The sequence below is a fragment of the Rissa tridactyla genome, chromosome 2 (assembly GCF_028500815.1).
Source record: "Rissa tridactyla isolate bRisTri1 chromosome 2, bRisTri1.patW.cur.20221130, whole genome shotgun sequence".
Lineage (NCBI taxonomy): Eukaryota > Metazoa > Chordata > Aves > Charadriiformes > Laridae > Rissa > Rissa tridactyla.
The window spans coordinates 95,340,716-95,484,020 of NC_071467.1; the positions used below are offsets into that span (position 1 = coordinate 95,340,716).

Here is a 143,305-nt window from a genome sequence, read left to right on the forward strand (position 1 = left end):
TTTGAGACTGAGGCATGCGAAGATGGAGCAGGCAGCCTGGAAGTGGGGTTCAACAGGGGAAAAACTGGATTAGGAGCAGAACAGCTATGGGTGCGGGGCTCCTGGGCAGGGGGGAGGTGTCACCGGTGTAGCAATACTCTGAAGAGCGCTGGCAGTAGATGCGGGGGGGACGTTTCTGAAACGTAGCCCAGATGTACGTGTTGGAGAGCCCCAAAAGCTCCAGGGGGTAGAAGTTACGGGGGATGTGGAGATGTTGGGGTGCAATCTAGCATTGGGTGACGGCGTGGGAACTTGGTTTCCTTTGCCCGTGTTGCCCTTGCTGGGAGGGCAGGCGGTGGGTTTGCCGAGGTTGCAGCGATGCACAGCTAATGGAAACGTAGAAGGTGCGCAGCTCTGGCTTGCAAGAGGCAGCAGCAGGGGCTTGTGCAGCGTGGGGTGCAATGAAGCGTGTCCTGTGTCATATACAAGTATGAACTGAGAATTCCTCTAAAACCTCTTAAAAAATTAAATGAATAAAAAACTTCAAGGCTGCCTTTTGTCTCTCCTCTCTCTCCCTTGCTCATTGTCCTGGAAGAGAAAGGAAGCATTTTTCAAATTAATACGAATTAGTACTTAATTAATGCCTGGAGTAAGGAGCCAAGTGTGTTCCACATTTGCCACTAGTGTGAAGCAGACTTCCCCCCCCCCCCCCCCCCCCCCCCCACTGGCCATCAGACAGTCATTTCACACTGGCTACCAACTTGGTTGCCAAACAGCAGCAGTTTCTTGGCAGCTGGGTGGGGACGTTGTGGCTCAGGGAGGAGAGCAAGGATTCTGGTTTCTGTTCTGAACCATTTTGTTTGTCCAGTTCCTCCTTTGTTGTTAGTTGACCTTTTTAAATTTAGCAGAGGGGCAAAACGGAGGGCTCTCGGGAGGCAACCCTGCATCCCTGGCTGTCCCCTTGCCGAGGATGCACCGAGCCAGACCAGGCACTTTGCTCTCAAGGCTTTCTCTGCACTTACGCTCCCCAGCAGGAACGTCTTTCTTTAAAAGCCGAGAACTGGGTGTAAGCACAGAGCCAGTCCCAGGCTGCTTCTCTCCTCCCTGCACACCCAGAGTGTTTGACAGGACGTAGGGCAATGCCTCGGCAACAGTGAAATGGGAAAGTAACTTTTGCGAAAGTAATTTATGGGAAAGTAACTTATGGGAAAGACTCCGCAATCCTTAAAGCCACATGGTTGTTTCAGATGGAACCCGCACCCAGATAACGCTCGACTTGGCATGTAGTAGAATAGGGGTGCTCTGACCGCTGGGCTGGGAAGGATGGCTACGCTGAGCAAAGCTGCTCTTCCAGTTCCTGTGAGGATTGTGGCCTCACCAGGAAGTGCTGGAGCAGGCCAGAATGGGTGGACAGTCACGTCTGTGTCCTGCCACCCCGCCTCCTCGTGGGATTGTGTTGAGAGGAGCTGCCCCGTTCACCCCAGGGACCAGCGCCTGGGCTGTGCCGAGGTGGTTCGGGATGCAGCTCACGCAGGAGGAATGGACACCAGGAATGGGGCGGGAGCGTGTCCCGGTGAACTACAGACCCTGCTGGCTGTCTTTTGGACTCGATGCCTTGTGTAGCTGAGTTGGATAATTGCTTCACCTGCTTCTTCTGGACAGGCAGAGAAGCTGTCTGCCCCTTCCTCTCACACCCCCAAGTTCTCACTTCACTTCAGTGAAAAGATGGGAAGTGAACTTCTCGTTTTAGAACGGCTTTGATAGTATTAGCGAGCAGCAATACTTCCTTTTAATATGCTTAGAGGACTCTGAAAACAAGAAAAAATAAGACCAAGCGCTGCTTTTTCTTATATAAAAAAGCTAGTAATTTAATAACTTTAAAATGACTCTCTACAAGACAACAAACTGTAATACAGGCTTGCAGTAAAGGTTCTGCTTTGGAAAGCACAAACTATCGACATATAAACCACTAAGCTTCAAAACACTTCTTCACTTTCTAAGAATATACAGTGAAAAAAAAAATAAAAATTGGACAGGGAACTCCAAAAGGATCCCAAACAACACTAGTACAAAACAGGTTCACATGGATTGCTTTTTGGCAACTGGCTATCGGTTACACCAGCGTTAACTGCCCTTTCTGGACGTTACGCCGGAGCCAAGCCCTGGAGCCGATCCTGCGCCAGCTGAGGTTGTGCTGGCTCCGGCTGCCCTTCCAGGAATGCTCTGCAGACTCTGGAAGTGACATTACGGTAGCTAAGAGCAGTCTCCACTCCGAGACAATACATTAAGGCTGCGAGGTATCATACACTGCTGAAGCGGTTTTGTTATCCGAGACAACAAAGCCCATTTCAAAAAGGCACATGTTCGGATACAACCTGGGAAAGCGGAAAGTTAGGCAGAAGTGCCCGTCTTCTGGGCGCTACTGATCTGAGCGTGTATTTACCAGCGATCTGCTTCCTGATGCAAACACTCGGAATGCATCAATGTGGGACTACCTTGAATTATGCAAGGACAGTAGTGCTTCTGCTTTAAAAATGCCAGAATCACCTGGAATTCACCTGAACTATTGCTCACACTGAAGCATGGCTTTTAGTTTGAGGACCGCAGGCAAATGGCGTTCTGTGACTTATTTTTAGGGGGTTCACAAAAAGGCAACGAACACAAATAAGTTGATATGTGTTTTGGAGCAGCCAGCGTACATGAAATTTCTAAAGGAGTCTACTCCTTTGCTAACAATTTTTTAGGGTGTGAATTGAAAATTACTGGGTGGGATCGTGTGTACTTACTGATGGAACGGCCCCGTTAAAACAGGAGGTCATTTTTGGCAACGCTGTAGTGCAGAAGGACCAGCCCCTATGCAACAGAATTTGCAAAAAAAAAAGCCCAATAGTTGAATGGAAGTCAGAATTGCAATAGATGCAATTAATTGACAAGAATATGTCCTAGAAAAATAAGTGCTATTTCTTTATGAAATTGTGTATATACTACAGAGATGTTTAAATAACTGTTATTCCAAATTAAGCTGTTTTCTTTCCATACAAATTACAATTTATATGTTAATCCCTCTGGAGGGGACTGTTATTTTGAGACGCTGCTCATCTGCAGCCTCAAAGACGAGCCCAACGGATCCTGGGATGCTCTCAGGATAACTCTGAGTCCTTGAACAATAGGCTTTCGAGGCGGACTGTTAAATTTAATTGCCAATGCACAGACATAGAAGGTAAACATGTAGGAATTTACATGGCTGGGAATCCATCCGTGTTTTGAAATCCCATGTTGCACAGTTATTAGAAATAGTGATTTGAATGCCACCAGATATTAAATATATTCAATTCTGCTTTCCTCCTTAGAAGGTTCTGTTTCTCGTACGGCCTAAAAATGCATTTCTCCCAAATGCTGTACGCCTTGCTTGTTGCAGTTGTGCACGTATGCTAGTTGAATGCTGTACATAACAAAGTAACATCCAGACGAGACTTAAATTTCACGGAATTAACCAATAGAAAGTAATTTCTAAGAAGGGAATGGAGTTCTATGAGAACCATTACACTTGCTTCATGGATTGCTACAAGTAGGTTTCACAACCATGTCCATGTGCCAAAATCAAGATGGAATGAAACAAGAAGAGTGCAGCATCCAGTTAACAAATATACTGAGGAAACAGGCAGTATATACAAAAGATACGCACTGCTTACCCGATGCATAATTTTTAAGGTGCTTACTTGATGTTTTAGGGAATGTAGCAACATATACATATATGCAGTGTATACAAATCTAAATGTGTATTAGAAACATAATACAGACCAGATATATTCCCAAATCCCTGATTTCATTAGATTCTCTAACGCATAAGAATGTATTTAAAAATATTTCAAAAAAAATATCTAAAAAAAAAAAAAAAGATAACATTTACATAAAAATAGCTCCAGTTTGTTTGCTTTTCTGTTTTGCTGCTCACGCGTGGGATTCCGATGGGTTTCATAAGGACGCCATTTGGACCAGCGAGCGTTTGAACAACTGCGCGTGATGAGACAGCTCCGTTACTCGGTCCACCATCTTCTGCAGGGCTGCTGTGTTGGGGTACTGCATGGCAGCCGTCTTGGTTGCCAGAACAACGCTCTTCAGCAGTTCGCACAACTGGTTGCTGGAGTTCATCACTTTGTTGCGTATGTCCTGAGTCATCACTTGCCTTGTGAGCATGTCCCCAATGAATACAAGTTTGTGAGCGCTCAAAATGACAAATTTGCTGTGAGCCACGAAGATGCGGGGGGGCTGAGAAGCGTTGACGCAACTGAAAAAGGCATCGATGGCATTTAGGAGGAAGTTGAAATGAGTCTCGCACTGGTCAGAATAGAATAAAAGCAGCTGGCTGTCATGGGAGGCGGCGGTGCTGTTTGCAGCCTGGAGAGCTTGAAGAGGCTTCCATTTTGAGATGTCATTCTCTACTGGCTTTGTAATCTCTTGCTCCAGACGTTGAAACTGATTGATCTGAAAGGCAAATTAAAAAGCTCTCTTCAAAGAATATTCTCGTAAGACTTTGTTAGGTATTACAATTTCACTTTATGCCTCAGGACACCCTTGGGTATCCTAGATTGAATTTATGCTAAATAAAAAGCTGTATAAATGTTTTCTAAGATCTTTCATTTGGAGAGTGAGGGGTAATCAAATGCTTTGTTTATGATAAATCCAAATGCACAGAGTTCAAAAGAGAAAAATATCTAAAATACTTTATTTGCATTAAACAAAACAAAACCAAAACCTCTCCTGGATTTGCAGGCTGTTGCTCATTTGGAATATTCTGAAATCACAAGTGAGAGAGATGGATCCAAGTGGCAACAACTCCTACACAATCTTTAAAAAGCTGTCATCTCTGTGGGATTTCGAGATGAGAAACCTTTACCTCTCATCTCCACGTTGCTTGTACAATTTTCTGCAACAACATATTGAAGAATTAATATGAGGGCAAAGTGAGAGCCCTCAATCTTATATGACTACTTTTTTTAGCGTTTAAAAGTGATGTTAAGCACAGTATTTAGGTTAATACATTAAGTTACGTATTGATGTTCACTTAACAGATGTGCAGGCAGCATGCGTATTCGGTGTGGTCCGGTGATGAAGGCACTGGATTACGGCTCAGGAAAGCCAAGTTCTCAAGCTGGCTTTGTGACTGACCCACTGTGAGACAATGCAGAAGTCTGTTTCTCCTCTGTGGTACATTTTTGGAGACAGAGACTGCTTTTTATCATATGTATGCACTGGGCACACTGCAATGGTGCATTCTATAAAAAAAATTATTAGTCTCTTAAATTGATATGGTTGGAAATTGTTTCCCAGGGAAAGGCTTATTCCTGCCACATGAGAATGTCGTTCTGAACGCTATGAGCTGTGGCTATGCTTCCACTCAATTACAAAGTGGCAACAAGGAAATGAACAGGGCAGAGATGCTGATCTTAGAATAGCTACTCTGCAGTAAATACTTAAGTTTCCTTTCCATAAGCAATCACTCACACAGATACGCAGGGCCAAGAAGGTGCTAAAATCCTGATGCTCACCATTTCCCAGTTGGAGCATGACAGTGCATGTCCTCGTTCTTTACGTTGATAAATCCATTAATGGTAGAGCCTGACTGGCTCAAATTCCACTTGGAGAGAAACTAGCCTGGAGCTGCTGATTAGCCAAGACCTAAAACCTGCTGCCTTCACCATCTAGCACCTGGGACTTTCCAACTGTGTGTGCTGGTACTCATGCACACCTCGCAGCCATGGTGCTAGCAGCTGCACACTGCTAAGGGAAGGGCCCCTCCTGCATTATTTGAGTAGTAGTCTTTACGTGCAGGGAACACTGCATTTCAGTATGACTGTTGCACCTGAGTGAACATACCTGATGGTGCTCTAGCTCCGTTTTGCTCTGCTTGATGATATTTTCTTTTTCCAGCAGCTCTTTCTGTTGCCTTTCAAACTCTTCTTTCCCCTGTTTTGCGTAACACAAGACACTGGGTTAAATCAAAACCACTCCTGAGCTAAATGACAACTCATAGGTCAAATAACAGGTTGCTCTGTATTGGCTTTTTCACTGGTAGCGCAGCACTAGGAGTACAGAAAAGCAAAGGATAGTGTGGCAGAACAAAAGGCTGTCGCTATTATGCATGCAACAGTCCTATTTGAGAGGAAGTAATCACCCTGATGAAATTACTCTTTAATATATATTAGTGTGACAATCTGATTGCTACTTTCCTGCAAACAGCTTCTGCAAAAACCTCAGACAACTCTGACTTGGCCTTCTGCAGAAAAAGTGTTGGGTTTACCTACCTGCAGGTGAACATAATCGTAGTCATCCATCCAGCTCTTTTCTGAGCTCTCAGTGGTGGTATTGTGAGGGTGCTGACCTTTACTTAGGAGTGGAGGAAGGGAACTGCAGTGGTTTTGTGCTTTTTCTCCATGACGCTGCATATGAGGATTGTCATATACATAGTCAGGAGCGTTCATGATATTCTCTGGTATGTTTTTGAAACGTGAGCTGCTCAACGCTTGTTTGAAGAGCACCTCTGCGTTGACGCTGATGGTAGTTGTCAGTTGTTTGGCATCGTCTGGGACTGTCCTTGCCACCATCACAAACCGATCCAGGTCATCACACTTGTTCTGCAGCCTGTTGACAGCTAGAACATTCAAAGACCAGTTGTAGCTGCTCAAGTCGTGACTGGTTTGGGTAAGGATCTGGTGAGAGTCCTCCAGCCTTTGCACCTCCCTCTTCATTTTGTTAAGGAGGCTGAACTCGGATAGGCAGGAAGCATTGGCTGCTGATCCTTTTGCAAACTGGAGGTACTCCAACAGCGACTGCTCTACCTTATCCACAGCAGTGTGAATTTCATTGATGTGTTTCTCCATATATCCATAAGACCGCCAGTCTGCTGTAATGAAGACCATGAGGTTATTGACAGCTGTCTCCACCATCTGCTGGAGGCGATAAAGCCTCTCTATAGCAGTGTCTGGATCGAGGATTAGTCTTTTGTCCTGTGCAGTTGATGCTGAGAAAGAAGAGTCTTTTGATGTTGTTGAAGATGTGGACATGTTACTCCTTGTGCTTCCTGTGCTGGAGAAAGACAACCTGTTTATCCCATCAGTCACATCCTGTAAGCCTTTAGTGTCTTGGAGGACTGGTGGTGGCACATCATATACACCTTCTTTTCCTTCTGGGATGAGATTTTCGCTGAGTCCTGTCTGTTGTCCTGGGAATGCAAGTCCCCTTGGGGTATCATAAACATCTTTTTGAGGTGCAATTTGCTGTCCAAGAAAATGGGTTTGATGATTCATAGGGATGTCATAAACATTCTGTTTCTGTGGCACTCCATCCGGTAATAAAAGGCTCTCAGGAGAAAATTTATTAAGTTCTTTCACAGTTGCTTTGGTGATGGGAGGAGGAATATCATATACTCCTTCTGGTCTTACACTATGGCCCACTGGAAATGAAAAATCCTGCAAATTTTCCCTCAGGCCTGTATCATCTCGGCATGCAGATGGAGGTGTAGCATAGACCTGAATCACAGAAAGCAAACCATGAAACCTTTGGCTAGAATAGCAAAATATTTTACATCTTCTATATGGCCTATAAAATCCTGGGATGGAAGATCTGCCGTTGACTTTCATGGAGTCAGATACTTATCCTGAGTTTGACTGAGCATCAGTTTTAATATCTCACTTGTTAACATTCATCTTGATGCAAATTCTCATAAGCAGCGAAATCCAAACAGGCAGCATGCTGCCACAAAGATAATGTAGGTCTAATTATCAATTCACACTCCGTAACATTAGTAATTTTGATGCAGTGCATCACTGCACCAGTTTTAACAGTTTAAAAACCTAAGGAAATCTTTAAAGTATTGAATCTCCTTTTCCTCAGTATGATATAGGAACTCTCGTTTAAACATGTCTTTGGTCAGATGTGAAAATACAGGATCTTGTGGAAACAGCGTAATACCTACCCCTTTGGCAGGTGGTATGTCATAGACTCCTAAAGCTTTTGCATCTCCCATGGGAACTGGAAGCGCAGGCCCCTTAACCGATGTGGGGGGAATGTCATATATCTAAAGAAAGAATAAATTGGTTACAGAAACAAGTCACCTCAGGAAAGCTTTGATCTCACATGAGTTTTCTTAGTTTTCATGTTTCCTCTCAAACAGCCTGAAGATGATGGGAACTCTTCAACTCTGTTTCATATGGGAGAGCTGCTTGGATTTGCCTGGTATTTTTGACAGTTACAAGGAAATGCACTTTGCTAGGTCCCCTCTGGGCAACTGTGTGGACAGCAGGCTAGAGAGATGAAGTCATGGCTGACTCCCATCCCAAGAGGTAAATCAAGGCCAGCCTATTACAGATACCTGTTGAGGTGAACAGGGGAGAAGTATATTCATGTGACCAGAACTGATAACAACTTTACTGATAGAGATTAGAGGGGCTGAGGAATAAGCTTGTACTTCTACATGCTAAACTCTCTGAAACTAAGGCCGCCCCTGTCAGCATCACCTGTCTGCTTTATCAGGTGCAGCGTGAGTCGTCTTACTAGCAGAGAAACATCTGCCAGATGTTTCAAGTGTCCCAGTTGGTGGCATGCCCTGCATTACAGTGGGTTCTGCGTGTGGTCTAGGGCCACTGTCTGAATGTCTCTTAACCCAGACTTTCCAACAGTTCCAGCCATTTGGTGTCAGTCTGTGTTATGTACTATTGGGCTTCAGTGTTGTTCCCTAGAGGAGCTGCTCTGTCAAAAAGCCATGGAGAGATGCAGGGTTGTTGAATTACAAGGTCCTGCAAGCATCCACTCTAGATGTCTGTGGTCTTGCGGACTGAATGCTAAGGGTGTTCCCCAGAACAAAGATATATTTCAAGTTCCGTGACATGGTGCAGTAGATATGTGGTGAAAACAACTCCCTGCGTAGTAGCTGTTCATCTAAGCAATAATTTTACTGAGTGAATTACCATCAACTATGCAACAACAAAGTAAGGGAAAAAAATTGTTCCCAGGCAGCTATTTTATTCCGTTTAGATATACTCTTTGATCAAAACACAGAAAACAAATGTGACTTTTGTGTTTGGTGTGCTGCCAAATCTTAGTCAACATCAAATACTTTGAAATACTTCTGCACTCTGTGAATAAGCCACAGCATCTAATTAAAACGTATTTTCTCTCTGAAATGAGAGAACTCGCTTTGCTCATAAACTTCTGGTAGGAATTCACCACCTTTTGTGCCCTGTCAGTGCTGTTGGCAGTTTTATTGGTACCTACCCCTTGGAGAGGGCGAACAGGGGGGATATCGTAGGTATCCTTTTGGTATTTGGGAGGGAATTCATAAACATAACCTTGTCCTGACCTGACTGGAGTTATTACCTGTGGGATAAAAGAAAAAGAGGAAACGTAAGTCTCTGAGGATCTTGGCATGTTCTCTCTGTAACTGCACAGGGTATAAACAATCCAGTACCATTAACTTTCACACTTTATGTGGCAATGTTAGTAACACAAGTCTACATATAATTCTGACAGTTTAACACAGCAAAATTACTTTAGTAGCTACAAATGCACCGTTTCCTTCCAGACCAGTTCTGACATGGCTGCTTGCTAGCTAGCGCTACAGTATGTTCTCTTTGTCAAGCACAGATTCTCCAGCATGTCTAAGAAATCTTGGTCCCTTCTTCCCATTGACCACCCATTAGCGCGGACCACACGAGGTGATGATTACACCATCCACTCACTGAGATCAGGGCTACATACACGCTGATCCTACCGAGGTGTTGAGTGTCCCCACTTACTGACAGAGGCTTAAAATACTACATTCAGGCTCTGTGAGTCCACCCCTTTGCTTGTGAAGGTATTTCCCACCTGCTCTGGCAGGACGCCTTGTGTTCCACACTGTGCTCCATAGCACAACATCCTGGATAACTGAGTGTGAGCTGTGGCTCTGGAAACTCTTTACATAGAAAGGCTATGCTTAAACCTTCCAAAGGGGGATGCTCAATTTTGCTGTCTCCATTTGGTTTGTCTATCTTAGCGGCTAAGAGATAGGAAATGTTAAGCCATTCTTGAAGTATATAATGCAATAACAGCCTCTGAAAAAATATAAATATCTTAGAATTTACATTTTTTGACATTTTCTAAACCATTAACTACCATAATGACTTCAAATAAAATTTGGTGAAAAATAAATGCCTTATGTCTTGGACAGCATCTACACGGCAAAATTTCAGTATAGTGTGGTATAAAAGAAATGTTACCTAACCCCAAGAAAGAGCTGGGTTTATAGTGGAAATGCTGACATCTTAACCTCTGCTGGTGCTATTTAGCTCTAACAAAAAAATATAAATACTGTAACCCAAAGGCATAACATGGCAAATTACATAGCCCTGTACAAGATGTGGCTTTGTACTCAGCTAGGGAGAATTCTGTACCAGAGTTACCTAACTGTCTTTAGAAATGTATGCAAGATGTACAACAGAGTTTCTGCCCAAATGTTCAGTAAAGATCCTGTAACAGTTTTTGCTGTAAGGAATCGCAACATCCTGGCCAGATTTCACAGTGAGTTTTGTTTGACTGAGATCTGCAGGGAAAGTCCCTGATGCTAACCTGCCACCTCCTTCCTGCTATGTTAACAACACAGGCTTTTCTTCTTTTTACTTGCTGCCCAAATATTGCTGTGTAATCTCTGGCCCTGTACCATGAAACGATCACTGGATTTTCCCCTGGGGGTGACTGCCATACCAGTATACAGTACAGGTCTGATTCAATGTGAGTAACCCAAGGCAATGCGCCTGCTAGCGCCAGCCACTGCACTGACTACACATGGCTTAAGTGAGGGAGGGATATCCACATCTGGGGGAAGACAGCACTTTTTGCAGCTGCTTTTCCTTGAATTCGCATCAGACACAGGAACTGGAAGCCACACGGTCTCCAGAGCGCTGTGTCAGTTCGCTGCCCGTGAGAGAACTCCTGCTGAATTGGGTGTGGGGTTAACAGGGCTTACAGACATGAAAGCTTTTAAAAAAGAATCTAAAAAATGTATGGAATTTATGACAGATCATTCCTGTCCCAGAGTCAACTACTGCATTATAAAAGGTATTTACAAACAAAACCTTTAAGAAAGTTCTCCCTTAAGCTTCCCATAATGGATCACTCCAGACATTCCCCCCTCCCAGGCCACTCACATGTAATACTGGGATTATTTTGTTTGCCTGAGAAACTTCTAACTTGTATCAACATCTCTTCCTCGTGTTTTTTCTGCCAATTGAGGGCTAGTGAGCAGACTAGCATAGTTTGCCATATTTTTTGCATCCTTTTTTTTTTTTTTTTTTGCAGTTGGGTGCTGCCAGTCAAATGCTTTCCACCCAAGTCAGGAACAGAAGGATTTGGTTTTAAGCAATAGTTACTCAGAGGTTCCTTCCAGGGGCTCCAAAATTACAACCATGGCACTGCTTCAACAATGAGTCACTGGGTGTTTAAAAATGATCCTCTGGGAGAACAGACAATGCACAGTAAAAACAAAGGGCTGTTTCCTGGGTAGACCATCTCCATGAGCCCTTCTGCTGCTGGAACACTGTGGCGTTAGGCTGCTTTCTAATATGCTGGGAAACTGCTTGACCATGCAAAGAAAAAATCCAAGACTCTTCACAGCTGTCAGCTGGAGGTCCCAAACCAGCCCTGGACGTGGGGAGGACCCGTGCACCGCTGCAGTTTGGCTCTGCTTTACCTGCTGATTGTTGCCTATCTGGACAAGGCAGGAGTCAGGCTGCGTCAGGCTCCAAAAAGATAGGTATTGGTCCCTCAGCCTGAAATTTTTACAACCCTTGCTCAGTTGTGGTCTACTCCAGAAGCTGAACTCTATCCTAGATCCAGAGCAGGAGTAAAATTTGACCATATCTCCTCCAGGCATCACAGGTACGATGTTTCTTACAGTCCTGTCTGTGGAGGAAATGTAGAAGCTTTTTGACACCTCAGTTGTCCAAGGTTTGCACTGCACGTTAGAGAAGTGCCTTTACACAGGCTCAGCACTAACTGTCCTACCCATCTCATGCCTAAACTCATTCAGGATACAAGACACCACCGCTCTCTCCTTGCTCAGAGAATTAATTTCCATGAGCAAACTCAAAGAAAAGTCACAGGCCTCTAATACAAAAAAGGGAGCTGAATCGAGCAGTACAGGTAATAAGGCATAGGATCACAGACGGCTGGAAAAAACTTTAAGATCAAGTCCAGCTGTACAGCTAACACTGCCAACTCCACCATGAAACTACATCCCTAAGCAGGCACAAGTAAAACCACTTCCTCTTGTTGTTATAGGTAAACTTGATATTTTGCTTTTGTAAAAAGAAGCCCTGGTGGCAAAGCAGATGATGTCCTTACACTGTGGGGCCTGGAACACACGTGGAAGAGAAGCTGTGCTCACGCCCAGTATTTAGAGAGAGGTCCTTCCTCACTCTGCATACAGGAGTATCATGCAGCTGCGGTTATTCTTCTAGCTCATCCTTGGAGACGTTTCCCATTTTTCAGAAAAGGCTGACGTACTAGATGCTATATGAAGGTTTAAAGTACTACAAGGCTGCTATTTTTAACTGTGCTGTGATACCATCCTAAATAACTACACTAAAGCTAGACTGGCCAGATGAAGGAAGCCAGTTTGATCCAGCACTGCAGGACTTTTTTTACCATGTATCTTGACACATTCACTTTTTTGCAGAGTCAACCAAGCTGATGCAGTGATCAAGCAGGGTCACTCTGGGTGCTTCCCGCTGTTGTCAAAGGAAGTGAGATGTTAAAACGTGCAGTGCCTGATTCTGGTTATTCATGAATACAGCCTGCCTACATGGATGCTTGCGGACAGAAGACCTGAGCTGTCTGCAGGGCTGCGCTTAGCAGTGCACTCTACTTAAGATGGCATTTATTTTCCAAATAAAAATGCATCAGAGGCTTTTATGTCTGGTCCTTTTTAGGCTTCTGAAAAAGCTATACGAAAGACAGAAAATAAGACTTTAAGAAACCCAGCAACAACCAAGGTTTGTTGATAACATGAAAGACAACTTTTTTCTGCCAGTGACTCAGGTATATTTTCCTGTGTGGAGCATTACTATCCTGTAACAACATGTTCTGAGTGATTTCATCATAAAATCCTCTACAAATGCTGATCTGGTCTGCACTGAGTACAAGAACATTTCCTGTTGTACCTACACTCCTCTTCCCTTCCAACACTTTTCATTAGGTTAAATGTGCCTCTGGACTGCTCATTCCTAGTCAATTCAGAGCAGAAGCAGCTCATCACCAAAACACATCTTGAGTGAACGTTTTGTAACAACAATTAAAAGAATACCCACGCTACTTGACAAACTGAAAATGTGGAGCATTTGTTCTGACCCTTATGGCCCCAAGACAGGACCTCACACAGTAAGTCAGGACACGTGGTCACACTGCTGCTTCTGCATGAGGAAGAGGGAGGTAGCTGGGTAGGTGAAGTAAGAAAGGTACCAAACACAGTATTTTCAGAAGTCACTTTTGATTTTGGATATTCACCCATAAATATATTAAATGAAACTGCTGCTTCTGAACAGGATGCTCAGCCCTTTCAACGCATTGTTGAACCATTTTTTATGGTTTTGAATGTTTGACGGCAATTTAGTTTTGAAGACGGACCTCAGAAGGAAGGAGGTGGCTATAAAAGAAAAATTCCCCTTCTCCCACTTCTGGAAGAGGGATAGCAGCCCCATCTGGTACTTAGGAATTTATTTCCTAACAAATGTCACTGAACTTCAGACCTCATAAGGATTCTTTTTTCTTTTACCTCTTCTCATTTAAGAATGCCTGTGGTCACCCAAGTTTAAATAATCCTGCATTTCAAACCAGCAATTTTCCTTGTTTACGCGTTAAAGGAAATAGATGGTGCTCCCACAAGCTATCTAGCCCAACATTCTCAAAACATTGTTAACCACTTAATCCACGCAGAGCAACTAACGGGGACCAGGTTTGGCTCTGGTGAAACATGTAACCTACTTCAAACTTTCAGTACTGCAAAACAAAGACAATTGAGCAGAAAGTTTGTTCTGTTCTTGCTGAAGACTGTTCTCTTCCAAAAGCAATTACTTGGGTCTTTTCCATGCCAATGGCATGCTCCTAACCAAGCAAAAGAGCTGAATATGCATGTACTTTGCAAAATATCCAGTCCTGCGGTTCGTTAAATCCCTCTTCCTTAAATACAAGGAAGAAAACACCATTCTATTTCTTCTAGGATTAAAATGGATGTTAGGCCGCAGTAGAGAACATTCCTGACTAAGGCAGCAACAAGACAGTTGTCATGCTTATGGCAGATGCACAACATTGTAGTTTACATTGTTTAACAAGGACAAAGAGTGAATAAACCTACTAAAGCCAACAGAATTACTCTGAATTTATAGCAGCACTGTGGAGGGCAGAATTCAGCCTGTTCCCATGAACAGAAATTCCTGATATGCAGAATGATGGCAAACAAGCTTCACTGAGTTTTACAGGTGAGAGAACTGAAGCACAGGTACGCTGCACCTCTGCAACACCTTGCCCCAAACCACAGGCAGACAGGGCAGCTGAAAAGGGCTGCTTGCTATTTCCCAGTATGGCCTCTTAACCCCAAGAACCTACTGACGCCTGCTGACTGCTTTTAAAATAGATCAGTGCTTTTTGGAGGTGGAAAAGAGGAGGCACGTGCGGTAAATTTTATATATTTATTTTAAATCTGGATGAAGAATTGTATTAAAATATATTACTCTCTTCACCCCATGGGTAACTCTCAGCAGCTGATGAGCTAATCTCAGCAGCCCGTCCAGTATCTATTAAAATCAGCTGTAGCTTACCCTGGTAAGAGTCCTGCCCTGGAGGAGGTTGGTGGTGCAGCGTAAAATGGGTCTGTTATAAAGCTTGGACATGGGAAAAAATGAATCAAAATGTAAGTAAAGGAAAAAAAGCATGTTTGTTTTTTGTTGTAAAATATTTCTGTAAATTTAATACAAAACTCTAGTTGTTGAAATTCTGTTCCTGTGGATATATAACACCTACCTGGGCTCTCTAAGGCTTGTAAGGAGAATTAAATAGCCAAAGAGAATATGAGGAAATTATAAAAGAGACAGGGGGGAAAAAAAAAAAACAACTTAATCCCTGTTCTCTTGGACTCCTAGTCCTTTGGAAGGCAGTGTCAGGAGCCACAGTGTCAGGATCCAGAATGATGCTGGATCAGGCAGTGAGCCACCTCTTGGCTCTTGGCCCTCCTTTCTATTTTGCTGCATGTACTTAGGAAGCTAGGTGTGCCTCCTTAAATGTTTTTTTCCTGGGAAAGGTCCTGTGGCTAAGCGGAACTGCAAGAAGGTTGTGTTGAAGAAAAGAGTCTCTAAGGTAATCTGGGTATTTGAAAGAAGCTAGCTAGCTGGCTAAAACTGTCCTTTTTATAGAAAGTATATAGGGTTTCCTCTCCTGTCTTTTGCAAGCTGCATCAAGATTTCCAGTGACTGATAATGAATTTCCTGACAATAACAACTATTGTATCACTCAGTATTGTCTGCTGTAAAAAAAGAGCAAAAATGTTTTTATGAAGCAGTAGCCTTGACTTAGTTATTTGCTACATACTATGACATACAATGTGTTTCCCAGCTGTCAGCGAGTAAAGGTCTGGGGTTTCATTCTCACTTGTGCTAAGGATACTTGCTCTTATAAACATTTGTCTTTCAAAGTTCCTATAGGTCTAGGGATTATCAAATCAAAACACTTTATTTTAAGCTAAGTAATGTATGAACATTGGGCCACTATAAAATGCTGTAGTAGAGTATTTTCTGCGAAGACTGAACTGCTGGAGAGCTTTTGATCAAGGCTCACAAGCTGAAAGAGAGGGGTGGAAGCCTATAGAAGTATTCCTTCTAATGCACCAGGCTTGTACCTGCAACCATGAGTTGTTTCTAGTGCTATGAACCCAAACGTTTCTGCAAGGCAAGAAGAAATCAGCAGAAACGACTGTATTTTCTCTCTGGGGCCAAGTGAGTTATCAGCTCTGCTGTGCAGCGGAAAGAAATGTGGTATCGACACATATAGTGACATTGCAACTTGTCTTTGATTGGGTGCTCCCCAGTGAATTTTCTGAGAAGTAAGATTCAAGATGTGTGAAGATAAGGACGCATGATAAATACAACCCTGATACGGAACCGACTTATAGTTGTTGATGTTGTTTCCACCTTCAAAATACCTGCTTATTTTCTCCTATGCTTTATATTCATTTGTTGTCCAGGACCTATACCTATGAAGATCTGATTTTTTTTCTGCTCTAACTGTATATGCTCTCAGGGCTAAAGCATGTCCAGATGTCAGTGATTCATAGTGTGTTAAATTAAAAATGTGTAACTTTGCAGGCTCAGGGATTTAAACAGAAACTTTTAAATGTGGCTATGAAGTGCCTCACCAGTAGATGCCCAGTCTTAAAAAGTGATCCCATGGTATTATAATGCAAATAACAACAAGTAATGAAAATGGGTTTTATACTTTCCTCCTTTTAAGGTCATACTATTTCAACCAGATTTATGGAAGTTATAGCTAACTGCTTTGCAAGTAGCCTAATCCCGACTTTTCAATTTCTGGTGTGACCCTTTCCATTAACCAACACACAAAAGCAGGTTCATTACAATGTTCTTCAGCTTTGTATTTTTCCTGTATCTAAAGTGCAGGTTTATTGTCTTTCCCAACAACTTTTTTTTTTTTAAATCTATGAAGTTACATAAATGACCTCAGCTCCAATTAGCATAAAATGACAGGGCTGTATTGAGTGTAGTGGAAAGGTGCTGACTTGCATCAGCTGTAGCTTTGGATTACGGGGTTGAATTTTTGCTTGCTGCTGGTGTTCGTGATCACGAGCTAAACGCAGATACAAAGGCCTATCCTCTACAGATCTTACTGAATGAGCAGTACAAAGCACAAAGAAAAAGCTCAACAACTTTGTCACTGACAAGATTTTACTGCTTTTCTTTTTTTCTTTCTTTCTTTTAATGATGCTTTCGTGACCTGATCCTACTCTCACTCACATCAGCTCTAGGACTTTCTGCCAGTTGTGTTGTGAGCAACATTTCTGCTTGGTGCTGGCTGGCCTTGAATTGCAAGGCTGACTGGGAAGGGGTAATTCCTAGCTTCTGGTGGAGTCATTCTTGCTTACAAAATGTGATTAAATAAAAAAGCCAGACCCACGCTTCTGAGGATGTCCCGTTTTTTGAGAGGAAGAGAACAAAAGACATGACCAAAACATAGCTGTTATTATCATCAGCATTTTTAAGAGAGGTGCGAAAGAGGATACTTGTCCAATACTCTTGCTAAGAGTTTTACCAGTACCATCCCCTGACAATTATTCATTTTTAGACAGACAGTGACATCACCATTTCTGCATTTGTTGGACAACAGGGCTAATGAGCTGACGTGTTAACAGTACTGGGGATAGAACAGGCATGCACTCTGAAATAAATGTCTGTGGATGGATCTTACGGAGAAACAAAATTCCCACATTACTGTGTGATAAGTTCTTCTAGTGGAGAAATAAGTTTATCTGATAAAGCATTCTCTGGAAACTTGTGATTAAATTTGAGCTGGAGTTTTGATTAATGAGAAGTGTGTGACAAAACTCAGCACCTCAGCATTTTGGTATCTTGCCCACGATAAATACTTAAAGCAGCGTCTTGCTTTGGCCATCCCAGTCTGTCTAGTCTTCCCATTTTAAAATGGTTGTCACATGAAGAATCATTTGGCAAACATGCACTTATTTTCTATGCTGGTAATACTATTACTGTCTCTCCTCAAAGATAGAAGCCTAAATTTAGGGAAGGTTTGGAGGAGGAGAGGAAATGAAGAAAAGGGATGAGAAGATGAGGTGCTGGGACAGGTAGGGCAGAGAGTGGTCTTACCGTTACAAATGACGTGAATTCTTAAAAGCTCACAAACAATAAACCAGTTTGGTTCAGTCCAAACAACTCCTTTTAATTCTTTTGAGGAGCTTCATCTTATTTCTGTTATTTCTTCCCTCCTATATTGAATTTCTAGATGGAAAGTTGCGGGGAAGGGGGTGAAGCAGCTTAATTTGGGCATTGTTGAATAAGGGTATTTCCATGACTTCTTGTTTCCTTTCAAGTATTTTCTTTCTTCCTTTAAGACATTTCTCAGAACAGATCCCTCCCTGTGACCAGTTTCGGTTTTAGTGAATCGGCGTTTCCCAGTGGCCAAAAAAATGGCTGAGATGAAGCATTGCCCAAGGGTTTCAATTCCTCTAGAGTGCTCTCAGAGGTACACTTGGGCAGAAACAATGGAAGCGTCCCTAAATCATTTAGGTTGTGAACTATGTTGCTCTGAGATAAGTCAGCAAAGAAAATCATCCATCAGGAAGAAGCTCAATTTAATTTGATTTGTAGAGGTCCTCCGGCTCAAGCTATATTGTGGTTCCATTTCTGTATGGGTTTCTCAAGGCAGCTGTACAGAGAAGTGCTCCTATTAACTGGTGTTTCAATTAGCATACCTTGCTTTGGGAAGTTTATGGAAGGTGTAGACACCTTTTAAACATATAAACTCCATCCTTAATTGTCTGCTGCATCTACATGACAATTATACCAGACCTCAGTCAGGACTGATTGTGCATATATCGAAGTTGTGACGGTAAGGCCCAATGGGAATATGTTAGTGTCTTTTAAGGATTAGGAATGGACTGTTTTATGGAAGGTTTCTGTTTCCTAAGAACTTAACTACATTAATTTCACTTTGATTCCATTCTATAAATCTTTTTTGGGAGAAAGCTTAATTTAATTATTTTTTTGTAAAAAAAAAAAAAAAAAAAAAAAAAAAAAAAACTGATGCAATATTACCACTGCTATTTAAAAAAGAAAAACGGAAATGTTCCATGCCAGACACATGGAATGATGATATTCTGGTGCTAATTAGTCTTCCTCTAAAAGAAAACATTGACAAAAATCACTGAATGCCTGCAAAGCCTTTAGATTTCAATAGAACTATGTTTTCTGACTGTCAGCAACCTGTTTTCATCTATCCTATCTCCAGAAACCACACTTCCTCCTTATGCTGATATTCACTTTTTGAATAATCAGTTTTCCACTCACGTTTTTGTAAAATGCTCCACTGCTGTGCTTGGATTTTAGTACTTACAGGGAAATCTAGATTAGTGAAACTTAGCGTTTGGTTAGTGTGTTATCAGATGTAACCAAAGGTCCAGCTAGAGTTTTTACCCATCAAGAAAGAGCCCATAAGCTTGCATTTTTCACTTTATTATTCTATTTTTAGCTGAAGTCTGATCCTGCACTTGTGCCTGTGCCAGGCAGATTTGTGTCCCTGGGAATCTCGTTGTTGTATGAGACTGCAGGACTGGCCTTTTTTCTGATACTACAGGGAAAAAAATGCATGCTTCTGGTCTGCAAATAGAACTGATTAAAAAGAGCGCTGTGCTTAGGGAGAAACAGGGAATAATGTTGAGCTCATATATTTGCTCAGCCTAATAAAATGCAGGCTTTTTCTTAAAATGCTTCTCTTCAAATCGCACCAGTGACCAACTACTGCTTACTCTGACTTGTGGATGAGGGTTTCTTCACTCAGTGGTTTTCATGGAGACCACTGAGGATAGATTAAGTGCACAGGCTTTTGATCAGTAAAATGGCTTTTCTCCTTTTAATGTCACATGGAAAGCGACAAGTGAAACTCCTGAGTCTAAGGAAAAGGATGTGTGCTGTTTTTACCATTGAGCTTGCATTTAATTGAAGAGAACTTCATCCTTTAGAGCGCACTTTGTGAAACAGAGCTCTGAGTGTTGAGGTATGTGTTACCATTCCTGCTGCACTCAGCAAATTTGCTGTGTGTTCAGCAATTTTAACACTAAAGCAATATTTTGTTACAGGGGATACAAATCCCCAAAGCAGAATTTGTTATGTGAAAGCAGAAGAAAAGAGGGACTAAAAGATGATTGTTTGGGCAATTTAAGTAAACCATATCACAGGAAGCCATCGTATTTCAGACTTGAGGGTAAATGGGGACATTATTCTCTCTCAGAATGTAAATACATTTTGCCATCAAACTACGAAATACTAGATATGCTCCCACTCTTTTTGATGACAAAATATATCTGCCACACAACTCTTCACTATGCTTAATGCTTATGTCTCTTTTTACTTCATAAATGTGAAAATAGGCAAGAAAAAAGATAATAATGTAAAGGCAGGCTTATTTCTGGAACAAGCGTTACATGCAGCCATTTGTTTCCTCCCAGCTAAGACAGTACTTGTTTAATTGGAAGGAAAAGCGTCATAGCATGGCTAACTGGCTTCTGCTGCTGAAGTCTGTGCCAGAACCGTCAGGGTGGTGCTTCTTGTGGGGTGGTGTTTCCACTTTCTCATGGATTCAACCAACAGGACTCTGACATAAATAAAGATGAGGGAACAAGCTCCGTTCCCTTAGCTGTGGTCTACCTAAACCTCCTGCTGAAGGCAGTGAACTCTGAAAAAGGCGGAGGTCACAGGATGGCATGGTGTAAAACCCTTCATCTGTCAAGGGCATGTTTATACTTGGAAATAGGCCAGGGATGTTCGCGTGTGAATATGAGTTCCTTCCCTGTTCTGCTTTATCCACTTCTAAAAGGTAGATAAATCTGAGTGTTTCCTGAACTGTAAAGTTCTAGTTCAAACAGACCAGCAAACAAAAAAGCTGATGTGTTCCAAATTGGCATTAATCTCTATTTGTCTGAGTTAGTCCATGCCTTGTGGGAGCTGTAGTTCAGGGCTGGTAATCCCTGCAGTGCAGCCTCTTCTCTGGTCAAACAGCTGTGCTGCATCAGCCTCATACTCTGCTTTGTGCTGATTTCCCTTGATCAAAAGTTCTCCTGAAAGCTACTAGTTTCTACAGAAAGCTTTCAAAATTTGTCAGAACTGTTTTCCAACAAGGAAATGTTTCCCCTAAATTTTCTGGCAAATGTTATTTTCTGGATAGAAGGGACAGCACAACAGACCAGTTATGGGAAACACTGAACCAGAAAGAGTGTTTAAGTGATGATGGTGATTCTTTTTTCACATGTAGCTTTCCCTAGTTTGAAGCTCGTGTGTGAACGAATGATTCATCACAGATGCAAAGGAGACTTTGTGCTTTCACAGCACCTTTCCCAAAGGATGTTCTCAAAGCAGTCTGTACAGAATGAGTTCCCTCATAATTACTATGCATATTTTGCAGATGAGCTTGCTGAGGTGCAAAAACACCACTCAAGACTATGCAGAACTCTGGCAAGGATAAAACCCAGGTTTCCTGAATGTCAGATTTGTCTGAAGGTTCCTTCTCTTTGCTGGTTGCAGCAAACGAGAGTAAATTTGAACGCAGAGCACAGAAAGAAGGAATAAATTCTAAGATGCAGCTTTTGTATCTTTATGCTCCTTGGACATTCTTCACACTTAGGGGTGTAACCGTTTTGTGACTAAACTTGTAGCACAGCTATAAAAGCTTGGGGCTAACCAAAGCTAATCTTAAACCATCCCTCATTATCTCTGTCATTTGTAGGGTGAGTTTTAGAAGGCGGTATTTTTATTTGATAGAAGGAGACGATACACCTCTGTTGTCAACAACAGGCTTAGCCAGAATCAATTCATCATTATAATTACCTGCCTCAGGACTCCTTTTTGACTTGCTTTGCCTTTCTGGCTAATGAGATGCCTTACCTCAGCACAGCTTTATAACATGCCCGCTGTTGATTTACTGTTGCTTGAGGCTATACAATTCCTGCCTGACAGCAGTTCCTAAGCTTTGCCTGTAAAACTTGTATGGCAGCCAAACCACACATTTGCAGAAAGACAATAGGCAAACGTGCACAGAAATGGATGGGATGGATAGAAATTGCTGCCAGTCCTGCTTAGAAAGATGTCTATAAGACATGGTCTTCTCTTGCTACTGCTATGGGAAGGGAGAAGGCTTATGTACAGGACAACTGCATTGCAAAACCCTTCAACATTCTTAAAACTGCCAAAACACACAGCTTGCTAACCAGCCATTTCAGTTGATGGAAGAAGGCAGAGTGGCTCATTTAAGCCATTGGGACAGGTGTCACTGTCTGAGAAAAGAGATTCATAGTTTTGGATGTCAAAACAAATATTCCCAAAATCAAATTTTCAAGACTTCCAACTTTCCTTAATACTAAGGATTGATTTTACTGATCCCTAGAGGAAGAAAATTTGGAGGACACTTTCCTCAGACAAAGGAGACCACTGCCAAAGTATTTCCCCTTAATTAGGCTTTTATTACACAAAGGCATTAGCAGGTAGTTGTAGCTGTAGCAGTAGAAATCGTTTTTTGCAAGGTTAGGATGATAAAGAATGGAGTATGTTTTACCTCAGACTGTTCTGTTAATAATAACCCTACAGTACTCTCTTTTCTATTACCGTTTCAATCCCATGGTCTCTTTTTAGTGTAAAACTGAGCAATTCCAAGGGATTAGAGACGTGCCTGCCTCTGATGGAAGCAGTACGCTGCCATGAGGTTTGCCATCCAGCAGGCCTGCCACCAATACACAGCGAATACTGAGTCTCAGGGCTCTTAGGCAAAATAAAGTCAGGATTAAAGCAATCCTGTCCTGAGTAACAAGAATTGGTTAGTGCTAAGCAGGTTGGTAGCTACTTTGCTGAGGGTAAAATGCTTTATAAATGTGCATGTTTAGTTTATTCTACAGTTGGCAGCGTAGCTATTTGTTCTTATGCAGCATAGCTGACCTTTCATAGGTTGCAAGGAATTAAATAAAACAAGTTATAAGTCAACCAAATAGATGGTCTAAATTTTCTAAAGAAGGTGACTTGAATTCAGAAAAATGCATATTCAAACTTGCTGAAAAATTTCTAGGTAGAAACTTAGAGAAAACAGGTGCTTTAGTGCCTCTGATTTTTGCATCTCATCAAGAAGTTTGCATTTAACTGAAATCTTTATTTTTTTCAGTGTAACTAGGGTTTTAATACAGGCCCTGTAGCAACCAGGTTTATGCAGAATGTCCTACTACTTTCAGTGGAGCTGTGGAAGGTGGGGGGAGGGAGAAGAGACTTCGCCATGCAGCGGGAGGAATTTTTCTCCTTTCGGGCTTACACTGTGCAGAGCACACACATGCACATTATGCTAAGGAAACTAGGCTAATGGTCATTTAGGCGGGTAAGATCCTACAATTAAAGTACATAGCACTTATTCCAAGCTATTATCTTGGGCTTTCCAACAGACTTCAGCGCAGCTCTGCAGTATGGTGCATCTCCTGTGGCCCAAGCTGGCTAGCTGAGGCATCTCTACATAGTGCTGTAGTGCTGTACTGCTTCATGCAAGCATACACTAAAATGTGATGTCTTCTGTGCTGTCACATAAATAAGCTATTTGCCATGTGTTCACTAACTACCTTGGAAGCTATTTAAATGCTACTGTGGATAGGTAAACTGTACTGCCCCAGAAAAGTTCACTATACATAGTGTATAGGGGAAGAAGAAAAGAGAGAAAAGACATAAGATTTCTCAAGAAAACTCAGATAATTGCTCCAACAAAGATCCTATCTCTACCTGTGCAGCAAGTGCAATTTTCTCATTTTATCATCCCGCACAACCTACAAAGCATAATTGTGGAAAAGCTGAGCAAACCAACCTCTTTATAACTTGACTTGGAATGATTTCACAGATCTTTTTCTCTTGCTCAGAAAGAAAAAAAAAAAAATCCATTTATTCTTATCAAGGAAAATTAACTTATAACAAGGAAATCAAAGCATTAGAAGATGCCTTCCAAAGGTCTGATATGGAAAAAGGCCAAGTTGAGGGTGAGGCAGGGGAAAAGCCTGAAACAGACCGTCTTGCCAATCTAAATTAAGAGATGAAAGTTTAAACCAGTCAGGAACTTCCGGACAAGAGACATCATCTGCTCACATAACTTGGATATAAATGCCATGCTTTAAGCTCTAAAGGTAAGGCAAATGCTAATAGCTGGAGCTGTTGAGCCGGGAATGGGGGGCCTGTAGGAACTTCTTTTTGGCCTGGCAACAAGGGGTCTGGAAGGCCAGGAGAATCTCCTTCCTACCTCAGGTACCTTTCCTAACTATTTTCAGCCATCAAGGCACTGTGTGCCATCAGGCTACCTGGCAGGTATCCTGTGAAAGTAAAATGAGGGAGTAACAGGAGATGGGGAAAGCCTGAGAGGGACAGCAGGAATAAGGGGGACCCACATAATGCAATGCCTCTCACTGGAGCTTTGGGAGCTCTCGGCTGCTGCAAAAACGGCTGCACCATAGAGCCGTTGCAGCTCTTACTTTCAATCAAGAAATTTTGCTGTAGATGAACATCAAGTGCACTCTTAAAAACTTTAGGTTTGGTACCAAAACATCCCTCATTATCATCATCATCTTGTTCCCTCACTCTTCCAAGTATGGCCCTTGTCTCATCAATCATTGCTTTCCCTTTGTAGTTCAGATCCACTGGGACTTCTGCCGCAAGGCAGTACATCATTTTTAATTAAACAAAAATTACTTGGGCAGATGATGTAACTGTTCATTAATTTGTGGGAGAGTTAATCTTACCACAGCAGCTCTCTTGAGTATATAATGCAAGACTGCCATAGGCCAGATATGCTTCAGCCTCCCTGGGGAGCCTGTGAGGACACAAGATCACATACTTCCCCACACCTTTAGCAGCTGCGGTAGCACAGATCCAAAATGCTCTACTGTGTCTATCAATCGAAAATTAAGCAAGCTCTTGCGAACCAGACATTTCTTTTCCTCCTCCAGCAGTAAAGTTACTGCTGTAACTTTATATAGTTAAGATCCAGGAAGTATAAAAATATATATATATATATATCCCACAGGCTACCACTAGACATTAACCACTTAATTGGTAGTCAATGCAAAGTGTCCTACTTTGGAGCTATGACATGAAAGCAAATGCACACACCTTGTTAGTCAAAGCTGGACCATCAATAGATCTCTGCATGGAGGGTGGCACCTGGTAAATATCTTGTCCCACTAGTCCATGACCAGTGGGTATTTGGTAAATTCCCTGATTCAGATGGGAAGGTGGCACTTGGTAGACAGGGTCCCGTGCTGAAGCATGTGAACTTGGCACTTGGTAGATCTTTTGCTGGTTGAAGGACTGATGCATCAATCCTGAATTGGACATATCTTGGCCAGGAGGACTGTCCTGTACCACTGGACCTATGAGGAGTTTCACACGGTTGCCTGGAACGATGCCTTGCCGGCCATGTAAGGAGCAGAGCCACCATCCTTCAAGACCTTCAGTGTTCTGTTCTATCACTGTCAAAATGTCTCCTTTGCGGAAGGCCAACTCTTCTGCGCATTCAGGGACATTATCGTACAGGGCTCTTGCCATAAGATTCTGTGGAGAAAGAAGGGCAAGAAAAACAAATGAACAAACAAACTAGAATTTTCTAAAACTTCAAGCACATTCTAGGTGGAGAGAAGTAAGAACTGAATTTGAAAAAGAAGCGTGCAGAAAATCAAAATAACACAGAAAATAATGTAGCACAGGATTCCTCTGTCACAGTTTGGAGAAATGAGAGGCTTATGTGTTAGCAGCACTGCTAGTGAGAACTTTTCTGGTAACACTAGGTCAGATAGAAGCTCTTTATATGGTCTGTTCACCTGGACGGGAGTCAGGAGAGTTCTGCTCTTGGCACTAAGATGCTGTTCCTGTGACTGGGGGCTTGTACCTTGATCTATTGACATTATAATAGGGAAATCAATGTGCTCTGTGTACTCCTGCAGCTAGCTAGCTGATATTTAAAGTAAAACTTGAAACAGACTCTCAGGGACGTGTTCCAGAGCAATTGTTTCCAAACACTTTTACATTTGCTGTGTCCCAAAAGACTTTCCAGTAGAGGTGCAGATCCCTTTAGTGTAAAGACAGTGGGCTGGCTTTTCTTAGTTGCCACCTGCAGGCTCCTTAAAGGCAGGGATTTGTAGACCACCTGGTTAGAAAAACCAGTCTAAAACACAAATTGACAAAATGTCACAGTTTTTGAACTATGATCCTCATGTTGGTATGTAGCTCTGTGCCTTCTCATTCTATCTGTAAACTTCCTTGGTGACACAGTGCAACACAGCACTAGCTTAATAGGTAAAAAGCTTCCTCCCCCATTGCCTCAAAACCACCACCACCAACAACAAACCAACCACAAAGGACAAGGTTCCTCAGCGTCCCACTCTCCGTGTAAAGATCTTGAAGAGAACATTATTTAAAAAATAAGGTGCTCAGTGACCCCAGATGGTGTCATGCCTCTGCCTTTGGGAAAGCTGTGCCAATCTATGTGGGCCTGTCCTTATGTCAAAAAGCGTAAGACTTTAGGTACCAAACATTACCATAGAATGTGTCTATGTGTAACCTGGGAGGAGCCTAAGGGCAGCGAAGAAGTGTCTTTGACCTGTATCAACATAGCTTAAGCATTTGTACATGTGTTTTGCTTGATCATGTCAAGCGGAGCAGTAAAACTAACACAGGGAACTTCATACAGGTCTACTCCCAAGGATTTGCCTAGTGTTTCAGGCATTCTTTGCAGCTTGCCGTGACCTCCATTTGTTGTGGCTATGCTACCAGCAGTACCTCTGCTAAGAAGTTTTAGGCCAACTTTGAGCCAATGTAAGATTGTGGTCTGTGAGGTACAGATGTGTTACTAACAAGTGCCGCCATCTCTCACAGACCGAACCAGCTCCCTTTCCTCTTTCTTTGCAGGCCTGCATGGCACATCCAGTTCTGAATAATCAGCCGAGCTTAGGTATTCGATGGAAAATAGGCAGGCTGTCTGTACTGACATTCTTGGACCCCACACAAAGGCTGTGAATGCTTAATTTCTTGGCTCTGGTGATGTTTCCAAATGTGTTGGCAACAACTGTTCCATGCCTGCCTGCTTTTTGGTGAAGGCAGTCAGCAGAGATGGCTATAAAGTAATTATAAACACTTGAAAAAAATATAGGGAGCCCTGGATCTGAAGCGACCCAGCTAAAGTATTTGGATGCAGCACACAAACTGAAATGTTGCTAATCCACCATAAGATAGGATATGCAGCTGCCTTGAAGATTTATCTTCCCTCTGTTAAAGGGACAATGTCGAGTACAGTTTAGTGGTTTTATCTGCCGTATTTATCCTCCTTCTCAACATATCAATCTTTTTTTTATCCCCCACTTATTATATCTTTTCCCATTGACACACACTGACGTTTTTCCATCATCTCCGTGTTTCATCAAGACAGCAGACTTCCATTTGAACTTGCTCAGTTCAACTTTTCTTAAGTTTAGAATTTGGACAGGAGGTTGTATGAAGGGCTGACTGGTGGATGGAGAAAGGGGAAGCTCAGATGTCACATAAAAGGTAGATGAATATTCTTTTCTCAAGATGTGGTGGTGAAACAGGGTGTATGAGATCAGTTTTCTCTTCTCTGAATAGGGGATCAGCTTTCAAATGTATGAGAAACACTGGCTTTGACTTTCATCAGCATCATTAGTGAGGTCAGTATAAATTAAGTTTTGGCTTGGAAAAGTAGGACTGCGATTTTGAACTCCCATGTAAACAGCAGCACAAGGGCCCACGATTGTCTCTGATGTATGTCTACTCAGCTCATCAGTCAACAACACTAAGAAATGCGAATAGAGATAAAGCAGAGAGCAATTTTGTCAATGCCATGGCAGAACTGTAAAATTATTCTTTAGCATGGTCAAAGCCAGTGGTCTCTTCTTGTACGCTACATCTGTGCTCTTGCTACGTTGACCTGGCTGCTCAGCTGAGCCCAAGGAGCTCCGAAAAGAAAAGCTCCTGTCTAGTCAATATAAAAGTTCAAGTTAATCTCCTATCTATCTACATTCTTTGTAATGTGTCTTTCACAGGCAAAATCTATGAACATAAGTAGCTCAGCCTGTGCAACTGACTATTTAAAGGAGACATTTACAGAGAATGTTGTTTAAAGAAGGGGGAAGATGGCGGGGAGGCATCACAAAACAAGCAGGTTAAATCAATGATAAATGCTTATTCTTCTATACTGGGTGATTAAAGGTATTTGAAAAGCCTGATCGGCTTCTACAGCAAAGCGATTCTCACAACAAAGCTGGAATGGTGGTAGAATTAGAGCAGATAAAAGTTCCCATGTGAATTTTTTTTTTTCCAGTTGCTCATTATCTCTGTCCCAGTGACCTTCTCACCACCTGGCGTGCAGCATGTTAATACTTTCTGGATATGCTTCAAGAACTTCTTTGCTGCAAATAGCTTCAGATTCTCATTGTCAGTGTTAACTCAGGCACCAGCATGTGAATTACACTAATTGGTTGCTGCTTGTTTCACAGCAATTTCCCCCAAGGCCTTTTAAATAGCCCACAGCCATGCCACCAGCATCAGTCACTGATGACACAGTGAAGCAGGCAAAATATTCCTCCAAATAAGCACTGGGACCAGAAACACTAAGCCTGTTGCTTGTTGCCAGCAACACCAGCACTGTTCTTGCTAAGCAAGCCTTCTGTGTCTTGAGTATTTCCCTGACTTCAGTCTTCCTTCACAGGATTTCTTACTATGAGTTTCAGGAACAGTGTCACATTGCTTTCATTAGCCAGCTGAGTCAGTCTTGAGAAAAATGAAACCGTCACTGCAGACTGTCATCAGGAAAACTTTTTGAAAGCCACAGAGGTACCTCTAACCTGCTGTGATGATCAAAATGGTAGTCTCTACTTTTCCACACATAGAAAGAATTCCTGATCAAAGACCAACACTTGTGGGATTTATCTGGATTGATTTGTCAAATTCTAATAGCTTTTGAATACTGTGGGCATCATAGCTTGCATCTTGCAACACTCCCTCTCATTGGTCTCATCAGCTGGGGAGGGTTATCTGTAATTAATTGGACTTGCTCTTGGAGGCATGGCTCTGTCACCCATCTGTCTGTGAAACAGGCACAAAAGCAACACTAACATTACATATGAGAAGGCAGACACACATCAATGACCTTTTTGTATGACTGAGTGATAAAAACCCCTTGTCTACTTCCTAAACAAACTGGCAACAGAGAAAGGGCTAATGTGAAACTTGTCTTGGATCTTGTTTTGGCAACTGTCAAGTTGCACAGAAGTCCCTTTATATTTCTAATACAAAGAGGAAAAAAAGGAGGACAACAGATTCAGAACTACAAATTCAAGTTCTGTAATGGCAGGGGAGAAATCATCTGATCCTAGACGGGGAAAAAAATTTCGTTTGCCATAGAAATCAGCTGTGCTTCATAAAATGAATTTACTGGCAGCTTCAGTAAGATTAAGGATGGGAGTCTGTTGCTCTCCTTTGGTCCAATTAAATTAGCTGCATGACAGGTGCAGTGGTGCTCTCCTCAAAATCTGAAAGTATGCGTGATCTATATACAGCTCCATTCTCCTGAGCCCTGTGTTACAGCAGCCATATTTCAATTAATGAGTGCTTCTCTATAACTTGTTGACTGGAAAGATTCAGTTCAGCTTTTGTATCCTCAAGCCTTGCTAGTAACACTGGTATGTTTGGAAGTTGAAGCCAGGGTCAGGTCCCCACGGTGTTAACACTCTGTACAGGCAAAACAAAAAAACCCATTTGTTCTCAAGAAGCTTAAATTCCTCTTAACCTTGGACTCTTGAGTGCAGTAGAAAGCATCTTCTGTAAAATCACCTTTTAAAAAAGGAAGTTTTTCAGTCTTCTGTTAAATAAAGTGCTACCCCAGTCATTGGCAGGTTAAAGAGAAAGGGAGCCAGACCTTAATGACTGCTGCCTGGGGATTTCAGCTGGAATGTGCTGCAGGAAAGGGCTCAGCAGACTTCACTGATGCCTTGTGTCAGAAACTCTGTCTAAAAGAACTAAAATTGAAATGGATACTCTCTCGATTGAATGCAGATTACAGTGCCCATGGTCCAAACTTTCCACATTGGTTGAGACAAAAGTAAAACTTTCAAGCTCTCTCTAGGTAAAGTGAACCTGGGATTTAAAAATTCTCCCTGAATTTTCCTTTAATGCCAGCTGCAAGTCCATTAGATAAACCCTGGAAAGGCGTAATTCATATTCTCTGCACACCTTAGATTTTTCTCTCTTTTGTGTCCAGGATGCATGTCCTAGTAAATCCTGACTAAGAGCAAAAGAAGCTGCCCTGAAAGCTGTCAGCTGTTCCACTTGGAGAACCTGAAGCAAAAAAATAAGACTCTGTAAACTATTTGTCTTCTCAGATGCTGAAGGGATTACAGGCTATAAATGTGGTCTACTGCAGAACAGGCAAAAGTGTCTCCTCTCTCCTTAACCGACTGCAAATGACAGTTAACATGCCTGCAGCTGAATAAAGATGCATGAAAGTACTTTGAAAAATATGATCTGTTTTGGTTGACCTTCCCTGCAGCTGTTGAGAGGTATTAGTTGTTCAGCTTAAATAAGTAATTTTTAATTAGAATACATTACTTAGGGTTATAATATGGTGTGATTTATGCTGTTTGCTTAGCTTTACTTAGCATGAGTAGCTAGATTTGCTGAAGCCTTTAGGCTGCAATAGACCTAATTTTCTTAGTGCTTTCCTTAGCAGCTGGTACAGTGCTGTGATTAGTCTTTTAGTATAAGAAAAATGTTAATAATACACTAATGTTTTGGTAGTGTTTTCCCTAAGTCTGGGACTTTTCAGTTCCCCATGTTCTGCTAGTAAGTGCAGGTGCATGAGAAGCATAAACCAGAAGATAAGGAGGCCACGTCCATCAGCAGAGACTGCAAATCAACAAGATAAGAGCAGTCAATGGCCTGCCTGCACACAGAAAAAAGAATCCAACAAGGTGTTAGAAGACCCCAAACCAAAAATTGCCACTGGATTAAAAGACGCATGAGGGGCGGCTGTATAGATTACAAGGGTACAGTTATCCAGGGATTTCTTTGTTCGAGGTCTCTCCCTTTGCGGAGGCACCCAGCCCAGGCTGACCTTGCTGCCGTACCTTTCAATTAAATTACTTATTCTTATAAAATCTGATGCCTGAGACTCTGCTGTAGGAAACCTAGGGTCAGGTCTGAAGAAGGAGGGAACACACCTGAGAATAAGCATGTGTGTGAGGATTCGAAAGGGGCACCCGTCAGCCCACTGGGGTCGCCTACTGCGAAGGGGCCCTGGCCCGAGCAGTTAAAGACTCAGGTGGTGTGCGTGTGTGCGAATCTTTGAATGGTGTGTGAATGCTTGGGCAGCAGCTTCTCCCTTAACACAGCTAAGGGAACTGATTTCTGTAATTTGAAACTTGAATTCTGTAATTTGTGGCTTGGAGGAGATGAAAAGGCTGTTTGTTGATGAGGCTGAATGGCAGAAGAGGGAAGAGGCAAGAGTTAAAGAGAGCGGTGGAAACATCTACTCCTTCTGTTAGAGTAAACACATCCAGTGACGTGGGTAACAAGAGCGTGTGAGGTGCCCACAGCCATGGAAGCAAACACAGGAATAATAAATGACACGCTATGAGATTAAATACAATGGACTCTTTAAGGGCTGAGCGTCGTGGTGCCAAGCTCCTGGGGCAGTGCTGCCGACTGGACTCCTCAGCCAGCTCTGCAATGAATGAACACTCGAGGAAAAGGTCCAACCAACCCTAAGCTTGAAGAATTTCAGTCGCTTCCCTCAGAGGTGCAATATGAGGATGTTCCAGAGCATGCAGGCTTGTGGATACTGATCCTTGCTCTGTGCTTGGCTGGTGGGGCATGTCGTTTTGTTCTGTGTTGCCTTGTTTTTAAATATCGCTTCCTATGCATAAAGTTTATGTGAAAATAGAACCAGGGAAACCGCCTCTGCCCTTAAACTGAAAAAGGGTGGGATCCCTTCTTTCTATTACTGGACAAAGGGTTTCTTAAAATGCAAAATGGCTTCTCTTCTATCTTTAGCTAGCTTAGGAGAAGGAAGGAAGAGAGGAACAAAGAAAGGAAAGGTGGGGAGAGTCACCCCAAACGAGCGTCTATGCACAAACCAGTAGCTTCACTTTGGATTTCTTTTAATTATCCATCACACAATATTTTTAATAAAGATTCCCCTCTCTCCTTTTCATTTTCACTACGCTTTTTTCTGCTTTAGATTTCTTTAAAATGAATTGCTGCTGTTCCAAAGTAAGCTTAAGCATTTATGTACCCTTGTGGTTGTAACAGGCCTAATAGTAATGATTTGCCTATGAGACTGAAGAACCGACCTGAAAATCCAGTAAAGATTTGAGTTTTATTTTGAGAGAAATAGTTTGACTACAAGCAGTACTGGTAGAAGAGAGAGAAATTCGGGCTCTGTTGTGCTTTCTGACAGAAGGGCTTTGGTGCAAGAGTCATTGGACAGTTTAACATTGGTGCTTTTTAGCTCCCATCTCTTTTTCTGTTTCTCACTGTTGCTGCCCCTTAAATAAAGAATTTATTGTGCTGTCTTGGCAAGGAAAGAAACTATTGAGGCACAGCAGGTAACAGGTCTATTTATAATAAGCAACTTTTCATTAAGGCTACTTAATACAAGTTGACAGAGGTTACTGTGTAAGACATTCAGCCTTGAAAAAATGTCTGTTGCTGGTCTCTTCAAACCTGGAAGAAGACAGGGCAAACAGCAAAGCTAGTATTTAGTACACATGAAGCTGCACTGGCATGTTCTTAGACATATCCCTGGGGGCACTGCCATGGGGAATGGACTGCAAAATGGCACCTTGCTGCTTGGCTGTAACGCCCCCCCCCACGTGTGCAGACCTGTAACAGCTAACCACCAGCAACAAGCTGTGTGCAGGTACTTTTTATCTTAAGTCGGTAACTACATAGAGGAGGCAGGAAGTGCCACCACAATATATATGAAAGTGCTTGCTGCACTACCAGGGTGTTGCAGTTACTACAACTTCAGCAAGAGGACCCTGAAAGGCTGTCAGCATCTAGGTCAGAGTGTGGGTCTGCCTGCTGGCCCTGGGGACTGTAAGCTTCCTTGGCTCACAGCTAATGGTAAAAGAGGGAGCCTGGTGGCAAAAGCTCAGCATAGTAATGTTTCAGTTGACTATTACAGGCAAAGTCCACAATTCCACTTTTTAAGTACTCTCTTGCTTTCTTCCTTCTTGGGAAGGAATCCAAATGCATGAACCCAAAAGAATTAGGAGGGTAGAAAAGGTGGTGGGGAAGTAAAAAAAGGGAGAAGTGCAAAAGCGAAGGTTAGAGCAAGAGATCCTAACTGAAGCTTTGGCCTGTGTGAATGAAACGCTTCACTGCTCTGCAATGAGTGCACCGGCTTGTTACTGTGCCTGACACTTCAAACTGGACAAGCGAGTTGAAAAGAAAGTCTTCTGTCTCTCGATCTATCTCTAAGAGCAACAAAATGGTAACTCTACATTGGCTAGAATGACAATAATCTAGGCTTCGATTTGTTCGTTTGGATGATATTCTTTTGTCTCTTGAGTTTTTGTGTTTGGCTTGGCTTGTTTTATTTTATTTTAGTTAGAGGGAATGTGAGGTATGGAGGTGCTGCTCTGATTTCCTGGACATTACAAAGGTAATTATAGAAATGTAATTTGAGGTCAGATGTTAAATAAGGAGTTTTTTTACCCCTTTTTACCCCTTCTGTTTCTGATGCAGTGAAGGATGGATGTATTGTATCACAAACACTATTTACATCACACAAAACCTCTGAGGTGCTCAGTGAACTTGTAGGGGGAGTTTAACGGAAGTGGCAGCTCCCTTTTACTACATAGCAACCTTCTGTTTGGAGCCTGCGCAGTGAGACACAACAGGTCATAGCTATGCTAGAAAAGGGCATATCTGAGGTAATGCTCTTTCGCTCAGCCCTGGGGAACACCCCTGAGAATAATGCACACTGCTTCTGTCTTGTGAGACCACCCACCCTGTTTTGGAGCTATCACAGAAGGCAGATGCGGTTAGCGACAGTAATAGTTACAGTGAAGCAGAGCAGGGATTCACTGATGACATATCCTGATCTTATTCTCCTGCCCTCTGAGTTTCTGGGGTTTTACAGGAGTGCCAAAATACCATTTTCTTTGGTCTTTCTGGGAATACAAACCACATCCCCTGACTTACCTTCAAGACCTATTAATATTTTGGGAAATTCCACCACACCTAACTCGCAAAGCTTTCTGTGTATGTTTTACCCTCGTAACCAGTTTCCTTTCCCCCCACCCAAGGAAGGGTGTGATCTAGTTCCATGACTTTAAAAGGCCTTTTCAAATCTGAGGGCTGTGTGCCTTCTGTGACATCAACAGGGGGGGAAAAATAAAGCATGCAAACAATAGCCTTAGAGTAAATATGATCTCACTGTGATTAAACTGCAGTACATCAAAATCAAAAAGCAGATGGAAAACCTAACCTCTCTCCCTCAGGCAAGCAATTAAAAACTTAATGAAAGGAGATCGGATGTTGAATGCTTAAGAATTGAAGGAGCAGAGCAGGAGGGGAAGGAAAAAAAAAAAAAGGATGGAAGGAAAGAATCCTGAAACGTGTGTTTTGAGTTCTCAGTTTTCCATTTTCTGGCATTTGCGAGCAGACTTCTCCCAGACAAAGTTTCCTTAAAAAAAAAAAAAAGCCACCCCTCCTCCCAAATTTAACCCTTCTCTGTGCAGCTCTGGGGAAACAATCACAACTCAATTGTCAAGAAACCATAGCTGTGTAGACATAGGACCTCAGTATTGTCACCAATTTATTTCTGTCTGGTATCTTAAGCTTTGGAAACTATGGGGGTTTTATTTTTTTTTTTTTTAAATCTAGAACTTAGCTAAACTGGGGCATGGTCTTCTTCCCCTAAGTCTCTCCAAAAATTCTCCATAGAAGAGAAAGTCACCCTTTTCTGTCAGTTTAGTGTTACTTTCTGGGATACCACACAGGAGCCACAACTTGGGATGCTCTGAGAGTCCAGCTTACTGATGAAAAACAAGCTTGGGAATGAATGTTTCCAGGCTCCTACCAGTCCTCAGCAGGCTGGGGGGCAGGGGATTGCAGCAAGCTGCCTGTGAATCAGACATGCTTCCAGGGGAGCGGGGCCTGGCTGGCAGATGAGACTTGCCACGTTCGGTCAGGGTCTTCTCCATACCACAGGGCACTGGCCAAAAGTCAACAAGCCTCCCAGAAGAGCTCAATTTTGCCAAGCTGACATTTTCTAGGGAAGCATAGCCCTGGAGAAGAGAGAGGGAGAGTGTGGGGGCACGTTTTAACCGTTTATAGTTACTGTGCTTAGTCTCAGATTGAAATACAACTTTAACTGTATTCTTGATCGCGTGAGAGATTGGTTTGTGCAGCTTCTGGGCTGCAAACAAGATAAAGCAATATAAGCAGGCAGAGAGAGAAAAAAAGAGAGGACATCTGCTTGTAAACTACGCCCTTCTGTAACACTAAAAATTGGTTTATTATCCTAAGCATTTTAACTGGATGTAAAGTCCATAGGACAAGGGTGTTCATGACCCTACCTACTGCAGGCTGTACGTTAAACAGAGTGCACGCTTCCAGTTGTTTTGTACTTAACCCTTTGGATCAAAAAATTCCTTTGAAAGAGAATCGTTGAAGGAATTGAGATCTAATCCAAGGATCCTTCAGCATTTTCTAAGATTTGTTGCCACCAAATGATTCACAGTATTGCTCCTGCTAAAATTTTCAACTTTGCTGTGACTGAGGCCTGCTTAAAAAAGGGCTTCTGATGTGCTGACTGCATTGCTGTAGAGTAAATCCATTCTTATTACGCTTTTCCAAGTGGGCTAATCCACTCTGACTGTGAATGAAGTGTTTTTAAAACAAACACCAAAACAGAAAGGCGAGAACAGGCCTCATCCCTATAGAGAAAAAAAATACACATTTTTTGTCATGCTATGCACTTGTGTTTCTAGGACTGCAAACGATAGCTTTAGCAGTCCTGTTTCTTGTCAAATGCAAGCTACGTGCAAATCTGCTGTGGAAAAATGAACTCCTTAAAATTAAGACAGTTTCCACTACTGTAATGTCTAGACCAACAGGCAAAAGAAAAAGGTCACTTGCCAAGAGCAGCCTGTGATAGACAGGCAGCAATATTCAAGGGCTGTACTCTTAGCTGCTAAGTGACCCAGTTTCACCGATACTGAGAGCTGCAGCCATTTCCAGGCAGCAAGGAGTACCTCTAAATGCCACTTTACTCAATGGTAACCTGAGTTAACAAATACTGCCAAATGCATGCCATAAATATTCTTTGGTGGTACAGTCCCAGAGGACTGTCTGATCAACCCTACTGAAGACTTAGCATAAAGCATCTTTCATGTGTCAGAGTACTGTTGTAACAGGTCCATTGCTTTCATGGATGCTCAGAGAGCACTTATTACATAAAGAAGCATCTTCAGAAGTGACCGGCATATTTACAATTCCAAGTGTCACTGAATGTGGGCTCCTACAGAGGTGTGCAGACTTTAGTGTCTCAAGAAGTCCAGCTACTTGCCTCCATCAAGGGCAGCTAGAAATGGGAACAGTAGAAGATAAGGGTTCTCAACAATCACTGCTGCTCAGGCAGACACCTGTGCATGCTCCTCTTAAGTGCTCATGTCGCTTTGAAAATGAAATTAAACTCGATCTTGGAGACAGGCAGGTTCCTAACTCCTGTTGGTACGAATAGGATTTAAGTACTTAAATGTCTGTGATAAGCTGGTCCAAAGAAAATAAGCAAAACAAAAGTGACTTTAGCTAGGCCTTTAAGTGACCTAGGCCCATCTACTGAATGCAGATGTCATTCCCATGCCCTCAACACCTTTGATAACAGCAATGTGACAAGGAGGAAGCCCTAAGCTCCGGTCATGCTTTTGTACTTTTTGTATGCACAGAGACACAAGACTGTTTGCTATTTGCAGATACTGAGGGTACATCCTCTTTTCCCACACTGCTGTGCAAGAGCAGGGCCTCATGCTTGCCTGAGGACTAATATGAGTGCGGGCTCTTTGCAAGAAGACAAATAGGTTTCTTGTCTCCTACCATTTCTAAGCTGGCCAAAGCAGCAATTAGGTGCACCCATTCCAGTAGTGGTGCGTGGAGGTGTGTGTGACTCAAGAGAATTGCCTCATTCAAAGTTTTACTCAGGTCACTAGATGCACCTGGCCTTGTTGCAATGACTGGTATTTGTAAGGGAATACAAGCAGTTCAGTAATAAAAACTTCTCCCGTGCCACCACACGCAGGAGTTCAATGTTCAGTGATAAGATATCAGTGCAAGCATAATCTTTTCTAACCCTGCTTATTGCTCTGCTTGAGATTGTAAGATTCCAAAGGTGAGTTTGTGCGTGGTCTCACTAACTGTAGACTAACACTTAATGAGTTTACAATAACGCTTCATGAGACTTCTCTAAAGTCTAGCCTGCATTCTGCAAAATGGTTAGCGGCTTAGAAGGGGGTACCAAACTCTCCTGTAATGTCCTTTGATTTTTCTTTGCAGAAGATGTTTCCATGAAGTCTTACTATCCGGCAGTTCTGCTCTCTGATCTGGTAGGACCCAAAGACTAATTGGGTCTTTTGATAGTATGGCACTGTTTGGAACAACTAATGCTGGGTCAAGATACCTTAAGGCAAAGTTATAGTTTAATGTGACTGCAACCTCTAGTAGGATCTTAAAAGCACAAGCAAAAGCCGCAGATTAGTATTCAATGCCCCTTGTACTATCTAGGGTCAAATTGAATTGGAACTATCAAAAATATAAAGAAGAGTGTTCATGTGGCAGTTCTGCTTCCCCATCATATACTAGGAATTACTTGACAGAGACAGATTACGCTACCAGTTTCTTGATGAAATAGACTTACATCTACATTACTCATGAGCAGCTGTTAGAATAAAACCACAAAGTTTTAGAAATCATGCAAATTACCTACATGCTGTTAGCTGTAACAGCCAGGAGCCAGTCCTACTGCTACATCTCACTAGTGCTGCTGCTGATTTAGGCCTGACCCTGATAGACTTCTGCCACCTCCCTCCATACACACACAGAGAAGATAAAAATCACAGAACTTCCACTGCAAATTCACAGTAATAGAGACACCACAAACTTGGACAGTTTTTCCCTTTGTTGGTTTGCTCCTCTAGTATTACCTTTGACAAGGTTTTACAGTTCCTATGTACTTCTAAGTTTGACTGTCACCCTGTGATTGCTGAGATACCAGAAAAAAAAAAAAAGGAAAACAAAGAGGAGTGTGAGAAACAAATGAAACAGAGAGGATCTGGTTAGTACAGGCAGTTCTTTTCCCTTGACATGGCCCGACACTTAAAAGTCTTTCATTGCCAGGGTTACAAGCAGCTTTTCACAAGCATTTCTGGTTGGGAATATAGTATTTCTTCCTAGTGACACTATTTTGTTTATCTTGGCGTGCAGGCATTGTAATCAAGTCTATATATTATAGGACTGTGCCTTAGCACAAATGGCAGGCATTTCAAACTCTTATTTACTTAGGTTTCTTCCTTGCCCAACAAATTGTCTAAAAATAGATAATCAAGACCTCATACTTTACATCTACGTCATTCCTTTCAGCTTAAATGAGGTAAGGAATGTAGTTTTCTTTTCCTCTCCTCTTTCACTAACAGTTTGGATCTTTTCGTAAAAAGATAAGTCCCCCTTTCTCCTTTCCCCCTTCTTTATTGTCTTGCTTGTGAACAGCCAACAAGCTACAAAAGCCTTGTTATGATAATGTGATCTCCCTTTTGCTTCTGTCACACTTCTATGGCCTGAGATAAGGGTGTTGGAATTGCTGGCCAGATACATCCTCTCCCATCCATGTTCTTCTCTGATCATGATAACCCACTGGTATTTCTGTTCCTACATACTACATTTTAGCTGTAACTGCTTCATCCTTGGAATCACAGTCTGGGTTTGCTTTCAGAGAGGGTTGATCCTACCTTCAGGATTACAGAATACTGAAATGGCATCCTGTGAGAACTTGATGGGACGCAGTTTTGCAGTATATGGAGATTTAGTGCAAAAGGATGCTGCTGTTGTCATCACATGAAGAACTGGGGTATTGCCATAATACAACTGCACCCTACAGGAATTAGTTTCTGAAAGTAGCTTTTTAGACAAGTAGGAGTAAGAAATGCTCACAACCAACATACAAGTATTTGTTATGCTTAACAACTACCATGGCTCAGAGTAACTTTTGTATTCTCCAATATTTAACTAGTACATGAACAGTAGAACAGGACCTAACCTGGGATCAAGTTTGTCTTTGCTTTAAACAGTCACACCTTCACTGAATCATATACAGTGCACAAAAGATATGCAGAAATGTAGAGACATATATAAGGTAAAATTCTGAACTTGCTGAAATGCAGACTGATTTTCCCAATGGCTTTCAGAGGACTCAGACTTGAGTATTATGTTGGAAGAATGTTTAAAGAGTGGGATAGACAATAAAAGAAATCTAGGTGAAAGAAGAGAGGGAACAAGTTTTCAAAACCTTTATAAGCCCCAAAAAAGGGGCAGACCAAGTACCAGAAAGGATTTCTAGATCAGAAATGACCTTGGGATTAGTCACACTGAAAGTGAAGCCAGGAGTGACAGAGACACATACTCCAGGTCTCACACATGAGTCAGTTCCTGTTCTGTCCAACTGTTAATACTCCAATTAAACCATAACAGGCATCTCAATAATTTCATTAAATGAGGTGTTATCTTATGGACTATCACAATGAAAGTAAAAATGGCAGGCCCCAACATAACACCTGGAGCAGGTGTCTCCATTTAAAGACCCAACTCTGCACCTGGAAGTTAAGCCACCTCTGAATGTGGTGTCATTGGTGTGTCATTCATATGTCCCCATGTAGGCCATGAACATGCTCTGTTCCTTTATTTTGTGTATACAATAAAAACTACAGGAATTTTGTTTTTCTATACCAAAATAAAAGAAAGAAAGAAAATACAAAAAAACCCAAATAAAACAGACTGAATGAGCCGGTATTTTCTTTATATGTTACTCCACCTATAAGAAATAAATCTAAGGATGTTTGTCCTAGTTAAACAGTGTAACTAACTACTTCACATTTCCCAGGGAAAGTAAACACCCTAGTCTGACAAGAAAGTTTTTGAGGCCAAAACCCTCAGTCTTTTTTTTTTTTTTTAAACATCTTGTTCTTTCTTTGTCTAGAATTATGTAATCACAAACCAAAATGCTCATTCCAACCAGACAGGGCAAAAGAAACATTACAGAGAAGGAAAGAATTCCCCCTTTTGAGCCACCTTATCAGTCCCTGTTCTTGCAGTGCCACTGGGCTACACATGAAGCATGGTCTCCTTGCAGCAGAGTACGGATGGATGGTGACAACAGAAGTCAGGAAGCTGTATAACTACGCAGGACCGTTATTTTCCCACTGGGATACAAGTGTCGCTTAGCCATGCGCAGTTGGAAAGCAGTTCATGAGATGTCGACTAACAGTGACACTGCTCTTCTACCCCCAAGTATCTGACATTTTATGCTAAGAGTCACAGCTTTTCTAAGCAGGCATAAAGCATGAAGCAGAGTAGGAAGCGACAGGAGATGAATTTAATCTCAGGCTTCAAATCAGTCAGTTGCCTGAGACAGAATTAAAAAAACCAACCAAACAATCAAACACTCAAAAAAAGTCCTATCATATCCAGATCAAAATTTTCAAAGGCATGGAATATCTTTGTCCATCTATATTTATATCATTTCTTTTTCCTTGCTATTATTAACTACCATGAGATGGAGAAATCAGCAGCAGCTTTGAAAGCTTAACTCTGACGTTTCCCAAAGTTTGGGTATGGGAGATCCTGAAAGCTTGGGCTGAGCTCAGAGATATATGGAAAAGCATCAAAATCTGTGTATATTTACCTAGGTATGACTCGCATATCCCATTCTGACCAGGTTTATAAGCCTTATACAATGTTACAGCATCAGGGCTCTTTTACATTATGCTGCCTAAATTCAGTAAGAAGATGGACTTCACTTCCAAAGCAAGTTAGTCTCCAAGTAAGTATATAACGTGTGATATTTCCAAGTCACCCTTTTATTGAAGTTATTTTTGGCAGAGGAAGGGAAGTTTTTTCCTTCCCTCCCCCCTTTTTTCCAATCACATAAGATTACGGTATGTCTGTACAGTAATCTAATGCCTCGTGGGCAATTCAGTACCTTGCCCAGACGTTTTTTAAGTAGAGTAGTATTACAATGAAAGTCTCCACATTTGTGTCTTCTGAAAAAAACCCTCTGCTAAAAGGTTAAGCTAACTTACTTATTTTATTTAGCATGGGAAAGGGGGGGATAGGCTATCTATTTTTTTTTTTAAATATACAGTTGTATTATTTTTTTTTTCTTTGCTTGTCACCTACCAAACAAACCGCCCTGAAAAACGGCACTGCGAGACCGAGACATTCCCAAAGGGCTGGAAAACCGGGTGAATTACAATTACCTGGCGGGGAGAAGCGCCGATAGATACCTGTCCCAAACCGATGCCGGGCATCGCGTACGAACCCGCCTTTCCCGAGATACCGTTAACCGGAGAGGAGCCGAGACACCGGCCGGGGACCCCCAGCGCTCGTCGTGTGTGGGGGGAAGCCCCTTTCCCCCGCCACCAGAGCACCCGGGGCGGGGGGTCTCCTCCGGCTTGCCGCCGCTCTCATTTCCCCCCCGACACCTCCCTGGGGCCCAGCGGGCGAGGGGAGGCTTGGCCGTTCCCCCGGGCCAACGGTTGTAGCCCCTTGCCCTGAGGCGGGGGGTGCCCAGGGGACTCCCGAGCCGGCCACCACCCCCCGCTTCTGTCAGCGAGGGTCGCCCCGGGGGGAGCCGCTGACAAGCCCGTGAGACTCTAAGCGCCCGCCCATACCCCAGCCCCAAGAGACGGTGCCTGCCCCGGCGGCTCACCTTGTACTTCATGGCTGCGGAGCGCTGATGAGGGAACGCGCGGGGCACTTACACCGCCGCTACGCGCCGCATCGCCGCCGCCTCTCCCCGCTCGGCCGCCCGTCCCGCCGCCAGGCTACCCCGCTCATTTGCATAGCGCCCTCCCCATTGGCCACGCTCGGGGAGAGAGAAGGTGGAGCCTCGGCGGCCCACCCCCCCCCCCCCTTCTGCCGCGCGCGAGCGGCCGTTAGCGCCGCGCGCGGGGGCGGTTATCGCGGCGGCGCTGAGGGGCTGGGGAGAGGGGAGGGCTGGGCACGGCTGAGGTGAGGGCTCTTCGGGGGGATCTGTTTCCCCCCTCCCTCCTCGTCCATCGCGGAAGAGGGAAGGTAAGCCCCACACACATAGAGCGAGGAGCTGATGGCCCTGCTTCCTTGTGAGCCGGCGACTCCGCCCGTACCTTTTCAAAGGCGCTCACCTCGAATTCTCCCCGCGTGAAACGGGACCCCCGGAACAAAAGGCCTTGTGTGCGCCCCCGCCCCGGCTTGCTGCCTCCTCCTCTGGGCTTGTCGACGTTCAAAGCGCCCTGGCTATCGGTGGAGGCAGCCCTAGGAAGAGTGGCTCTGAAGTGACAAAAGTGGAGAAGCACCAAAAACGCCCCTCGGAGCCTAGCCTGGTCTGGCGCCGGCAGGGCCAGAGCCTGCCCTGCCAGCCGGGCTGCACAGAGGTTCCTGCGTGCTGCCAAACAGCCTGCTGCTGCTAAAATCATAGAATCATGGAATTGTAGAATTGTCTTTCTTGGAAGGGACCTGTCAGATCATCTAGTCCAACCATCAACCTAACTCTTGACAAAAACCATCACTAAAACATCTCTCCAAGCACTATGTCTACCCGTCTTTTAAATACCTTCAGGGGTGGTGCCTCAATCACTTCCCTGGGCAGTCTGTTCCAATGCTTAATAACCCTTTCAGTATAAAAATTTTTCCTATTATCCAGTCTAAACCTCCCCTGGTGCAACCTGAGGCCGTTTCCTCTTGTCCCATGGCCTGTTACTTGGGAGAAGAGACTGACCCCCACCTCTCTATGACCTCCTTTCAGGTAGCTGTAGAGAGCGGTAAGGTCTCCCCTCATCCTCCTTTTCTCTAGGCTAAACAATCTCAGCTCCCTCAAACGCTTCTCATAACACTTATTCTTGAGACCCCTCACCAGCTTTGTTGCCCTTCTCTGGACCTGCTTCAGCACCTCAATGTCTTTTTTGTGGTGAGGGACCCAAAACTGGAAACAGTACTCGAGGTAGGTCCTCACCAGTGCCAAGTACAGGGGGATGATCACTTCCCTAGTCCTACTCACCACACTGTTCCTGATACAGGCTGGGATGCTGTTGGCCCTCTTGGCCACCTGGGCACACTGCTGGCTAAACCTCTTCTATCCAGCCCTTCCATAATTGCCTTTTTCTTGTGCAGCTTTTGGAGGGGTTAAATGCTTTATGCTGCTCCATTCCATCTTTCCTATCAATTTTTGTTCTCATTTTTCCCCAAAAGATGGTCTTTTAGTTGCTACCAAGTATTCACTTTGACTGGGAAAGCCTGCTATTTAAACATTGATTAGAGACCAGAGGCCAAGATGGCTTTAATGATGTAGCGATGTCCATTATAAAGAGTGACCATGGCAAATAAGGATTATTTAGAAGAGAGTAATAATTAACTCTGGTATCTTAGGGGCTGGAAAGAGCAGGGAAAAGAAATGTGTGGTGATCCTCCATGCTTTTTAAGTCAGACCCCTTAATCAGGCATGATTAATATCATGCACATAATAGGCATCTGTGTGTATGGGACATACTCCAGCTTGTTTAGATGAACAGGAAATAAACCCTGTCCTTTTTGCCCCAGTTGGATCTTACCCAACATTTCTAGGTCACAGATGGACTCAAGACTATTTCTAGTGCCCTAAGGAAAACCAGCAAAGAATAAGCTTGTCCTACCAGATTACAAGCATAACTTCATTCTGTAGTACAGCAATATCCTTAAATTGTCATGTGACTAATCCTCTAGAGAGGGATCCTATTGCTAAAATGGCTTTGTGGCTTCTAAAGAATGTCATACTTTTATCTGTAATCTCCTTCGTTCTCTAGTTCCAGCATAAAATATGTGGTTGTACTGTACAGATTTACTAAATGCATGCAAAAATATTTTTTTTCTATACTGTATTCTTGACTGTACATGCCCTAATAGTTCATTGGTATGAGTGCCTGTCAGTACAAAAGTTATGAGTGAAAAAAGTGATCTTCTGCTTTCTGAAGTGCAGAGCATGCCATTGTGACTGGGATCCCTATGCAGTGCTGTAGTTTCACTGTCTGCTTGGCCTCATGGTTTTTTTTTTTCTGGGTTTTTCTTTCCGTTTATGTTGTTGTTGTTGATTCTTCTGATTTTCCAAGAAGATACTTGAAGTAGATAATATATTATATATTCTGAGTTTGGAGCAGCATTGTTTTAATTGTAACAATAAAATAAATTTAGGTTTCAAGAGAATAAAGTTCATTTGTACGCTGTGTCCTTAGACATTTAAGGGTTTAAGAAGAATGTCCTTAGACATTTAAGAAAATAATTCTTCTAGTGATTACGCATAACCAGCTTACCATTAGGAGAATGCAAATCTCTTTGGAGTGTTTCTTAACTGTAGAGTTTGGTCTTTGATTTTCTTTTTGCGTGTTTTTGCCCTTCATACTCAAAGGATAAAAATTTCTCCTGGGATGAGAAAGTTTCTCCTAAGTACAGAAGATGCAATGGCTAAGGTGTTAGCATGGTATTGGACTAGCAGCCAAATCCCGTTCCCTGAATGAGCTCTGTATAATCTCTTTATATGGTACCATTGTCATTAAGATAAACGCATTAAAGATTGTAAAACCACTTTAATAAGAACTGGATAAATATCAGAGACAAAAAAGAGAAAAGTAGAATCATATTTCTGACTTCACCTGTATTTAAATGCAGTGTATCTGGTTTCTAGTCACTTTTGTCACCACGTAAGTGGTGTTTCTACTTTTTCAGAATGCTTTACAATTACGTTATGAAACTTAAGCACATTTGAGAAGCTGTGCCTTCTGCTTTTCTTTTAGCTTGCATTGCTTTTAATGGATGTAAAATGTCCCTGACTGATCTTAATATGAGGTAAGAGGTGTGTTAATGTAAAGTTTTAGTTGGTTTGTTCCCTTGTGTATATTGTTTTGCCTTTATCGCTCTCCATAACTCATATTAAAAAATTTAATTAGATGCCACTGGGATCATACTTTGGGCATGAAAACACAAAGTCTGTTGATGTTGATAGCTGTACTTTACAATTCTGAAGAAGTACATACAAGAATTGTTATTTTACAGGGAGAAAAAGAGATTGCCAACGCACACCACCTCCTCAGGGAAGTCCCACTGCTCACTTTATTCACGCACCCTCCCTTTCCCTCTCTCACCTACTCCATTTACGGTCTTAGGTTTTCTTTGCACTTTGAGGGGGGGGGGTAATTTCCCCAAGGGTGAAATACTCCTGCTTGGTGCAACACTTCTAGCAGAGCTAGCAGCATGATGGAGCTCCCCAATCTATCACAAATATCAGGAATTAGATATACCTTGAAAGAGAGATTTGTAAATATGACCCTCTAACCTTGACACATTACTATAAGAAGTCAAGATTGTGGCAAACACACATTTGTGTTTAGCTCAAGTACTTGCTCTTCTTGATGATGTTGTACTTTGCTCTTCTTGATGATGTTGTCGACTGCCGTGCCTTTACTATGTAATATTGTATTTCAGGCATAGTCTAGGAAAGTTTTGAGTTGGTCGCCTTGGATAATCATCTCAGTTATACAATGGAACATGCTGATGAGGAAGCCAAGACCTGGCGTTACTGATGTCTGTGTTGTAGAGGCAGCTTGAGCTATATTACCAGGATTTATAACTACAGGGCCCTATTGAAGTTCTCGGGAGGGTAATTCATGTAATGTGTCTTTTTGCTTCACAGCACAGCAATGGCTTGATTCACTGCCTCGTATTTTATGCCGCTGCAATTCTAGCAGAGTAGCAAATGGGTTCTGTGACTTTGTCTTGTGCCTGCATCAATGGCTTTTGTTTCTTTGCTTTTGCTGAGGACAATTAATATTTCTCCGCTCATTTGGACAAACTACTCGTTGTCTCCTACTCTTGTACACCATTCTGGTGAGCTTAGCGCTTGCTTTATTTCTCACCACACCGTTGGTTTGTATCCTCCGGGTGCCCTCCTGATCGCCAGCTGGTGTTCTGGGTGTTCTGGGGTATTTGGGGGACAGCAGCAGGCGAAATGGTGGGGCAGCTAAGGGGACTGCTTGTCAGCCAGGCTCTGCAGCTTGCTCGCCACAACTCTGCACACAACATGAAACGGAACTGTCAGATGGGCTGGGAAGGGAATACCCATTGAAGCAAATCATCCAGCTATCACCCTGTGACAATTGATAGGAGAAGAACATGAGGCAGATATCCTGCTCTGAAAGGTTACTCAAACAAAAATCCCTTGTTCCTATTTTCCCCATGACACAACCTGAGAAAGGAGAGACACAGCAGAGTGTCTCCCTCACAGCTGAGAGAGTCTTTTCAGGAAGCGTCTGTGAGCTCTGTGTTTGGGAAACACTGAGCTATCTTTTTTTTTTTTTTTTCTTTTTTCCCCTGCACAAAGCCCTAACTATCCTTTGGATAATTTTGTGCGGCATCTGCATCACTTCTTGCTGTGATACTTGGCCAGGGGATTGGGATTAAAATTAACCTAGTTATAGTGCCACTGCACTTCATGAGCAAAGGAGTCCTGGTAATTAGCCTTGGTCCTGCTGCCTCTATAACACTACCCAGATGTGTTCAGTGGGTACACAGTACATGGAATTTTTCAGTATAGAATGGTTTTATAGAGTGGTGGAATTTGCTTGCTTGGACAAATCTCTTAAAAAAGATGAAATGCTGCTGTTTCCTGAAAAGAACATTAACAAAAATTCACCACTGGCGTGGGCAGGCTTCTGTGTCTGTCTGCACGGAAAGGGCCCCTCTCCCACCTAACTAGGAGATAACGAGAAAAAGATTTCATTCTCACCCAAAGAAGGGAATATTTTGCATTTCAGCAAACCAAAACAAAGTCCGCTCTGTTTTTTTGACCAGTGATGGAAATCTTTTCAAGGAAGCAGACTATTCCATTTAGCAGTAACAGAAGTCTGATCTGGCAGACAGAGGGGTGGGTAGCGATTGCTGTAGTGATCAGGTTTAAATATAAGGGTCAAATTGTGAGAATAAAAATTGTTAACAGAAGTATCTTTTTAATTTTGACTGTCCTTCACCATTCTACCTTAGATGCCTTTTAACCACAGAGGTAGTTCACTTGCCTTGCTCTAGAATTAGACATTTCCTTTAATATATATGAACTAATCTTACAGGCATCCCATCTCCTTTCAGAATAAAGCACAAAAGCTGTTCACATTCTCAAGAAGGGCATTTTATGCAGTGTTTCTTCAGGAAACGCTCATTTAACTTTGTAAGTCAACCATCAAGGCCTTGTTTAGTGACCCTCCTTCAGATAAAGGGAATAAATGCAGCTCCCTGTGTCCTCTCTCTTTTGCTTCAAATGCCAGCCAGAAACATACATACTGGTGTCCTCCCACCCAAAAGGTTTTGAAAGTGAATCCAGCCTTTGTTAGCTTCAGAAATCATGGAAGGCAGTTGGAGTTCAGATATTCTGGCACTGGCTATCGCTAAGCCACCAGCCTGACTCAGTGAATGAAAACTGAAGTCTGTTCAGTTTAAAAAAAAAAAAAAAAAAGAGGAAAATAAATATCACTACAATTTTCACTTGTTATGAGAAGCAGGCGGTCACCTTCTCAGAGGAAAATGAACATGGGAAAGGGAAATGGTGGAATCACTATTAAAACAGCACGAGGGACCCATCTCACCCTGGGGAAAGGAAAGGAGAGAACGTAGAATTAAAATGAAGCAAATTTATCTCTGGTCCAAAGCTGTGTACTAACTGCCGGTAAGGATGGAAAAGAATAACTTTTCCAGGTTCGTGCAGCACAGCAGGTCCCCAGACGTCCGGCTGGTGTAGAGCACGTGGGTCAGGGGGACTTCATGTTCTCAGCAGCTTTGGCAGGATTTTGTGGAAGACGGCAGCAATCGTAGCTGAGCTGCCACTCGCACTTTGCAAAGCCGGGGAAAGTAAGAGCTCTGTGAACCTTGGTATTTGCACTGTGCAGATAACATCGGTGCATTGGGTAGGAGAGATGGCAGAAGCCGGTGGCTTCAAGATGGATGCAGGACTGTGGCAGACTGGGTCCCCAGTGCTTGCCTGCCCAGGAACCGGTGGTGTTGGGAGGGCAAGAAGAATGTAAGGTATGCAGGGAAGACTGGAGAGGGAAAAGAATGTCAGGAGGGAGCACACACTGGCCTGTTCCTTCCAGAGATACTGTCAAAGGCTTATTCATTTCCCAAACAAACAAACCAGTCTAACAGTTGTGCTTGCAGAATACACTCCTTTATTTTCCCCTCCAGCACTGAATATTTTTAATACATGGGTTAAAAAATCCAGGCTTCCTTCCAGACGTGTGGCGTGCATGCCATTCAACATACTGATGCCAAAAGAGGGATTTTTTTGTTTTTCTTAAGAAAAGCTGAGAAATAGCACAACTATGGAGACTGCAAAAGGCTGTTCTCTCTAGTTCACAATTGTGTGGATGAAATACAATAAATGTAATACAGGGAGGTTGCTCAAGAGGAAATGTATGTTTAGGCATCACAGCTCGTTTAAGATGAAAGGAATCCAGAATTGGAACCGGAATTGCCTCAGAGAAGAAACTTAGGCACAAAGCTTAGGCGTGTTAAGCTTTTCATGCAGTCGTGAGAAGTCATAGTGCTGGCACCCAAAAGCTCAGATCTTTACCTGAACTTTCTACTTAAATTTTCCCTAGTTTGGGCAAAACTCTGGAGCTGAGATTTTATCAACATGGATCATGTTACATTATTCCACCAGGTATTAAAATTGTTAAAACAGGAGTGAATTGAGTAAGGTTTCTCTCCTCTCCTCTCCTCTCCTCTCCTCTCCTCTCCTCTCCTCTCCTCTCCTCTCCTCTCCTCTCCTCTCCTCTCCTCTCCTCTCCTCTCCTCTCCTCTCCTCCCCTCTTCCTTTCTTTTGTTTTGTTTTTTTATTTTCTTTTTTTGGTGGAGGCCAACCAGCTCACCACAGCACTATGTTTCCAGTTTGGAAACACTCCAGGCTCTTTTGAATCGGGCATACTAGATTTGTGAGAATGAAGTCCTGACTCAAATAGCACATAACACACCCGCAAAGGAGCCCTTCATGAAAGCAGGCATGGGAGTGTCGACAATTAAGTAGGAAACAGTGGTCTGGAGTAAAAAGGTTCACTTTCCTGTGATATCCTGTTTGATACCTAAGAAAGTAAGGTTTTGTAGAGTAGCATCAGTACATTTTTATCTCAGGAGGTACCACCTCTCTCACCTCCCCATACGTATGTGCACAGTAATATGCATCCAGAAGCTTTTACCTTGAGGGCGGTAGCGCATGGCTCTGCTCTTTCCAGTCTCTGGTGCCCTGCTCCTGCATACTCTTTCTGCCTGCCTCTCTGTTCCCTCCTCCAGCGCTCCCACTCCTGCAGTCGACGGGGTGGAGAGCCCTACTTCTAAATACACATGTGCTAGCACTTTCCTCTGAATTTGTGTAGAACGAGGTTGTACAGAAACATGATGAAAGAAAATGGCATATAAAGAGGGATATTACAAAGATTTAAAATACTGCATCAAAACCCCTGCAATCCCATGAATCCTCTACACAGAGCATTTCTGTGTCTTAGCCCCATCTCAGGGAACCAGGACCAAAGACGCCCTCGTACAAATATTCTCCCCTTCCCTCTGATTTGCAAAGTACATAGTACTTTAACCTGGCAAAAACTCAAAACTGCCCCTAAAATACAGTCTCTCCTGACTGTAAATTGTCCGTCAGTTTTACATATCATCCAAGGAATCGTCCTGTGACTGGACTAGTCAACTGTGTCCATTTTGTTTGCAAAGTCTGTTATTTCTCTCTGTTTTTAGGGATCTTTCGTTGAGTATCTCCCACACTTCTTTTAACAAAGGTATTCTGCTGTTGCTATATTTTATATATTCATGTTTTCCCTCTCCCCTGCTCTCACCAGCAACTCTCTTTTAGCACCAAAAGCATATCTCCCAGGTAGGGCTAGCAGCTCAGTTGTCATCCAGTAGCCAGCAACCAGTTCTTTCCAGTGGGAGGAGGGAAGCAAAAATGAAAAATTAATAAAATGCAAATTAGAGACTTAAAAAAAAAAATCATTCCAAAGGGGAAACTCCTGTTTTGCCTTTACCACCAAGCTTCCCATGAAGTCTCAGCCTGGAGGTGTTTTGAGGCTTGAGGAATTTCAGGGAAATTTGCTTCTTTTGGAGGTGTTTGGAGGGAGGATATATGATAGGAAAGCAATCATCTTTTCTCTCTTTCGTCTCAACCAGGTCTGTGGACATCAGTTTATATCCATAACAACAGAGAACAGCACGTGAAACGTCTCATACTGTCTGACTTATTTTTCTCTTCTTTGGATGTTGGTGTTTAAACTCTCATCTAATATTCAGTGTAAATTCGCATCTCCACAGAACTGCCAAAAATGGTTATCCTCGCTGCCATCTAAATCTGTTTACGGTCTGCTCTCCCAAAATCATTCTTTAAAGGAAAATGACTGATTTCCAAATCCCTCCTACTTTTCTGTTATTTTTAACGAGCAATTCAGTCCGATGTCACTTAAAGAAAAGATTATTGCATTACTACGTGTTGCAGTACTCTCAGGAAACAATACTAGAAGAGAAGGAACGTGGGAACTCTGTTCCCTCTCTTTTCCATTGCTATCATTTGCGAACTCTGAATGCTTCCAGCAACGGGGTAGCCAAAGACGGGGTGAAAAGGACAGAGCATGTTCCCATTGGCAAAGCTTCCCTCGACTTCACTGCAACCAGGATTTGGCCCACACCGCACAGCATCCTGAGCCTTGGCTTTGACTTAATTGGCTCCTCTTAGTAGACTGTGTCTGCTGAAGGAGGCAGCACTGCTGATAGCTCAGCTCTCACGAGTATCCATCGCAGTTATTCTTCAGCTTGCTTCAGACTGAATACTTTCACTTGCACAGCTGATAGAAGCGCCAGTCTTGGGATCACATAAAAGGAAGGCTGCACACAACACTTTTCTGGTCTCTCCTTCAACACCTACGTTCTCTGTCTGCTCTTTCCCTTACATCTCAATTGACTCATGATGTTTGCTCCTGACGTCTGATGAGGGCTTGAGTCATAAGGGTTGACACAAGGATTTGACTCCTCACCTCCTCAGAGTTCAGCCCTGTCTGGGAGCCGTAAAGATCTGTCTCCATGTGTGCTCATGGCTTTTGAGAAGGGGCTTAGCTCAGTTGTTGTGCCATAAGGTCCTGGAGAATGTACATCTGGAAGCCATTGCTAAAAAGCCCTGTGAGTGTCAGGGTACTGGAGAGGCTGTCCTTTAAAGTTTTGAGATAGAGTGCATTGGCTCTGGCTCTCTAGGCAGTAAATAGGCACTGTTAAAGGACTTTAGTCATGCTTTCAAAAGTAACGCACTGTATCGCGCCATAGTGAACCCAGTTACTATGGAGTGGTAGTAGATATCCACAGTAGCTATTCCAGAAATTGTTGCTTCCAGTGAAAGACCATGGTATGGATGAGTGTTTGCCCAAAAAGAAGACCATGAAGGCTGTATGTATGCAATCTCCTCTCCCCAGAACTTATGGTGGTCTGACATGACTATTTAGTGGTGTAAGTGCTGGCTTAGAGGATGTGCTAGGAGAGCAGGTTTCAGGTACATATATGTAGATAGAGTCAAAAAGTTTGGACTGAAGATGGTGGAACAGGCTCCTTAGACTGGTGTTATCGTATCATTTTCCTTATTTCTCAGAGATGGATCTTCTGGCACAGAGATCGAAAGTGGGAAAGCATAAGAAATGTAAGGTCCCAAATGCTGACTCCTGACCTAAGCAGGAGAAGAAAGAAAAGTCTGTCCGACCAAGTTGCATTTGTAGGAGCTGTAACCACTGTAGGGAGGAATGAAGGGAGACATTTCTTTGAATTTGTGGGAAAATGGAAAGAGGGCAAGAAAAGGAAGATGGATAGAGAAATAGACTATTATTAATCAAAATAATGAGAGAGAAATAGTCAGGGGCATTAGGGATACAAAGCACCCCACACCTTACGTGGATCAGTAGAGATTATAATAGCCTTTTCTGTCTTTTGGGAAATCTGTTCCCCTCCTTATTGATACTTAAAACATTCTGCACTTGATAAATAACAAAAAATATGTTCTTAAAGATGAAACTACATTCTGGTAGCAGCCAAGATAACTTTATGAAGACAGAAAAACTTGTGTTAAATTAAAAAATGTATATATCATGCTAGAAAGTTATGTAAGATTCTATTTTAAAATCATCTGGTCCTAATTTACTAAATTTACTGCCTCAGAGCTAATGCCAAACTGCTACATTTGATTTATAGAAATACTTTAGCACATTTTTCCATCAGGCTATTGTAGAGTATATTTACTGCCTTTTTATTATTGTTAAAAATGCAGACTTCTTTAAAGGAAAGGAACATTTTTGAAGAGCTTATTGATAGTTTCTCACAGGATGCCAGGAGACATGCAGATAGTAAACAATGCTGTGTGCTTAGGAACATTCCACTCGATTTTCAGCTCCTTCACCATCTTTTTTTTCTTTGTAATTGAACAAAGTGATCCATCTGGTAAATGGATGTTTGAAAATGTCCAGTTTGTGCCAAACCACTTTTCTTAAGCACAGACTACATTTTTTTCAGGCAAATATTTAAACAGCAGCCGTACTATGATGCATTGCTAACCATTAAAAAAACACACACAAAACCCAGACAGCAGGCAGGGGGGAGTCGGGGTGGAAGAAAGCTTAACAAATATTCCATTAAAAATCTATCTAAAAATATCATGCTAAACAACTCTCCTTCATCCCCTTTCTCTCACTGACAGGGGTTTCCAAGTGGGAAATGACTGCAAGGGAGTAGAACCTGTGCCCTGTGTTCAGCAGAGCGATTGAACACATGCTTAACTTTAAGCACGTGTTCAAGTCCCTCCTTATTCATTTATATGTGTGTGCTTCACTGAACTGGTTTCTTGATGAGCCTTTGTCCACTTGTGCAACACAGCCATGGTCCAGAAGAGTTATGCTTTTGAAGGTTTTGAGAAGTCACGGTAGCTTTTTTTCCTCCTACATCCATCTCCCATTGAACTCATCAGCAAAGTTTGCACCAGATGCAGTGAGTTCTCAAATGTATGGATATTGGGTGGAGCTCTGGTTCAGGCCTTTACTAATTTTTATTCATCTCTGTATACTGATCTTCTGAACACAGAAGTGCCAAAATACCACAAGCAGAGGGAATTTTTCTGGTATTTCCAGCTTGAGGAGAAGTAGGTGGTATTAGACATCTCTGCTTCTTCTGTGGTAAACTCAGAGTAATTCAGATCTGATCTAGCAGTCATACCAATACCTCTTCTCCAAAAGTCCCCATGCAGTTATCCGGAACTTGTATTGCCTGCTTTCATTTTGATAACTCCCCTCCCTCTCTACAACTAGTCTCTGTTGAGTCTTAGATTCAAATTTAGAGTATCCTGAAGTCACACAACCAACTAACCTACTTCAGGGACTTTAACTTCAGCCCTGTTTTAAGTCCATAAACGCTCTCCCATTTTAAATCTCTGAGTAATTTTGAAGCTCAAGGAATTGATATTTTTTGCCTTTATGCAGCAAGACGTCAGACTCTTAATGCCAGCTTCAAATAAAGCACCAATGCTTTTAAAGTGTCCGGTCTCAACTGTAGTACTTCCAGATGAGTTGGGTTGGCACAGCTGAAGAGGCTGTTACTTCAATAAAAGAATGAGAGGGTGTAATCCCGATCCTAGCAAAGCTAACTCAAGTGTGGGTGTGTATCATCTGTTTAGTCTCAAGATAGAGAAGACTTAGTCAGCTGTCCCAGTCTTTTGCCAAGGCAAAATTGATGTCTATTTTATATCCATGAATGCCCTGCCACTAGGTCTGCTTGTAGCATCACAAGATTTTAGGGCATTTCAGTTTCAGTTTTGTGAAGCAGGTTACTAGGCTATTGTAGTTGTTGTTAAGGTTGTGCAAGAAGGACTGTCAGAAAAGGAGAACTGTGGTTCTCGCCCAACATAAAAGGCTCCTGGCTGAGAAAATTTCCCTGCCGCTCATCAAGTACAAATCCACCAAATCTTCTCAAATGCTTCTGTGATATAGATATGTTGAGAGCCACTCGTGAAGAAATGGCTTGACGTGGAAGGGAAGGAGGGCAAAAAAGTTGCAGCTGCAAAAAGAAATGATTCAGCACTAGTTTTTGCAGGCTGGCATTTGTGTTTGCAGGTCAAAGTCAGTGTAAAGTTGTAAATGTTTTTCTGTGTTCTGCTCTGCAAAGGAGATAACGGCACAAGACAAGCAAAGTGCTAAAGCCTAAATTTAATCTGACACACCATGAAAATGAGACAATTGTGTGCTAGCTGATACAGGTCCAGAGATGTCACCTCCCATTACTATCATTTGTTGAGTGGTTGCCAACATTTGTCCATTTTCACAGCCCCATCAATGCTATAGAAGAATATTTCTGGGACTCCTCTGCAGTCTGAGGAAGAGTGGAGCTTTGTTTTTCGGGAGCTAATCCCCTTAAACCACTTCCTCTTCCCATTGGAGTGAGGTTTTCTTAATGCCTTTTTGTATGTTTTGTTTTGTTTTAATGACCAGTGCTCTTGGGGCTGTTTCCAGGTCTCCCTGAAAGGTCAGGTCTGCTTTTCTCTTTGCAAGCCATTCATATGGTGAGTAGCAAGTGCTCCTCCTGCCCTCTTCCCTCAGGCTTTGAGGCTGCTCTGTTCCCTGACCTCAGTTCTCTTCTTTAAGGTTGACAGTGGTTATTTCATTATTTCACTCTTTAGAAAAATAAAAGTGTTCCTTAAAAACTTGTGAATTTGTATCCCTTCTTGCTGTTTATCACTACTTCACCCAAATATGCGGGTAAATAAAAAGTGCATCTGTATCTTTCAGCCTTTTCTTTGCACAGTGATACAATGAAAGACACCTGATGCAAAGAGGAATTTTTCCACCTGCCACTCTGGACAGCTTTCAGCTCTGCTTTAATGTTTGTCTTTGTTGTTTTCTCTTGCAGGGTTTGTTCTGCATTTCAGAAAACAAAACCACATGTGACATGTTTATATAGTCATGGATCTAGACTTCAGATATATTGTATGTAAGCAGGTGTCCCCAGATAATCTAAAATGTATCAGGCATGCCATTTTTATAGCTATATATGATGTAATCACTTAATTAAACTTGCCATACATGCTAAAGACTGTATCTGTCTGATTCGTGCAAGATCTTGGTGGTCTTGAGAACCCACAAGCTATAGTGAAGCTGCTCAGTTTCATGAGTGATTATTGTCTCTTGGGACCAGTCCAGCTGATAAAGCTTATGTTGAAGTAGGTGACAGTTGCATTTGTATTTGTAGGGTAATAATTCTGATTTACTACATATAGCTGAATTCATACAGATGAATTCTAAATGCTTACCGTGAACGATGTAGTTAGATACAGAAAAATCTGTCAGGGTATGAAAAGATTTAACTTAAAAGTGAATCCAGCCTTCAAAGCAGCAACTACCTCCGCTCTAATCAAGGACCTGTCTTTTTATAGCAGTATTAAGTTCCAAAGTTCAGAGACAGAGGGCTAATACAAGCTGGATGAATTTTGCTTCCTTCTCTCTCCATTATTTATTTACAAAAAACTTGTCCTATTTGTCAGGTTGGCTGATTTCTTTTCAAAATAATTTGGGGCTTGTTTGCTCATGTCATGGCTCCATTTCATTAGAAAAATCATCCCTTGAGTTTTTTTCCTGTTATTCATGACTCTATGATCCCTTCGCCTTCAAGCTTTCAAAATTGAATTGATTGCAGAGAGTGCCACTTTTGGACCAGATGAGGTTAGAAAACAAGTGCTGAGATGCTAATATGAACCCATCTCTGGACCACAACCACAACTGACATGAGAAAAAGAGTGCTGCAGGAGTTAGTTCATTTAGCTGTGCTCTTTAGTAGATGAAAATAAGGGAAGCATTACATACATTATAGTCTGTCAATGGTTTATTGACCACACTGTGGTTAAATTTTGGTTAAAAGAACATCTTCCAGTGTTTAATTATATATTGACCTAGAACCATATATGGCAGAGATGTAATACACTTATTCAATCACGTAGTCCTTTGCCTTTAAGAAAATGTACTGCATCCTCTACTACAGGTTTTTCCCTGGTGTATGTGGTAGGTCAGCGTTCTCTGAACTGCTGGCTGTTCTTTGAGATAGAGTAGTAGTATCATCAGTATTTTGCAGGAAGGAAAACTGAGGCACTTGGTGATTTGCTCAAGATCACACAAGAGGTACAGGCAGCCGTGAGCTGAATGGCAGGGACAATTGGCTACTCAGCTGTGACAATATTGCTTAATAGGAGAGCATGAACATTGCTCGATGGGGCTGCTGTATCTTCACTGAATCACCCTTATTATATCTTTGGCTCTGTTGTAACGCTACAAATAGCCCCCAGCTGGACTTCCCTTGCTCTCAGGTCTGTGTCGTCCTTCTAAAAAATCAAAGTGTGTTGGAGGTTCAGTTCACTTAAGCATGTGAATGTTTGAGGGCTAGATTTTCAAAAGTAAATGTGGGTCTGCTAGGGATGGGACTGGGTTGTCTGAGCATGGAGTCTTGTGGACAGGTATCTCAGGGTATCCCAGCTGTCATATAGCTGCTAGTCCAGGAAGACAGGGTTACCCAATAGGTCATATTACATTATGCCTACCCTTGCATGGATGGCTGAGGGTTGGGTGCCTGAGACTTTTGAATCCAACCTCTGAACATTTGTTGGGGTCGTGGCCAAGATACCGAAATGTCCTGGCTCAGCAAAACTGAGCTGGATTTTGAGACCTACATCTCCCCTATCCACATATGTGTTTCTACTGTCAGAAACCAGACATGCCGAGGAGAAAACACATAAAATAATAATCATCACATCTTCAAAATGTGTTTGAGCTGTTTCTAGGTAAAATTTTGGTCCAGGAATTTTGGGAGCAGGAGAGATTTGGTAGTCAGAGTAATAGTAGTATGAAAATCCAGGCCAGTTTCCGGTCCCTAAGGTTCAGCCAAGTGAAAATTCATCCATTGTGAAATTGTCACAGCCTGCTTGCTTAGGCGGCCATGACCTCTGCCACTTTCATCCTGTAAATACAAAGTGGCCTCTTCCCTGGTCCAGCAAGGAACAGAAAATGATTCATTGCAGTCAAGCATCTCAGTGCTCAAAGTAGCCAGTAACTTTTTCCCAGGACTTCTGAAAAGCCTGTTCATTTGATGGAATGCACACGGAAGGCAAAGATATGGTAGAGGAAAACTACTCTTTTCAGTTTTCCATTTCTTCTAATTTGTGCCGTACTTAAAAACAAAAGACACATAAATTTCATTACCGATTCAGTAACTTCTGCATCAATATCCTACTCTCTGCACCAGCAATCTAACTACCTTGCTAGCTGCAGCTACAAAATGTGTCTTTCTGGTTTTTTTTAGAGTGAAATCACACCTCACACTGGGAGTCTAGGTCATATGTTCACATTGAGAAAGGATGTGGTTTTCCTGGTTGTGATGAAGAGCTGTACCAAAATGGACTCTGAGAAAGGTTGCTGTGTAGTGCTGGCTGTAACAAATGCTTTGCCATTATTCTTTGCAAAAGGATGAAACCCACTGTTTTAGTCTTCTGATCTGCAGCTAGCCCGCTGAGAAGACTAGACTCAGGTTTAACTTGCATGCTGGGCACCGTAGGACAACAGGGCAATAACTAGAAGGAAAGAGAGACAAATGGAGACATGCAGCACAATGATTCTCACAAAAGTGCTTAGTAAAACTGGCCCTTTCATTTTGCTTTGACTTCTGCTCATATTGAAGGTACCACCACAATAAATAACTCTTTAATCCTCCGTGGCAGGTACCTAGACTTTGCAAGAGCAGCTTCTCTTTTTCTCAGAAGAAAATGTGTAGAGAATAATCATCGTACATAGATTGGGTTCTTTTTCCCATAAATGTTTTGAGTGTGAAACATGGGCTTCACAACAATTTGCTTTTGGTCTTGATTTCATTCAGGTTTTAAACGGATGCACAACAATGTCAAAATGGCTTCTGACCTAAACAACTTATCATTCTCCTGGTATGGTTGGAGACCACATGTGGTGACTTAAGAGACAGTAGTTTGCTGGTGGATCTCAGGTATCTTCTCACTCTTCTAACAGAAGGTAATGTTTTACAAACAGAAGATGCTACTGCAAAATTTCAGCCCATACTGAAAAAACCCCAAGTTGACAGACATGGTAGTGCAGGGACTGCAAAAGCAAAGGGCTAGCTCAGGGCATGTTTGCACTAACCCAAAGGAACTAGATACATTCTCCAGCTCTTTTTTTATTCAAGCATAGCCTCGGGTCTGCTGAATCATTCACAATATTCAACAATGGAAAGTTTCTAAAATCTTGCATTAGTTGAATTTTCACAGTGTGTCTTCCAAAACTCCCCATGACAGTATGGGATATTTATATCTAATCTAATATTTACAGCCCTGTTCTTCAACTGTGCAGCTACTTCCTGGAACAGTGAAAAAGCTTTAAGGGGACTCCCACTCATGGGTGGATCTTGTGGTTAATGTGCCAGGCCACCAGTTTAATAGCGAGGCAGTTTGATGCGCTAGCATGTGAGCGTCTCTTCTCTCTCTAATATAATTCTCTAAGTTCAAAGAATACCAAACACAGATGAAAATGGCCCTGACCTTTCCACCAAGCCAGCAGTGTTGTTCCATTTTTGTGCTCTAGTAAGCAGTTCTAACAGTTTGAAGCCCACCCGATTCTAGATACATTTAGTTGTTCTGTTCTGCTAATAGTGTAATTAATTTCACGTGGAACAAAGGCTCTAGGGGAACTGGATGCTCTTCCCCTTGAATAGCGTTCTCAGGATCTGCTCCAAGGTCATTCTTGCCTCTGAATATTTTCTGAACACTTATGTTTCAAATTGGTCCTCCCAGTCTGGCATGTAAATATATAAATGGTGATGACTGCAGCAGCTCTTATAGAAGTCTTATGGAAGTCCATAGGACAGATAATTAAAATTTTCTCTAGATGGAGATTCTACTTTATTTGTGAAGTATCATAGCTTATTTCAATGATGCTACTCATCAACTGAGGTGTTGTCAGTCAGAATAACAGAATATTGGATTCCGTACCTTCTAAAAAGGATTCCTGCTTTCAGTAATCTACCTTCTACTTGATAATGAATATTAAAATGTCTGCATGTGAGCAAAGTATATCCGCATGTAAAGATACTAACTTTACACTTTATCTTGTTTGCAACTAATATGGTAAAATATCCCTCTGCTTTTTGAATACAATGAATGTACATTAACACAGTCAGTATGTACTGACTGCATGCTACATTCAAAGCTTCATTTCCTTTCTTTACTCATGTTGGGTAATCATCATTCATTTTAAATTGTCTATCTTTTATAAGTCCAACTGAGAAGTAAATATTGAGAAAGAGTTGAGAAAGAGTAACCAAGTCTGACTTAAGCACCTGTGTTGATTAATATGGCATGTAATCTTGCAGCAAGCACCTCAAAGAAAAAGGAATGTGAAATCAATTTGACACATTTATTTCCTATTTCATGCCATATTACATTCATTATTGAAAGTTTGGGTTGGAGATTCCAACTTAAAAGGTATCCTCCTGAGTAAGGAAAAGAAATGGCTACAAATTCTTGGGTTTTTTTTCAACAACAACCCCTAGAACTTGATTTATCTGAAATATAAATAAAGCCCCACTTGGTTTCATGTGCAGACTGAAGGGTGAGCGTAAAAATTTGAGGCTTGTCCTTTGGCTTAATGCAAATCATCCTAGTTCTGCTGTTTTGAATGAATCAACACACATCACTAACCAAGGATCTTGCCTTTAGAAATGGCTGAGTGAAATGGCCTCTACTTCGACAGTATTCATGACTGACTATTCTGTTCATTTGAACTGGATTAAGGTCCAGTGTCTTTCTACTAGACTGCAATAGATACCAGACCCCTAGTGCACGCTGCTTCCCACCTTTCAATTGCCTCTACTTAGAGATTCAAGCAAAAAATGTCTCTTCCTTTGCCCTTCTGCTTCCATTTAGATCTTTGACTTCTGCAGTTGTTGCTAGTCCTCTGCAAAAGCACAAAAATCAGATGGAGTTTACACAGCTGTTTCTGGTTGGAACCTGTCTCTAGTCTTTGATGAGGTGGGTTTCTGGGTGGCTACTGAGAAATAATTGTCCCCCTTGCCCCTTTTCCAAAAGTTGCACCTAGGAATCTTTCCATCGTTCTAGTTCAGCATTTAAAAAGCAGTAAATGGATGTGGAGAATTTTAACCTGATCCCCTTCTGATTGATCTGGAAACATAAAGATGGTCACCATTTTTCCTCTGTAGGTTTTCTTTAAAGCTAAGGATTTGTTTGATGAAAGTCATTGTTCCCTACCTTCTCATGCTTCTTTTTGAAAAAGTGTTTTAGAATTGCAATTCACCTAGCAAAAAACGAGTATTAAGGAACTTGCGAATTTCCCCTTGCCTCTGCAGGTGTTTTTAGAATGGCAAGCCTTCATTTCTCCTGGAATATGAACCACTCGTATCCAACTTCTCCATAGATTTGGGAATATATCTATATTGTGTTGTTCCTTTATGCAGATTTATAAATGGTTGCTTCTTTAGGACACAAAACTATTTAATCTTGTATATCTTAAGATATTTATCTATGAGCTAAATTAACCTTGTAGAAATTGCCTATTTCCTACGTTACTACTGAAGGAAGCCTGTAGAACAATGGAGAAAATTATTTCATTTTCTCCTTCTGCTCCATACTATATCTATGAATATTATATTTCCTACTAATATTATTCCCTTTTATTGAAAATTCAGGCAGATGGGATGGGAAATAGCATTTACATAGCTCTTTATGAAGGCCTACCTAGTGACTGCAGTGTGTCAGATTTTTGGTATATGAAATCAAATGAACATAGTATCCTGAGGATAGTGACACAATGGCAAATAAGTTCTGTGTATTCAAAATGATCTGTGTACTTCAGGTAATGATACTGAGGTAGACTGAAAAAAACTCCATGTTTTTCTACATAAAATTGTTTCAGTTTTGCTGGCAGAGATTTTAAAAGAAAGCCAGATGACCTTTATTTCAATGTAATTATTTAGTTTCTGGGTAAAGAAACAACATGCTTGTATTCTGGGGTATTTCTACCTGATTTCTCTCATTTTTCTCTGATGCACAAAAGGAGGGTGAAACTGTGGGGTTCCTAAGTCTGAGGCAGTATCCTATTTCCACTTGTGAAAAGGGTACAGATGTTGTGTGAAAGTGTTTTATTCCCTTTGTCTTCTAAGATTTTAAACATATTTTCCTGCATTTTTAAATGACAGAGAATAAAACCTCCATAATAATGGGGGGGGGGTGTTCCTCTTTCTTTTTTTTTTTTTTTTAAACATGTAAAGAAATGTAAGCCCTTGATCTACTTCTCCCTCTTCCAGGGAGCACTTGGACTGCTAGCACCTCTCATTCCTCTAGGCCAGTCTTTTTATGAGTGTCCATCACTGCAAACACAATCCACTAGAAGACTAAAAACTTCATGTTTATTACTCATCATAGCTTCGCTTACAGCTGAAACAGTTGATGAATTCACATTAGCAAAACAAGATTAAGGCTTTGTCCCACTACCTAGCAGAACAGTTCTTGTTCTCTCAGGTAGTGCTGTAGAGGGCCTATGCCTGTTGTGAATAAGATCTCATCTAAAATCCAGGCTGCTATAAAGGAGGTAGCTAGAAGCATTTGCAGGACACCATAATATCTGGAACTCGTCCACAGAAATGCAATAAAGTGTTTTTAAATACATACGATCTTCCAAATCTTTGTAAATCTGAGCAGTTCACTTTGAGAATGCCCATAAATTAAATATCTCCCAGACCTGCAAACTGCATCTGTTGCCAAAGTTCAATCCCAAATACAAAAAGTGCAGAAAGAAATTGGCTCACAAAGTGTGCAGGGGTACTCCTCTGTGCAGATAGATCATCTCCTTTTGCAAAATCCCCAATAAATCCCCAACATTTTCAATATGCAAAATCAACTCGCAGCTGCATAACTGCTACAAAGAGGAATTTCTGCATTGCAAAGAGATGGTTTTCTTGGTGGTATTGCTTTATGTACAACAAGGACTTCACAGGCAATTTGTAATTTCATCCTGCTGGGCTAGACTGCGGATGAGGTACCAGCCTTGGCTCCCTGGAAGTCAAGAGTTGTGAGTTTCTTAAGTTCAGATAAATGATCATCAATGATGAATTTTCCTAAGCAATACGTACATGCACACGCACAGAGTGTTATCCCTTAAGCTTTCACTTCCTTAGGACGCCAGGAACACACACACGTGCATGCACATACAGATAGACATTTTGTAGATTGATTTAAGAATCAGTTTGACAAGTTTACCAAACTGTACTGGTCCGTGACTTGCTATTTTCTCCTGTTGCACATTTACATAGGCTGCATTGGTAACTGACTTTCGGAACTAAACACAAGGGGATACGTGTGGTTGCTGTCATGCTTTCAACATACGCGTTATTGCAAATCTCTACTTCTCTACAAGTTAACCAGACTTGTGGGTTTGGTAGCGCTTTTGCATAACTTCTATTCATGCAGCTGAAAATCTCTTCTCTTCCTGCATAATCAAGTTCTGAATGTTAAAATCAAAACTCAACAAAAAAGGTCAGCGTTTAACAATCATCCATTATATAAAATGTCCACATGTTGTTTCCTATTCCCTCCCTAGGTAACTAGGATGGATTTTTAGGTACTTTTTGTCTGACAGTTAACACATGTTCGTCATATAGTTTGTGTCTGTATTCAAGTATTTTGAATCTCAGCTTGATTGCTTTTATGTGATTTCTTCTGTGTAAGGAAATGAGGGTCAGACTTTTCCATCATTTTCTCAAGAACAAGCTCATTCTTCTGTTGCTGCTGGTGTACGTGACTATTGGTACTGCGCTGAGGTAGGACTGAGTTAGACTGTTTGGCTAATGTTTAGTTTCTTGGATCCTTCCAGCAAGTGATATGTGCAATTCCTCAACTATTCAGTAGGATAACATTATGAAATCATATAATTTTTCTTACCAGCTAGTAGTTAGAATGACAGCTCTCCCTGTGCTCTGGAATGTCATTGTGGTGGCCTCTTTTACAAGTTTTGTCAGCTTAAGTAAAACAAATACCCTAGTCATTTACCTTAGGTTACAAAATAACAACTAGGCATTTGCTGTTGTTCTAGGGAACCGTAATTATTATCAATTACTAAGTATGTAAACGTATTTTGTAGACTCAATGGATTTAGACCTATTTTCATTCCAGTCTAATTAGAAAGCTACATGGTAATCTCCAGCCTCAGGCTTTTCCTACCCATCCTTGACTGACTGCCTAACTTATCCCTTCAAAATAAACAAAGACCTGCCACATCCATAGCAAAGCTCCAAAAGGAGGCCCCGTACACAGTGGCACAGCATTAAGAAATGACTTTTTTTTAACAGTTTCCTTTTATTTTGCTTTGCAAAATTGTCTACTAACTACGGGCTTCAATGGGAAGATTTAACTTTGAAATTCAATTTCAGTATTTCTAGACCAAGTTAATATTTCCTTTCATACATGGTGGGAGAAGAAGAAAACAAATCTGAAGCAAGATTAGTTAGTTGACTGTAAGAAAAAAATGATAAATTCTGGGAGTTTGAAGTACTGAAGCAGGTATCTGAACGAGGCTATGGGCTCTCCTTTCTCAAACGCTTTCCAGACCACATTAAACACATACTGGGGTTAGCCTAGGAATATCTGACCCTGCCTCTGGGCAAAAAATAGTATTAGATGATCTCATGAGGTCTCTTTCAGCCCTAGTTTTCTAAGATTAAATTCAATTAGACAGGAAGCTGAGCTGTGCAAGTCGCTGACCTTAATCCACTACTGCTAGAAATCAGGATGCCCACTGTGTGCCCTGAAAGTTAAGAGCAGACCCTCCGTTCGAGAACTGTGCTGCTGTAGGAGGCGGTAGGTGTGGAGATGAGAGGACACTGGCAGTACATCCCCAGGATGGAGGCTGTGAGCAGCATCAGTCACAGTGGGTCACTCCCCTGGCAAGGTATTTGAGGAAGAGTTCAAAGGGAGTTAGCCCGCTCTTCCTAGGGAAGATAAAGAACTGGCTGAAAAAAGAAGGGTCCTAAGGTTTGGATCTCTGACTCCTTTCTGGTACTTGGTGGGTATCTCTGATGTAATTGAATGTTTGCTGGAAGGCAGCTTGGTGCCCAGCTTCCAGGTGAGCATCCAACTTGCTGGGTTACTGACCTACCCTTTTACTTTCTGCTTTGCATTATCTCCGTCCCAGTTTAGGCGTGGGAGCAGAGTGAAATAAGCCCATCTAGTGAGTCAGTGGGACGACCAGTCCAGGGTAATGTGTAACATAGTGGCTAAGGCTGCCTGAGTTTGGGAAACCAGCGTCAAGCTCCTGTTTCACATAAGGCGAAGAAAGGTTTGAACTCTTGCTTCTGGTGTCCCAGAAATCAGCTTTAGCCAATGGGCCTCTCGATGAAAGAGAGGCATAGTCCTCATAGCCTCCTCTTGGGTGTGGATTTTGGGTGGTTATCATCAACAAGCCCGCTGTAGGACCAGTATTTAGCATGCATTAGGCACAAAGCAGTTTGGAGCTGAATGAAAGAGAAAATCAGGTTCAGTGTCTCCAGGCTGAGGTCTGAGTTCTCAGGGTGCAAACCACGGGCTTTGTGCAGAACATGGCAATTAGGCACCCAAACCACCCACACAAATCTCATCCCATCAAACCGTGGTGTTTGTCTATTTATGTTTGTTTATGTTTATATTGTTTGTATTTATATTTTAGAGGGAAATGCAAACAAACCTCCTTACCAAAAGAAAATAGCACATTGCACAAACAACATTTCTGTCAGGAAGAAGAAGAGGCCCCATAGGATGGAGGATGGTCACACCACCTGATGTGCAACCGGGAGGTGTTTGATACCACAGTGGTGATGTTTCCATGAGAATTTGGGGAGTTTAGAGCAGAAGTTTCAAGCTTCAGCAAAGGGCAAGTGGGTGGATACATCCTCAAGTTCACTGTTTTGTCTGTGACAGCACATGTATTTTACTTGCAGGATGGATATGCAAGGTTAGGTAGCCTGACTTTGGCAAACAATCAGACTCTATTTCTCTGTATCATGTTAATATTTCCACCCTGGGATATACAGTGGCTTTAGGACCTCAGGAAGAACTGTGTGTGCAAATTACCAAGCAAATCAATGGTATGTGCATTCCAAGCACTCATAACTCAGGCAGAAAAAAAAAATCATCAAGTTGCTCAAAGGAACTTGTTTAGGGTGGCAATTTCCTTGCCATATTTCAGCTCTCTGTCTCCAGCTATTCAGGCTGTCTAAAATAAATCACTGTCTTTTTTTTCTTCATTTTTTTTCCTGAACAATGGGGGAAGTGTGATCAGTTTGTTTGTCCTAACTCTTTTTTTTTTTTTTTTAATTCTCCTTTTCCATAAAACCGAACAAAACCTGTGACTGTTTTTGCTGACAACTCTACCATAAGACCTAAGCATGCGAAAACTTTCAACGGGCTTAAAGTAGTATTTTAACCAGGAGAAGTCAAAATAGCTTAGCTGTTTTACCGACCACTGGAATGTAATGCAAGCTATGTACACAAACCAGGCCTCACATATTAAAAAACATGAATAAGAAGTGAGATGCATTCCCCCCTTTAGATGCTACGGATTTCATCCTACGTTGGAAGGATGCTGAGTCCAGACTCCTGTTAGGTGGCCTCATCCCAGACAGTGGGAGTCCAGACAAAATCACAACCAGTTGTGGGTCTTTTTTTGCCAAAGCTGAATATATTTCCCTTTCAAGTACTGTTAGTGAGGAGCATGTTTTATTATGCATGGTGTTAACACCAGTTCAAAATTTTAACTCTTTTTTCATATTAAAATAAGCAATTGTGTCCATGAGAGCTTGAGACTGGCTTTTTAACTACAAGCTGCAACTCTTTTTTTCTCAAATTAAATAAAGGCGCTACTTGGGAGCAGAAGACCAAAAGGATGTTTCTAAGCTAAAAGGCAGGCAGAATAAGCTTGGCTTGTCACCAAGTTGCACTGAATTTGACAAATGAAATTTCATTAGAAGTGCAGGGGCGGTTGTGAAACTGCCAGTAAATAACTGTCTCCCCAGAGTCTCACACTTTTTCCAGAGTCTATTTTCTCTTCGGACTTCATTCTGCCAGGGACAATATTTTAAGAGCAAAAACCAGAGCTAAGTGTCAGACTTAGAAGTTAGTAGATAATAAAGGTCAAACGTATTTTTTCCAGGAGCTACTGGAATTTATGCCATTATTTTATCTTTTCTTCCTCCCCTGTGCTTTCTCTCACAGTTTTTGCCACTAATGGGTCGAAGCCATGGCCATGAATCTAGACAAATTTGGCGATGGTTCCAGAGGTAAATTGTGTAGCTGACCATTTTCTCTCCAATGAGCTGAAGCAAAACCGAAGCCCCATGCCCATGACTCTGTGCTCTGAAATTCTTGGAGCTGTTTCAGACCTGGATCTGAACTTCATGGGTGATGACCCTCTCTAGTCATCATCCTTCAGTAATTCAAAGTATAAATTAAATGCACATCATCATTCATCCCACCAAACCACACCTGTGCATGAAGCTACTTTTGCTGTCTCAGGGCATTACAAAACCATGAAGTATCTCTCCTCCTGGCTGTTACTGAGCAAATAAAAAGGGTTCTTTGTCTTGTTTCTTACTGCTTCTGTAAGGAAGGTTTTCTACTCTGTCTGGCTCGGGCATGTAAGACACTTCCATTTCCAAACAGGAGACTCTATCATGACAGCTTGTATTTTCTGTAAGGCTTACTCATTGAATTTACCCTTCTGTACCACCCATCACTGCTGCTCAGCTGGAACGTGGGCTGGGGTGGCCCTGACAGTGCAGCTTCTTTTGCTCTGCAGCCAAGGTGGGAAGTGCAGTGATGATCCGAAGCATGGGAACAGAGCTTTCCTGCATGGATGATGTCACTTGTGATTGACTGAGACTGGCTGGAGGGAGCACCCAAGCTCTTTTCACAGGAGGCTCCCCCCTTGGTGATGCACTCTGTATCTCGTCTTACAAATGGGAGTCTGAAGGACACTTACTTCTGAAAATGCATATATCTGCATCTGCATCTCTCTGTTGTTAGATGCAATTTTGATCGTGTGTAGAGATGTTTTCTAAGTGCGCCCTTTCCTTCCTGCATGCAAGCAAAGAGCTAGCTTTTCTCGGTAGCAGGCAAAATCAGACTTATAAAACACCTTCTGAAGTGCATTGCCATGTCTCCAAATGGACAAGAGGTGGAAAAGGAGGTGCCCTCAGACTCATTCTCTAGTTTTCTTTTGAAAAACTTGAGACCGTGTGTTTTGGGCAAAATTCCTAACTGCTGCCATCAAAAGGGCAGGTATGAATTTTGATTGATAGTTTAATTTCCTGGGAGACAAGTCCTGCATATCACATGCTTCATCTGCTAATATCAGCAGGACTTTTCTACCTTCCCTCATCAGGCCATGTTCCACCCGTCACTGATGTAAATGGAAGTCATTACACTGATAGTTTATGGGAAGAGGATTTAGATTACAGAGAGAATAGAGCCCCAGTTTTTGCTCCTCCAAGTTTCCTAAAGCCATAAATGCTTGCAAAACTAATATGAAGAGCTTATTTCCAGTGTAGGTGAAGTTGGAGGGCTCAGTTTCTTGGTGTAACTTCTGTTTTCTAGGACATTAATTAAAACTTTCAAAAATCACCAGATTCAAAAACCCAGATGTCTTACCACTGCTCTTAGTAGAAGGCAATCCTAGATAACCTTCCACAAATCCCTTTTAATTAGTCTCTTTCCCAGAGTGTGCCATGCCAGCAGATGATTAATTCATTAATCTTACTGTATTCACAGCTGATTCTTTTTGTTTCTTTACAGATGGAATTTTATTTTGAGGCCCCATGAAGTTTTAGGTCATGATCATCTACTGTAAAATCTGTTCTCATCCTTAGAGAGTCTAGTCACATTTCGAGGAAGGCAGAGGGAGGATGTTCTAAAATAAAATCTTGCAGATGATATTGCACAAAACAACACACACAATTGCACACAACAACATACACAGTGCTGCCAGTAGTCCTGCTGCTTAAGAATAAAAAATGTGTCTCATGAAATTTGAATTTACAAGTTGATTGTAATGCTATTGAACAAGCTAACAAATTGCATACCATTGTACAAGCTCACACAGGAGGCAGTGCTAACACATTCATTAATGGTACCAAATTGTGTAGATTGTGACATCAGATATACTTTTTGGTCTTGAGAAATCAGAATTTATTTTGGCTGCTTATTATTGAAAAATAATACAAAGTGGTTCACATGATAAAAAGTTCCCATTATGGCACTTGATATTCACCATTGTACTGGATAGAAAATAGCCATGTTGAAAGGAAATTCTGTGGGATTTAGTTAGGCTAAATAGATTTGCTGGAAAACATGTCCCGTGTATCACCTACTGCAAATTTGATCTGAATTTGGGTCATCAATCAAATCTTAGACCGAAATGTGACATAATATTAGGGAGGGTCAGCAGAACATTGAGCTTTGTATTTAAAATATTACAACCTATGTCAGGCATTAACTACAGCTGCTAGATATGGCAGTATGGAAATCTCCCTGAAAACAGTTTCCCTGAAACTTTCTGTTTGAGGAAAAAAGGTAAAGAAATAGAAAAGTGCACTTTTGCCACCTCCAGGCTTCATGGACGATAATGGGGAGCGAGGATGGCAAGGTTCAGGGTAGCGGCTGGTCACATGGACCATGGGGAGTCTGGAAGGAGGATCTATCAGTTGAGTTTGTCTGTCACAGTGGTAATCTGTGTATCTGTCACAGTGGTAATCTGTGTACCAGCAGGTATTTGATGGCTTTATGGTAGGCGTGGGTTAGAAGCCGCTGGAAGAGCTATAAATTTTCAGACGTGGGGCATGAACTGACCTGTAACAGATGCAGGTTAGGGACAAGCTTCCCCTTTGGGGAAACTGCTGGGTTATTTGTGTCTTAGCAAGGCAGCTGGTTTTACATCAAAACTAGCACATGGATTAGATGGACAGTTAGTTGTATCAAATATGGTGGTTCCTGGGTACTCCAGCTGTCAGGCTGGGTAGGGAAGCTCTGTTAGATGGTGAAAGCACACTGTGAAAGAGATCTGCCAGTAGCTTCTTACACTACCTGTATATATGCCATACAGTTAAATGCTGAGTCTCAGGTCCTAGAAGACCCTACCAGCACTGTAATTTACTAAAGTCCTTGTAAACAGAGGGTATGCTGAACCTTGGAGCGTGGGAACCTGGAGAACCTGTCTTTTGAGTAGAAAAGGAGAAAAGCCAGAGAACGGGGAAATTTGATGTCAAAAAAATCTGAGAGACAAGCTTCAGAGAAGGCTATTTTGCACTGTTTCCCACTATGTTCTGGGAGCCAGTAAAGATTTCTGAAGATATTTGCACCCACTGCTTGTTTTGATTTGCTCAGTCTCATTTTTAATAGGCACCAGATGAAAAGCTTGAGTGGGATCTTGCATGCATTTCAGTATAAATGCAGAAAGATGGGCCTGACAGGGTTTGAGCTTGCATCCTGGTTATTGCAGGCGTACTTCCATGGCCCTGTTCTGGCACAGCGTATGGGGAGCAGCAAGATCCAGCTGAATTAAACTTTGCTGGTTGGGGCTATCTTTTGAGTTTCACTTGAAGGACTTAAAACATATAAAGGCCGTTTAGGTTCCTTTTTACTCATCTCTCTTCAAGGCTACTGAGGTCTTCTGTTGAAAGCAAATAATGATGGCCTGTGGTGGATAGCTTTTCTATTATGAGATAGTTAAAGCATGTCAGCAATCTTTGGCTGATAGCAAACAAACCAAACTCCTCTCATGTTCCCTCACACAGAGCCTTTAAGTCTTGCTGATGTGCCTGGAGTTGAAAAAGCCAATGATGAGCTGTTATAATAGCTTGTAAACACAGAGTGTGGCCCCACCTTGCAGTGTCTACCGCCTGAGGGAACAGATCTGCCAACCTATACCTGCCCTAAAATGCCAGGAAACAAATCATTAGTAATAATACACAATGGCTGTTCTGCATCTGCAATCAATTTCTGTTTAACTAATGATGTTAAGTAGAAAATAGCCACAGATAGCTCTTATTAGGTCCTTGAATAAACAATGGCTGTAGCTCAAATGTTTAATTAACTGGGAGGGAAGCGGCCACCATTTCCCTTTCCAGGTGTGAGTAGCACCTAAGTTTTGCATAGCTGTGGGCAGGCAGGAATGGCCCATGTTGCTGCTATTACCCTTTGGTTGTGTGAGGGAAGGAAACGCACCTCTGCTGCACCGCCTGGACAGCTATAGCATACCCATAACAGCGAGGCAAGATCTGCAACCCCGGTGAAAAGAGTAAGTCTTTCTGCTAGTTGCAAATGGCTTTGGGCTCAACCATGAAAAAATGTCAGCCAGGGTCTGGGAGAAGTTCTGGGTGTTTGAGTGAAAATTACAGTGCTGGGGCTGCGTCTAAGCTGTCAATCAGAGAGCCTGAGACCAACCACCTTACGTGTTTTCTATTGCGCCTTGAGAGGGTTGGGGTGCAACTGCTGGTGGCATTGCAGTCCCGTTGAGCAGGTCAGCTGCACGCAGTCAAGATGTTTTTTCAGGTTTAATAGCAGAGAGAGGCTCAAGATGTAATGTTGGGATTGGGGTCCAGTGCAGCAGTTGTCAAAAGCTGAAGGTGATGATATGACTTTGATTTGACTGACCAAAAGCCATATGTAGGTAATACCTCTCAACTTTTCTAGGCTTAAGGTTATTTACTCTTTAAGTCAGTCTTTTTTTTTATGCCATCTATAAACTACAAAGTGGAAATTTGTTCCACTTCTTAAAGTGGAAATTCTGTGCTATGTATGCACACAGGGCTTGGCTGTTCTCTTACAACAAAATGCCATGCCAAATAAATAATCATGAGCATAAGGAAATGTCATGAATGAGAGAAGGGAGAAAAAGAATAGAATGAAATAAGGCTCCCTAAAATTATTCTGAGAAATGAGCAGACATTGTGAGCAAGTAAAAATATTATCATTTGTAGGCAGACTGGTGAATCTATGTTCTTTAATGGCATTGTAATGCTGCTGATAAGAAATGCATGTATTCGTGGGACTTAAGTAGATGCTAGATCCTCTTGCTTTGGGATTAAAGCAAATAAAGCTTTAAGGTATTTTCAGAGAGCCCCTTCACTTCTAGCCTGCTCTTTGTTAGTTTTTTAAAACAAACAAACATACAAAACCCAACCAACACCCAAAACAGGATTCCTAGAGGTAAATATTTATGTTCATCTGGGGCAACCCAATGCTTTTAATTTGTTTTTGTCTTGAAAGGCAAATGTTTACCCTGAGTCTGAGCCTAGCCTGCAGGTGTTGTGGCTGGCCCTATTAACCTGCATGGGCCTGCTCACACAGGCAGGAGGCTTCCAGGGTGGCCTGCCTCACTGCACTCAGCTTGGCTTCTTTCTTTGCTGGGTGTGTTATATATCGGTCTTTCTGGTGAAAATCTGAGTATTTCTGGCTTGGATTAGGTTAGAGAAACTGTGAGAGGAAGGGGGTTTGTTTTGTTCTGGTTTTCCCTTTGCGCTATTCAGTCCTAATGGCTTCAGCCAGATCAAAATCGAGAAAAGCAAAAGGGATTTCTCCCTGACTTCCCTCCAGTGTCTAATTGCCTCTGGCCCTGAAAAAGTTGGGTCTGAGCATTAAATATTAGCACTGATGTATCTGTGTTTAGCTTGCTCTTCTGGGTCCCACCTTCTCCAACAGAATAGTAACAGTGATAATGTATTTCAATAGTGGTTTATGTAAAATGGCCGTCCAAAGAATGCGATGTATCGCTACAGAGAGCATTTACTTTGGTTGCTTCTAACATGTAACTGCTACTTACGTGAATCCTAGTGATCCATATACATGCTGTGGTAACCCTACACAACAGTGAAGCATAACGACCAGAGACTGTCTTTAACTGAACAAGGTAATATTAAACACTTGTATGAGGAGTCATGGAAGCTGGAACAGCCCAGCCCTTAAACACCTGGTTACTCAACAGATGATGAACGTGGTATCTGAGTACCCGGGCTCTCCCTTCTGCACTCATCCTTGTAACTCAGTGATACCCTCTCTGTTTGGTCAAGGATGCGTTAATCCATAATCCAAAATTCAACTAAATGTCTCCTTCAGTTGTATCTCTGGTTCTCATTACTCTCCAGTGGGGTAGAGCTTGAGATGTGCCTCACTTGCACTTTGTCGTACTTGGAAAGGAAAGAGGACTAAGCTGGCTTTAAACTTGTACCTGGCTGCAGTCTAGGAGTTACTGGGCTGGATGCAGATGTAAAACAGAGCAGGCTTAGGCTTTTTTCCACACTTAGTTTTGTCTGCCAGCATGTCATTGGGACTGCTCTGTCACATGAGGATTGTCGGGGGATGGACTTCCCACTTATGAGGTTTCCCTGAGGCCTTACTCTGGCATTGAAGAACAGCGAATGCAGGAGCTGCTCCCAAGGCCAGGCTTCCTTAAAGGATTCCTTTATCTAAAGAGTGGACAACGTGTGTTGATGAACTACTTGCACAGCAGATGAGGAAAAAAAATTGAAAGCATATAAAATGCCCTATCCCCATTAGAAGTTTGAATGTTTTCTGCCTCTGCTTCTAATCCAGTCTGAAGCTTTTTTTTAAAAAAAAAACAAAACCAAGCACTTGGTATTTTTCTTCAAGTTCCATTATGAGGTACTGTGTTTTTCTTACTGCTTCACTGGACACTAAACCCAAATTTCTCCATGGCATTTTAATGACCTAAAGCTCTGTGCACAACACTTCTGTAATTGGGTGTATTTCAGGCAGTTGCTACTTCAGGCCTTCACTGTCCCGTATTTCAGTGGAGAGGAAAATAAGCAATCAATGTCAACTGGAGGTAGAGGTTATAGATGGAAAACTATGGCTCCATGAATGGAAGTATTATTCGTGGAGTGAGATGTAATCCCCAAAATCCAGGCTGGGAGAACTGCTGCTCAGCTGAGGCCACTTTTAAAACTTATAGGGCAACTTGCTTTCCTTGTAAACTAAGGAATCAGGTATAAATACATTTTACTGCACCTTTAAAGTACAAAACAAAACAGATGCTTGAAAGGTACTGTGCTCTCTTGTCAGCTCTCACCCTCTTTATGTGGACTTCTTCCAGCCCTCCCAGTCTTTCTTTGTGGGTTTAAATACAGTTATTAATCCCAGTTTTCCTCTGTCTTTGGCAAGGGGCCTTTCCCCTTGCCAGTCTTTAGTCAGACAATACTACTGAAGCCTGATTCAGAACCTGCTGCTGATGCCAAATCTGCGATTAGCTATTGCTTGGAAGCCCTAACAATTAGGCAGGGTGCATATGTTCAGCTGGAAGCCAACAATCTTGTGCAGGAGGTCAGAGGGTGGGGATGACTCGCTGGACAAGTGTCACAGAGCAGCTCAGTTTACTGTAGTGCAAAGCATCAGGGGATGCGCAGCGAAAATCCCCAGTGGTACCCTGGGAGAAGAGGACATCCTCAGGAAGGGCACGTTGTGCTGCAGCTGCCTGGACAAACCAGGTGGGTCAGCTTTGTTGGCTGAACTGCAGAAGCAGATAAAGCACTGAAGGCTGAGTTAAAAAAAAAACCAAACCAACAACTGTCTCTAAACAAAAAATAATTGAATGCTGGAATTCTTGCAAAACGTGGGAGCTGGCAGGGCACTGTAGAAACCAGCATGTATTCTGAGCCTTGTGCTCCAGAAAATGTACTGTGAGCTGGCAGTGCTGGAGAGTGGAAGGCTAAAATATTAATGCTTTGTGCTTTAAGGTGCTGCACATCAAGAAGGAGGCACTTGATTCAAATATAACTTGCTTGGGGGCCGTCTGAGCCTGCAGACTTGTTTCAGCTTGTTATTAACCGCTGTGCCTCGTTTCTGCCATCTGCCTCTAAATGAGCAGCGAAGAGGACAATTTAATTTAGTTATGCAGCATCCCTGAATCCAGGCATGGGCATGGCTTTACAAATGGGTTGGGTTGTGCACAGAGAGCAAAATATTGCCCTTGCCCCATTACCATGCAAACACTAAGATGCTTCATCAGAGCTTAGTCGGCTGTTGTTCAGAAGGTGCTAGTGTTAGGTACACTGACACTAGCTAATTATATTTCTCAGGGCAGGAAGGCTCAAATTTATCCTGTCTGTAGTAACTGAGATGCTGAGAGCTAGGTATCTCCAGGGCCTATTGAGTCTAATACCAGCTTCTATTTGCCCGTAGGGAGAACAACCGAGGCTAGTTGTCTTTGTTAGGTGAGGTGGCTGCTAACATCCCAGGTCCTTGAGTGCAGGGCTGGCTGGAGAAATAAAACACTGTGTTGCTTGCAAGATAGCCAAAGATCTCTGCTTCCTTCTGTAAATCCCAAATATGGAGTTGGGGATGTCTGCATGGGCAGACACTGGGACAAATGTGATTACCCTCTTTCCATTGACTAAGTGGGGCTGGAGTGATGCTGTTCCTCTCTTTGGTGGGCCATAGGATGTGTACTTCACCTCTGCCAGGCAGTGCTGCAAGGCAGAGACCTCCCTTCTCTCTTCTAGCTGGGCCGTCTGGCCCAAGCGCAGGGCGTTTTGTGTTTGGACTTTGGTCAGTTCCTGAGAGTAAGAAAAAAGCTGTATCTGAATCTTGCTGTCTCTTCCCAGGCATGCTCCAGATGTACACAAGCATAGGTTTCTTATTTGACCTCAATTTATACTTTCCTAGGGAGAAATGAGGAGGGTCTGCAGCTAAGAGTCATGACTGGAAGAAAGCAAAGTATGCCACAAGCATCTATCTACTTGTCTTAGTAACAGGAGAGAAGGGAAAGTTTCTGCTTAATGGAAGGGAGAAAGTGAGTGGAGCTAAAACTTCGCTAAACGTAGGGCGTCACTTGCTACCATCTTTCAGCTCCTGCTTACTCGTTGTGATTTGGCAACACTCCATTCTGCCTGCACAATTTCTTCAGTATGACTAGGCTTTGCAAAAACCTCCTTAATCCAACACAGAAAGGTTTTATACAATTGCATCCAGCATGGTCTCGTTTCACTTGATTTAAATGAGAAAGTTAAATCTCAGTCTAGACGGAGTGCTTTCTAGCTCCTGTGAATCTTGCACCCGGCGAGATGCATCATCTACGAGTATGTTTCTCATTTTCCAGACGAGCCCAGGGGATCTGCATGCCCCTCCCAATAAAATTCCTGTCTGTGCTAAATTGCCTTTTAGCCCTGATTTATACCTCAATAAAACACATCATGAGAAGGAGAAAATGTTTAATTGTATAACTGACGTGACTTATGCAAGGCACATTTTTGGTGGTTATTTATGCATTTATCTTCTTTTAAATGGGTCTAAAGACCCATGACTTTCATTTACAGTGGGAACAGTAAAGGGTGAGGAAAATAAATGTGATGAAGCACAAGGACTAAACCTTAAGCTAGTGTGGCTTCTGGAAAAGGACCTCTGTTAAGAGGATCACTGAAAAATATGAAGAGATTCAGGTTGGGTTTGAGATCTTAGGGGTCCTAAGAAAAACTGAGATTCCTCCTGTCTCCTAACAAACCAAGCCAGAAAACAACCTCAAGTTAGGTCTGTTTGATGTTGAAAATTGGAAAAAGTTTCATCTCTTGAAGCAGTAACAAGTGAAGAAATCTTCTTTTATGTTGCTTATGAAATCATTGATTCTGAATTCTTGTTTGATTTGTTTCACACAGACCCCTTTCAGAATTGTGCTGTGTGTGTGTTTTTTTTTTTTTAAATAGTTTTCTCAAGGGTGAATGTGACCAAGAGACAGGTATGCAACTCTGTCTTCAGGTTTCTGCTGGCAACCTTGTTCTACTGATGACAGGCACCCTGGCAGCACCTTAAACAAGGTTCAAGCAGCACATCCTAGATAAGAAGACTCCAGGATAATTAGAAATGTGTTCATTACCGGGAGGCCGGCATGATTTACTTAATTACATCATAAATGTGCTGTTTATCTTTTCTATCGCCTTTGTAAGTATGTAGATTCTAAGCCTGTTCTTGGGGGGTGAAAGCTAAGGAGCAAAGCTAAGCTTGTTGTTCAGCTCCAATTTGGTCTCATTACCGAAAAAAATGTTTACTATGGCATGGAGTTAGTGTTGACATGTGCTTTGTTCTGTATGACGTGACTCTTGCCTCAAGGGCCATCTAGACTTCAAACGCTAGAGAGTAGGTGTGTGGTAATGCAAGGACATGCCTATATATTTGCATATTAGCTGGGCTGATAGAGAGAATACCTCATAAATAGGTAGGTCAGCAGCATGCCTATTTCTGTGTTTTTCACTGTCTCAGCCTACTTGTGTTACCTGTGGTGGTGTCCTCTGCATGGGAACTCTGCCGCTGTGGTGCTGCAGACCAGCACACAGGGAGTGTGAAGTTGGGAACTTGTGAAGCCTTCAGAGTGGTGGGGGTACAAGGCCTCCTAAAATGTCTTAGACTGTCCATAGGAGATGCTGAATTCTTCCTGTTGACATCTATGTGTATGCCTTAAATACGAGAAGTGATCAGCACAATCTTCAAAAGTTTTCCTCTAATGGAGAGGTTCATTAAGTTGCTCACATCCTTGTACTTAAACACTGTACCACAATGGGCTGTGCGAATCCCCTTACCACAGTGGGCTGTATGAATCCCCTAAGACATCATTTACTAGAGACATGCCTTGCCCTTCTTCACCAGAGAAAATCGTCCTGGCAATGTGGTCAGTAAGGATGCATTTACTACCAAGACTTGAAAGATTACTCCTGCCCGGGTTACCAGCTCTCACTAGCTTTTGCATCAAGACTGGTTGCAACCAAGGAGTGCTCTGTCTGACCTCTGAACAACGTGGGTGTTCGGTCAGCCTCTGAGAAAGAGAGTATTTTCTTGCTGAACTTCATGAAATGAACAGCAGTTACGCTTCTATTAAAATGGCTTTTGACTTTGTAGCAAGTGAAACTTACCATTATCCAGTGTTTTGGGCTTCCACCTACGGTATGTTAATTGAAGGAACACAGGAGCTTTGTGCATCGATGATGGTTATCTCCATAGGAAATCCAGCATTGGGGTTCCACCAGCTGTTTTTTTGCCTTTCCCAGTTGTAGGACTTCTTTTCACTTGCAGGATTTCCTTTTTCCAAATATTTCTTCATAGACCCAAGCACTTTTTTTTTTTTTCTCCTCTGAAAGAAAAGGTCAATGAAACAGAGATGAACAAATGAGGAAAATGTCTTTCCATTTACTTACCGTCCTGCCAATTCAAACAGTTCTGTGCTGCGCAGGGTTTCCCTGCACGCCTCTCCAGATGATGCACAAGACTGACCTCAGGGAAAAACTGATTCTTTATAAAATATGATTAAATAACTTCGCCACTGTCAGCGATATGCGTGTTTTAATCAGCAGCGTGACCTTTTTTTATATCCCCGTTAAAAGCTAAGGAATTTTGGCAGATATAAACTGATGCATGCTGCATGGCCTTACTTTACTGCTCCCAATGCATTTATTGGGAAGGCTGATATCCAGAGTTGTTCAATAGCTCTGTAATGCTTATTCCAGCAGTTCCTTCAATTGCAAATCTGCAGCCTCATGTTGCAGCTTTGTGCTGAAGAATGAAAATGTCAAACAGACCTCATCTTGGGTAAAATAAGCTACTTTGTGGACTTCACTGAAAAAGCTTTGAGAGAAATGCAGCCAGTAAACCAGAGTATAACCAATACAGAATTGTGGATTGAAAAGATCATATTTTAAGAGCTTGAATAGCTTAGCCTTTTTAAAAATATTTCTGTTGCTTTTCATATTGGGACAGTGCCTAGAGCCAGACCACCATATGGATTATGCAAACATAAAACAAAGGGTAGATCTCTATACTGGAGATCATTAATCTAGCTTTAAAATGATCAGTCATGCTTTCAGAGGTCACTTTCGTTTGTGTTTTTAAACCAGCTTGTTGTCTTGAGTAACCCAAACATAACAGTGCTGAGGCTCTGCCCTTATTCTGATAAGGGACACAAAAACTGCTATTGTGCATGGAATTTGCCTCCTAAGCATTCAGGTATATAGGTGACTGTCTGCTGATAACCGGTTCCTCCATGTGAATTTCCTGAGACACTTCATGTTTCAAAGAGAGACTTGAACCGTATGGGAAAAAAACCACAACCAAACAAACAAAAAACCACAACTAAAAATGCAACCCACGAGAGTTGTCAGGAAATAGCTGAGCAAGCTTGTGAGAAAACTGTTGAGTTAAAGGACTGTGCGAAGAGTTTATGCCACACGTGGAGGGTGTGAAATTTTAGACAGGCTCAGGGTATGGCTACAGTGAGCCATAACGTAATCCTTCTAGCATGCGACGCGCAGGATGAGCTAGAGGTTGAGTAGAGTTACTTGGCTTTGGGATCTTTTCCATTTGCCAGGAGAATCAATCTGAAGGAAACCTTGGAAACAGAGCACACTTACTTTTTTTGAAGAGCTCGGTAACTTTCGCTATTTCTACTTCCAAATCCAGAAAAGTCGTTGTCAGAAATGACTCTGTTTCTCTTGACTTTTCAGGGGGGTCTGAGGTATGGCAGTGGCTCCTGAACTTCAAAATGCTTTCACTATTCTTTGGTAGTATGTGGAGAACCCAGGAGGCATGACTGCCCCCCTACCCCCAAACTCTTCTAGACAACTTTAATGCCTTGTCCAAAAATTATGGAGGATACAACTGCATGAAACGTGGCAGAAATGACTGCTGCCTTAAAATATGCTCACATCATGGTACAAACACCTGCCCCCACTCCCAACCAAAACAGATTTATAACAAAGGCACTGAGTAAGCTGTAGGGTCCTTCAGCTGACAGCAAGACTGCTGGTAAAGGTTGCACAGCAGTCTCCTTTCTCTGCTCTGAACAAATGAGGAAAACTGATGTCCTGGCAAGGACTTTTCCTGTCTGTCTGGGTCTTAAGCACAGAAGCAGCACTTCCCAGGGAAGAAAAAGAAATTATACTTTTGTGTGCAAATAGCATCCAGCTGCTGGTTGTGTTTTTTTTTTTTTGTTTATTCCCCCCGACTTTTAAAATGTGTTCAACATGTTGAACCCTATTTCTTACCATTCATCCAACAGGCAGAGGATTTAAAGAACAGGATCAAAAAACTTCCCTCTATGTCAAATACAGCAAGTGTCTTGAGGGGTGAAGGGGCCAGAGGTGACCTGTTGTGCCAAGCCCAGTGTTTTAGCTTGATATGCACCTAGAGCTGTGTTCAGACATTGGGCCAAAGAGTTTGGCCAGGTGGGAGACAATTTCAGGGGGACTCTTCATGACAGCAGTATGTTCTGCCTCAGTGCGGGACAGCCGGTGTTGGCCTTAGTTCATCTCTCTGAACTCTGTTTTGTAGAAGCTTTAGCAATCGTTTTTGCTCTCCTCTTCCTCCTCTCCAGCCCCTGTGGTGTGAGCCACATGCTCCTTGTGGTCCTTCCTCTCAGAGTGGAGGGCAGGAATGTTATTTCCCTATCTGTCTTCCTGCCAGGCCAACTTTTCTTCTGCAAAGTACAACCTTGAGGAAGGGCAGTCTGTGCCTGCCTTGTCTCCCAGCAGGGCAGCGACGGGGTCAAACAGCTTGTGTTGGATTCCTTGTTCCTGCTGAACGTTCATCTCCCCTGTCACGTGGGAGGTGTGCTGACACTCTGCTTGGGTTTGTCTAGGTGTGGGGAATCCTACAGGCATAACTGTAGGGTGCAGTTATACCATTGCAGTAATGCCAGCATCAATTCCTTTGCTTGTGGATCAAGAGTGTAGTTCAGGTTGTTTTAGCTATTTCCAAAGCGATAACACTTGAGTATGGCAGAACAGGCAAGGTATTTATTTGATTCAAGCAATGTCCCCGCTTTCCCGAGATGTGTTACTGACCTGTTGGTACATACTCAGCCCAGGAAGGACCACATAGCTGGGAGGAGTTGCTACCTGAGGGATCTGTACAGCAGAGAAAAGCAGGATGGCCTTTTGCTAAGGGCATCGAGTAAGAGTCTGAAGTCTGCTGGCGTGTTATTTCATGTGTTGGTATGGGGGTTTTTTCCACTGCTGAAGAGTAAGGCATGAAACCTGCCTATGCAGTGCCTGCAGCATTCATCCCTCTTGCTTGCTTAAGAGAGTCTCGAAGGGAGTTGAATTACTTGCTTTCATGTTAGGCAGCAGTAACCTTGTGCTAAATCCTGTGAACCAAAGGCTGCAGGATACTTGAGCTTTCAGCCAGCACTTGACTTCATAGCTGAGGCAACCAAATAGCACTCCAGACGTAAAACAGGGTTTCTCAAATGAGTGCTTTGGGATTATTACCCTTACATTTCAATTAATACATTAATTCCTGTAGCACAGTCTGAGGCATACAGAAAACATTTGTTTTGCCAAATGGTACCAAGAGCAAAATTACCCTTCTATGATCCATGTGGTTTACCAGGGTAAATTAGAGTACTAAAAAATGATGGAAAGACAGATCCAATTAAAATCCTTTTTAAAATAAAAACACTAAAGAAATCCTTGTCAGCTGTGTTTAAGGAAGAAAGGCAAACATAAAATCTTAAGTTCCCCTCCTCTAAAGAAGGACAAGGTTGTACTGAAAGGGCTAACTGCTGCTCCATATACTGCATGATTTTACTTTGAACCCTTTCATAGCTCTGAGGAAAAAAAATAAGGTACAACCCGCATGCCTTCCAGATCTGCTATGAGGCTGTTTTCCCCTCCTCTTGCTCCATAATGAACAAATGCACTGTGCCTTTGCTTCACAAACAGATTATTTATTGCTTCACGCTGAATTCCCCTTTTATTTGCTATATTATTTTCACCAATGTATTTTGAAAGTTGCTCTTTCAGGCATCTGCCTTTCAAGCACTGAAAAATGCCTCTCTGCGCTGAATGAAGTGCTGAAACTAATAACAGGAAGTTATTAGTTCCTAATTAGGAGAACAGCCTGAGGGAAAGGCTACACAGGCGATACTTGCAACCTGAGCAGATAACAGTGAGGGAGCAAGCGTTGGTATAAGGACCTGAAGTGACTGGTACAAGAGCTGGACAGAAGATCTGTGGTGGTATTGGGAACAGAGTCCACATTTTCTGCATCACAGGAGGGCCTCATCCTGGATCCTACAACTCTAGGTGGTAGTATTTTCAGGACCTCAGAAAACAGTCTCTGTTGTAGCTGGAAATAACTATCTAACCTGCTCTGCTCACAGGGGAGCTGGTCGGAAGAGTGCTTCTGTCTAGATGCAGAAATGGGGAGGAAAGCATTAGTAGGGTAAGGGTGAAGAGAGCTGGGAGAAGCTGGCGAAGAGCAGGGATAGATGGCTGAGGCATAAACCTTGATTAACGTGTGTTTGGTTTCACTGTTCAGAAAGCGCATGTGTGGAGAGATTGCAGAGGTGCATTTTAATTTAAACTACAGAGAATGTACCTGAATTCCCAAGTAACCTGCATTGAGAATCGCCTGATGCTTTTCACTTGCAAGATCCTGCTTGAAGGGGTTCACGTGTCTGCCAGGCTTTGGGGTTGATGGCTTTGGGGTCAAACCACAGGCACAGATCCTCTAATCAGCTCCAGTTCCTGAACCGAGAGCTGTTTCTGCCGTGGCTGCGTGGGATGGGCCTTACCTGATGGCTGCTACTCAACTGCAGCTTTAACCACCACACTTAAACCATAAATACCTCTTAATCTATTAAGCAAGCTGGAGGGTAAATGGTTGAGGAGCGTTACCCCAGAGGTCATTCTCCTTCAGGGCCTGAAGCAGAGGTCTGGGCTTCATTTTCTTTCTCTGCAACAGGCTGCAAACCTGCTGGAAGCTGTCTGTCTCACCTTCTGGGAGGAGGACCGTAAAGGGAATGATGATGAAGTATTGCACTAGCTCTAGTAGAGAAGTGTAAATGTTGCTCACAAAAGCCCATTTCACAAGTATATTTCTTGTAAAATATTAGGAAAGTGGTATTAGAAGCATCCAGTTATCACACAATTGTTATAGTTGGAAGGGACCTTAAAGATCGTCTAGTTCCAACCCCCCTGCCATGGGCAGGGACACCTCCCACTAGACCAGGCTGCTCAAAGCCCCATCCAGCCAAGAATTTCATCCCGATATCTAATCTAAATTGACCTAAATTAAAGATGTTTGATGGTGTTTTTTGGCTACTAATGGTACTTTTAAAACTGAATCAATACCAAAGTCAAGGAAACCTGTATGACCCTTACTTGAGGTCGTTTAAATCATAAAATGCTTCTCCTTGTCATTCAGCGTAGTGACTCCCTTTCTGTTTCCTTTACATGCTGCGTGGCCCGACACTTTATCTGGTGTATACTGTATGTTCCTCTCAGCCCTGAACGACATACTTATTTTTATGTTCGCCTGTCAGGTAGTGCTGTTTTTGTAGGTGTCCATAGAGTCTTTATTTCCCTAGTGATGAAAGGTGATATTCTGGAAGAAGCACAGAGGCACAGAAAGTTAATTCAGCATCATCCAGGGCAGGATGTGCTGCATCTGCCATCAGGCATCTCATCTGAGCCACTTCTCAATGGATGGGGAAAGACACTTCTAAAACATTTTTTTCAGCTGAAGTCTACTCCTGTCGTAATTATTTCGAGGGGTGGGTGAAAAATGCTGTCCAAAAATTGCTTTTCATTTCCATTTAAAACATGCTTCTTATATTAAACTTTAGATATCTGTGTTCTTAAACAGTTCTGTTTTGGAAAATAGTAAAGCCAAATGTTTGAATTTCTGATAATACTTGCCGACAAGTATTTTCTGACTTTGACCCAACTTTGCTTACAGGCTCAGTTAACTGAGAACTGGATTTGTTTTCACGTCAAAATGAACTGTGAAATTGAGAGGAAAAAATCCCAAACCCTTGTTACTTGTATACAACATTTTTCTTATACTGCTTGATTAATTTAAGTATAGCCCTCTGCTTTTGATTGCTGTTGTGCATGCCTACCATTCCAGCAAAGCAGGCCAAAAATGTTTCACTGTAACTAATTGGAAGTAGATGAATATGAAGTATCTGTTTTCAAAGTCTGGGGTTAAATAAGGTAATAGGCGTTTTGTAGGAACTGTGCAACTGCTATGGATGCAATCTGAGCCTATGGAAAGTTTTATTTATTTTTTTTTTTTTTGTACAAGAGACCATGATTTTTCTTTCAACAAACTGTGCTCGCTACTTCAGCAGCACATTATGACTTTACAACAGATAAAGCAGGGGCCTTCTAGACAGGATACTTACTAGAGCACAGCCCCTGACTAACTCTTAAAGTATTGGCACTGAACGAGGCAGGGGTTTTATGGAAAAATTGCGTGTGATAAAATACATATGGGTGAAGACTAAAGCTAAGAAATGCAGTTATAAAGGCTATTTGTGCAGTCTTGATCCAGAGTACTTGACTTCGTAGCTATAGTATTCTTTTAATCTGTCATCATTTTTGATGCTAGGAGGGCTGGATTGAGATGTGGCAGGGAGGTCTGGAGTGTGTGTGTGTATATATCTGTTGTGCTGTGTGTGTGTGTGTATATATATGCATATCTAAAACCCATGCTCAGTTGTTCTTCCAACCTGTCTGTGTGGAGAAGATTGAGGGAGCGGGGACCTGGACCTTCTCGATCCTTCCTCAGAGGTACAAGGGAGCAGGCTGATGCAGAACTCTGCAGTATCGGTACCAGCTGTGTGTGGCGTGCGTGATGGCAGCAGTAGGACTTCCTTTGTTACTCAGATAAGGGAGAACAGCAGTTTTGGTGTCTCCCTGTGTTATTTAGCCTCATTAATTCACAAAAAAACCAACCCAACCAGCAGGCAGCATGTACACTGCTGATGCAATACGCTCATTTCTGGTGACAGGTTACACCAGGATGGTAACTGCCTTGCCTGAGGCGAGCCAAGAGGAAGGGAATAAAACCAAAGATAAATTCTTCTAGCCTTTTGCTCCTGGAGGTGGATGAAATTTGTTTGTGTTTCCACGTCAGGTGAGCGTGGACGTTGCAGCCTGGCTCAGTGTGTCGTGTGGCACAGCAAATGCTGCCCATGCTCTGCAAACAGTGTGCTCGGTGGCTCGCGGCTGAGCTCTGTCAGCTCCCTGAGCAAACTGTGCCGGGCCTGTTGTTAAGTAATGCTGGTTCAGCGCTCAGAAAAAAACAAGCTGGTCTAAGCCTTTGGAGCATTTGGCAGCTTATTTCCTTCCTGTCACAGAGCTGTAGGTGTTTGAGCATGGGCATTGCGACAGATGGGTGCAAACTCTGAAATACGCTTCTGTACTTTGCTGTTTCCTGAACTTTCAGATGCAAGCTCTTGCTTCGGGCCTCTCTCAAAATATTTCCAAATAGTGAGTAATGATAAAGAGATTGAGAGGGACCAAATACTGCACCCATGAGTGCTTGGTGTGTACTGGGCCAAGCTGCTTATTCTGTTCAGGCACATCATTTTGGGAGGCACAACCTGGTAGTGGAAAAGCTGGAGGCACGCCTCATCATAGAATTGTCTAGGATCAAAGGGACCTTTAAGATCATCGAGTCTAACCATTAACCTTACACATCTTTGCTAGGGTTCAAACCCGTACTCTTGCTCAGTGAGCTGCCTAGGGAAGATTACACCTATACATGTACTTGCCCCTGGGCAAATCTACAGGCTCACGTTATCCTGTCTGCAGTGCTGTAAGCGTGATGTTTGCCATCCACCAAAGCTTTAACTGTGCATGGGGGTAGGAGGTAAGTCATATGAAACAGGAGGTAATGAAGAGCCTAATGAACAGCAGCCAAAGCAGACATGAGTAAATGTGTAAAAGCAGAGTAACTAGTGTAGTTAAAAACTAAAGGAAAATAGAGCTTTGGCTGTCCTGTTGCAAGTGCATCTATCAGCAGGAGTCCCTGTGTTCTAATTTAAGTGAAGAATTAATCACAGGCGGCACAGCAGATCCTAGGTAAGGTGAAACAATACCCATCACTGCCTTCCAGAACCCCACTCTTCCCATGAGCTTGCCAGAAGCTCCCCGGTGTCTGTTGGTGGGCAGACAGGCATCAGCCTGTACCCTTCTGCAGTCTCTGGTTCCCAAGCTCTATTTATCAGGGACCCAGGTAATAAATGAGCAATAAAGGTTGATGTGGCAGCAGAGAGGAGCTGCAGGTACTTGGGTTCTGCCTGGGCAGCTGTTAGGAGGATGGTGTTCTCCTGTGTGCAAGCCCACACATTTGAGGTGGGGGTGTGAGAATGCTGTGACTGGCACCCGTGGCATACAGACAGGATCCTTGAGGAAGTCCTTGTCACAAACTGCTGTTTCTTATGTGAACATAGCCCAGAACTGCAGATCTTCCACCTGACTCTATGCTAGCGCACGTTTGCTGCGTGCCACACCAGAGGCAAGAGAGAAGGTTACGGGTCAGTAGCTCTCTTTGGCTTCAAAGCTGATGCTAGAAAGAAGTGACTTTTCCCACCCTCCCCCCTCTTTGAGTTAACCATTATGAATAAGCCATTCTGAGGTAAGGCAAGACAAACATCAAACGCTTAAATGTGCACACGCACCCCTCCTGAGTTGGAGATGTGGCTTGCAATTCCCTTCAGGTCTAGTTGCAGCAGCAGCAGATGATTTTGCCACCCATCCTGGTGTGCCCGACCCCTCTGCCAGAAGCTGCTGCCACCATGGCAGAAGTGACAAGAGTAGCAGCATGCTCCCCTCTCCCCAAGGCTGTTCGCAGGCTAGTGCCAGCTGAGGTCAGTGCTGGTGTGAGGAAGGATGCTGGGCTCTGATGTGTGTGGCTGAGAGCCATGCTTCAAATATATCTGTTGTAGCAGTAGTAGCTGAAGTTTACACAGCCCCTGGCAAGTTAGGAAGAAGCTTTTAGTCCGTAGAGATTGCAAATTGCTTATGACCTTGCCTGGTTTACCTCACCAGTTTTATATTATGGGAGGCAAAATAATTGCTATGTAGACCTCTTCCACAGCTTTGAGGCACCCACTTTGTCATCCCTGCCCAGAAGCCAGGTGTCAGGGAATATCACTGAGAGCCAGTCCCTCATCCTGCCTTAAAAGCTTTATGTTCTTTAGCTACTGTGGACCTCCTTGTCCATTTACTTCCCATATTATGACTTTGCCTCTTCTCAGTTCCTGTTTTTATTTGTCTTCTCCCACTTTCTTGGGATTTCTTGGCTGCCTGAGTTGATACTCTAAACAGAACATGTAAGACAAATTATAAAAAATACTAGCAGAGCATCCAAATTTAAAATTTATCATGGCTTTGGATAAGTAATTAGCAATTGCGTTGCTTCAAGAACTATTTTTTTCAATTGCCATTGAGAGCTCACTACATCTTTTATTTCTTTTCAACCAATGAGGTTATCAGCTCATTGAATTAGTAGTTGTGAATGTCAGTTGGACTTCACAGGGGGAGGACAAATAATATTGTTAAATAGTTTGGTTGTAAGATGCTGGGGTGGGTAGCGGTCTGGTCTAATATGAACTTTCTAGGGGAAGAAGCATGAAATTAGAACTATAGAGAGATGTAGAAACTGCCATTGTTGGCAGGATAATGAATCTTGTCACTTAGTTAATTGACAGCTTTTAAATTTGGTGCCTATGTTCCCTCCACCACGTGAGGGGAACTGGGAACCTCAGCATGGCTTTCCTGCTTTTGCACCGTGTCAATGAGGACTTGCTCTGTGACTCCGGCCTGAGCTCTAGGGCACTGTTGGGTCAAGAGACTGGACTTACAGTCAGTTAATATTGAAGAGCTGAAAGCAGACCAGATGAGTACTCTCTCCTTCTTTTCCCGCAAGACTTTACAACTAGGTGGTTTAAGTATGCTCACAAGAGTTGAGGCATGGGTGATCAAGTGAAACTGAGGAACAGAATTAAACATTGGTTTCCTTGCATTGCAGCTTAACTATAGGGTACAAGAAGAACCACAACCTCCTCCAGTTCTGTTTTATGCAAACCTGTGAGTAGTCGCTTTACTAAACTGGGCCTCTTGGACAAAGTAGGCAAATGAAGACTTAGTCTGTGGATCCCCTCTAACTCTGAACTTGAGCTGATTGTTCAGCTTTAACTTTGTTGGCCATAACGTTTGCCACACCTGCTTTGCTCAGAAATGCCTGCCATGGTGACAGGGAGTGTTACACAAGGTGGACAAGGGTCTTAGCCAGCAAAGCGCATCTTCCAAACACTATGTGTTGCAGTGGAGTAGCTGCCTTGACCGTATGCTCCTATACCCGCAGGCTGGCAGAAGTATTTTAGTTCCCTCTGCTGCTGCGAATGATTTTCCGTATGAGATTAAGAGACTTTCTGGGCTATCTGAAGAACTGTAACATTAGTGGAAGGGGCTTGCATTTAAGGTGACAGTAGTTTTAGTGACACGTCTCATGAGGTGAATGACCACTAATGAACTAAATGATGGTTTGAGCTGTCAGGATAGTAATTGCAGAAACAAGGACTAATTTGGATTCTCATGTGTTTAAAAAAAAAAAAAAAAAAAAAACCAACAAATCCTAAGCATACCTCTTTATTGAAACCAAATGTGTTTGTGAAAGGTGGGAGTTACCTAAGAAAAATACATATTTAAATGTGTATAGTCAAGTGTCAGCTCTCAACTACTCATTTGAAGCCCTATAAATAGTACCTCATCCATTTTTGTGTTATGAGATGTACATATGATAGTTGGAGGTTATGTTGGATATGCTTTCCTCTCAGCGCCAAACCAGTTGTGTTTCAGGAATATCAGTTCATTCTCTTTCATGCTTATTTTCCCCTGGCTTACTTGCAGCACTATCACATAATCAGAATTTGAAAATTTGCCAAGGGGTAATTGTTTTCAGCATTGGGATAAATATGAAAACAGTACTTGTGACATTTTAAGCCATTAACTTTTGTTTTGAGTTTTTGTTTTTGTGGATGTTTTCTTCCCCCAATCACAGTGAGTTACATCCCTAGATAAACATCTCACTAGCATACCAGTTAGATGGTCATCTAAGCCCAAATGTGTGTGTTGGGTGTGCTGACAAAAAGAAGGACATACCCCTTGGCAGCAAATGCTTGCTTCTCAAAGTTCAGCAAGCCTCTGACATAATTTTTTTATATATATAAAGGTTTGTTGTTTTTTTTTAAGTTCTGGAAACCATTTTCCTTAAACTCCACCAATAATGAAAACCACTTGTTTGTAGCGAGGTCTGCGTGTTGCACGGGAGGCTCGCCTGGAATTTGCTGGCTTGGGGGTCGGCTGAGCTCACAGCGAAGACGGGGAGGTGGGATGGGGGCTGAACGCCCACCAGCAGGCAAGCGGGGCTGCCTGTGCTGAAAGGAAATGTGGCGTGTGAGGCGGCCAAGCAGCCCGGGTAAATAACCCTGGTATTCACAGTTTTCTCACGTACAAAAGCAACTCTCAAGACTTTCATGCTCCAGCAGCTCCGCTGCAGAGTGTACCACCTCTAGGAGATGGTATGAGGAACTGACGCCTGGCCTTGACTTGGGCCTGCTCCAGGGGAATTCAGCTGATGAGAGCCCTGGCCACGGTGCAGTGTGGGGCCGGCACTGCCCCTGCCCACAGCCGAGCAAACCTCTAATCAGAGAGTCTGATAATCAAACAAGAGTATTTCCCTTGCCAGGTCATTAAGCCTAGTTCACGTTTACATTGGCACCTGGCAGAATCTGGTCTTAAGGGTTCGGTCCAGTGGGATGGCACATAGCTCTGACCAGGAGCTGGATGTCCTCTGCTCCTCTTTGTGGAAGGAACATCCCTTTCACCTGGTGTGTTCAGGACCGTACGCAGACATGTTACTTCAAGACTGGGAATAAGAGCTGTTGTACCTGTTGTTCTGATCTCTGGGCCATTCGGACTCAATTTGAAGAGTGATTTGTGTGTGGAAGAGTTATTTCATGCACTGTGGTTCATGGACACAGGTAAATCTGATAGCTGATCACTTCAGTTCATTGCAATATAGTTGTGGAGAGCTAATCTGGGCAGAACCTTGAACGGGATCTCATGTCTTCATTGCAAATAGTTCAGTGGAGGAAAAAGTCACCTACTGGAGCGCTGTGGAGAGCTGTGGTTTCCCTCCTCCAGAGATCTGCCCCTGGAAACCATGTGTTCAGTTGCAGCTGAGCCTGCTTTCAAAGGAAAAAGTCAGTAGCAAAAGGGGAAAAAAAGGAGGGAAAAAAAAATAAAAAATGGAGGGTGGTAAGCTGTTTGCTTGTCTTAGCTGCCCTGGCTGCACCTGTATAAATGTCTGATTGCTCTGATATGCAACAAATGACACTGCTTCCCAGTTTTTCCCTGAATTGATCCCCTTGTTCTGTAGGGACTATCAGCTTTAAGAGGAGTGAATCCCATGGCTTTTGCCAGCTCCGTCATATTTGGCAGTGGATCCAAACCTTGGAAGAGAAGACATGAATTTGCCATTTATCAGATGGCTTATTTTCCAAATGTGCTAAGTGATTAACACTGGACAAGTTTGAGATCTGTAACCTTCTGGTGGCCCTGGTAGCGCTCTGAGATGCATGCAGGGGCAATGAGAAAGCAGTTGCAGCATACCCGCTTCAGTTCGCCACCAGTCACAAACTCACAGTTGCACATAAGCATTTTTTTGTTGGACAGATGACGGAGGAGGAGATTGGGCATTTAAAGGAGTATTACAACAGGTCATTTTTTTGGTGGCACTGGAACGTGCTTGTCTACGTGTGGAGCTGTGGAGGTCAGAGCAGTCTCTTCCTGCTTTTGCAATAGCAGTAAGTTTCAGTTTACAAAACAGTTTCCCTGGGACACGAACACAAGGCATTTGACAGCCGTGTTAGAGATAAGTTGTCTGGGAATGTCTTTCTCCAGATCATTTTTGTAACAAAACAAAATCCTGCTTTGTCTAAAACTAACCCTTTTTATGAGACTCAATAACTGTAAGAGACTTAGCTGTAAAAATTCCAGATTTTTTTTATTTAAATGCCCTGTTTTGATAGTTGGAGTAGAAAAACTCTAGCTCAAAACTAAAACTCTAGCTCAAAATTGCCTTCATTTTAACACTTGACCTAGATATAAGAACCTGAAACAAGAAAAGAATTGAAATACTTTGAAGTGCTCAAAGCTTAAAAAGGCAAACAAAAACACAATGGCGGAAAGAAGGGATAAGTGTGTTTTAGGTTTTCATTTTTTGTAAATCTGGATTTTTCTTTAGAATAATTCTCTCAAAGCCTCAAATATTTTCCCCATATGTAGGAGGATGATCTTTAGTCCAGTTTATTATGGATTCAGTAGTAAAGCTGTGTCTTCCACAATAGGATAACCTTACAAATACTGTTTGAGGAGGGAAGGAAGCCTGACCCAGTTGGTCTCTTTGTGGAATTACTCAAACCAGAGGCCTTTCCTACATGATAATATGGGTACCCACTTTCTCTCTGATGCTTTCCAGGCAGCACTCCTAAAGAAAAAGGGACAGTGTCTCTGAAGAGAGGGCCATGGAGAAGTGAGGGCTATTTGGTGGAGTACTGTTGAACTCTTGAGCATGCACCCGGAGGCTGGGCAAAATGAAAACTCGGTTTTGTTGAGCTCCACCCTGATCCTGCCTCCACTGCTGTCTTCTAGTGACTCTTTCCCCCTCCAGCCTTTTCAGAAATCCTCACCTTACAGGGAGAGAGAAGAAACCTCCCTGGAGGAACCAGGGGTCCGGTCACAATAGCTATGCCCAGACCCTCTTGTTTTACCCCACTCCTCAGCATGGCACAACTGGAGGTGTTTCCCGCTGGCACCATGGGGAGACAGGCTTGTGAATAATCCTGATGAGATCCTAGCAGTGATGATTTGTTTGCTGATGTGGAGGGAAGTGGTGGAGCCTGACCTACTCCTCTGCTCTCCCACCTCCTGTAGAACTTTATTTCAAGAGCTCCCCTCTCTGTCCCTTTGCTTTGGTGCTTTATTCCCCTCTGTTTTCCCTCCCTCGGAGTTTTATTGTTACCATTTTTATCCCCCCTGCTTTCTGCTGCTTTTGTGTTTTGAGAGCCAATGACGAGAACAGTCACAGCCTTGCTATGACTTGCCATGTCCTTGCCCAGACCTGTTATGAACAGAGCCTGAGCAAATCCATCACTGCAACCATGGGCTGCTTTTTTATTTGTTTGTTCCGTATTGAATTTTTTAAATTTCCAACTTAGAGTTTTGGAGGAGTATTTCAGAGGTGGGAGCATGGCAGTATTGCTGCTGGGGAAGTCCCAGAGGAGACTTGCTCTGAGAAGACAGCATGGACTGAGTTGAAAGAGGCTTTATGTAATAACACTTCCCCTGACATTTCAGATGAGTGGTCCTCGCCCTTTCCTGAATTAAAAAAAGGCTGACCAAAGAGGTCCCTTCCAGCAGGTCACCGTGCTTGCTGCTTTTGGATAAACATGCTTTATGTCAAACCACTTAGCTCAGGGCAAGCTTTCCCTGTCCCTGAGCCGCTCTGCTGTTGCGATAGCTGTTGCTGCCCTTCCTGCTGGAAGTGAGTGTGTTCATCAAGGGGAAAATACCAGGGCAGGTTGTGGGAGAGGAAGCATATCCCTGATAAAGAGGAAGAAGAAGGTGGAGACCAAGATTTTGGATGAGGCCACCCCTCCCAAAAGCCCCTTTGTCATCTTTTGTCACACCCGGGTGCCTCCTATTTAATTCCAGGAAGTCCTTAAGTCTTACCCCGTTTCCCAAGTATTGCCAGCAGCAAGAAAACGGTGCTTAAACCGATGGAAACCTTGAGCTGATTTTTGCTGGCTTGACTCTGTAGCCAGCCAAGGCGTAGTGGATCACCTCTTGAAGGTTGGCCATCCCCAGAGTAGCTGTGTAAGCTAAACCCAATGAGCAAATCGGTGTGGAATGGCTCCATGCTGCAAAGGCTGTTTCATGTTCTTTTAAACTCAAAAGCTGGAAAATTCGGAGCCAGCACTAAATATTTGTTTCACTTTCAAAGCTGAGCATCAGGGAGCCATTCCTTACATAGTGGATGTCGGTTCTCTGAGCCCAGATGTGCTTATAGCATGGGCCTTGCCAGCGTTTTCCCTTCCTCATGCTTCCCACATGAATGTGCATGCAGCTTTCTAGCCATCCATCTTTACCCTTTAAAGCTGGTGTGAGGGGTAGCAGCTGTTCCTTCTTCAATACAGGTGGCAATAACATTGTACAAATTGTTTTCAACCTTAATCAGTAAAGCTTGCCACACAAGTGATCCTATTTCTTGCCAGAAGTGATAAATCGGACACAATTTTGGAGCAGTTGAAATGTTAGACAAAATACATTAGTCAAAGACACTTCAGAGTATCAGTTACTTCCCTGTGGTATGTAAGTAATAATTCAGTTCTTAAAACCTTCCACCTGGATTTGGAAGGTCACCTGAGCTCCTGTTGCAGGCATTTAGCAGTGAGTTAGTGTGAGGCAGCAGTGCTAAATGGTATGTGAATTGATGGATAGCGTCGTGTTACCATTTATGTAACTAGAAACAGCAGCAGACTTCAGCCTGGAATTTGGCATACTGGTCTTTACTAATCCATCTTACTGGGCCCAGGCTGGGACGTTCCTGTCATTCGCTATCGTTTTACACAGGCAGCGAATCTCAAATTTTCACAGCTTTATCCCTCCTTTAAATAGCACAAGCTGGGCAGAGCTGGGGTAATGACAACACAGAAATGGACCGAGCAAAAAAGGATATCTCCTGAAGGTCAGTCATCCCTTCCTTCCACCTTCGGTGGCTGCCTCTGCCTGCTGCCAACAGAGGGGGTTATCCTGAATGACCCAGAGGAACCAAGAGGTGAGATGCCTAGTGAAGGGGAGCTTTTTCTTTCCATAATGCTTCTGCCACCTTTCCTTGCCCTGAGTAAACCAATTGCTTGTCTTGGGGAAAGAAGGTTCTGAAGGAGGGCAGTAGGGTTATGCTCTTCTTACTGGTCATGTGCACCGCAGCGCTGGTGAAGGGATGTGTCAGACTGGGCTTTGTTTGTCGTAAGTGCTGCACAAACCTTAACGAGTGATGCGGTTTGAAGTGATGCAACTCTATCACTTCAAGGAAACTCGGAAGGAGGCTGATGTGAGAAGGGATAGATTCCACCTGCACCTCTTTCAGCAGAGTCCTTCCCCTGACCAAAAGAAGAGCAAAGGTGAAAGTTTTGAGAATTTTAAGCAGGTTTTCTACTACTTCTTCTCTTTTTTTTTTTTTTTTTTAAAGCAACCATGCTTGGGCTTGTGTGTAGAAATCTTATTTCTAACTCAGCAGAGGAGACAACATGTAGAATAAGTCAGAATGGCCAAGACAAAAATCCCAATTTTCTCTACTGCAGTCTGAGGAAAAATGTGCTCACATTTACTGCACCCATACCTCCATCATACTTCAGCACCAAGAACTGGAAAATAGTAAAGTTGGTTGTCAAGACATTGAAGCCAAGACCAGCCAGCTGAGTCAAATAAGGAAAAGATGGGAGGGATGATTGAAATAGTTGAAGAGCAGGTGGTAACCTGATGAGTTCTGAGGCAAATCACAGGCAGGCTGATATGGAGTTGAAGTTAGGAAGTGGTAAGAAGGTAATAATATTCATGGTAATCAATGTAGTTTTATGAACACTGTCCTGTCAAATAATTGCAATGTATTTTTTTGTAAGATGCTACCTGTTTCATTGGTAGAGGTACTGGGTTTGTTATCTACTTAAACATATATCTGTTGAAACTTCTATAAGGCACACAATTTTGTTCCACATGATGTCCTGAGCAAAAACCAAAACTATAAATACATAAGACTAATTAAAGACAGTAAATGAATTGTAATCTGGCTAATAGTCACACTTTTTAAAGTAATTATAAATGAGGAAGCATTCAGAATGGCTACTCCTGACAGACATACCAAAAGGCTCACTCTCAGGCTTAGACCTACTCAGTCACTCGGTTTTTGACTTGAGAGCACATGTCGTATTTCATTATGCAAAGACAACGATGATGATGCAACCACTGATGAAGTAATAAAGGACAATGTCAAGGACAGAACTTTCTTCAGGGTCTTCTGTATTGCCTGGTAAAGTAATCTCATCCAAAAGAATGTATATTTAAATCTTCAGTCAAATTCAAGGTACTTACAGACCTTAAATGTCCTTTTAGAGCTATGCCATTTGACTGGGAGACTGTGCGTTGGAAACCGGTGACTCAGTCAGGCTCATTGTTATAACAGATAATCGGCTAAACACGTGCTCCCTGTGTGATACAGTATACCTGAAAGCAAATGCTACTGTCTTGGATTAGAACAGATTGCTGAGTAAAGGTCAAGGAGGTGATATTTCCATGTGCGCAGCATTGAGACCATTACTGAAATACTGAGTCCGCTCTTGGTGTTTACGCTTTTAAAAGGATGCTGACAGATGGGCAGAGAATGGCCAAGCAGCACAAGCATAGGTTGAACTGTGCTGACTAAAGAGAGGCAAAGGAAGCCAAATAAATTTATTTTGTCAAAGATAAGATTTTGTATTCTTCCACTAGCACCTGAAAGCAAAGGATAATTAATAATTGAAAACTCTCTCTGGATATAGCAAGGTGGTGAGGTGCTGAAGGTGGGCCAATTCAGATTAGAAAACAGGCAACTAAAAATGCCTTTTGCTTTCAGTGTCAGCAACTAACCACTTAGCTCAGGATGTGGGGCTTGCCTGTTACATGAGGTCTAAGTAAGCGCTGAGTCTTTTTCAAAAAGATAGGATGCTGGTAAACAAGAGTTTGTGTGAGGCACAAGTGTTGTGATAAAAATACCATGGCCGTTACAGTTCAAGCAGGTCAGCCTAAGCAAATTCACTAGTTTCAGTGGCTCTAGACATAGAGAACTGATTTCTCCCATGTAATTTTAGCAATTTGGAGTGAAAACCTGGAAACGATCGAGTGTTCAATTATTGCGGGCAGGGGTGTAGGGAAACTTGGTTTGATCTGAGCATCTCAGGTGGAGAGGGCAGAGCAGGCAGCAAGTGTAGGGCTGCTTTCCATCAGTCCCTCGAGGAAGGAGGTGCTGCGCTTGGGAGCTGTAACACGTGAGAAGAGCCAGCAGAAGGGTCGCTGGGGTGGTTCTGCAGTAGCAATGTGGGGGCCTTAAGAGAGGAAATTCTGGCCCTATGGATGCTTTATGCTATCCTAGTGGTTAAATTGCCTGGACAGAGGGTAAGCCAGACTTTGGGTCAGTATCTCAAATCTGTTCAAAATGCAAACAAGGATGAAATCAGGATATAATAATCCCTTTCACCTCGTGGCTGCCAATTATTTTTATGGTTCCACAGCCAGGATGTTACTATTGGGTTTGTTGTACTTGTGAACACTGCAAATACTGAGTAAAGGGGAAGTTTTTCACTGTAGTTTTTGAGCTGAAGACTGCCTTTCAAGAGGGCAGTGAAAAAACAAAGTTCTTAATACAAAGGAAAATACCAGGATGGCTCTTACCTGCATCCATGAGGCACTGAATATTTATGTCGACTTACAACTGGTTTTCAAATTTGGTATATCATCAGAATATAAATCATGTAGAACACAGTACTAGGCCAACTATGCACAAATACATTAAAGACTGAGAGGTAACGGATGTACTGTGTAGGAAGGTGTAGATCAGGATGAACTTCTTGGTGTACTGTGGGATCTGAATCCTAGTTTGGGGACAGCAGGAACCTGTCAGTGACTGAAAGTACTGGCTCGTACACATGTGAAGTAGGAATCACCATCACCAACCTTCTCCGTAGGTGCAGTAGGAACAGAGATGTTAGACATTTGTCTGCACTTCAATGCAAGAGGAAGCATTTTACGTTAGGCAGCATATGCAGCCTGAAAATCTATTCCTTGCTAATTTAGGGGACTGAAAATAGTAGGCTAGCAGGCACACCTATCTTCATGGTATGGTTTATATAAAGTAATTGCACTCTGGAGAGTGTGATGTGTGGTGGGAGTAAAGTAGGAGTGGGGGGCAGGGGTTTGCTAATCTCTCAGATAGGGAGGCGGGAGTTGAATGAGAGAGGCAGAGAGGGTCATTACTCCAACTGGCTTCCTCATAAATGACCTGCCCCACCACCACAGAGGTCAGCAGGGGTAATTTATGAAGCTTGTCTGGCACATGTGAGTTGCAATGGTGCAGTAAAACGGGTGTGTGAGCATTCATCCTGTATGGGAGTGCATTGTACCTGAACAACCGTGCTTAAGGTGCCGTGGGCCAGGAATAAGTGCCGGCAGTACAAACACACTCAAAAAGCCTCTTGATTCCTTCTGTAAGGCCTTCCTCTTCCAGCACCAACACCACAGAACAAGGCTTTTTGCACAGGCAGCGAGGAACACATCTCGTGTTTGTTTGATGTACTTGGACTTGTTGGGAGGCTAGAAGAACCTTGACTTTACATCCATTTGTAGCTCAGGTAAATTTCCCAAATGGAATAAACTTTACCAGCAGAAGGAGGACTTCTGATGTTAGTAGGATTGTGTCTACACTGGGGCCTTCACTATGATAAAAAAATTTTGATGTATTCATTTTCACAGCTGTGCTAGGGCCAAAGTATGGAGTAGGTTTCAGGATTGGGGTCCTAGATATCTGCCTTTTGTAGCAATGGCATTGCCCACATGTTTGTTCTGCTTCATGGGACAAATTTAGAAAAGCTTGTTTTGATAAACTGTTTGCTTGCTTGGCTTGGCATTCCCAAACACCGCCTCAGCTTTCCACAGAGCCGTCTTGTTTGGGTCGGTCGGGGAATTCAGTCTCCTGCTCGGCAGCACTCAGCCAGCAAGTGGCATGACTCAAGGAGAAGATAATTGGATTATTTTTTTTATTTTTTTTTCTGAGTAATTACACAAGAACTGCAAAGCTACTTTCCAAAAGTGGCAAAAGAGGGGCTGAAATGGATCTGAATTTTCTGCCGGGTGTTTGGGAGTTGAAAGCCACATTAGGCAGTGCCTAATAATGGTAATTGCAATATTTTCCTTTGGGTGGGGGGCGTTTGTAGATGTGTGGCTTGTCAGTGTGTGTTTTTCTGTGGCTATGTCTGCAGCACAAGCCACAGTTTCTTGTGTGGCTGCTGCCAGCTACTCAGAGAGCAAGTGTCGGGGAGCCTGCTCTCGTACCAGCAGGAGGAGAGGGGGGGAAAACGTGCAGGGAGAAAGCTAGAGATGAGACCTGAATATTGAGGCACCGATGCATTATCAAAAGATTTCTAAAGTACAAAAGACAAGGCTGCATGGAGGACCTTTATGGCTCGTGCCATCCCTCCTGATCATCTCCCTTCCATTTTAATGCTTTCTCTCGTGAGCTCCGTTATGTGGGTACAGAGGTGGTGGGTGCCTGGAGGCGGCTTAGAAAACATCAGAAGAATGGAACAATCAGCCACTAGAAAACTAAGTAAAAATGAAAACATGGATGGTGGGAGCTGGAAACTAAACAACACTGAAAAGAGAGGGAAGGCTGATAGGGTTAGTCCACAATTCCTGGAGGGCTGGCATATTTGCTAAGAGCAAACAAGTAAGATTTGGGCACACAGCATTTCTTCAGACCTGTGTACTTGAAAGCTTGCCTGTTGTTTTCTTAATTTCAGTTTAGCTAATGCAAGCTGTTGCTTCTCTGAGACCTGTTTGTCACTTACATCCTTATACTACTGTGGCTCTGCCTGTCACTAGGATGCCGACAGAGAAGTCGTTTTGCAGGGACCGCTAACGATGGGTGGATGCCGAAGGGATTCTGTTTTGGGCATTGTTTTATTTGCGGAGATAAAAATGCTGAAGATGGAAGAAAACAAGTGAAATGAAGAGGAAATGAAACCTCATTCTAATTTCCAACCTAAACATATTATGCCCAGGGTGTGGGAACAATAGTGCCTTTCATCTTTGGTCACTTGCTCTTTTCTGCTGTTTACCCACTGGGGGTGTTCTGGGGCAGCAGTCGGACCCTCCTCCACCTTGCCTCACCCATGCTCAGCTCACTGGGTTTCCACCACAGCAGGTCCCAGCCAGCACGAGCTGGTGGCTTCTGAGAGCAGTGGTCCCACCCTTCATCCTGCTCCCTCTGGGGCCACCACCACTTCCTGGCCATTTGCCCAGCTGGGAGCAGAGCCATCCACTGCCCTGCTCTCCTCTTGGTCCAGCCTCTCTCCCCTCCCACGCGGTTATTTTTAACCCGGATCGGCATCTCGATTCACTTCGCCCTGTGGCCTCCTGCTTCTGCCAACAGAAACAGGCTGTGAAACTACAGAGTTAACCCCAACTTCTTCAGGCTTCCCGCAGCCCTTCTTACCCTGGGCAGCTCGTCCCCATCTGCTGGAGGCATCTGCCCTGGTAACGTGGAAGGTGGCACCAGCCTTTTCCACTGCTACAGCACGTGAGGACAGGCTCATATTGCTTGTGTGGTGGACATGGGGAGAAGCCCGGCACAATGTACACAGGCTTCAGTGAAAAGTTATTGGATCCCACAGTGCATTCATAACTTTTAAGATGTGCTAGTAGAGTCAGTTATTTTTCTTCTCTGCATTCCTCATGTTTTTCACTATGAAATTTCGCCCAGTCACTTCTTAGACAAGACTGTTCCACCCATGGTGGTCAAAAAGGAAAATATCTCCCCAGTGAATAACCCTTACAATCGCAAAGCTGCAGGAATAAAACTCTAATTTGGAAAATACACCAGAAATATATTTGTGCATGGAGTTTGTATATTTTACTTCTGAGTCTGACTGTACTGACCTCGATAGGCTCCAAACATCATGCACCACCTCCCCCACTGAAGTTAATAGGGGTAGGATGCATCTCATCTAACATTACAGGTGTTCACGCAGCTGTATCAGGAGCAGTTGTAGTCAGAGGAGAGTAAATGTGTTTTGGCACTAATCAGTCCGACCTATTTTAGCTTTCTGCCTAGGGACGTGGACTTATGTCTTCTCGCAGAGAGTAATTCAGTTGCCAATAATGAGTTCAGGTTTGGATATCCACGTGTCAAGTCAGCTGATGTGTACCCTCAAACTTTCCAGTTACTTCATTTGGCTCCAGACCAGATCTTGGCAGATCAGCATTTAGTCATGACCACTCACGTAGTTATAATGATGACAACCTTTGAGTTCTGGCCTCAGGAGATCTTTACCTAAATGGATATGATGCTATTGGAGAGAAGACCCACAGGTTATTATAGTTTAACTGCCCTGTGTGCTCCCAAGAGCTATCCAATGATGTTTCCATATTTTTAAAGACAAATGACAGTTTACAGTACAAGAATCTCAGAATAATTCAGGTAGGAAAGGGACCTCTTGAGCTCACCTGGCCCAACCTCCTACTCAAAGCAGGGGCAGCTATGAGATCAGCCCAGGTCACTCAAGACTTTGTCCAGTTAGTCTTGAAAACCTCCAAGGATAGAGACTTCATGGCTCCTCTGGGCAACCTGCTCTGCTGCTTGGCTGTCCTTGTGGGGAAAATGATTTTCCTCACACCAAGTCAGAAACTCCCCTGTTTCGATGTACAGCCTTTGTGCCTTGTCCTCCCACCCGTGCACTTCTGAAGAGCCTGTCTCAGTCTTCATGATAACCTTCTCGTAGGTACTGTAGGGCTGCTGACAGATCACCCAAAGCTACCATTTCTGCAGGCTGAATGAGCCCTGGTCCCTCAGCCTCTCTTCAAAGGTTAGGTGCTCCAGCTGTGGCCATTGTGGTGGCCCTCCACTGAACTCATTTTAGACTGTGGGTGACTTTTCTGTACTGGAGGGGTGAAACTGGACACGGTGTCTAGATACGCTGTAATGAGCACAGACCGAAGGGGAATAACCACTTCCCCTGGCCATGCTCCCGCTGGTGCAGCCCAGTGCTCTGCTGGCTTTCATTGCTGCTGGTGTGTGCTGCTGGCACACGTGTAGCTGACTCGTTGCCAGGGCGCCGATGTCCCTTGCAGCAGTCAGTTGCTCCCCAACCTGTACTATTCCATTAGTAGGATTTTGGCAGAAGTTTTGGTAGTGATCGAGAGCTGTGCTAAGAAGTAGCAGCAGTCGCTCTTATTATTAATTACCACTAAGCCATGCATTTAGAATAATTTCAAAAAAATCAAAAGTCCATTGGTACTTATTGGGAATACTTCCCTAAAGCAAAATGCTCACTGGGATTCGTTATTTAGCTGAATCCAGATGCTAAATAGAAGTAAGATTCTGATGTGGGAACTCTCAACAGCTCAAATAAAAAAAAAAACCACAGTTAATTATATTTCTGGAAGATGGTGGTGTTTGGCGTGAAAGCCGTGCAGTGCTGAGGTGCTCTGGCTGGTTGTGTACGGGGTTTTTATTTTCTTGTCAGCGCTGGGTAGTGCACTGTGTGCGGGATGTGCACCCACCACGGCGTTCAACCTTGCGACTCCCTCATGAAGGAGGAATGAGTTAACACTCGCTGTTTGAAAGGGAGAAGCCACAGTGCAGAAACCCAGACGCCCCTGACCTAATTTTAATTGTAACAGAGTTAGACGTGCGCTCCCAGGCTAGCAATCTACAGTCCTCCTAGAAAGGGAGGAAACGGGTCCCTCCAGAGGTTCCTGGATTTCATCTCTTCCCTACTCGTTTTGGGGTGAAAAATGGCCTGTCTGTATTCACCAACACTAGCGGAACCTGGTCAGTCAGTCTAAATTATTAGTCTACCTGAGTCTCGGGGCTAAAATCCTAGTTAGAGCTAAGCCTTTGCATTACCATTTAAGTGCATCTCCCCCAGACTGGTCACGGAAAACTGTGAATGCTTCAAGGTTTTCCCTCTAAATTAAACAAAGGCTCCAGATCATCCCTCATGTTGCCCGAGGGATGCCGTGGAGATGTAGCGGGGCTGGGGGAGGTGACGAGCGGTTGATTCTCGCCCTCCTCCCTTGCTCCCACCTTTGGCAGGACATTTACACTCCATTGGTGTTGGCATGGGTTTGTTCCCACTGGGGAGGTGAACAGGGGGCTGTACTTGATGTTTCCACTCCCATCTGCTTGCATGTGTGGCTGATCCTGGCAACGGTGACAGAAACTGCCCTCATCCTGTTGAAAAGGGACCATAAGCTATTTCGCTGGGGAAATTGTTGCTGTTTAGCTGCCAGAGTGCTTGGAGGTATCCCGAATTAGTTCAGTTGAAATGGCACTAAAATACCCCTAATTTTCTCCTCTGTGTCAGGATCTTTACTATTAATTTCACTAACACGGCCATCGCAGCTGAACTGCTTGGGTTTTGTTTTCAACGCTTCCAAAGACACCTAGATGAAACCCAACTGGTAGTGAGTCTTTTCTGGGGGATGGAGGGTTTCGGATTTTGTTTCTGTTTTGTACAGTTCTTGAGATAAGCTGAATTCTCACGTTGGGGGCAAAAAAAAAATAAAATACCACCCATGTGTGGGCAATGCAAAGCAAAATGACAGCACCCTGGGACACAAACCACTGGTTTTATTTCCAGTCTGTGTTAATCCTGCTGGGTTACACCGTTCACAGGTTTGACTGGGAGAGCACTTCAAACAAAGAAAATTTAATACTGAAAAGAAATTTTGGTAGCTTTTTTTTGAAGTATTGAAGAGCTCTCTTGTGCAAGCAGCTCAGAGCAATAAGAAGTGCTAAGAGTCCCTGTCCCAGTGCTTCCTCAAAGGCGGCCCCTTGGTGCTTTGGTTAGAAGAGTCACGCGGTAACCTAAATGACAGCAAGTCTCAATTAAGATTTAGTTTGGAGGCTAAAAGCTATCCAATGATTTAGTCTCAGGGATTAAGGAAAACAAAACCTTACCGACGGCTGGATAGAATTCACATTCCTTTCAATTGTGATCATCCTACATCAAGGAAATGTTTGAAATGTTGGCAGTCTCCTACAATATGCCTGCAAAAGTTATTATATTGCTTTAAGTAATTTAAGAAAAAGGAACCAAGAGCCATAGCACAAATGTGTTATATAAATCTTCATTGGGATCGCTGTTGTTTTTACAAAAATAGTTTGACTGATGTTGGGTCCCAGTGGGTGACCTTTAAAAGAGACCACATCAAATGGAGGGGCAGAGCTGCAGCTCTCCACCCCCACGCTGGCTCTTCTCCTCCTCGCTTCTCCTCACCAGAGTGCCTCTAGACAGCTATGTCATCTGTAGCCATAAAATAAATTGAAGAACGTCTGTCTTGCTAAAGGCAAAAAAAGGAGCCCTTCTCTCAGCTCTGTTGAAGTGGGCCATGTCCCTAGCTGGGCTGCAAAGTGAGCTGTATACCTGCACAGTGGGTTAAATGACCATAAAATCTCCTCCTCCTCCTTCACCTCAGATCAAGGCATCCCAAGTTAAGAAGGATGTTTTTGTGGGGTCCGGGCAGGGAGCAACGGGAATCCTAGCTCTGTGGCACCTCTTAATTTGCTGTTTAATTAGCATGGGAACAGCATGATTTGCTACTCATGCTTATCAACGTGCTAGAGGAAGGAGACAGTTTGATTTTCAGAGGGGCTTTCTGAAGCACAGATCCTCCTAGGAAATACATGTGGGATGGATAGTTCATCATCAGTGATGCTTCTTACCCAGAATACTTATGCTCAAAAGAAGAGTTCAGCACAGCATTGAGGGTGTGCAGCTCCCAAGATTGCCGGTCTGATATTTGAACCAGGCTGCAGGGGTTAAAACTCACTAATTATTGTGGTAGAAAATCTGCTTAGGCATTTTCTTTCCTTTTTCTTCAACAATGGTCTGTTTGGTTGCAGCTTAGTAAAAGAAAAATTTTTTTGGACTGCTTTGAATCAGAAAGGCGAGTAAAAGCAATCAGTGCTATCATTACGCAAGGATGTCCTATTTTTAGAAAGCCATACAAGAGTAATGTAAGGCAAAATAAAGTTCTGCCGAGGTGTCCTGCGTGAGGTTTAGAGATGCTGTATTGGTGATGAGTTCGTCTACTCAGAAATGGCACTGGTGGAACAAGCCGTTACTCGGCAGGAGGTGATGTGTTAGTGAAAGCGGATTTCTTTCCTTGTGGCCTAGGGGCAAAGATGGGGATAGGGATGTGGGTGCTTCATGGCCACCTACTCCCCTATGGCCAAATTCCTGCACCAGGCCATCGTGTGTCTCAACACATCATGTGAAACTTGTGAAGAAATGACACAATGGTGCCCAGCTAACCGAGGAAGCCTCCCTTAACCTACGAATCACAGTAACGGAGATAATTTCTTGCAGTTTAGATGATTTTATAAAATAAGATTCCCTTTGTCTTCTTCAATTTTTTCAGTGGCCACATGAACGAATATTCTCTCCTCAGAAGTTTCAGTCCCTTGTCTCCTTGTCACCTCTAGAAGAGCCCTTTGGTCCCTCTCTAGTAGCAGACAACCAGTGGGAGGAAGCCAACAGGTTTAGAAGCTACTTAGAGAAGGGAAAAATATCGCAGAGCTTAGACCAGCTCTGGTTTAAGCATCCCTAAAGGCCACAAAATCCTTTGGAACTTTCCCTGCTCATGCTGAATGCATGGATATTGCAGTCATTTCCATAACAAGAAGGAAGGTCCATAAACCAAGACTAGGCTTTCTATGAAAGACACGTAGAAGATGCAGCAGGGGGTACTTGTTTGGATGTCCTTTCAGGCAGGGAGCCCGGTGCAGTTCGGGCACAGGACAGGAGGATTTGGATCAGTAATTGGACAGAGGGAAAAACACAAATATACATGTGGGTTTGATCCCTGCTTGCTCCTCACCTCAGGGAAGATGTCTATGCGGTATCTTGAGAGTGTCTCCAACAAGAATACAGGGTGGATCAGTTATGGGGAATGTTGTGCTTAGAGCTTTTTTTTCTGGCTTGCCATGTAGATGCAAACACTGAGTTTTAAATGAGAGGTATCACAAAGATTAATTGAAGATGGTTAATTTTTGCCCTATAATACACTGCCCTGCCTAAATCTCCTGGGAATCTGTTTGTTACGTCTCTTTTTTATTGCTGACAGAGGAGAACTGTTGATTTGGTCCTAGGTGGGATGTCAGAGGGTCTGAGCACAGCCAACTACATACTTCGAACCAAGGAATGGCATATATTGTACCACTTGTTATACCACTCACAGACAGAATAGTCTCTGCTTTTCAGGCTATTCCCCAGACACTGTTGGGAGTGTTTTAAGTATTTGGTATTAATGATATACTCTTTGGTTAGCAATTGATTCATTCAAATTGATTTCCCAATGAGTACCAAGAACAATAGTTTCCAGTTTTGATTCTTGAAAGTACAACTTTAAAATTTCTTTACAATTTTAGTATTTGCTTAAAATATGCTGCTTCTGATAAAATGCCTGCCACTAAGCTTGTATGGTAGAGCACTCAGAGAGTGCTTTGCTCTGAAAGAGCCAATTTAGGTGAGAGAAAGCTAATGAAAATTATTTTGTTTTTTTAATAAAACAACCTGTAACCTACAATCAAAGATATGCTGAGTAGTTATAGAATAATCTTAGCTGTCGTTATCAATGATAATGCCCATGACTGGGGGCAAACTCTCCAGGAGCAGAGAAAGCTGGATTTAGGAGGATAGGCTAGATACATGGTTTAGTGCTTTAGGGGGTGCTAGTGCAGCAATCGCTCACGTTTTTATGTAACAGCCCCTTCAAATTTGTGCTCTCTGTGGGAAACCATGCAGATCAAAATGCATGTTATAGTGGTAAGGAGAAATTTCACTTTTGGGGAAAGGGTGGGCAAGGCAACTGGCAGAAAGAGTTCTTAACAGGGGACTGTTAAGGGGGTGATAGAGAATGCTGTACCTTCCCCAAACTAGTTCACCCTTCCTCATTCCCCTTCCCCCATTAAACACCAAATTCCTCCTTCCTTATTTGCACTCCTCTCACCTCCTCTGTCACAGGCCTGAAAGTTGAATTCTCCAGCTGTGAGGCAATGTGTCTCACCAACCTTCAAAGCTTGGTCCCAACGTGTTCATTTATCTCTATGCTATCAGGTGCAGGCTAGCCCTCTAAGCCACAGTGGGCCCTTGGCTCTGAAGGAGAGTCAAAGCTCTTTCCGAGAGGCAGTGTGGCTTGTCTGTTGAAAGATAAATTGTTGTTATCAGCCTTGTTTTGTTTTCCTGAGAAGCAGACAAAAAATTTCATGTTCCAGACACTTAGCCTCAGCACAACGCTCCCATGCCCATCCTTGGTCAAGCTTTGCCAACTGTTATGCAATGCTTTTACCAACACAGATAACTTTTTTAACTGACCATGTAAGCAATGTTGCTTCAGAGGAAGCTTCAGCACTGAGCTGGATTTTCTCTCTGTTATTTCCTGGCTTAGATAGGGCTGTCGTATCTGCAGCTGGTAGATACAGACTTCAGCAACCTACAGTGAGGTTGCTGAGGCTTGCTTTTAGTGAGATTTGGCCACCACACAGGTGTCTCCAGCCTTTCCTTGTCCTCTAGGCAGCACACGGACAGATCTCAAAAAGAGAAGTACAGGAGAACCGTTCAGTGCAGCAGGAGTAATAGTCCCTCTTTAAAAATTCACAGGGTGTTGCAAATTACTTGGTTGAATTTAGTCTACCAACATTTTATCCAAGCATGTTTTTTAGCCCATGAAATGATTCCTTCAAATAGGCCAAAAGAGGACAAACCAATTCATTTTCTGCTTACGATACACAGCGTGACCCAAATCGTATCCTGTTGTCATATCCTATCACACCCTGAATGGTGTATCTCAAAGAGGCTGCACTGCCTGGTACAAGTCACCATGCAGTATTTCCTGAGCATTCATACTTGGTCTCTGTACAATCACAGATCAGTTGTGAACAGCTGCAGAAAGTGAAAAAGAGGGGCATGTACTGCTGACACAGCTTTGTAGTCGTTATTCAAATAATGTTCGCAGATGCTTTTTTTTCTATTTATTTTTTTTTTGCTTCTTGTATGCCACTAGCATTAGAAAACACCTTGCCGAACACCACAGACTAGCAAAACAGCAATCATGTTACATTCCTTGGTCACTATGAGTTGCCTAAATAAAGCAAAAAAAAATATGTGATTAAAATTCAACCATGTGAAAAGCTACCGGATAGAAAGCCTAGGAATGAATAGGAATGACACAAGCAATCTACGGTGAAATCTGCACTTGCAAAGAATGATCTCTCTTGTCTTTAAAACTCTGTTTTAAAATTATCTTTTAGCCTTCTCACATCCTAAACCTCTGTTTAGAGAACTACCAGTATGTCCTGATGCATCCAAGATTGACTGAAGCACATTTGCTGTATATAATATATGCTGTATATTTATCATTGCCTAAAGAGGCAACGATAAACTTCCTGTTCGATAAATACAATCAATGATATAATTAAGAGCCGACAATTGGTTTGGTAATGCATAACTTCGGGCAAGGATGAGCTTTCTCCGGAAGAGTTTATGATGTATTTCTTCTCGGCAAAGGGCAGGCGCAGGGGGTTTGGCTTCTCTTGAACAAGAGCGGCAACTCTGCAAATAAGCTCACTGCTGCCAGCCAACTTCCTGATTTGCCTTTGGAAATGAGACAGGACTTGTCTGATTTCTCATGAAACGTGTCTTCACTAAAGAACTCACTCCGACTGTTTGGATGCTAGTAGGTAAATTGCAATGGTCAGTTGTCACCCAGAAAATATTATTTCAACAAAAAAAAGCCCATGAGAGTGCAACAGCAAATAATTTAGCCTTTAACAAGCAGAGTTCAAATTAACTGGTAGGATTCTTCAACAAATCAAGAAGGTCACTGCATATCTAAATGAAGAGGGACCAGACTGTTGGTAGACTTGCAGGTTCAGGCTCAGTTATTAGGCAGCAGCACCTTGCCGAAACACCAGCAATTGCAACGGAGGGGTTTCATCGTGCAGCACTTACCTTGCCAGGGACACTGCTCCTAATGCCCTCCGTCGACCCTTCTCATCGGCTTTCTTGCATCCTCTGTAAGGTTATCGTAGCCCGAAGAAACCATGTCTGCCCATTGGCTTGTTAGGGAAGGCTAGGTTGTAGGAGTACATTTTTACTCCGTCTCTCCTCTTTCTTGTAAAAGAGAGAAACCACAAATGTTTTTCTTCCGGTTTTAGTAATTTCCTCTCTGCTTGGCAAACTCTGTTTTTTGACAGGATCTCTCAGATATTCAGGCTGAGTGCTCCAGAATAAGAGAGCCCATGGGGAGAGCTCAGTGGTTGTCTGTGGCTGTCTTTTAGGCACCAGATTCAGGGGAGCTATCCTGAGTAATAATTTCATTTTATTATGATTATTTACTTGGCAGTCCCAGTTCCTGAGGATATTTCTAACCTTGCTTCGGTACTAAAAAAGAGCTTTGTAGTTCTGGAAAGTCAGATCATGGGCTTTGAGCTTTCCATGATGCAGCCCAGTGGTGCCATGAGTGGTGAGACGGCTGCTGGCTCCCACAGCTCAGCACCTCCGTGGATTACGGTCACGGACAAGAAGTGCCTTGGTGCTTCAGGACCCTCGCTCTTGTTATCACAAACAATTAAGAAGCCAAGAGCCTGAGCTGCTTTAAAAAAAATGGAGTTAAGGGATACTGGGGTTGCTGCAGACAGAGGTTTCCTTCCCATGCAGGTAGGGATCAGGAGGGATGGAGATTTGGCGTGCCCCCCTTCATCGGTGTTGGAGCTGGGACAAGGCCTGGCCATTCATCTAAACCCACAAAGTGGGAAAGTACAATCAGGTGAACAACCCCTTTCTTCAATGGCAAAATTCCTGTCGGTCATAAAGCAAAGAACATCCAATGAAGGAGGGAGCATGAGGAAAGCTCCTGTGTCCTCTGAGACATCGCTACAGGTGTTTTGGTTGTCCTGACCACAGGTGCTAGTAATTTCTAGAAAAACAACAGATGTAGTACAATGCTGATAGAAGACTTTTCAGTGGCTGTTTGCAGGGCTGAAAGGGAACAAGCTGTCAAGCAGAGGCTGTTCAACCACGCTGCCCTTCTGCCAGCCTCACTAAGCAGGCAGGGGAAAATCTAATTAACTCAGGAGAGAGGCACTAATGTCTATCATGCAAACAATACTGAGTAACTGATCTCTCCGTATTGGTTGTACTGAGTCTCTAAACTCCTCTCATTGCACGATGAGGAGGGGGAGAAGGTGGTACAGGAAGAGATAAAGTGATGGTGTGAGACAGTAAAAAAGAATTTATACACATTTTTTTGTCAAGACAAGATCCAAAGAGCTCTGTCAGTGAGTGGGGAAAATTGAGCCAGACCTCTGAGGTCAAAAGTTGTGGGCAAGGGGAAAGTGTGAAGCACCAGCGTCTGATGGGCTGCCAGCAAGAAAGCTGGAGTTAGCAAGACATGGAGAGCTGAGAGAGAAAGGCCAATTCATTGCACTTCATCTTTTTAGTCTCAGTGCACAGGATTTCAGAGTGGGGTACTTGCTGAAGCCCTTGCTGGGGGAAGGTAGTACAAAAAGTAAATTTATTAATTTCTGTGTGCCTCACGACTGCAAAGAAGCCTCTCAGTCTGTCCCCGGGACTATTCTACTTCAAAAGGGATAAGCAACCAAAGCTCGTTGATAATCAGATCAAGAGAGGTGGTTCTCCCCCTCTGCTCTGGTGAGAGCCCACTTGGAGTACTGTGTCCAGCTCTGGAGCCCTCAGCACAAGGATATGGACCTGTTGGAGCAGGTCCAGAGGAGGGCCACAAAAATGATCAAAGGGATGGGGCCTCTCAGCCTACGAAAACAAGCTGAGACAGTTGGGGTTGTTCAGCCTGGAGAAGAGAAGGCTCCGGGGAGACCTTATAGTGGCTTTCCAGTACCTGAAGGGGGCCTACAGGAAAGGTGGGGAGGGGCTGTTTGCAAGGACATGTAGCGATGGTTTTAAACTAGAGAAGAGTAGCTTTAGATGAGACATTAGGAAGAAGTTCTTTACAATGAGGGTGGTGAGACACTGGCACAGGTTGCCCAGAGAGGTGGTGGAGGCCCCATCCCTGGAGACATTCAAGGCCAGGCTTGATGAGGCTCTGAGCAACCTGATCGAGTTGAAGATGTCCCTGCTGACTGCAGGGGGGTTGGACTAGATGACCTTTAAAAGTCCCTTCCAACCCAACACATTCTATGAGTCTATGAATCACCTTCCAAAGCAAGCACTGTTTACGTTTTTATCTGAACTGCCTGTTTGTTAGTCCTAGCTTTTTCCGTCTGCAACACATTTTTTAAATTGTCAAATATTTTTGATTTCCAGACTAATCAGCTGCTCACCTACATAAACACAGTTGCTAAATTGCTTGTGTAACATTTTGCCAAAGACCAGTCTTCACATCTGAGATAGGAAGACACAGACCAAGCTCTGTGCTCACTAATAGCCAGCAGCCGGTCATGCTGGTCTCCTTCCTGAAGTTGCATTTCCCTTGGGCTTCATGAGCCAAGCTGGCTGCAGCTCCTAGCTCCATGGGTACTAGTATCTGCTAACTTATTTTGAGGTGGCAAAATCAGGACTTCAAGCTTAGGCCCGCAAAAATGGATTGCCTACCTCACCCTGATCCAGAGGCTATCACCTCTGCAGGTGCAGCAGCCTGGCTAATGTATCTGCTCCTACGTTTCTAGGTATGACCATGTGTACCAAAGTGACTTGTATCGGCTTCAACCTGGCCACAGAGCGTATTAGCTGAGCTTTCTGGGTTGCAGTCCCCCTACTGCACTGGGCTGCTGCAGCTGAAGCAGGGGCAGATGCCAAGCTCTAGCAACAAGGACTCCTCCAGCTTTCGCCGCTTCGGCTTCTTGGACAGTGAACCAGAGCCTGCAGGCACGTCAGTGCCTGTGTGGGCCATGTTCAGAAAGCCTGCTTCCAGCAGAAACAAACCTTCCTTAACAAAGACAGGAGTTGCAGCTATGTATTAGCACTGTGGGTGCATGTTACCTCCAAAAGAATAGGGCAAGCAGAAGGTGGAGAGGGTCCTCAGGCATTTGGACACCCTAGGAAATCCAACTAGTTAGATTACATCAGACATCAATAGGCTAGAGTTGTTATTCTGATGAAGTATGAGTATAATTTTCTTAACCTGCACAGTCAAACTCAGGGCAAACTGTGACATATTGACAAAAGATGCCTTTTACCAGTGAAAACCAGGCATCTTTTTGTATGCATGTATGAGCCTTTTCATAATAATTTCTGCTGCACTGGGAAAATTACTGTTTCCTCTGTCAGTGGAGAGGTAAAGCATTTGCCTGGTCCTCAGAAGTCTCATCATAGATTTGTAGAGTTTTGTGTCTTGCCAGGAAGCCTCTAGCACAATGCACTTGATGTGTTTTTCTCCCAGTGGAAATGGAGCAGCCCAGACTTCTGTTGGTTTGGATGCCGACTGAAGTGGTGGCTCTGAGAGGAAAGGCAACAGTGGCTTCTGGGTGTTTTTTACAAAACTAAAAATACACGTCCAAGAGGCGGGTTCTGGGCATGGTCTAGGCAGTCATGTCGAATGACACGCTGCTGGGTTATGAAAGGGTAAGCGGAGTCCTTGCTGATGCCTCTTGGTGCTAGGGTGAGTTAAATACAGGAAGAGTTTGCAAGAAACGTTGCAGAGCAGTCCCAGCTGGAGGGGGCTGGGACCGGCGTGGAGAGAAGGTATAGCACAAGCCAAGCCATTGCAAATGGCCTGAGAGATCAGCTTCAGTTATGGTCAGGGTCCCAATTCACCTCCCATCTTTAGGATGCTTGCAGTCAAAAGAAATAAAATAAATAAGTTGCCGTAAAATGGGAGACTGGGATCAGCTTTGTAATTTATAGTCAGCTGTACTTTAAATTCCTTTTTTACTGCTTTCTAACTGAAAGCTTCTGAGGCACGACTTTCTCACAGGGCAGATAGATTATTGCACTAAAATTTCCCTGAGATACTTTGTTTATCTGTGCTAAGGTTAGATTGCTCAACACGCACTTAAGTAAATAACATAAAACCCAAGGACTATCTTTAGCTACTGCAAAATGTTTTCCCTAAAATAAAGAAGTACATAACTGGCATTGCTTGAGCAGGGGTTTATTATATTGTTTCAATATTTTTTAGTGTAGTGGGAAGAGGGCAGAGCAGTACGCAATGTCTGTGAGTGAAGCACTTGTCCTTTTTTTTGGTTCTAGGAAAACCAGCCAAGGCTGGCCCTGAGCAGTAGCAAACCTGACTCCACGGATGACTGAGTGCAGAGGCTGATGTCTGTACGTTGTTCTGACACGGCAGGGGTGAGCCGGACTGGGGGGAGGACCGTTTTGGGGGAAGCATCAGATAGAATCATAGAATGGTTTGGGTTGGAAGTGACCTTAAAGACGACCTAGTTCCAACCCCCCTGCCATGGGCAGGGACACCTCCCACTAGACCAGGCTGCTCAAAGCCCCATCCAGCCTGGCCTTGAACACCTCCAGGGATATGGGGCATCCACAACTTCCCTGGGCAACTTGTTCCTGTGTTTCACAACCCTCAGAGTAAAGAATTTCTTCCTAATATCTAACCTAAATCTCCCCTCTTTCAGTTTAAGACCATTAGCCCTCATCCTATCACTACACTCCCTGATAGAGTCCCTCCCCATCTTTTCTGTAGGCCCCCTTCAGGTACTGGAAGGCCGCTATAAGGTCTCCTTGGAGCCTTCTCTTCTCCAGGCTGAACAACCCCAACTCTTTCAGCCTGTCCTTATAGATGAGGTGCTCCAGCCCTCCGATCATGATAGCATGCGTGGAAGAGAAAATGGGAAAATGTAAAAGTGGCATGCATTAAGGTCTGTAGGTTGTTGACAACTGGGAGGTGCTTACAGGCAAAGATTTGTTTTGAGTGCAATATCCTACCTTCCTCCAGAGCTGCATTTCTGGGCCAAGGCTGGTGAAGGGGGTAAGGGGAACTTTAGAGGAAGGAATTGGTGTGGCAGCCTGAATGTGACTTGTGCAATCTCCATGCTTGGCTTTCATACACAGGGAAAGGAAAGATGCAAGTATACTAATTGTGTATTAGTTGGCCACAAGATCACCCTGAGTCACTAGCATGACCTGTCCTTAAAGAAAGGGAAATGTGATCTCAGCATGAATTGCCAGGAGGGGCATAGAAATACCAACGTTCTTTTCTAAACACCAAGGAAATGTCATCTAGAAGTCTAGTCACCTATTCCCAAGAAAAGTCAATTCACACTGGGACAGATGCAGAGCGAGGTCATTAGGTGCATTAAATAAATGATTATGGGTTGGGTTTTTGTTAGGGAAAGGTATTAAAAAGCCTGCTGGTTTGTTTAGCTTAGCAAAACAAAAGCTCCAAGTGCAGTCTGTAGTTACTTCAGCAAATACACACCAGAAAAAGAAGACAGCTGTTTAAGCTAAAGGAGTGCTCTGACACAAAACCAAATGAACCTCAAGTCCTCATGCCAGCCCTAGAAGGAGACCCCTACCTGGGGGAGAAGGGAGTAATAGTATGATAAAAACAAACCTCATTTGAAGGTGCAGGTGGAAGGGCATTGTATGGCCTGGGACAGGGAAGTCCTCTCTAATCTTATGTCCCCGTTTGCAGCGGCATTTACAGTAACTGGTGGTGAGAACAGAGGCTTTTTAGTTGGTGGACAGTTTAACATGGGAAGCATTTAAGATCTTCCCTCATGTTTCTAGTGCCTTGTGCTTGCACAGCTTTGTGCCCCTGTGCAAAGAGCTGCAGAGTGCCATTGTTCTGACTTACTTTTGCTTTGGGTTTATTTGGACAACAGTAAAAAAGTCTGCATCGAGACTGAGCCATTGGTTCATATGGAGACCAGCTGTGAAGAAATGGGGAACTTTTGCGAAAGGCTGAAGTATGTGCGAGGGCACTTGCAGCCGTTCTGTGGGTTGCGTGTCTTGTTAGTCTTTGCTGTTTATTACCCTGTTGTTTAAAATTAATGGGAGTTGTATGTATCTTGTAAATGAACATATAGGATCCTTTCCAAAGCCTCTATCCATTTCTTTCTCTCCTAAGCAGAAACTAATGAGTTCTGCAGAAATTGTTCATTGTAAATAAACTCCTTGACAAATATTTGAATGTTTTTCTTTTATAAGTTAGTTGTAAATATTTTTTGTCATCGTTCAATTGTTACCAGAAATAACTCAGTCCTGGAATTCACTCCCTGATAATATGTTACATCTTCCTGGAATAACTACATTCCAGAGGTCACATTCTGCAAATAGCTTTCCTAACTTAAATTACTAGCCAAATAGTCTGAAGAGTCCTATATGACTGCTATTGTGAAACCCAGCTTTCCTGGTAGCCATCTGCATTTAATCACTTTCAGGGGAAAAAAAAGTTACGTGCAGTGCTTTCGGATCCATGCTTTTCTTTTGAGAGTGCATACCTGCAAGTAGCTTCATTATTCACATTTTATGTTCGTGTGAAGGATGTTCATACCTCCCATTCCCAAAAAACACAGTGGGGTACTGCTAATAATGACCATTCTTCAGCGTCACGTTATACTTTGGCAATAGCTTCAATATTATCACTCTGGTGCTATAAAGAAATGAGGAATACGTCTTTGGGCTTTGTTTAGAACAGAGCACTGCGGTTTTCATATACATTCTCCTTTCAGTAATTTAAGAACTTCTAGGCTTGGTAAAAGTTAGAAATCAACTGAGAGTCTGGAAACGGCAGAGGTAACAAAAGGAACAGTTATTCCTTAATTCAAACTAAAGTTATTACTGTCCTTTGGGCAGGACTCAGTTGGCAGGGAGAAGGATGAGGGGTAAAAAGAGATGGATGGGGAGCACGGATGGGGAGCACAGATGGGGTGATGTTCTTCAGGAGACATCATCTGAATTTAAGAGAACCATTTCACCTCATCTCTTCAGCATGAAATGTACTCAACTTGCTAAAAGAAAACTTCACAGAACTAAGGACCAAACCCCCTTTCTCAGTTATGCCGACTAATTCCTGCAGCTCTGTGAAGTTAGTGAGGAAACTGGAAGGCAGAGAGGCAGGGCTTTGGCACAGGGGCGAATGTGGGCCCTGAGAATGGAGCACCACTGAAAAGCATCAAGCGGAGCAGGGCATCGCTAGTGGAAAAATACAGGAAATTCTTCCTGCAGTCTCCAGGGAAAAAGGCTTATTTCAAGATCAGAAGAAAGCAATTATCTCTATTTTCTTCCTGGTAAAGAAACAAAACCAACCCAATTCCACAATCGCATATCTTCCTTTTTCTTCCAAGTATAATTTGTCATGAAGGTACAAGCAGAAAAAAGGCTGATTCTGAACAGCCTACATAACGTTTTTGTTTCCCTCCTAACAGTAAAACAGTGGTATGATCCTGACCATTTGATGAGAAAATAGGAAGGTGGAGGGTCCCTCTAGAACAGACACTGCTTCTTTTTTTAACATTTTGCATGGAAAACACTGAGTTGGGCAGCATATCAAAACCCTGCAGTATTTTGGCTGAACTTTTTGAGTTTGGGAGCATGTGGGGTTTTTTGCCCAAACGGTAATGTTTTACTCTCTATTAGATGTACGTGGTGGATAATTTCGTTTAACCAAACCCCTGATTTTTCCATAGGAAACCATTCGCAGTGGAAAAAAAGTTTTGCTTCAGCTCAAAGAGCAGGCGACGAGCTGCGCAGCAGGAGAACCAGGTACGTAACAGCCTCAGTCCCAGCGGCAGGGCTTATGGGGGGATATGTTTTCCTCGTAAGCTTTTATAACCTCAGCAGTGTTTCTAACAGCAAGCCAAGTAGCTACCAGGACTCAAACAGCTCTCTGGTGACCATCATGTTCCTGAGGCTCCGCTTGGCTGCGGCACGGCTTTATATAGCAATTTATTCCTTAAGAACTACAGGGATCAACCACATGGAACAGCATCCATGGAGCCGGCGCTGCACTGGCTCTCAGCCTGTGAGGCCCCCTAATTTCTCCCATTACATCCTGAGGTTGCTCTCTTTGGAAAGCCCAGGCCTGCCCCGCTGAGCTCAGTGGGGTTGGCTACAGGGCAGCCACTGCCAAACAGCTTCATGGGGCTGCTCAAGAAATACTATCTGACAGAGCAGTGGTGAGGGATCGGTGCTGGACTGTGCCCCCCAGGAAGGCACGACGGGCCGAGATATAAGGAGATGTTTCTTGGTTGTAAGCTGAGGTTTATACTGAGCAGCAGTATTGAAGGGCAACGCACATCAGGCTTTCAGTACACCCTGGGAGGGCAGTCAGGGGTTAAACCTTCAAGTGGTGGGCGTCCTCAGGATCCCATGTACAAGGGTCTTGGGCATCTGTCTCCACCTGATGGGGGGCAGTTGGCTGAAACGCCAACCCACAGCTTGGTGTGAGGAAAGGTTTTCTGCTCCGTGAGGCAGCAAGCATTTGATGATCGGGCATCACACTTTCCCCCCCGTAATCACTGCGCAGAGGTGCAGCATGCAGTGATGGACAGCATGGAAAGCACTGCTAAAGCTGCTGGGCCCCGGACTGCCCAACACCACGGTTTGTTGTTGTAAGAGTCTGTGGAGCAGTCGCTCATCAGTACGTACTCAATCACCATGAAGGAGGGACACACAGCGACATTTGGATGGATGGGTGGGCCAGGCCCTGCTAAGTCAATCAGAACCTGCACTAAGGGGTTTATGTTGATTTCATGCTCTCATGACGGTTTTGTACTGATGGCAAGGTCTGCTCTGGCATTAATCTTGCCAATGCAAGGGTAACCATCAACAATTTTTAACCAACTTGAGCCAGGAGAATGAATTTGTATCAGATCAGCTTTTGCATCACATGGCCACACGGCCTCACATGTGGGACAAGCAGTATCTGAATGTACCGTTTCTCCTAAAAACGATGCCCTGCCTGAAAAAAAGCATCTCTGCTGACCATCTGCACTTGCAGAAAGGATGGGGAGGAGGGGGGAGAGAAATGAGGACCACGCAGGACTCGCACACAGCGGTCCTAGGAGAGGGTTAACCCTGGAGCTCAGCCCTGGCTCTCCCTACAGGGCTCTGCTTTGCTTGCAGAGGGGCCAGTAACTCCTGGATGGAAGCGTGTCTGTAAAGGATGAGGGAGGGCAGGGGGAGCTTTTATTTAAGGAACATTTCCACAAAAAGCTGCCCATGAGCTTATTCTTTTGCTTGTTCAATAACATACATTGCAAGAGAGAGGGAAAACGATATTCTCTAGATTAGGGAAGAGGATTTTCTGTGTTTTGAACTGATTCAGAGACGCCCCTCACGAAGACTTCAGAACAAGACTAAAAATAGCTTACTCCATTAATACCAAGGGAACACTTTTTTTTTTCCCCAAGAAACTGCAATCCTATTTTTTATGCCCACTGATTTTAGAAAGTGGACTTTTAAGTTCCTTTGTGTTGGGCCTCTTTCTGAGTAAAAAGCATTAGGAAGATCAAGGTTGCTTTGTACTTTGTTTGAAGAGCTATCAAATAGCAGAAGTATCAGATAATGTGGATTATCATCTTAGAGCTCTCTACAGTTTTATGCATTTTAATTACTGGTACAGAGCAAGTTCCGTGGGACATCTGAGGCTTAGAAACAGACACTAATTAAACAAGCAAAGTGTACTGAGACCTCTGTTTCCCTGAACTGTATCAATAACAAAATTCTCTAACAGGTCAACACGAACTTCCTCCTCCCCCTCTCATCTGAGCTGTGGGTACAGAACAGTGTAATGTTTTCATAATCATCTGATTTACGTAACAGCAGATAAACTCGAAACGCAGAAAGAAACTGGGCCATGAAATCCACAGTGGCCATTCCAATAGCTTTCCAGGATCCCTGACAAACCTCACATCAAATCCCCCCCAGCAGCTTTACATGAAGAAAGCCCATTTTCCCCTGTGGATCAACGCTGTTATGAAAAACAGTTATTTAATCATAGGTAGAAAGAGTGATCTGTTCAGGGCAGCTTAGAAACATATCCAAGCTTGGCCTGGTCCCACTTCATCTTCCTTCCAGTAGGTGAGTGCTGGGAGGAGCATTAGTGCAAGCTGAGCACACCTTAGAGACTTGAAAGATCATTGACTACTTGCCTGAAGTCATCAGGAAGCCTAACAGCTGACCCTGGAGGGGTGGAAAAGGGACACTAAGTCGTGATCAAGAATATGCCCAGATTATAGGAATATGGGCGAAGGGTTGGCAATTTCTTCCAACCACCTTGTTCTTCTGTCAAAATGGTAATATTTTAGCTCCTGACTGGACTGCTGGCTCTGGGCTGGTGAACAGGGCTCCTTTTATGGGCCATTTTCGGTTAAATTTTTACCTGCACACTGATTGTAGAGACCCAAGTGCTAAATACAGTTGCTGAACCCTCAGCATCCCTTGTCTTGTTCATTCCCTTCTTTAACAAAGCTGAGTCCTTGGGGTCGGTTGCACGCTATTGGCAACGGGTATTTAACAATACCTGATGTGACGCAGAATACCACAACATTTCCAGCAAGAGAGCTCTCCAAGGCAGGTGGTTTCCAGTGTGCACGTATGTGCCTGTATTTGTATGCATGCTGGCCATACTGTTCTCCAAAGCAGGGAGATAAGAATGGGATTATCCCGTATCTGCCAGCTACAGGCTCCTCAGACCTTTCTCTGAAGCATCTGGTGCTGGCTAGCATTAGAGACAGGATATTGACCCTTGTGTCTAAGTGAGTCTGGCAATTCCCATGTTTCCAGGCACTGGACAGAAACAGACTGTTTTCTAGGAGAGGATGGCTCGTATTTCTTGCCAATGCTGACAGTCAAATGCGGCTTTCACATTCTGTCTTACTCCTAGTACACAACCTCAGGCTGAAGGTCAAAGGGTAGATCCTGGATGTTCCCATGCAAGGAAAATCAATTTAGATTCACAAAAGACAGAGCAGTCAGTGCAGAAGGTCACTGAGTGGTCTCAGTTGCTTTTCGGGTCTAGAAATTTGAATGGGGAGGAAGGAGGGGGATGAACAAGGATGAATTGATGGAGCAGGATTGCTTGCAGACTGGCAGAACATGAGCATGAGAAGAGGCATAGGCAGAAGGGCCATCTGCAGTAAAGAGTGACCCATCCCACTGTGCCAGGACCTGAACTATCCCAAAGTCTCATCTGCAGTTGTACTTTGGCCTCAGTTTATCCCATTGTGAAGCGAGATGTCCACCAAGTTTGGAATTCGGATCTGACTGGAGACTTTTTACTTTATGGAGAAGTTGACACCAGATAATTTCCTTTTAATCAAGGAAAGGACTTGGACAAACAGGGAATGACCTGATTCCTTGCACAAGGATGAAGAGATACTTTTGAGCTTAAAACACGGCTCTTCTGGTGTAGCGGGAAAATCTGCTTGACCTGTAACAGACAATTTGACCCCATAGGAAATTAGAGCTGAGAAACACTCTCCAAGGGGTTTTGGGGGGACTCTTTGCCTTACAAAGATGCTCATTTCCCCCAAAAAGACATTAGCAAGAGTCAATGCTTTTCGGAGGGACCAGGGCAAAAGACTTTGTGTGAAAGGCAACGGGGAAAGCAACTCTCAGGGCAATAAGGCAGTGCCCATGTCCCCCCAGCACACAGTGTGGGGAGGAAGTATCGGTCCTCTCCACCTCTGCCCCCCGCTTGCCTTTCTGCTTTCAGGCTGTTGAGTGCATCGAATGGAGCAGCGCTCCATACACCTCACCAGGAAACGCTCGTAGCTTGCCTTAGGGATGTCAGCAAACTCAAGCTACTCCTCTCAGAAAAGCTAACGTCGTCTTTTGGTAAAAAAACCACCTGATGAGTGAATTCCCCCTTCCGCCTCATTATGTTTTTGAGCGCTGCTCAGCAATAACACCATGCACAGCTTCAAATTTGAGCACCGAGGTCCCTACAGACACAGGCTGTTTTGCAGCTTTCATGTACAGAGCAGAGCACGACACCTCCCCGGGGGCCATCACAGCGCTGCCGTTTTCATCTGGAGGCGGATTCCTGCTGCGGAGTCTAATGCCCCATTGAATTCAGCGGGGTTACATCAGAAGTAGAATATGAATCAGGATCTTAGTTTGTCACTTGGCGTTTAGTTCATATTTGGTGTTGCTATAAATAGGCCATTTGGCTGCGATTCTTATTTCCAGACTTATTTTATTTTTTTTTTTTAACCCCGGCTACGCTTTTTTAGACCAAGAACGTGTGACGTGTCCCAAAATGTCAGACTTGGAAGTGGAAAGGGCAGATAACTGAGGCATGGCTCACTCCTGTCCCAGGCTGCTTCCCACTGTGGGCAGAAAAGGGCCAAATGATCAGTCTTGGCGCAGTCATGGAGGGTTGTTTTGAGTTCCTAGGAATTTAACCCTATGGCTTTGACCTTTGACAAGAACACTTAATTATTTCCAGCTCTCCAGCCAGGTCATAAACTGGCCCTTTAAAAAAGTTTCCTGCGCTCCACAAAAGAGAGCTCTGGGCTCCTGTCATAGAGGAGTTTACATTCTTTGAACGGAGGGGCTTCTTGAACCAGCGGGATGCTAGTGCTGGGTTAAAGAGTTCAGCATTTGGTTTTGTTTTTAACAGTAGGTGAATCTGTGTTCTAAAATGTCATCCTGTGTCCAGATTTTGTATCTCCCAAAATTTTCCTTTTTCTTTTTTTTTTTTTTTTTTTTATTTCCCCAGATTCTGGAATGTGATATTGTTCCATTATAAAACCAGAATTTGTCTGCAAAATCAGAATAAAAAATATTTTGCCCTTTTCTTATCTGCAGAGTCACACTTGAATAATAACGAATATTTTATTCGTCCAAATACCCAGCAGTGACTGCCCTGTGCTCCTCAACCTTTCATTTCGGTAGCAGCTTATGAGTGTATTTCTTCCCTTGGCTGATGTATCAAGCTGCATATGGCACGATTTCTGTACGAGGCAAGAGTCATTTTTCTTTTTACCTTTTTCTGTAATGCTCTCCGTGCATTCCAGTTTGTCAGGGGGACATTTCTCCTTCAGTCAAAAGAATAATAAATGCAAAGCATTAGTTATGCCAGACTCTCCAGTAAATTGGAAGGCAGGACCCTCGCTGCAGCATGTCGTGCCTTAATGAAGAAGTGTTTCATCCCACGCTTCCTCTGATTTAGGTAAACACACAGACCTAAACAACCACAAGGCACCGCGGAGTAAAGAGACTCTGCCTGGCAGCCTTGTAAGGCTCCCGCTGTTTAGCAGCCCAAGGACGGGCTGGTGGGGTGCGTGCTGACCTCCGGGCACACATCACTCCCGGCAAGGAGCTACTGAAGCCATTGGAGCCTCACTTAAATGACAGTAAGGTTTAACGGAGAGTGTAATTCTGCCTTCCCACTTAACAGCTTTACCAGTAAGTTGCTGCTTTTCCCTTACATGGGGATGTGGTTGTGTGGGGACATTCTTTTAAAATGAAAAGGCGGCGCTGGGTACCAAAAGCCACTTGCCCACATTTCTAGCGTGCTGCACTGTAAAGCAGCAAAACAGATCTGAAAAAAACAAAACTTTGACTGAAACACCTATTTTTAGACTGATTTCCCAGCTTTTGCAGCCCCAGGCTTCGCCTGCGGGATCGGAGGCCGAGCCCGGTGCCCCCCCTGCGGGCACAGTAGCTGGGGCTGGCCTTAGCAGGCAGCTGGGGTCCACGTCTGCATTCGCATCAGCCAGCTGTGCAGCCGGGGGTCGGACTGGGGTGAGCAACCTGTTGTAACGCCTGCAGCCTGGGAAGCTTCGGCCAAGCCCGAGCTGCAACCAGAAACCTCCCCTGGTGCCCCCAAGCCTTCACCTCCCAGTTTGGCGTCACGTAGACCATGACTGGCTGCAGGAGCATCGTGCAGGTGAAGCCTGTGAGATGTCTGAGAGGACAGAAACGAACAGCACCCCTTCCTTGCCTCATTTCAGGAGGGGTGGAAATGGAAATGAGCGCATTAAGGATCACCAGAGGGAGCGGTGATTGCATTTCTTGGTCTGCGGAGCGTGAATGAGTTTAGACAGAGACGTTATTAAACTTGTCTTGGAGAACAGCAAGCAGCTGTAAGCATCTTTCCTGCTCGGAGGTAGTGCCCCACGTCTCGCAGAAAGCTGGATTCCTGAGTGTGACCTGGGAAATTCCAGCCCTTCCTCTGCCTCTGGGGGGCTGCCAGCTTCCACCTTAGTTATGCGTGAGAACACAGCCATGGCCAAGCAAAGGGGGGAAAAAAAAAAGGCAAAAAAAGCAGAAAGCCTTACAGGCCACAAGCCCCCAGGAAAAGGGCCTGCGTTTCAAGATAAATCCATTTAGCTCTAAACACAAATGGCATGTTTGTAAAATAGCACAGAATCTCAGTTGCTGAAAACAAAACAGCGATTAGCGGTGATGCTGAAGTCTGTGTCTTGAAGGGCTCGTCTTTTTTTATCCTTTTGCCTCTTCACAGTCTCCTGCCAGTACACAATGTCCTGAAAATGCCTTCTGTCGCCTTACTCTCTCCAACAGCATTTTGCAGTAAATGAATTGCATTTTCCTCTGTTTTTTCTTCAGTTCAAGCCTGCAAATGATTGACTTTTTAAATTGCAATTCCATGCTGCCTGAACCGAATTCTTACCCAGAGGCTGCTTTATACCACTCTAGCAATGCCAAACTGCTGAGCTGCCAGTGTGGTATAAAAGAGACCTGGACATTAAAAAAAAATCCTTTCAGGTCTCTAGAATATTTTCCGTATTTTACAAAAGTACCAAGTACTTCAGTTTTCTCAAAAGAAAAAAAAAGAATGGCAAACTCATCCACTTAATATTCCTACTCCCCATATATACCCTATGGTATTTTAAATACTGTCTTTCATCTTTTCATCTTTTTTAAAAGTAAAGAAGTTTTATGGTATAAATATTTTCCCTGTGAGGTTAGGAAACCAATGTGTCGGACACTATATTTTTTAACAGTTCTGGTATATTAGATCATGTTCTTTTGTGGTTAGGTATGACATCAGGCCACCGCAAAGCCATACCAGGAGAATCACATGGAGAAAAACATGTCAACTTAATAGCTTTCAACATGCAGGGGAGTTTTAAAAAGCCAAAACCTAGGTTCATGGAATAATCTGTTGTTATTCTGACAAAGCTAACTTGAGGTGACTTGCGAACGTGAGTTTATAAGAGTTTATAAGAGGAAGAGATGAAGTGAAAAGCATGATTATTGGGATGCTGCAACTCCAGCGAAAAAATCCGCAAGGCAGAAAGACCAGCCACCCACCCCATCCTAACCCCCCCCGACTTGCCCTCCAGTAAATCCCTGATAATTTACCTGCAATCTAAAGCTCTTCGTACTGGCTTTCCTAAATGAGAACGGCAGCCCAAACTGCTAACACACCCAGCTCATGTCCTGTCACTTTGGTAATGTTTTTATGTTTTTACTCATTCATTCCACTTATCTCTTGGTATGTTTTTTTTTTTTTTCTTAATGCAGCACTGGCGATTCTTAGACCTTTTGGCCACCATCATGAGGAAACATAGAAGAAAAATAATTTTTCTCGGAAGAGGAGACCTGCGAGAGCAAGTGCCAAAATGCTGACGGGCGGCTGTGAGCACAGTGATGCCTCAGGCTGGCTGCGGGTGATTTAGGTGGGGAGGGAGCTGGGGACCCAGCCCCGGGTGGAAATAACCTGCCTTGTGGGATTTCCCACTTTGGGCTGGGTGGTGGCACTGCCCTGACTTGTCACGGGTGCAGGGGGATTAGTTCCTGCCTTGTGCTGCCCTCATCCTCCCGTGGCTCCTGCCGTAACTGCTCTCCCACCCAGAGCAGCTGGGGAGCCTGCTTCTGCTCTCCCGCTGCCCCTGCAGCCGCAGGCAGTGATTGCCACAGAGCAAGGGCCTCTCGGAGACGCGTAGCGTAGCTTGGGAGGAAAGCAGATCTCGGCAAGGTCTGCCCCTGTGGCAGGCAAGCACCCATCTACAGAGATTTGCATCAACCCCTGAGAAGTCATTGCCTCCATGGAGCGCCAATCCCAATGGAGCCACGTGGTAGAGGCCACGTGGAGCACCATGGAGCCACCATGAGGCACGTGGTAGAGGTGTTTTTTGGTTTGTTTGGGTTTTTTGTTTTTTGTTTGGTTGGTGTTTTTTTTTAGAGCAAATGTCACCAACTTTATTTGGGAATTTGTTATTTCTATTTCTGACCCATAAAAGGACTTGTCTACCTGGAAGGTTTTCTCCTTTTTCTAACTCTACTAATTGGGCTAGTGAAAAATATTTCTTCTACCCATAAGCTTTATCTCGGCTAGGGCTTTCTCCATCACTTTCCCAGCAAAAAGCGAAGTGCTGTTCCCACTGCTGGCCTTGTACTTTGGAGGATGGACCCAACACATGAGGTATCCTGCAGCTCCGATAAGCCTTGGAGAACCTGAGAGTTACAAGCAGTCTCATATTGATGTGCATACGTGTGTGCAGACATAAAAGGAGCTATCTCAAACGGCAAAGGCAATCTTTATATTGGCATTTCTTAAATCCTCAGCTTTGTAAGCTAATTAATGTCCTAATAGTATTGATTTGCATTTGAGCATGTAATAAAATGCTTTCAAATGCTTACACCACCAGTTATTTTATGTCATTCAGATTATAGATTTATTGATACAACAGATGCAGGTTTTATCCCCAAAACAGAAAGGGTAAGAGAGACTTTAGACTCAGATGTATTTTAGACACTGATGTTATGAACCTCTGCTGCTCCTGCTCCGCTGTCACCACTGCTCCCATCCCTGCCACAGCAGAGGGGCAATGTCAGCTGGATGCAGTTGGTACCAAGTTTCTCCGATTTCCCTTTCTGGGGAGGGACACGTCTTCTACACCAGTGGTGTCTTAGGCACTGGAAAATACATTAGTTGCTGGGACAGCTCATCCATGCAGGACTCTCCTGGGAGATAATCCATTGATATTAATTTCCATTATAACATATATTGATTTGATGGCTGTAGTCAGTCAAGTCAGCAATATTTTTTTTAACTGAAAAAGTGTCCTATGACTATTTCTTTTTTTTTTTGATGTTGTAATTTTTATATAGCTATTATGACCTTCTGTTCTTAATGGGGCTCTCCTTTGCAACGTGCAGCTGAGGTGTATAAACAAAAGTTATCTAGAAACAATTTCATGTGATCCGTCAGGCCATTCAAACTTAGCCAGTCTGCCTTGTACTTTGAATACTGACTTCACAGCAATGCGATTGCAAAAGATATACAGTTTCAGGATTCCTGTTAGAAATCTTTAGGTAAATCATTCTGAATAAAGAACTCAGATTTATTTTTTTTTTCAGCTGTTTGCAGACAATCTACAAACTCGGTGAGAGAATAAGTTTGTGGACTCCATTGCATGAAATTGTAGCAATTATTAAGTCGAATCTAAGCAGTGGACTGGATTTTGACTTCCTCCTCCTGTCATTGTCCTTGCTAGATGACTTGTACAAAAGCACCAATAGCAAATTTCATACACAGTGTTTCTTACCAGCCCTTACACAGGGAGATGAAGAGAAGATATTTCTGATAACATTTAAAGTTGTTCCTTTTTTATATTCCATCATGTTCATAACAGCGCAGAAAAGGAAATTGTTTTTTCTGACGTGGCACGTGGGACAAACCCCGAAGAGCCAATTCGTTTGCTTTGCTCACAGTGAGCCACTGCTCTCCACTTTTGATTTCATACACAGCTTGACACTAGCTTAAATATTATCCTTTTTAACTTGCTTTAATGTGCTCAGGGATTTATTATTTTTTTTTTTGGTTGGCCGGTTTTGTTTTGGATGGGGGTTTGAAGGACTTTTGTGGTCAAAAGCTCTGACATCAGTCTAAAACCCTGCATTGCTCCCTCTCCTTGAAGCCTGGAGGAGATCAGAATATGTCAGATACATCAGAAATGAACGTATCGTTAGACCCTCCAACAAGGGCAAGATACTCGGTGTTGGCTTAGCATCGCGCTGGGTTGGGCATGCCTGTACTTCTCAACCCTTAAGGACAGGGAAATGCTACTCTTCCTTGCTCCGGGTTGTCGCAAAACACAGTTATTAAGGGTTGACGGGTATTTATCAGAGAGTAATAAGGAACTTCCTGACTTTTCAGCGAAACTTTTAGTGTGCCTTTTCTAAACCACCGAATAACGCTTGTGCCCATGGTTTTCAAAGAAAACCCTCGGCTCGGCACTGGAAAGAGAGATGTGGTTTCCACAGGCTGGCAGCATCCCTCAGCTCCCCTTCCAGCTGTGGGGAGTGAGCGCAGGGAGCAGCAAAGCGGAGCAGCCGGCAGGGAAGCAGCTTTGTATGTTATCTGCAGATGTTGTTGAGAATAGCACTGCCCTGGGACGGCCTAAAGGAAGAATTTGTCCCAATCGCAGCAGAGTCTTTGGAAATTAGTGGAGTGGTAAGGTTCCTTGTCAATCTAGCAGCAATATCCTCTCCCTCCTGTGTCTTTGTGACAAAGAAGGAACATAAATATTCTGGGATGGGAACTGTACAAAAGGAGCCCTTAGAAGTTCTGCAGTCACTGGTTTCAGGCCCTTATCAAAGGATTGCTTCAAGCTGTAAAAAAGGAGTTTACAGGTTCCCTAGTTAACCTCTTTCCTTTGTCCAGCTGCTGTATTCATGTGCTTCCCCAGCTGAAAGGCAGCCAGGCACAGGGCAAGCGAGCCTGGAAGCTCAGAGGCTCCCTCTCTTACAGTGTTTGGAGAGCAGAGTGAAACCGTTAGAGAAAAGCAATGGTGGTTCTTCCCTGGGCTGTTTTGCACCCTTTTGGTATGCTCTTGTCCCAAAAGCTGATGATTGCTAGCATAAGGATTGCCATGCTGGTGGTTTTCTTCAAGGTGAAAGTTTCTGCGTCTGACTGGTGTAGTTTATCACAACCATCAATAACAGCAACGGATGACGGTGAAGTCCTTGAACTCTACATTGGCTAAGATCTGAGTCTGGCGTCTGCTTATATTGGTGTGCTACAATATATTATAAGCCTCTGATCATTACCAGAGGATAGATAAATACCGCTGAGACAACAAATAATGGCCATGAGTGAAAAAAAACACAACACAGTTATCGGTTGCTAGGATGGTGCTTGTCTTTTAGAGGAGGAAGCGTCATCTTTTTTCTGATGCTGACAACTTTCCCTGGCAGAACAGCCAGCCCTTCTTAGAGCAGAAATGTGACTCTCACTGTATAAAACCTGTGCCTCTTCTCCTTTGTATATTAAACTGTGTATAAAAGACCACTGATTCGTACGGACAAATATGCTAAACCCTTTGAAGCTGGTTGAAGGAAGGATTTTACTTGTTATTTTTCAGGCAGTTCTTGGCTAGTTCTGGGCACACAAAACATAAGGAGTCCACAAGACCCTTCCTCCCCTCCCTCGCTTGTGAGGAGTATGGACTTGATGTTGTAGAAGAGCATGTTTTCACACTGTAAGCACGCTGTGGTGCTGTTCACACCAGCATGGTTTAGAAAAGCAAGTTTCATTCACACTTTTTGGTGTCTTTTATTCAGAGGGACTCATGGACTTTAATTTTCCATTTAAAAAAAAACCCACTGTTTCTCTTGCTTTTTGTAATGGAAGTAATCATGTAATGTACCTAATGCTGTACTAGACGTTGTTGATACTGCTTCTCAGGAAACTCAAAGTGAAACCATTCATGAAGGTTGATGGCCAAGTCAGAAGCTCTACTGCAGGCAGGACAGTGGGCTTTTTCCGTTTGTATTATTAATGCTTGACGGGCAATCTGTCTAATGTGGTAACAATCTGGACTGGAAGAGATGGAAACAGTAAAGTAAATAGGCAACTTTGGGCATCACCTGAAGTAACACCTGTTGCAGTACCAACGTAGCTCCTGGGAAAGTCTTATTTAAAAGGAACATGGAGAAACGGGGTATCTTGCTTGTGTCCTACAATCCTCTACCATCACCACCATAATATATACTCAGTGAAGCAAAGCAGTCACTGTTAAAATTTTGCTGGCAGATCTCATGGAATAACTTTAATTATTCTGTGTTTCTGCTCTCAGCAGCTGAGGAGGACGAATACAGTAGACCCATCCTTCACCTCTTCACCTCTCTCCTTCACCTCTCAAGCATTTTGCCTGATTGCACTTTTCTCCATTTTCCTTGGTCACAGTGGTCTTGGAGGAGTCTGCCTCAGAGAAGAGGTCTGGGTGAGAGAAGAGGAGTCACCGTTAATGATGCACTGCGTGGGGTATTCTGTGAAGCCAAGGTTGCGATAATTTGCCCTGTCCCTGCTCCTGCCTTCTCCCCCATAGCTCTGACGTACGTTGTTGTACTTCTGTTGCCCTGTGAGCTCGCAAACCAGCCTTTCACTGGGGAATGGTAGCAGATGGGCTCTTCCAGTGTCTCCTCCAGCTTCTGCAAGGTCTCTGCATCCTTTGGCAATTCTGTTGTGGCATTCAGCAGTGGGATCATATGAACTTGTTTATGGCCTGTTTTCATAATTCTGATAAGAGGGTGGATGGGCCCATTTAAACAGGCCACCTGCCTGATGGACCTCAGGACTAATTACAGTGGGGGTGACTGGTTTTGGTTTAAACCAACAGATTCTCTAATAAAGATTTTTTAATATGTATTTGATAAAGGAAGGAATGTCAAAATTTGATTGATTAAATTAATTAAGTTCAAAGCATATTATATTCAAAGCACAAATCTGAAGTTGAAACAACCTCCTTCCCTCCCTCCCCCAAGGAAAGAGCGTATCTGGATTTTTCAGACTGGAAGGTTACTGGCGGGCGACAAAAGAGACCTTTGTTCTGTTCTTGGCCGCACTTCTTGCTCTCAGGCTGACCTTCTTCAGGCCAGCCTCTCTCACCCCGCTTAAAAATGGAGTGTAATGATATCGACCTATTTGGCAAAGGGCTTTGAGATCTATCTGTGAAAAAGTGCTGGGGGTGAGTTGCCGTAGCAAACTTCGAATGTTTCGCGTTGATACGCTGCCTCGCCTTGGAAAATATTACTTGCTGAATTTGGGCAGGTTTTAGTGTTTTGTGATTAATTCGCAGGGAATTCCTGACTTCTTTAAGCTCTTCCCTTATTGGTAGGTATTTGCTGACTAGTTTACTCAATGGGCTGTTCTGAAGCTGTGTAGCTACACTTGACATCACTTATCCCTCCGTGTGATTCAGTCATGGACAACGAGGTCTTACACTAGTGTGTGGCAGTTAAGATAAGGTAGACGGAAGAAAAAAACCAGTTTTGAGCACAGCCCACAGCTTGGCATGGTGGGGTGGGGTAGGATGGGATGGGAAGGGAAGGGATGGGATGGGGTGGCACCTCCACTTCCCTGAGCCTGGACCTTGTGGGCGTATATGACTCAGTGCTGGCTGAGCAGGCAGAGGTGGGACTTCTGGCAGGTCAGAGGCTTGATAACAGCCTGAGGACAAAGAGTAGTTGTTATCTGGTGTGCACTCAGAAGTACTTAGTGCAGACAGGGTATTTGGCACGTAAAATCATGAGCTAAGCACTACATGCAAAAGGTAACTGTAATAGAAGTATACTGAGTGCATTTTGTTCATGGTTACTTCCTTGATAAAATAATCTGCAAACCACAACAGCTCTTTCCTTTAGCAACCTTCCTTTCTCCCATAGCTCCTATTTTAAGAATGTTCCTATTCTAGATAGGAAAGTTTCTTGTTATTTTGAAGCCTCCTGCAGGGAACAAAGACGCAGTTACAACCTGCTCATGCCTTCTCACAAATCGATTTCAAACCTTGTACGTGGACATACTGTGATCTCGACTGGTACTCCGGCTGACGTCTTCCATGAAAACACACAGCTGCCCCTTAATGGGAGATCAGTGATTCAATAAGATGCCTTTTTTTTACTGCTATTGTTTTCTCACTAATGAAACAGGCTTGTGCTCTGTGCTATCAATTACATTACAAATCATGTAATATAATGACTTGGTACTTTTTTTTTTGTTGTTTTAAGAAAATGTAGCTCTAAGTTTTATGCCGTCTGATTATTTCACGGCTTCAGAAATTGTTGTCCAAGTCCCTAGTTACTGCAGCTGTAGATAAAGACTTGAATCTCTTAAAGCTCAGGAACATGACAGGGCACAGCCCCCAAAAGGTCACACGCAGTTTGTTTCTGTGGGAGAGGAGAAGGTGAGGAGATAAAATGGGATATTTGCTGTCGGTGGGGCTGCTGGCACCGTGTGGCTCTTGGGGCTCTTTGGAAAGTTTTCTCTGTTTAGCCTCTGAGACTGAATTCTCCCAGCCTTGTTTAGTCTTTCTGGGCTCCCTTAAAGGTCAGCTGGGAGAAAACATGAACTGGCTCTTGCAGAGGGAGCTCCCGTCTCTCTCTCTCTCCCTTTGGCAGTGCAGGGAAAGTGTCTAAAGCACGGTGGTGTGAGAGAAGTTAGCCTTTTCTGCTTTCTGCCTTCCCCTGTAGTAAATTTTGTTCCCCGAATGAGTGAGCTAGACTTAGTACCGATTTTATTCCCAACACTCCTCGATACGCAACCTAAAAAAACCCTCAAAACCCACACATCCCTTGTAGTCCACAGCTTTTTCTGGAGCTGACGAAAAACAGAGCTGATGTCACGGGCTATTTTTATACAATATCATCTAAAATACTTGATTTTTGTAATAGTGAATGACCGCACTATACTTGTGAATAAATTATTTCAATTTTATTGTTTCCATTTATGTAAATTGACAAATATCAGAGCTGAGCTCAGATGGAGCAAGTCTTTTTTTTTTTTTTTTCCCCAAATTACTGTCAAGTTCTTAAGCCCCAATTCCACCGCTGTTCTCTTCCCCCAAGTCTCCTCTAACAGCAAACACCAAGGTAACACCTGCCAGGGATGGGCTGAGCTCTCAAGGCAGTGGCCGTTGGTCTCAAAGTAAGAGCAGGTAAGTAACTGCACGCTTACAGCCCCGGAGATGAGTGGGGAGTGCTGCCGCAGAGGTGGCACATTCATGGAGGCAAACACCGTGGTCCTGTCGGCCCTGCGTCCTCGTGCTCTCCTAGCAGCTGTGATAAGCCACCAAAGCTTCCCAGAGAAGTTCCTGAGACGGTGGAAAAGAGAGCGAGAACCCAAATGTCCAACTTCGATGTACGATGAATCGTTGTCATTAGCCATGTCAGATATAGGCTGGGTGGTTTTCCATTTTCTGTTTTCTTCTCCTTCGATGCTGCTGAACTGTTTGGGCAGCCAGTCTGTTCCCTGTCAACTCCCACTTTTACTTTTTTCCTTAAAAGTAATACTAAAAGTGATTGTATTCATTATTATTTTTTTTTTTAATATCAAAGAGTAGCCCAGCGTGCAGAGCCTTGCCTGCTGGGTTCACATTTCTGCCAGCAAAGTCCCTGCTCCTGTCATGCACTTGACACCCTTTTGCTGCTCGCTAGAAACCCGGCTGGGCACAGCACAGACTTTGTCTCGGAGCCGTCCATTAAAGTGCCTTTTTTTTGGCAATTCAAGCAATCGCTAATCTGCAAAATTGAAAAATAGAAGTTTACTACATGGAGCACAGGATGCTGTTGAATGCAGGGCTCTTTTAAAAAATAAAGTGTTTAATGAAAGCAGTACAGGTTCTCTCCATCTTTGCTTTCTAAAAATTAAATCAAAGAAATTAAGATGTTTCAGCTTTTATTCAGCAGCATCTGCCTTACATGGGGGAAACGGCTGTGACTAAAGTGGTAGACAAAGGGCTCTTCCAAAAGGATTTAGGTGCCTAATGTCAGTTTGATATGCTTCTGTGTAAACACAGATCCCCAAAACTTCTTTGCTCTCCTAGGGCACCTGAAAACCTAATTCCAGGCCTCAGCAATTGTATCAGAGCTCTGCATGAAATGGTCCTGGCTGCTCATTTTTGAAAGGGGAGGTAAAAACATCCATATCTCTATATTGCCCAAGGACATTTGAATTCGTGTGTTTCACTTCCCCGGAGAATGTCCTAAGCAGCTAACCAGAGAGCATCGTGAAGCCATGATCTCTTTGTTACAATCCCTTCTGGCTTAAAGTAATTACATGTATAGTTATGAAGGTGCAGACACACACAAAAGACTGACACTGACTCCGCCTGTGTGGTGGTGAAGTACTCATTGTAGGCCACAGTTCTTACTCCAAGGACGTTAAGGTTTATTTATATATATTTTTTTTATATAAGTCTAGTATTCAATGAATTGTTCAGTTCAGAAAGGAACAAAGCTTACTGAATCTTCATAAAAGCTTGCATTAATTCAGATCCAACGTTGGGGTTCATTATACATACGGAAACACACGGACTCTAAAGGCCAAACTCCATCATGTTTACCCGAGCAAAACGTTTTGCAGACAGCCGTGTTCCACTGCAAAGCAAGCGCTGGCAGTAAGCGCCAGCCGGCGTAACAGAAAGGAAATACTCCTGTTGCCTGCCCATAAGCAGGTGCGGCATCAGCCGGGGGTGTTTTCATAAACACAGTATCACACTTCTCTGTTACATCTGCGTCATTTAAAGAGAAATAAAAGGATAATCTTCTCATTGCCATCTTCTCTGCTTCCAGCTTTCTGAATTATTTTTGCTGATTTCACGGTGGGAAATGCTGATCCTGCGTTGCAATATGTAGCCCAGGATGGAATAGTAATTGCATCTTACATACTCAAGGTAGAAAACATATTCCATTAACTTCTTGCCACCTAGAGTGTCACGTTAATCAACTTTTTAAATCACTATCTTCTTCAAAGATTTCTTAGATTGGTATTATAGAATATATGCGTTTCCACTGTTTTTTCGATATCATTTTGTCTGACCACTAATTACACCAGCTGCTTCTGGAGTACAAATAATTACCCCAAACCTGCACCGTGCTCACACATCTGTGGAAAACTAGTCACCGAAAGCAGTTGCTGAAACCCTTGGCCACTAAGACGAGAGCGCTGAGCTTGCCTCAGACAGCACTGGGGAGCCTGCCTCCGTCCCCCAGCTGCAGTGGGACAGGGAAGGGGGAATCCCGTTTGGGAGAAATGGAAACAACCTCAGAGGGTTTAAACAGTTTTGCTCACTGAGGCTGAAGGAAGAAAGAGATGAATCAGCGACTGTCAAAGAGCAGACCCACCTGCATCATCAGGGAACAAGAGGGGACTGCAGATGCTAGGTTTATGTGATTTACACAATCTGTCACCTGTCCCATGGTATGTGGCAAAACACTATTCGGAAGGAGTCTGAAGTTGCTAGTTTTTGATCTTGACCACACCTTGGCCCCTAGAAAGGGCACTTTTTTACCTCTAGTTGGTCCTGCTGTGAAAACACAGCCCATCAGACAGGTGACTGAAGAGCCAGGACGTAGGTTGTGCGATTTCAGCCCAGAGCAATTTCACTGTGAATTTACTCAGACAGTTACTTCCCTCTCAGGGAAGTCCTTTTGAATGCCCTAAAACACCCCCAGAATTTTTGTCCTTCACGAGCACTTTACAACTGAGATCTGCCTCTTCTGTATCTGTTGTTTTGACGGAGCTGAGCATAAATCTGCGTGATGTGGTTGCCCTTATTTCTCTCTCCCTTCAAGACTCAGCAGCTGTTTTTATAAAGAAACAACCTTTCTTTTTCCAAGTCTAGCCCTTCTGCCTTGGAGAAGTGCCTTCTCCTCCATGCCACCTTCCTCAGAGCGTTTATGTCCTCTCCCCAGGAAAGGATTACAAATTATGGCATGAATGCATTTTTTTAAACACACAACCTCTTATTAGACAGTGCTTTTAAGTAAAACAGCAGGTGAGCTTGTTAACTCCATCTGCCGCTCTTCTCATGGAGTACATGTTTTTTAAACAAACTTTAATATCCTCTACTAAATTAAAGAACTGTTGTTTTCAACAGGAATACCCTGGCTATAATCATGATATACGTACGTGCCCTTTTTTTAAAAAAAAAAACCAAACCACAATAACTACCATCTGCCACTTTCTTAGTAAACATTGTGATATTATGTCATGAACTCAATTACGCAGATCACCGGGGTGTGGACAACCGGTTGCTGCTTTTTAAAAATAAGCGTTGAAATAAAGCTTTGCTTTAGGTGCAGCAAATCCATTACTGAATGTTCGTCAAAAAGAAGGGGCTCATTTCAGCCAGCTGTGCGTGTTCCCTTACGTCAGCGGGGAAACTGCCCGGGCACAACTAGCTTGTTTCTTATCGACTCGTGTAATTATAGGCAGGGTTAACAAATGGCACCAGTTACTGCGTTCTGCTGCCTGACTTTGGCCAAACCTGTTGAGAAATGATACCTTTCACCAGCTCAGCTTTTTGGCCACATGTTCTCTGTGGAAGGGGATGCATGTCTCAGGCTTGGTTTTAGAAATAGATTAATTTGTGGTTTTAGAAATAGATTAATTTGTTTAGAAAAACTCCAGCCTGAAGGCCTGAGGCACTGCTAGTACAGGGGAGAAAAAGGAGGCAAAAGAGAGTTTTGTTCACAGGAGGAGAAGGTTTGGTGACCCCCTTGAAATCTGTGAACCACGGGGGAAGATCAGAAGAAAAGTGTGACTCAGACTTGGTGGAGAAGTACTTAAATTCACTGAGCAAAGGCACTGGACAGAGATAGAGAGAGCATGTGAGAAGAAAGACAGAAAAATGGCAAAAAGATTCAACAAGCTTTTAAGGAAAATGGTGGCGGTTCCTCCTCCCTCTCTCCCAGGTCCTAAGAAATCACAATTTATTAATGAAAGAAATGGTGGAAGCTTGAAAGGTAAGAACTCCAAGGCTAAGAGATGGCTTGTTTTAATTTGAGCCTTTTTAGATATAAACAATTAGAAACTCTTAGTTGTTCACTAGGTGTGATCATGCAGTGAGCAACATCTGCTAGTTGAATGAGGAAAGCATCTTTTAGGAAAGGAGTCACGAGTCTAGAGGCAACCTATATTGCAAATCCAAGAGGACAATCATGGTTATGTTTCCTAATTTATTGCCCATGGGGCATTGAGTCATCTTCTCTGGAAAAACCTACAGAAATCTATGTTACACCAGGTATTATTCAGAAACAAACGTCATCCTTTTTCAAATTATTACTAGCATCAGTTTCAGCCTGACACTTCAGAAATCTTTAAGCAAGTATCTATGTACCTGGCTTATTCTATATTCACCGAACATATGTGTCAGGCGCCTATCATCCTGCTTCAATATTAGTTGTAAATTGATGTCAGGTTGATACACCTGAAATGACTCCTGGGAAGTCTTAATACCATCTTTCCCTCTTTTCATTTTGGCCTGTCTCCTTTCCCCTCCCTACCCAAACTGCCCTGCTGTCTCCCACTGATCTTTCGAGCAGCTGACGTGGAGGGAATGAAACCCCTCTGTGGTAGCAGGGGCCAAACTGCCTTGATGCACAGACCAAACCTCTTATCAACTTTAATGGAAGAAGGATCAATCCAAAGCCTTTCACCCTTCTTTTGGGGTATTTTTCCGGTTGGTTTTGGTTTTCTTTTTGGCTAAAATGCAATAACATGCTGCATAGATGTATCTACTAAATCCAGTAAGACACAAATAGAGGGCTTTATAAAGGTTCCCATGGCCTGTTCATTATTCAGGAGGTGTCTGTGTTTGATGTGGTGGGCACATTGTGCCTGATTTGTTTCCCCTGTTTGGTTCTCAGCTGAAATCCACTGCTGCAAAACTGCAGCCCATTGTGCTAAGCAGACTGGTCTCTCGGCAGGTTCATCGTGGGTAAATGATATGTATCCCTCTGGCTCAGCAAGACCGTGATGAACTTGTATCAAAGGATTTTCTGAACTCCTTTTAGAAGCGTGATGTGAATTATATGGAGCAGGTGTGAGTGCCAGAGGAAGGCGGAGGTCGGTGTCACACTTCACAGCTGAAAGCCACCCACCATCAAGGCTGCTTTTCATGTGCTCTGCCAATATGAACCCTACTGGAAACAGAAGGCCCTCTGAGGCTATATGGTAAGCCTGAAGGGACAGAGAAGGCTTTTGAGGGAGGGAATCAAAAACATTGGAAAAATTCCTGCTTCAAATCAAGGTAATTTTTAATGACTTGTAAGTCAGGACTAGACTGAAGAAAAAACATCACGATTTACAGAAATCCTCTGCCTTGCCTTCAGAGTAAGTAGGATGCTTTCCAGGTCAAATCAGTTGCATCACTCCACCGCAGCAAAACAGAAGGCGGCTTTGTTGAGAGAGCTGGTTACAGTCCTGGCATTGTGGTGCTGCCTTCTGTTATCAGGGGGCATGTGGTTTCGTGTCAGATTGTGCCATGTTATGGGCAGTGAGAGGGCGTCCTTTAGGGCGGTAAACAATTGTCTTGACTCGGAAACAGTACCATGCTGTGTGCCCTCTTTTTCCCCTCAGGAGAACAGCGATGCTTGGATTTGACCCTTTTTGTGCTACAGGTGTTGGGTTAGAGCTACCCAATACTTGGACTCTTTCCTCCTGGTGACAGAATGTTTGATGATGCCCTAAGGCAACAGGTAGAATGCCTTAAAAGGGGCAGCCTGTGGCTTTGCTTCCAGCAAAATTCATGAACTGCTACAGCTGACAGAGCTTTTGTAGGTGTGGGGAAAGAAATGTGTAAGGGTTGATGTGATGAAACTTTAAGAAAGCAATTTTGGATGGCTTCTAATGGTTAGAGAAGGATTATTGTACGCATACAATAATATTAACTGGCAAGTTATTCTTGTCACTGTTTCCTGAGGCACTGAATTCTTAATTGTTGTTCTTCTGATAATGCCCCTGTGTATCCAAGCGTTAGATGCTGCAGAAGACACCTAAGCCTACAGTAGAAATTCCAGTGCACTTGATGGAAACTGTGTCTCTGGTCCAGTGTGGGATAAACCTGAATGATAAGTAACAGCTTTGGGTGTCTGTGCCCTGTGAACTGCTCTGGTTAAGTACTGGGATTTTTTTATTGATTTGTTTGTTTTTCAAACTGAGTTGGCTCTTCTGTATTGATTCTTCCTTGAGGAAAGGAAGCCCCAGGAAAATACCGCCACGGAAGGTTTGTATGCTGTAGTCCCACTAAATTAAAATAGAGGCTCTTCACCATGAAAATGCCATGCCTCCAGGAAGAAGTTTCACTAGTTAAATCTGACTAGTTCCAGCATGTTTTGCAAGGTGTCCATGTCTTTACCTGAAGGGAGCTGGGAATGGGGGATGCCTACAGTGGTTCTGACATACCGTTTTGTTTTCAGAAATTGGAATTGGGTTTGGGGGTAACAAAAATAGAAGTAGTGGGAATATAGTAAGCTACTAAGAGAGGCAAAAGGAGTCTGAAAGACTGCCGTATGAAGCGGTCTTCCTGAAAAGCTAGATAATTTCTTTGCAATGTTGGCACATATCTGAAAAAATTTGTAAGCTGCCTTATATATTTCTGATTACTTAAAAAAAAAAAATTGGGAAGATGGAGTACAGTGTTACCCAATATCAGCATGCTTTATATAATTCTAAGGCAGTAAAGTTACAACATTCAGAGTCAGTTCGGTTTTAGTTTTTAGAAGATTTTAAACAGTACAATGTATAAAAACAGTTGCTACCTATAAAAGGCGAAGGAAAATTTTCTGTCAGTTCTTAAATCAAGGGTTACGTTTGCAGAAGTGGCCTTGGTTAAGGCTTTGCATTTCAAATCTTCTGAAGTCACATTCCTAGTAGAGTTAGGTTCTGTTGGTGTAAACTGTGATGCCTACATGTGCAGCCTCACATGCAACGGTTAATGTTTGAACAAAGCTTCTGGCTGAATTGACGCCTCTCTCAATTAGCAAGTCGTCTTAAAAAAAAAATAATAATTTTTCCCCATTTCTCAAAGCCAGCATAAAACCCTCAAAACCTTGTTACTTAAATAATGCATGAGAAAATCTCAGGTAAAGCATTGACATCTGCAAACCAGAGTTAATTAATTCTTATAATACGCTTTTGAGAAATAATCTCCTTCTTTACCACTTCTTGGTGAGTGGGGCTATGGATAACATCAGCTCCCAGTGGGAAGAGCAGAGCTGGCCCAAAATTAAGGACTACACTGGTAGCAGGATAGGGCAAGGAGTAAAGCTGGGTTAACCAAGGCTACTGTTTCACTTCTCCGTAGTCTTGATTCAGCAACTTGCCTTACCCTTTGACCAGAGTCCATTGTGCCGTGCATCATCCTCTTTCTTACCCTTGCAGTCTGGGAATATAACCAAGGATATGCTTTGTTCTCTCATTAAAATACTCCCAGCAGGGCTAAATTAAAAGAAAAAATGTCACAACGCACTCCAGTTAATGAATTTGCAAAACAGAAGGGGTAACAGAACAGCGAAGTTATAGCAATTAACTAGGTTTTACTGGGCACCAGTAATAGTCTTGAGGTGGTAAGAATGATGGCTGTAATTGTCCTGGTATTTTATTAAGGAGTTAAGGATAGGGCAGCAGAAAGGGCTTTAGGCTGCTGTAAGAAAGAGGTGAGGGCTAACGTTTTTCCAGGCTAGCATTTGCCCGCCAAATGATCAAATGACCTGTAAAACCACAGGTGACTGCAAAGGACACTTTGAAAGTAAACACGTGAGGGAGACTTGATGTACAAAAGCGAAGACAACAGGCTCTGCTTCATTTTTCCTTCTCCTGAGAAGGGTATGTGTGATGTGCCACCTCCACCGTTAAACGGGCTTTGTATTTGTTTGCATTATTTCCTACTAGCCCCATCTCTTCCACCGATCTTCTCCTATGTGAACGCTTTGGCTGCCCATTTCTACTTTGATGGCAGGAGTAAGAACAGGGAGTGAGGACTGTATGGGAAGAGAAGACTTTTCTTAACCAATATGCTGCATTCTGAAGTTCTTCTAATATGAAGTTCTTCATGGTGGCCTGGTTACCTCCCTGCTCTTTTTTCCCTTTAAGCATTGAGTAATGTTGTCCATGGTGGAAATCACAGATGTAGGCTGGCTTAACACCCCCTCGCTCCTGCCTCCACCCATGGTTTATGGCTACTTTAGTTAGGCTGGTTTACCTTTTAATATAGCAGGTGGCAGGTGCTGATGGCCTAGACTGAGGAAGTGTGATGGGTCTTTAAACATGATTTGGGTCTTCTAGCTGTTCCTTAGATTAGCAAAGTGTATTCCCTCTTGCATCAACCTAAAAAATAGTTGAAAACTGTAGCCATAAATATCTGTCGATTAGAACAAAGCCTGGGAAAACTAAAACCGGGAAATTGATGCTTTTACGCTTTCCCCTCAAATAAGCCTATTTTTCAGCTGGATGTTTACTTAGATTCCTCCTCTGGACCAGGTATCATGGGTTTTATTCATCCTAAATCCTGTTTTAAAAGCAGCTCCAGTGCAGTTAAGGCATTAGTTGACAACGGGCCCATAGCAAGGCACTGCTTGGAAGAAATCTGCATGACAGGAGCAAGGTCTTCTGTATCAAGGTCGTCAGTATGCATCTTCTTGATATTTTAACAGTGACTAAGTCAAAATTTTGGGGTGGGGTGTGAATACAAGCCAGTAAACTGTCACAGAGCCTGCCCCTTCTGAGCATACAGCAGAGTCCCCCCCTCACTCTTTTAACCTCCTTTGAATTCAGATGGGTTAAAACAGTGAACAAATACTGCATAATTGTTTGCCAGGAGTACAATGAACTGTGACAATTCACATAGGAGATATGTGCCAAAATGCCCAGTGAGCTCCTCGCCATCCAGCACTGAGCGTAACTGAAACGTTGGTTAATAAAACTGTTAATGAGGTAGTACTAAAACTTTTTTTCTACTCTTCTGCTGGGCAGTATGACAGGTTCCTAACCATCAGTGGCACTGAGGGACAGAGAAGAGGGAAGAGGACGTCTAGAGAAAAGAGTCTGGATATCTGAGCATGGAATCTTCCCTTGAACCTAAACAAAGATGATTTTTTCTTTTTTTTTTTTTCCTAGAAATGTGAAAGTGTTAGGATGTAGTTACATGCAGCATTTTCTCTATTGGCATGTCTCATTTAAGGAGACTACTGACCTCTTCCTCCTATGACTGTGCTGCCATATGCCAGCCTCTCAGCTCTGGCAGTGCAACCATCTGTGGTGCTGCACGCTGAACAGTTTCCCCTGCCAAAGGACATGGAAGGCCACTGACCACCCCTGTGCGTGGCAGCAGATGCTATGCTGGAGAGCTTGACAGGCTTTTCTGGATACAATCATGCCAAACCGTCAGCTGATGATGCAGTGATAGGCCATGCAAAAAAAGCTGAAAGCACCTCTTGGAACTTGGAGTAGAAGCCCTTAGGAGGGCATGGAGTTCTGATTTCTGCTTACAGCTGGGTTATGAATTTTGGAAAGATCACTTTAATTCACAAAACACATTGCAGGAGGCTATTCTGGTCTTGCCTAGCACACTTTCAGAAGTGCAAAATAGCACATTGGCATATCCAAGGTCTCTTCTTCCTGCTTTCCCAATAAGATCCCTATGAATCATGTTTGCCCCTTCTCTTCCCCTTTTTCAAGAGGTAGAAACTGTGCTGCATTGAGTTCTGTAGATGTGAATGAAAGTTTGGACATGTAACTATTCAGCAAATTTCAATTGCCCTGCAGGAAGAAAACCTGCCTGGCTGTCCTGAATTCCGAGCTTCTGTGCACAGACTAGTTTTTTACAACTTCAATGCACTTGTCATAGTTACCGTGTTGATTAAACAACACCTGTTTGCTAATAAATATTCTAATTGTTCTCAGGTATAAATCAAGGAGGAGAGAGGATTGTAGGTCATAGCTTACAGAACCCTCAAAGGATATGCAAAGTCTTTGATGGCCTCCTGAATAATGTAAGGTATACTTGCATTTTAATTAGGGTGACGGTCTACTCCTGAGCAAGACAGAAAGCAATTTGTGCCCTAAGGAAAGGTACGTGACAGAAGTCTGAGTTCTTAGAAAGCAACAGTAAGCAGTGCCAGCAATATCCGGTAGATCAAATGTTTCTAGGGTCTCATGTTACTTGTCTGTGAAATCAAATTGAACCGCTGGCTCCCAAGGAACATATAACGTGAGTAACGTTCCCAGCTAAAATACTGCTTTGTAAACCAAACAGCACTAAATTCATATTAAATCTCCTTCATGACTACTGCTAGGCATCCCAGCATGCAATTGTTAATTCCAGCTGCATTTATTAGTGGGCTCTTAGGCAATGAAACATTAATTCTCTGATGTCATTTGCTATGCCAGCTGCAAAGTCAATGCAGAATTAGTCACGTTTTTATCAACGTTTGGTTACTCTACCCAAAGGGATCCTCTTAACTCAATACCCTCGTTGTCTTTACTAACTAAATCACAAAGCAAAATTAAAAATTTCTTTCAGCCAAAGTATACGCTGGCATACGGAGGAGCTCTTCCTTCTGACTAGTAATACAGGGTGTATAAGGCAGAGCACGCATGTTTCTGGACCTGCTGTACACCTCCAGCTCCAGGTGTATGTATAGCATGCCTTGAAATTTGACCTTTGCTTCAAATTCATTTATGGCATGTGATTGAGTTAGCAGAGGAGTCAAAATGGGTTGCAGCTGGATGATATGGAGACTAGAGTAAAGGGATTAAATAGATGTGCCCAGTGGTATAGTATGAGAAACAGAAAGGAATTCAGGGTAAATTCAGGAGACTGTCATTAAAATGTCAGAAGTTACAGGTTATAGGCACTGACTAGAAAACAGGCATTTGTTAGGCTCGTAGAATTATTATGTTAGTAATATGAAGACATGTTTTGGACCGCAGACAATATATTAGTGATGATAATTCCAGAAACAGCTCATTATTCACACCTGATACACACCTGGCATCATCCAAAAGGTAGCTTTGTAACTTGCCACAGAGATCTGTATGATCCTGAGCTTGTTGAATTCAAGGCTGACTGATGTAAAACCTAGTAGGCTCTGTCTGCAACAGGAAGACATGGAATCAATATGATAAATGGAGCAATTTCAGAAATGTACGGGGGTTTTTTCCTGTTTTCATGAAGGATGACATTTCAGCCTTATGTGGAGAACCTGACTAAAGCCTAGGTAATATTTACATACCGTCTAAGCCCTAGCGCTTTGGAACCACTATCAGAGTAGTGTGGTTTTGGACTACTTGCTCTGGTGCTGAATTTCACCCTATGGGTTTATATTATCACACTTTATGTTGCAAAAACCTGGTGAAAACTGAGTCTGAATATGACTACACTCTACCAGTATGCCTCCCTGAATCTGACCTCTTTGTGTTTCTTATTTAGTTACCTTTAAAGCTGCTGACACTTTTATGTAAAATTTAGCCCCATCTACCTGAAAGAAAAGACCAGACTGTGTTCTGCAGAAAACAAACACAGCTCCTGTGGCTTATTTGCCCAGGTGGCCATACAACAGCCCATGATGTTATGTTAGTTGTTCTTGCTGTTGAGCTTTTCCAATTAGCATCCTAGAACAAAAAGGTTATATTGAAATAAACGTTTAAGCTCTGAGGATCAGAGTCTCCTGTTTAATGCCATGGCAGGGGAAGCTCCACTGGGCAATTCCTTATTTCATAGATAGCATCACTGTCAGTACTGGAGCCTGTAACCGAGTGAAGTAATTGGGGTGTCAGAAACTGGCCTTCCACCACACAGCTTCTGTACTTCTCACTGTATGTATGGTTCAGCCCGTGAAGATCAAAGCGAGCAGAGGTATCGGTGACATTGCAAACCATTGGATCAAACATAAGAATAACTCCCTGATTAGCAAAAAGAGCATAGGGATTCAGCCCCGTGGAGGGTAGAACTGAAGGGATTATCTGCTCTGCTAAATTCCATCCCTGCAATCACCAGAACAAACCAAGTTCATCTCATGCACCAGAGCTTACAAAACATCTCCCAGTGTCTTGTAGCAACTGTAAGGCCTGTAGTGAAAGATGAAAAATAACATAATGTACATAGTTCAGGACCTGACCCTTTCCCTCTGCCTGCCTCTCTCTTCTCTTAAGAGCAATCTAACATTTTGTTCTTACTGAGTCTGAATATGACTAGCTTTTGCCGCATCGTGGCACCGGTGCCCAAAGTAGCGATTGTCTGTGCTAGTCTGCTCAAAAACAATGTGAAGGGGACTAAGCTTAAATATCTCTGAACAAAATTCTAATGCAAAATAATAGTCTTCGTCTTCTATAAAGTACTGAACATAAACAGGGTATTATTGGCCTTGACCCAAAATTCACAAGGTGCTTTAATTACACGGCTTAAGGTTCCTGCCAATTTTCTTCGTTAGACATCTGTATGACAGCGTGAGGCCAACCAAGTTAAGGTGGTTGTTCTAACTACAAGGTGAAAATGCTAACCATGACCTGGATTATAAAAAGTTGACATTAAAGGTCTGCTACTCCTTGTAAAGAACGTGGTTTTGTAATTTAAAGAAATCTGATCTCCTGAAAGTGCCCTGCTGGGCCTGCAGCTGACATCATGTTTGTCTGAGTTTTAACAGATTCAACAGGACTAGGATGATTAAAGCAACTTTCAGCTCCCTGTATTTTTGGAACAGAGCTGTGGAAAAGACACTTGAAGTTAAAGATGACAGCTCCCTGGAGATCTTGACTTCACCAGCTTCATTAGAAATTAAATTACAAAACCTAAAGCTATAGCTGAAAAGGATCCAGAGTTTATTTGCGATTCCTTGGTTACCTGTGAAAAATCAGTTATTTTTCAGCTGTGCTCATTTAGGATTGGTGTGAAAGGTATGTGCCAGGAGCAAGTCACCACAAAGTAAACTAAGACTGCATTCATAGCCTCTAATTTAACCTGCCGTAACTGGCTGTGCATGCATTTTTAAATAGCTATAAACTCATGGCAGCTACCTCTCGGCACCAAATTTATGATGAGACAGGGTAATAAGACATTGTCCTTACTCTGTACTGATTAAATAAAGAGCAGACTTTCAACTCTGTAACTGCACTGTTGACATTTTATCACAGCCTTCATCGAGAAGACTATCTTGGAAGGTCCAGAGGGAAACAAGTGCATGTAATTACCGCATATGCAAATAGAACAATTGTGCGTATCAGTGAGATAATTCTTATCTACAAAGGTCAGCAGGTAGCTGCCAGCTGCACTGTGTCTGTACACAGAATTTTATCTATATTTCTGCACATAGACCTTGAGTCCTGCTTTATAGCCATTTTCTTTTATTTTTTTTTTTGCATTCTTTTAACAATATTGTTTTTTCAGTTATGTTAGGGGATTTCTGTATCTCTGCCTTTCACTGCAACTTTATCTTGACCTGCTTGAACTCCTTGTCTTCATCATCATGGTTTCCATCACTAACATTACATTTTGTCAAGAAACCATGTTGGAAAACTACTCTGTTACCTTACAAAAGAGCATTGGCTGTAATTCGCCACTATGAGGCATCTGGTCTTGCCTATGTTATTCACCAATGAGATCTCAGCTCAGTCTGAAAATTTGAGTGATGTTCTAACCTTGCACTGATCTCTTCATTTAGCAGTGAAATTCTCTTCTTAGAAATCCCTTCAAAACT

General features: G+C 43.1%; 1 protein-coding gene across 3 annotated transcripts; it reads right to left on the reverse strand.

Annotated features, from left to right (window-relative positions):
- Positions 1–1,820: 1,820 nt before the first annotated feature.
- Positions 1,821–107,067, reverse strand: NEDD9 (neural precursor cell expressed, developmentally down-regulated 9). 3 transcript variants are annotated; one of them, XM_054190168.1, is made up of 9 exons: positions 106,922–107,067; positions 104,979–105,111; positions 77,160–77,375; positions 24,927–25,367; positions 9,253–9,354; positions 7,955–8,056; positions 6,285–7,508; positions 5,857–5,946; positions 1,821–4,464 (listed from the first exon to the last, which is right to left on the reverse strand). In XM_054190168.1, the coding sequence occupies exons 3-9, from the start codon at positions 77,160–77,162 to the stop codon at positions 3,955–3,957; spliced, it is 2,472 nt and encodes an 823-aa protein (XP_054046143.1). In that variant the 5' UTR covers positions 77,163–77,375; positions 104,979–105,111; positions 106,922–107,067; the 3' UTR covers positions 1,821–3,954. The 3 variants fall into 3 exon arrangements, with proteins under 3 accessions (XP_054046143.1, XP_054046144.1, XP_054046142.1); XM_054190169.1 differs by lacking the exon at positions 104,979–105,111 and having other exon boundaries at positions 106,918–107,067; XM_054190167.1 differs by lacking the exons at positions 77,160–77,375; positions 104,979–105,111; positions 106,922–107,067 and adding an exon at positions 41,809–41,906.
- Positions 107,068–143,305: the final 36,238 nt, after the last annotated feature.

Coding starts and splice junctions, on each gene's coding strand:
- NEDD9 (XM_054190167.1), bottom strand. Junction 9,355..24,926: donor GTCCAGCTTTGACTAACAAG/GTGTGTGCATTT, acceptor TTTATCCCACAG/GTAATAACTCCAGTCAGGTC. Junction 7,509..7,954: donor ACATACCACCTGCCAAAGGG/GTAGGTATTACG, acceptor TCTGTGATTCAG/GTCTATGCTACACCTCCATC.